Source organism: Marmota flaviventris, chromosome 11 (genome assembly GCF_047511675.1).
Source record: "Marmota flaviventris isolate mMarFla1 chromosome 11, mMarFla1.hap1, whole genome shotgun sequence".
In the NCBI taxonomy this organism is placed as follows: Eukaryota; Metazoa; Chordata; class Mammalia; order Rodentia; family Sciuridae; genus Marmota; species Marmota flaviventris.
The window spans coordinates 47874191-48018369 of NC_092508.1; the positions used below are offsets into that span (position 1 = coordinate 47874191).

At 34.4% G+C, this 144179-nt stretch overlaps 1 protein-coding gene across 1 annotated transcript; it reads right to left on the minus strand.

Annotated features, from left to right (window-relative positions):
* Nucleotides 1-14091: 14091 nt before the first annotated feature.
* Fsip2 (fibrous sheath interacting protein 2) lies at nucleotides 14092-91459 on the minus strand. Its single transcript, XM_027943941.2, has 23 exons — nucleotides 91361-91459; nucleotides 90927-91052; nucleotides 87128-87289; nucleotides 86102-86191; nucleotides 84999-85141; nucleotides 83753-83894; nucleotides 82291-82401; nucleotides 78565-78688; nucleotides 75950-76036; nucleotides 63673-63785; nucleotides 62856-62901; nucleotides 59836-59948; nucleotides 57611-57677; nucleotides 51863-51920; nucleotides 50746-50782; nucleotides 39485-48461; nucleotides 28756-38225; nucleotides 25686-26183; nucleotides 24324-24421; nucleotides 21394-21440; nucleotides 18025-18068; nucleotides 15677-15746; nucleotides 14092-14229 (listed from the first exon to the last, which is right to left on the minus strand). The coding sequence occupies exons 1-23, from the start codon at nucleotides 91457-91459 to the stop codon at nucleotides 14093-14095; spliced, it is 20859 nt and encodes a 6952-aa protein (XP_027799742.2). The 3' UTR covers nucleotide 14092.
* Nucleotides 91460-144179: the final 52720 nt, after the last annotated feature.

Genomic DNA, 144179 nt, shown 5'->3' on the forward strand with positions numbered 1-144179 from the left:
GCCAATCTAACTGGAGTGAGATGGTATCTTAGGGTGGTTTTGATTTGAATTTCTCTGACTGCTAGAGATGGTGAGCATTTTTCCATGTACTTGTTGATTGATTGTATGTCCTCCTCTGAGAAGTGTCTGTTCAGGTCCTTGGCCCATTTGTTGATTGGGTTGTTTGTTCTCTTATTGTCTAATTTTTTGAGTTCTTTGTATACTCTGGATATTAGGGCTCTATCTGAAGTGTGAGGAGTAAAGATTTGTTCCCAGGATGTAGGCTCTCTATTTACCTCTCTTATTGTATCTTTTGCTGAGAAAAAACTTTTTAGTTTGAGTAAGTCCCATTTGTTGATTCTAGTTATTAACTTTTGTGCTATGGGTGTCCTATTGAGGAATTTGGAGCCCGACCCCACAGTATGTAGATCGTAGCCAACTTTTTCTTCTATCAGACAGCGTGTCTCTGATTTGATATCAAGCTCCTTGATCCATTTTGAATTAACTTTTGTGCATGGCGAGAGAAAGGGATTCAGTTTCATTTTGTTGCATATGGATTTCCAGTTTTCCCAGCACCATTTGTTGAAGATGCTATCCTTCCTCCATTGCATGCTTTTAGACCCTTTATCAAATATAAGATAGTTGTAGTTTTGTGGATTGGTTTCTGTGTCCTCTATTCTGTACCATTGGTCCACCCGCCTGTTTTGGTACCAGTACCATGCTGTTTTTGTTACTATTGCTCTGTAATATAGTTTGAAGTCTGGTATCGCTATACCGCCTGACTCACATTTCCTGCTTAGCATTGTTTTTGCTATTCTGGGTCTTTTATTTTTCCATATGAATTTCATGATTGCTTTCTCTATTTCTACAAGAAATGCCGTTGGGATTTTGATTGGCATTGCATTAAACCTATAGAGAACTTTTGGTAATATCGCCATTTTGATGATGTTAGTTCTGCCTATCCATGAACAGGGTATATTTTTCCATCTTCTAAGATCTTCTTCTATTTCTCTCTTTAGGGTTCTGTAGTTTTCATTGTATAAGTCTTTCACCTCTTTTGTTAGGTTGATTCCCAAGTATTTTATTTTTTTTGAAGATATTGTGAATGGAGTGGTTGTCCTCATTTCCATTTCAGAGGATTTGTCGCTGATATACAGGAATGCCTTTGATTTATGCGTGTTGATTTTATATCCTGCCACTTTGCTGAATTCATTTATTAGCTCTAATAGTTTCTTTGTAGACCCTTTTGGGTCTGCTAGTTATAGAATCATGTCATCTGCAAATAGTGATAATTTAAGTTCTTCTTTTCCTATTTTGATACCTTTAATTTCTTTCGTCTGTCTAATTGCTCTGGCCAGTGTTTCGAGAACTATGTTGAACAGAAGTGGTGAGAGAGGGCATCCCTGTCTTGTTCCAGATTTTAGAGGGAATGCCTTCAATTTTTCTCCATTCAGTATGATGCTAGCCTGAGGCTTAGCATAGATTGCTTTTACAATATTGAGGTATGTTCCTGTTATCCCTAGTTTTTCTAGAGTTTTGAACATAAAGGGATGCTGTACTTTGTTGAATGCTTTTTCCGCATCTATCGAGATGATCATATGGTTCTTATTTTTAAGTCTATTGATGTGGTGAATAACATTTATTGATTTCCGTATATTGAACCAGCCTTGCATCCCAGGGATGAATCCTACTTGATCATGGTGCACAATTTTTTTGATATGTTTTTGTATCCGAGTGGCCAGAATTTTATTGAGGATTTTTGCATCTAGGTTCATTAGAGATATTGGTCTGTAGTTTTCTTTCTTTGAAGTGTCTTTGTCTGGTTTAGGTATCAGGGTGATGTTGGCCTCGTAGAATGAATTTGGAAGTTCTCCCTCTTTTTCTATTTCCCGAAGTAGCTTGAAAAGTATTGGTATTAGTTCCTCTTTAAAGGTTTTGTAAAACTCTGCTGTATACCCATCCGGTCCTGGGCTTTTCTTAGTTGGTAGTCTTTTGATGGTTTCTTCTATTTCCTCAACTGATATTGGTCTGTTTAGGTTGTCTATATCCTCCTGACTCAATCTGGGCAGATCATATGACTTAAGAAATTTATCTATGCCTTCACTATCTTCTAATTTGTTGGAGTATAAGGATTCAAAATAATTTTTGATTATCTTCTGTATTTCTGAAGTGTCTGTTGTGATATTGCCTCTTTCATCCCGTATGTTAGTGATTTGAGTTCTCTCTCTTCTTCTCTTCGCTAGCATGGCTAAGGGTCTGTCGATTTTGTTTATTTTTTCAAAGAACCAACTTTTAGTTTTGTCAATTTTTTCAATTGTTTCTTTTGTTTCGATTTCATTAATTTCAGCTCTGATTTTAATTATTTCTTGCCTTCTACTTCTTTTGCTGTTGTTTTGCTCTTCTTTTTCTAGGATTTTGAGATGAAGTATGAGATCATTTATTTGTTGGTTTTTTCTTTTTTTAAGGAATGAACTCCAAGCAATGAATTTTCCTCTTAGAACTGCTTTCAATGTGTCCCATAGATTCCGATATGTTGTGTCTGTGTTTTCATTAATCTCTAAGAATTTGTTAATTTCCTCCTTGATGTCTTCTATAACCCACTGATCATTCAGTAACCTATTGTTCATTCTCCAAGTGATGTATTCTTTTTCCTTCCTTCTTTTATCGTTGATTTTCAGTTCCATTCCATTATGATCAGATAGGATGCATGGTATTATCTCTACTCCTTTGTATTGTCTAAGAGTTTCCCTGTGACATAATATATGATCTATTTTTGAGAAGGATCCATGTGCTGCTGAGAAAAAAGTGTAACTGCTTGATGTTGGGTGGTATATTCTATATATGTCAATTAAGTCTAGGTTATTAATTGTGTTATTGAGTTCTATAGTTTCCTTATTCAACTTTTGTTTGGAAGATCTGTCCAGTGGTGATAGAGGTGTGTTGAAGTCTCCCATGATTATTGTATGGTGGTCTATTAGACTCTTGAACTTGAGAAGAGTTTGTTTGATGAACATAGCTGCACCATTGTTTGGGGCATATATATTTATGATTATTATGTCTTGTTGGTGTATGGTTCCCTTGAGCAGTATGTAGTGTCCCTCTTTATCCCTTTTGATTAACTTTGGCTTAAAATCTATTTTATTTGATATGAGTATGGATACTCCTGCTTGTTTCCGAAGTCCATATGAGTGATATGATTTTTCCCAACCTTTCACCTTCAGCCTATGTATGTCTTTTCCTATCAAATGCGTCTCCTGTAGGCAGCATATTGTTGGGTCTTGTTTTGTGATCCATTCTACTAGCCTGTGTCTCTTGATTGGTGAGTTTAAGCCATTAACATTTAGGGTTATTATTGAGATATGGGTTGTTCTTCCAGCCATATTTGTTTATTTATGTTACTAAACATGGTTTGTTTTCCACTTTGATTATTTTCCCCCCTTTAGTGTCCTACCTCCCACTGTTGGTTTTCATTGTTATTTTCCATTTCCTCTTCCTGTAATGTTTTGCCAAGGATGTTTTGAAGAGATGGTTTTCTAGCTGCAAATTCTTTTAACTTTTGTTTATCGTGGAAGGTTTTAATTTCATCTTCCATCCTGAAGCTTAATTTCGCTGGAAACACAATTCTTGGTTGGAACCCATTTTCTTTCAGTGTTTGAAATATGTTATTCCAGGATCTTCTAGCTTTCAGAGTCTGTGTTGAAAGATCAGCTGTTATCCTGATTGGCTTACCCCTAAATGTGATCTGCTTCCTTTCTCTTGTAGCTTTTAAAATTCTCTCCTTATTCTGTATGTTGGGCATCTTCATTATAATGTGTCTAGGTGTGGGTCTCTTATGATTTTGCACATTCGGCGTCCTATAGGCTTCTAGGATTTGGGGTTCTGTCTCATTCTTCAAGTCTGGGAAGTTTTCTCGAATTATTTCATTGAATAGATTGCTCATTCCTTTGGTTTGAAACTCTGTCCCTTCCTGTATCCCAATGACTCTTAAATTTGGTCTCTTGATGTTATCCCATATTTCTTGGATGTTCTGCTCATGGTTTCTTAACAGTCTTGCTGAGCTGTCTATGTTCTTTTCAAGTTGAAATACTTTATCTTCATTGTCTGATGTTCTGTCTTCTAAGTGTTCTACTCTGCTGGTAGTATTCTCAATTGAGTTTTTAAGTTGGCTTATTGCTTCCTGCATTTCTAGGATTTCTGTTTGTTTGTTTTTTATAACCTCTATTTCCCTGTATAGTTGATCTTTTGCTTCTTGGATTTGTTTATGTAATTCATTGTTGAAGTGATCTTTCATTGTCTGATTTTGCTGTCTGATGTCTTCCTTGAGACTCCAGATCATCTGAAGCATGTATATCCTGAATTCTTTATCTGACATTCCATCAGGTGCAGCTATTACCTCTTCTAACGTTGAGTTGACCTGCAATGCTTGTGGTCCTTTCTTTCCTTGTCTCTTCATACTGTTTGCGTTCCTTTCTTCTTGGTGAAACTGTTGTGCTATTGAATTTTCCCCCTATATATTTATATTGGTCTTGTATAGTTGCAAAGTCTCCCTCGCAGGCGCGGGTGGCGGCTCTGCCCCTCCTCCAATTGGGGCAATGTGCCTACCACGCCGGCAGGCCGCTGGGCCTGCTCTGCCAGTCGGTAGCAGGTCCGCCGACCTTGCAGGCGCGGGCGGCGGCTCTGTCCCTCTGCGGGCCGCTAGGCTTGTTCTGTCGGTGGTCGCAGTTCTGCCTACTTTGCAGGCGCAGGCAGCGGCACTGCCCCTCTGCAGGCCTCTGGGGCTGTACTGCCAGTGGGTCGCATGTCCGCCTACTTTGCAGGCGTGGGGGGGGGTCGGCTCTACCCTTCCTCAGGCCACTGGGCCTGTTCTGTCTCTCGGTTGCAGGTCTGACCTGTTCTGGTGGTGGTCTCAGTTCCGACTACCTTGCAGGCGCGGGGGGGAGGGGGCGGCTCTGCCTCTCAGCAGGCCGCTGCTCCTCTTCTGCCGGTGGGTCGCAGGCCCGCCTAACTTGCAGGAGTGATTGGAAGCTCTGTCCCGCCGGGGGCCACTGGGCCTTTTCTGTCGGTGGTCACCCTTCCCCTACCTGGCAGGCGAGGGGGGTGGGGGGCGGCTCTGCCCCTCAGCAGGCCGCTGGGCCTGCTCTGTGTTTGGTCCCAGTTCCCTCTACTATGCCGGCGCAGGGGTAGCGGGCGGCTCAGCCTCTCAGCAGGCGGCTGCTCCTCTTCTGCCGGTGGGTCGCAGGCCCGCCTACCTTGCAGGAGTGATTGGAAGCTCTGTCCCGCCGGGGGCCACTGGGCCTTTTCTGTTGGTGGTCACCCTTTCCCTACCTGGCAGGCGAGGGGGGTGGGGGGCGGCTCTGCCCCTCAGCAGGCCGCTGGGCCTGCTCTGTGTCTGGTCCCAGTTCCCTCTACTATGCCGGCGCAGGGGGAGGGGGCGGCTCAGCCTCTCAGCAGGCGGCTGCTCCTCTTCTGCCGGTGGGTCGCAGGCCCGCCTACCTTGCAGGAGTGATTGGAAGCTCTGTCCCGCCACGGGCCACTGGGCCTTTTCTGTCGGTGGTCACCCTTCCCCTACCTGGCAGGCGAGGGGGGTGGGGGGCGGCTCTGCCCCTCAGCAGGCCGCTGGGCCTGCTCTGTGTCTGGTCCCAGTTCCCTCTACTATGCCGGCGCAGGGGGAGGGGGCGGCTCAGCCTCTCAGCAGGCGGCTGCTCCTCTTCTGCAGGTGGGTCGCAGGCCCGCCTACCTTGCAGGAGTGATTGGAAGCTCTGTCCCGCCGGGGGCCACTCCAAGAGTCTTTTCCATAGATCTTTTTATATACAGACTAAACAAAGAAAGCATGCTGCCAACAGGTTACATAAGTGGGCAAATGCTCACAAGTATATATTTGCTTAATTAGGGTGTACATATATGTTGAATCAAGGTATCTATGTACTCGACTACACACTAACCATAACATAACCAATTTGACTTGGCTATGTATTAAAAACATAACATAGAGAGCCTAACTGTAGCCATTTTGGGTCTACCGCAACCCTGGCAGTTTGATCTTGAGCTTCTCATCCAAGTTTTAGAACTTTGCAAGATAAGTTTCTATTATTTAAACCACCAGGTTTATGATATTTTGGTACTAAGAAGTGGGATGCTATTATTAAAAGACACAAATATTGTGTGTGGGTAATGTGTAGTGGGTAATGGGTAATGGGAAATGGGTAATGGGTAGATGCAACAAAAGTTTTGAAATACATGCTAAAAAACCCAGTATTGTTGAAAAATGAATTCTATAGGTTAATCTTGTGAGGGCTAAAAAAGAAAAGGGAAGAGCTAAGTAAATAGTGACCATCTGTCCTAGAGAACATATAGTCATGAATGGAATCTTTGTAGGATTATGAATAATAAAGGTTATTCTGATGAAGTTTCATATAGCAAAGTGGAACATAACATGGTTTTGGAAAATGGAGGGAAGATAATTTTTTTAAAACTTAAATATGTTTAAGTTTAATCCGTGTTAATATTTTACCTATCACTTCTTTTAATTTTTTTAAAGATATACATGAGTGTATTTTTATATATTTTATGTACATGGAGTATAACTTCTCATTCTTGTGGTTGTACACGATGTGTCCCTGATGGTTTCTAGTATCTCACCATTTAGGGGGAGACAAATAATAATGACAATGAATGAATACAATATACAGCATTAAACCAAATAGTTCCTGCTTAAACTTCTACAATGTTGTCACAATAAACAGAAATAATATTATCAGTATTGCCTGTAGTAAAAACAGTAAGTTTGCAAACGATTTTATAATTTCAAATGGTGAAAAGGGAGAGAACAGAAGTGATGTAGGATGTGATGATTATGAGGGAGGAGGAGAGAAGACAGGAACTAAAAAGTTAAAGGAATAGTGAATGATGTGGCAGCTGAGATGGTCCTGGGGATTTTTTCCTTATTTTATTGTATCCAACCTCCTAAGTCCCTGATCTGCTTTGAATATCTAGTATTAAATCCCAGTAATGTCCCCACCCCGCACCTTGCTTAGAAACTATCAGCTTTCTTGATTTCACACCACAGAGCAGCCAAGAAAATGACCTCTATTCTCTGATCTTGAAACCTCCAGGAAGATAATCCTTGTTATAAATGGGAAAGTAGTTGGCTGAATTGTCTGAATTCTAGTGTTTTGTGGAAGATAGAACTTGAGCAAGATAAAATTATATATTTAGCTGAGGAGAATTCTAAGTCAAGCATTGAAGGAGTGGTTTGGTCTCTTCAGATTGCTTATAGTAAAATACAAGAAAAGAGACAGAAATTAGGATGTTATTATAAAGAAACTCAAATTAAAATAATGAGATACAACTGCATTCCTATTAGAGTGGCTAAGTAATATAATAATGCAACTTTCCAGTATTAAGTCAAAGGTTAGCAGAATATAAAGCAGTGCCAAATTTCTCATTAATTTAGTTGCTGTTTTGGTAAAGATGTGTTGTTGTAAATATGTTTAAGTTGAAATACTAGTTTACTTTTTGTTATTTTGAAATTATTTTATAATGACTATTTTATAAATTTCAGAGTTTTCATTCATAGTATAGTAATATTTATAAATCTAACCCATGGAAGCTCTAAGATGTCTTTAATAATTTTTAAGAGTGTGAAGTATTTTTGAGACCAAAATGTTTGGAAAACACATGTATGCACATGCACACAAACTGATGAATTAACTAATTATAAGGCAGAACACAAGTTTACAATGAACATGCAAACTGTATTTCTGTGTACAGTACACACGATGGGAAAATTAAATTGATATTTATGTTTTAAATATTTAAAGTTACATATTTTTAAATTGTAACAATACCAGTATATGATATTCTGTCAGATTTTTTTCTTTGCAATATATTTAATGCTTTTTTCCCCCAGCATTTTGATCTAAAGAAACTTTTATATTCCTAAACTGATTTACAAATCCAATGCAATCCTAATAAAAACCACAGCAGGGCCTATTTTGTAATAAAGCATCATGAGACAAAATATTCTTAATCTTTTTAGTAAACAAACAAACCTACAACCCCAAACCAAAACAAAACCTTGAAAAATTTGACTCCATCAAAATCAGATCTATATGCAATCTTATCAAATTGATTTTAAATTACAAATAATAAAAATACTCCAAGCACTACAAAAATCAAACAATATACTTTTAAAGTCATAAATGAAAGAAGCACAAAATAATTAGAAAAATTATTTCAAACTGAGTGACAATGCAATAGAGCATATACAACTTCATGTGATATGATTAAAATATAATTTGGAAGAAATCTTTAAATAATTATAAGGAAAACAAAGAGGTTTTAAATAAATAATTTATACTTATTTTTAAGAGAGAGAGAGAGAGAAAATTTTAATATTTATTTATTTTTTAGTTTTCGGCAAACACAACATCTTTGTTTGTATGTGTTGCTGAGGATCGAACCTGGGCCGCATGTATGCCAGGCGAGCATGCTACAGCTTGGGCCACATCCCCAGCCCATAAATAATTTATACTTTAATCTTAAGGTAGTATATAATGAGAATCATATTAAACTCAATGTTGGAAACAGGAGGAGACAAATGAGGCACAAGTGTAAAAATAAATCAAATAGAAAAGACAAGTAGTGAAGAAAATCAAACAAGTCAAAAATTGGTTCTTAGAATTAAAAACATTGAAAATTAACACCACTGATCAAGAAAAAAAAAATTACCTATATCAGGAGTACAAAATATCACAAATAATATATGAAAAGGGTAATAAATATTTCTAACACATTCATCAATTTAATTTAAAAAGGCATTATTTCTAAAAATTTTGCTAAATCAGAAAAACTGATTAAAAAATCTGATAATCCCCATCTATCATAGCAAATAAAATATTCTCAGAAAATTTTAGATCCATATAGTTTCACTTATATATTCTATCATTTAAGAAAGAAATAACACCAGTCTTACAGTGACTTAGTATATAAAATTGTGGAACACATTTTAATCTACTTTTTAAAATTTTTAATTTGTTAAAGATGACAACAGAATGCATTGCAATTCATATGACACATATAGAGCACAATTTTTCATATCTCTTGTACAAAAAGTAGAGTCATATCCTTCGTGTCTTCATACATGTACTTAGGGTAATGATGACCATCACATTCCACTATCTTTCCTACCTCTATACCGCCTTCCTTCCCCTCCATTCTCTTTAACTTTTTTCCCTATCTAGAGTTCATTTAATTCTGCCATCCTACCTCCCAGAATATTAAGCATCAGCATCCTAAAATCAGAGAAATCATTCAACATTTGGTTTATTTGGGATTGGCTAATTTCACTTTGTATTATATTTTCCAGCACCATCCAATTACCTGCAAATGTGATGATTTTATTCTCTTTTAATGCTGAATAATATTCCATTGTGTATATACACCACTTTTTTATCATTTCATCTACTGAAAGGCATCTAGGTTGGTTTCACAGTTTAGCTATTGTCAATTGTGCTGCTGTAAACATTGATGTGGCTGTGTCTCTTTAGTATGCTGATTTTAAGTCCTTTGGGTATAGACTGAGGAGTAAGATAGCCATGTCAAAAGTTGGTTTCATTCCAAATTTTCCAAAAAATCTCCATACTGCTTTCCATATTGGCTGCACCAATTGCAGTCCCACCAGCAATGTATGAATGTGCCTTTTCCCCTACATCCTTGCCAACATTATTGTTTGTATTTTTAATAGCTGTCAATGATATGATTCTATATGAGAGACCCAAAAAAAGTACACCAGAAAACTTCTAGAACTAGTAAATGTAAATGTTCATTCAGCAAAATAGCAGGATACAAAATCAACAACCCATAAATCAAAGGCATTTCTGTATATGAGTGACAAATCCTTTGAAAAGGAAACTACACAATTTACAATAGCATCAAAACTGAAGAGTTTTCTAAATTGACTGTTAAGCAGTTTTAATCAATATGCACTTACCATGTGACCTAGAAATTGCATTCCTAGCTATGTATCTAATATAAATGAAAGCATATGTCCATCAAAACATTTATACAAGAATGTTTTTAACACATCATTGACAAAAGCCTAAAACTAGCAACAACCACATGTTCCTGAAGAGGATGATAAATAACATGTAGTATATTTATTCAATGAATACTAGTCAGCAATAAAGAGAATGAATTACTTCATATGTTAAAAAATAGTTGTGAAATCAAGATATTGAGCAGAAAAATCCAACACAAAATAGTCTATAATATATGAATTCATTTATGTAAAGCTTTGAAACATCCAAATTATTCTAGAGTGATGGAAATCAAACACTGCCATTGAGATGGGACAATTGATTTGAAAGAAGCTTTAAAAACTTCTAGGTTTAAATGTTGGTAAAGACTCATTAAGACCCTTTTATTTTCTTGAGTAAATTATATGTTGATTTTTTAAAATGAGGTCAACCAATGTGAAAGCATAATTCATGAAACATAATATCACTTCACCCAAACCTGAGAACTTATAAAAAATTCTTTAAAAAAATAAAATTTGTTGTGTATATCTGAGGTCTACAGCATAATGTTAATATATATATATATATATATATATATATATATCATTGTGAAGTAAATTTACTTATCCCACATAGTTTATTTTCCTATGATTAGAGCAGTTAAAATCAATTCACTTAAGAAGTATATTACAGTTTGATTAACTATATTTCTCATGTTGAACATTAAATCTCTATATATCTGATACTTTGTATATTTCAGCTTATGTCTTTCTATTTCTGCCCCAAGATCCCACTCATAGTAACCATTGTTTTATTTTCCATATTTGTATATTTGTTTTATTTGTTGTTATTACTGTCTTGGTGGTGGTGGTGGTGGTTGTCGTCATCATCATCATCCTCATCATCATCTGCAATGTAGGGTATTGAGCCAAGGGCTGTGCTACACCCCAGCCTCTGGTTTGTTTTAGATTAAAATGTAAGTTTATATCATTCAATATTTTCCTTTCTGTGTTTGACCCATCTGTTTTGGACAAATGACAGAATTTCTTTATAAGGCTCAACAGTTTTCCATTTTCTTCAGCCATTCATTCTTCAGTAAACACTTAAGTTGTTTCCTTGCCTTGGTTCTTGTTAATAATGCTACAATGAACACAGAATAAAACAGAGAAGAGAGCCCAGAAATAAACCCAAACACATATGGTCAACTAATTTTTGAAAATTGCACTCAGAGGACACAATGAGGAAAGGATAGTCTCTTCAATAAATAGTATTTCTCAACAATATACTGAAGAACCAAATCACTAAAGAGATCAACATTTGAGTTTTGTGAACTCTTTTTTGCAATAACATTTGATCCTTTAGTGATAGAGGCCTTTTTTTTTGGTGGGGGGGCAGTCTATATACGTTATATCATAATAAACTTGTTCATGGGTTACAAATTACCAAAGTGCAGAGGTAATAGGCAAACTGACATTAATGGGCTTTTTTCTTTTTTTTTTTCTCCTTTCTTTTTAGCAGTAATGGCAATTGAACCAAGGGCTTTGCACATGCTTCATGAATACTCTACCACTGAGTTGCATCCTCCCAAACTCCACCTTTCGGCTAAATCTGGTCTGTCACTAGTTTGATCAATCAAAGAATATTTAAAAAAATATACTTAAATTACTGAAAAAAATCAATAGAAAACTAATATGTTGTAAATGCAAAAATTACATATAATTCAGATTTCTGTGTCCATGAATAAAGTGACATAGATCATATTCACATTAATTTGTTTATATGTATTGTCTTTGACTACTTGTGTAGTACAACTACCACGTTTTGACAGGGATCGTATGTCCCACAAACCCAAAACATTTACTATCCAACCCTTCACAATAAAAGTTTTCTGACTTCCTTTTCAGTACAACCTAACAAACAAACAAACAAAACAACAACAAAAACAACAACAACAAAACTAAACCTAAAATGTAATTTTAATGCTTTATGAATTTAAAAAGGATTTTTCTCAGTCAGCAGATGGAAGGTCAATATTAATTCTGGAAATTTCAGCTACTAAAGTTTTTCTCCAATAATTTGCCTTCATTCAATTCAATCTTTGATATTTTTATCTTCTTTACTTCACTACTTTAGTGGAGAGTAAGGACACTGTTTCACATAAAACATTGTATCAAATAAAATATATCTGAATAAAAGTTTTCCCTAGGACATAAATTTATCAATCATTTAAACCATTACTTTCCAAAAGTTTGACAGCTTCAAGTGCAAATTCTGACCTTTTTTTCTTCTTTCTCTCATTGAGTTGAAGAAAACTGGAAACTTCTTTCATAATAAATCCTTCCTTTATGATAAATCCCTCTTATATCAGAGAGTACATTGCTCTCACATATTAAATTTTTAAATACAGAGGTATGTGAATCGTACTGCTTTAAATTTTTACAGGGAAATATGTTATTTTGAAAGAAAGCTTTATGAGCATGAGATATATCAGTCTGGGAAACATTAATGTCTTGGATGACAGATTTGAGGTTACTTCCCATAACATTGTCAATTAATGCACACTGATACAGAGTTAGGTTTCTTGAAAATAAGTCTGAAATGGATTTCCAGATAGTTCTAATTGTTAAAAAGATTTGTATCTATAGGTTATGCACTATTACATGATCTTTGAAAGCATCAACTTTTGAGAAATCATTAGAAGTAGATTAAAATATCAATTCAATAATTTATTACTACATATCAAATTTTGAATACATAACCAGTTCTTTTTTTTTCCTCTCAAGTTCCCTGTCATAACTGACCTGAAAAATTTTACCAAGGGAATCCAATTTGGTAAAACAAAATTTTATCAGATATTTCTGCTTTACCACTGGCAATTGTCCAGAAAATTTTATTAAAAAGACAGTTTATCACATTCTCCAAAAATTCATGCATCAGCCTTTGGGTAGATGGCAATGATCTTAGACATTCTTTGCTATCGGTTTGTCTTATCTTTGGATATATTTTGTTTTAGATTTCAGTGACAAACATGCTGAAGTTGGAATCATTTCACAAAGTAGCAGTTTAATTGATACAGAAAACTTTAGCATTGCACTGCCTAGCTATCTTTTTAAATAGTCTTCATTACTTTTTATATTCCTACAGTCTTGATATCTATATTCATGTTGAAACACACAACTGGCTCAAAAACTTTGTGACAAATTCTTTACGGACATTTTATCTACTTGAGGTACCATGTCTGAAAAGAGATCATTTTTCATCAATGTGCCATTTTATGCATATATGTTATTTTATCCACAGTTAAATAATTTCCAGATGGCACTGTGTCTAAAGTTGAATTATTTTGCCTTGGAGGTATTTAAGAACTAATGAAACTTTATCAGCAGCTGATAAAATCAGATTTGTCTGGTATAAGTACTTTTATTTTAGCATCTTAATATGTCTTTGACAGTGGAACAATCTGTTTCATAACTGTCTATAATTCAGCTTGTTTTTCATGTTGATTTGATAGCCATCTTGGTGAAACACATCTTATAAAAATTTAACAGGAAAAATCCAAATTTATTTCTGGTGGGTCCTGTGTGTTGTCTGTTTTACTAATTATAATTTTATTTATTTACTGTATACAGGTAATAATATTGTTTAAGATTTTATAACAAAATGCTTACCCAAAACATTTATAACATCCAGTACTGGGATTGCTGGATTATATTGTAGTGGTAAAATAGGGTGAGAATATATAACAATAATGTACTGTACATATTTAAAAGCTAGAAGAAAGTATTAAATTTAACCATTAAGAAATTACAAATGACATATTTGAGGAAATATATATGCTTAAAATGATTTAAACATTACACATTATATACATGTGCTTAAATATCATGTTATTCCTTTAATAAGTGGTGTGATTTTAATGTTTCTACATAACAGTTAAAATTTTTGAAAAGTAAGTATTTATCAACTCATTCTTTTACCCAGGTCTTTTGTATTTTCTTTTGCTTATTTTCATTTTTTAGGAATCATAGGGCACCATGCTATGTTTTAAAGTCATTTTATTTTCTAAGGGAAGTAAGCATATGAAGTGTATGGAAGATTCAGTGTTCATCCTGGTGAGGTGGTGAGGAAGATTTGGGAATATTGCTGTTAGACCGGGAGAACACCTTTGACAGAGCTGAAGATACCTTTGCCAGCATTTTAGATCCTTGTTTGGGAATACTGGACTTCAGAGTTTCTGTGGACAAAAACAAACAAACAAACAAATAATAAATAAATACAATATGGATGTTTATTAAATATTTTAATTGATGCTGTTATATTAGGGTAATGGTGTTCTAGAATTCTGAAGTTGATACTTACAAAATAATTTCTAGAATTTAAAGAACATCGGCAAGGATTGGTTTTACTTGACCCTTGTGACACTCCTATGAAGTTACAGGGAGAAAGAGACCTTCTATTTTTGGACATTGAAACTTGGCAAGGTCACATATCTTGCCTAAGATCATATGAGTAAAATTGTTCAAAGTTGGGAGTAGGATCCAGGCTCCCTGACTCTCTTGGCCTCATTAGGCATACCTCACACCTTGAGGTATCTCCAGTCAGGTGTGGAAAGCCCCTCTCTTTTTCTCCAGGAAAAACAAACTCACTGAAACTGCCCAAAAAACAGAATTGGAAAATAAATTTTGGCTCTACATTGAGAGTATCTATTTCAGAATGGTCAATTGAAAGCAGAAGTGCATTAAAAATGCTATGATTTCTCACCCATGTTGGGTAAATTTTTTGCTGACAGGTCCCCAGTAATATTTTGGCTCAGGTAAGAGAGGACTGTATATGCAATTAAGTTTTATTTGGATTCATTTATTTTGTACCATTTATTCAGCACATGGTTCTCTTAGAGAATATCATATTTCTGTTTAACAAAACTATTATTTCATATATAGGAGGAAAAGGAAGCATTAATGTGCTTTTCTGATCTTCATGATAGGATATGAAAATACCCATGGCACCAAGAATCCATAATTTCTTTATTGCAGTATATTATATTTAAAAATCAGGATTTTTAAAAAATATAAAACTTTCATGTTATGCTTGAGAAGCGGTAAGACCTGAAATAGAAAATCTGGCAGTGATTGAAGCTCTGGTCTTCAGAGGAAGTATGCTGTCTCCAGTGAGTCAAAGACTCTTATTCAACCTACTGCTTTGCTTACATTACTACTTTGCTGAGTATATGAACTATGATGATGCTAAATGAGCTTTGGATTTGAAATCAAAGCAGATTTGTGTTTGCATCACAGTTCTACAGTTTACTAGCCATGTAGTGACCTTGGAAAACCTACTGTAATATTCTTCCTTATTTATTCTCATTTTCCCTCTCTAATAAAATATGAATAAATGTTAGTTGCACTGTCTATTGACCTTTGGGTGTGAATTTAAAGAAAAATGACTGCCCAATAAGCTTTAAATCAAATAAATCAGTTATATAACTATATCTAATAGAGAATGGAAAGGCCACTCTCAATTTATATATCATTTTACCATTTATATAAATATTTCTATTCTAAATTGCTAACACAGAGAGAAGGGCCATTACTTCCAAGAGTATAAATGATGAAAAACTCTAAATTCAAGATGATGTAATTGAGAACTTTATTTAGTTGTTAAAATGATAGTATATTTTGTACCTGCAATGACTTCCTTTGAGGGATATGCTTTACCAGCAGAATTCTTTGATCCTTCAAAGATGTTGATAAACTGCCAAGGCAAATTGACATATTATCCTACTCTTCTTTGGACAAAGGATACAGCACAACCATTATGTCATCTTATGTAAATAAAATCTGTACTCTGCACCCTAAAGCCATTGTTCTCTGAAAGTTAGGTTCATAATTTTTGCCAGTGATGATTCCTAGGATTATTCTTTGTTATGAATGTAGACTTTGGGTACCACTACATGATACTCAAGGCTCGGCCATATTAAATAATGAAAAATGTCAGCTCCATCTTCCTATTTCCTCCTTTGGGTTAATTGAAGTTACAAATCTTTTTTAGAGAAAAGATAAAATAATAGAGGAGAAAGAAAAGAACTCTCATTTCCCAACTCTTAATTACCTTTTATGGAAATCTTAGTCATTGCGTCTGTAGAAATCAAGTGACTGTGTTTACCTATTAGCTGGGATCATGGCTCGGATACTTGCTTTGTTCTATAGACCTGAGCAATTTCTTTGAATGCAGGAGCAGCATTTATCCCAAAAGGACAGCATGTGAACCACTATAAAGACATCAGTTCAAGTTTTCAAAGCTTTTTTTTCTATGTAATTTCAAGTCATTTCTATCTGTGTATAACTCAAGGGAGACGATATTTTTAGGGGTTCCCTTTTTCAGTGTCCCTCCTTTCTATCGCTTGCCTCAGAGTTTCTGCTGCTTAGCCTCCCCTTTTCGAGTTCTATGGCTAGAACATTGTGCTGCTAACCTCCCTGTATGTGCTATCTCATTTCCTAAGACTCTGTTCTACCACCATGGTGAAGTAAAAAGAGAAAGCAGTTGCAAAAATAACAGGTTTATGCAATATTCTTCATTCTCCTGAGGGCCCTAATATCTCTGGCATGAGAGAAAAATTTTCTTTCAGAATTTTAGGTTGCGTTTCAGCAGCCTCTTCTACTGCTGACATGCAGCTTTAAAACTGAAACTTAAGTCAACCCAAGTCCAAAGGAAAAGGGGAGTGGAAAATAAAGCAGAGTCCCCCTACCCCACACACAGTCTCTACAGGTATTTATCCTCTAACTCAGGTCAGAAGGCAATGACTTTGCTTAAAACTTTATTCCACCTAATCCCTCTGTGAAATTCCAGGTTTGAACTGCTCCAATTCTAAACAAGAAAATGAAGGAAGAAAAAGGCCAAGAAACTCACAATGATATTGGTTTTTCTTTGAGTTTTACTTCCTGGCCCAAATGCCTGCTATCATTTATTTTCAGGTCCTCAGTACTTGTTTAGGGTTTTTAGTTGTACTCAATGAGAGATACAGTGAACTGTGCTTATTCCACTTTAGCTGGAATTGGACTAGAAAACTACTTAATCAAGTTTTACTGTGGAAAAAGTAGAAAATGAGAGAAAGAACAAAGTGGAAAGGGTTCAGGTTAGTTAGAAATTCAGATTTGGCACAAGAAGTGTCAATAAATTCTCAGATTAGAGTCTCAGTTTTAGAAAGTGTGGCCTAAGTAAAGTCTGAGATTTTTTTTATAGATGTTTCTATTCATAAATAAAAATTAGGATGACTGGGAACTAATATAGTATGTTTGGAAATTTAAGTATTAGTTATAAGATTTTAATAATTGTTTCTGAAAAGTGTGCCATCTTTTGATACTGAGAAGTGACTAGAAAATTGACAAATTGTGCATTTATGGAGGTAGGGGACCTACTTCAAAGCTAATTAAATTCATCCAGGAAGAAAACAAGGTGAGTAAAAAAGAAAGAAAATAGAATCTGTTTCTTTATTCCTTATTAGAAACAAGGAGGATTTAGGAAGAGGAAATTCCCTGGACTGCACTGGGGCTGATGTTGTCTACATAGAATCTGTCCTTGGGAATACAGAGAAGTAGGTGGAATAAGCACTTGCCTCCTGCAAGTCTTTGCCCCTCCATCTTTGAAAGTGCTCCTTTCTCCCTACCTCCACCAAGTCCTGGGGTCTACCCACTCTAGCCAGAGTTATATGACTTACTTCCTCTAGGTTTCTCTCTAGAGATGGAAGTAACAGAGCTAATCAGTGGAAAAGAATTTAGGTGCTAGAGAGAGCCAGTGGCTTTATCTTGCACCTAAACAAGGAATGATGATTTAACCCCAGGGGGTGAAGATTTTCATTAAGAGATTTTCAGATGCTAGGGACAGGTCTCAGCCACAGGGGACAATTTGTGAATACCGGAATGCTTCCTGAAGTTTCCCATATCATACCACACAGTGTCTGGACTTTTAAAACTGGGCTATACTTAACTGGACCCTATTGTGCACCAATTATAGGCTAATGAAAAACATTTACCTTAATGCTGCTTGAATTCTCTGGCTTTTGTTCCTGAGAACTTGCTATAGGAGGGGGAAACAAAGAAAAACAGACATTTTTTTTTTCCCCCTGAGGCTTATGTATTTGTTGACACAAACATGTTATTACATTTTTTTTATCAAAATTATATAATTTAGCATATAAAATTATGATTTTTAAGTACATAGACAATGAGCTCAATGCTGAAACAGGTGAGAGTTCTTGAATGTTGAGGTATGTCTTAGGGATTATGACAGATGAAGTGTGATGTACTAGAAGAGGCATGATGTATAACTCAGGAGGAAGAGATAAGCCTGGAAGGATAGGAAGATGGGCTCCTGGGTAACTTCCTGGATAGTAGAGAACAAATAGCAAATAGTTGCTAAGAAACCTACAAAAAGGCTGCTTTTAAATCAAGACCTATGTGACTGGGGGGGTCTATGCCTCTCCAAAGAAGGAAAAATACCTGATCAATATTCTGATTGGACTAAAACCTACATGAATACACTGAATGCCTTAACAGGGATTGGGCAGGGGGCTGACTTCCTTAAACCTATAGATCTATATAAACTGCTAGACTGTAGCCACTCTTTGGTATCCCTCTCTTGGGATCCCTTCCTCTTTGGGAGATCTTCTTTCTTTCTATTACTCTAATATATCCCGTTACTTTGCTCTTATCCTTGCGTTTGTGGATTTTAATCTTCAAATTCATCAAAGAACCCAACACCACACTCCATGTTACATATTCAAAATCATTCTGTCCTTATGATCCTGTTTATCAGGTGATGAGGGATTACTCTGCAGAAGATTCCTAAAGGCCCTTCCAACTCTAACTCTCTTCATGCATAATTAATTAAAAGAAGATACTTGAAATAAAAAGTAAAATGCTGATATAAATATCACTACAAGAGAAGTTTTACAAAGACCCCGTACTAAGGAAGCAGCTAACATGCTAAGGGGTCAAAAAGCCTGCCCCCTGAGTCTTAGCTTCACTCCCTAGGGCTATGAGAACTCTGGCAAATTGCATATAACTTCTTTAACTTAGTTTTCTCATATAGAGAATAGATGTGAAATTCCCATCTTACGGGGGAACACAAGGAAAAACATGCAAAAACTATGAAGTCTATACACATGCAATCATCAAGAGTCAACAGTTACTCTTCAGTCCACTGAATATTCTAGAAGTGAAGAGTAAAATCCCAATTAACTGAATTATGAAAGAGAAAACTTAAATTATTTGCCAAAAATTGGTAAAATTTTATGATTGCTTATCAATATTCTTAAAGTGTCTTAATCAACTTTATATTGCACATAAGTAAACCTGGCTATAAAGTGACTGAGTTTATTTGGGTTTAATGCCAGGGCCATCATTGCAAATAGGTTTTAAATTTCTAAGCTATATAGGTATCAGAACTCCTACATAAGCTAGAAAGTTCTTTTGATGAAAACATGCAGAAAAACTCCTCATATTTAAGTGGCCCAAGTATTTAGATTTAATTTATTTGAGATGCTTTTGTGGATTCTATGAATGTAGGGATATATATGATCCAGCCTGATCTCTTTATTGAACTCTATAGATTTTACATCCAATTGCTTATGTGACATCTCAACTTGAGTAGCAAATGGATACCTCAATCTAAGTATAATCAAAACATTTACATTCTCCCTCGTATACCATTAGCTCATCCTATAGTTTCTACTATCTCACTAATTGCTCCCCTCTACTATAACTATATGCCAACATACTGCTTCGGGTTTGCTCACAAAATGTGAGCAGATATAAATCTCCACCTTCATGAAACTTACATTTTAGAGAAAGACAGTTACTAAAATATACAGTTTGCCAATGCTGGGGAAAAGGAAAGCAATGAGGTGGGAAAGGCAGGGCCATGAAAGAAATGGATTGCAGTTTCAGAGTGTGTTCAGAGCGAAATGGAGAATGTGACATTTGAGCAAATTTTTATGGCCTGTAAAAAGCAATACAGATATAGGAGAAAGAACCCTACAGAAGTATTTGCAAATGCAAAGACCCTATATTTCTGAAAGGGCCAAGGAACAGAAAGTTCAGTGAGTCTAACAGAGGTTATAAAGGTAATTGGAGGTTAGGGTAGTGCTCAGCTGACGATTTGTAAGCCATTGTAATGACTTGTGATTTTGTCACAGATGGAAAGTACTTTTAATGTCTGGAATTATCTTATGTCCTTACTCTTCAACTCCTCACCCCAAGTTAAAATGTAAATTCCACAAGAGCAAGGACTTTGTGAGTCTTGTTAACACATGAAGTCATAACAAAAAGGAGATGCTCAGTGAAGAGTGAATGAACATATAGATAAATAAATTTTTGGTAACTTTGAATTAATGAATAGATAAATGAGTAGCTTGGACAGTCACAGTATTTTGAATTATTTAAGAACTTAAGCTTGATCACAGCAACAAACAAAACAAATGTACGGAACTTAAGGGCAGAAGTTGAGGTCAAGATAGGACTGTGTTTTTGAAAAGGATTGAATTAGACAGTTTCTGTTTGCAACTAAAAGCTTATGATTCCAAAGTGCAGAAAACATGTCAGTGGTTACTCTGATACCTATAGGTTAGGGTATGTTCATGGAATCCAGGAATGACTACTGCTGTGTTATGGATTATCTTAATGAAAATTATTCCCACTTTCAAATTTTCTCTTGAGTGGTTTGCATGGTGGTGATAAACATGTAGTTTGAATTTAAAGGCTATTCTACAGTAAACATGTTACTCTACCTTCTTTGTACACTGTCATTGTTACAATTAAATTTATTCTCTTAGGTGTGAACAAATAGAGAATGAAAAGTTTCTAAAAAAGGTCCTAAGGGGTATACACAAATCAATTCAAAAAAGAAAAAAAAAAAAAAAGAAAAGAAGGTCCATACTATTCAGATTTTAACATAAGCAAATAAGTTTAGCTTTAAAAGGCCTTTTATACATTTCAGTTGGACTAAACTATGACACAAAGGAAGCACAACTAAGGTTGTGCTTTACATCCAAGTATTATGGGTTCTTGCTCAGATATCAACTGGTGTGACAATACATTCTTTTACTCTCTCACAGGACCACAATGAATGTGAATTCACAAATCACATCATATACTTTATACCAAAATTATTAATGAAATATTAATAGCAATTCAGATAAGACAAAGTATTTTGGTTCATTTTAACATGTGAGTGATGTAAAAATACATCACTTTGGATCACTTTCCAAAAGTAGAAATGCTCAAAGGAAGAAAAACAATATTAACTTCAAATTTGATACCTAAATAATTACTGAAATATTGAACAACTAATTTATCAAACTGAAAAAATAGTTTCATTTTAAACAATAAGGAAAATGTCAAACCTTGTAATACTTTAGCACTTGGATATGGGTTATAATCTTCTCCTTCACTAAAATAAGAAAAAAATCATCATTTTTATTTGGATATTTAATAAATGAAAAAATAACTGGTTAAGCAAAATAGCCATCATTCATGCTTCATGTGGGAACAAACGTGTAGTAGTATAATTGCTTAAATTCCAAAATGAAAGAAAATGTTTTCTAAATAGACTTTATATCACCTTTAAAGGTATGATTAAATATACATAAGATTTATCAGCTTAAAAATTTTTAAGTTCTCTTTATTAGAACTGTTTCATTACATGTTAAGTGCACAGTTTTGCAGTATTAAGTGCATTTACATTTTTATTCCACCATCACTACCATGTATCTCCAGAACATTTTCATCTTCCCAACCTGAAACTCTATACCTGCTAAACAACCTAGTTCTCCTCTCTCATCATCACACAGAAACCACTATTCTACTTTCTGAGTCTATGAATTTGACTAGTCCAAGGCCCTTATACAGTTAGAATCATGCAATATTTGTCCTTTTGTGATTTGCATGTTCATAACATAATGTCTGCAGTTCCTTGTGTTGAATTTTCACTCCATTGATATGTCATTTCAAGCATGAAAAATTTTCAATTTTGATGAAATACAATTTATTATTTTTTTCTTGCTGTGCTTTTCATGTCATATAAAATTATTATCAAATTTAATGTCATAAAACTTTTCTTCTATGGCCTTTTATAAAAGTTTTATAGTTTTGGTTCTTATGTTTGAATCTATAAACAACATTGAGTCTTTTTATATGATATAAAGTAATGGTGTAACTAATTCTTTTTTTTTGTTGTTGTTTGTTTGCTTTACATATTGGTAATTTTCCTAGTATCATTTTTTGAAAAGTCTACTTATTCCCCATCAAATGGTATCGACATCCTTGTCAAAATTATTTGACTGTATATTCAATGATTTATTTCTGAGGTTTATATTCCATTGCTCTTTATGTCCATCTTTACGTTAGTACTGAACTGCTTGATAACTGTGGCTTTTCAGTAAGTTTTGAAATTAGGAAGTGAGAAAAAAAGCAATGTTCTTTTTCAAGATTATTTTGGCTGTTAATGTTCTCTTAAGCTTTCAGTGAACTTTAAAGTTTTCTATTTCTGAAAAAACTGGTATTTTGATAATAATTCTTTTAAACTTGTAGATCACTCTGAGTAGTACTGACATATTAATTATATTGTTATTTCAATCCATGAGCATGGGATATTTTCCAACTTATCTGTGTCCTATTTGATTTATTACAAGAATATCATAGAGTTTTTGGTGTACATCTTTCTCTTCCTTGTTTAAGTTTATTCCTAAGTATTTTTTTTTTGTTGTTTAATGCTAGTGTAAATTCAATTTTTCCTTAATTTTCTTTTTGGATTGTTCATTGTCTATGTATAGAAAAACAACCATTTTTAGTATTAACTTCACAGATTGCAATTTTGTTGAATTCGTTTATGAGTTCCAATATGATTTGGGGAGATAATTTAGGGTTTTCTATATATAAAATCTTATCATCTGGAAACAGGTCATTTTACTCTTATTTTTCCTATTTGAATGCCTTTTATTTCTTTTTCTTGCCTAATTTCTCTGGTTGTGTCTTCATGTACTATGTTGAAATGGCAAAGATAGGTGTGCTTTTGTTATTCCTGTCCTTGGAATAAAAATCTCCATTGTTACCCCCAGTGAGGACAAAATTAGCTGTGGATTTTTTTCACATACAGCCTTAGTGCTCTTGAGATGATTTCTTTCTAATACTAGTTTGTTGGGTGCCATTCTCATGAAAAGATGTTCAGTTTTTTCAAGATTTTTCTTATGCCTCAATTAAGATAGGCATATATGTTTGTTGCTCCTTTATTCTGTTAAAATGGTATATTGCATAGATTCTAGGCCTAGATCCAAAAAATACTCCACCTTTGTCTATCAGAGCTTCTAAAATAATTTTCTCAGGAAGTCTATAGACAGGTCAAAACATTTAAAGCAAATAAGAAAACAAAACATTGAAAACAAATTTCCTCTGAGGGAAAAAATGTAACTGGACTCTGCTCCCATGATGGGAGGAGGTTGGGTAAAAGTAAGAAAAAATCCATAGAACTGTTCTTCTCTATTTTCAGGGTGGTTTTTCTCTTCATTTGTTTGCTGCAGATATTTGACTGGTTTACAGAGTTCTTAAAAACTTGTTTTAGTCTGTTTATAGTTGTTTATTTATTTATTTATTTTGTTCCCATAGCCTGAGAATTCTTTTGGGACCATCTTACTCTAAATTGCTTTTTACTTAGTATTATCTGTGCTCCTTCTCTACTTCACATATACAAATAATAAAAGGTGCATGAATTACTAATTATGCATGTAAACAGATAGTTTTCTCTGTATACCCAATTCTTCTCTGCAGACAGAAAATAACACCTCTTTGTGGTTATAAATATAACAACAATAAACTTAACAACGTTTTAACAATAATTTTAAGAATTATTAATAGAGTTACTAATCCGATTTTAAGCCTACAATGAACTTTGTTTCTCTCTGTACTCTGTAACTGCTATAACTCACATACTTTGTTCCTATGCAATCCAAATTTGGATTTGTCTTTTTGTCATGTAAATGATATCCAGTATTAAAAGACACATCAAAATTTGTTGAGTTCTAGAATTCATCTCCGAAGCTTCCCACTTACATTCTTCCCTCTCCTCTTTTGATTGTTCTTACAGGCAGCAAATTATACTAGGAAATTTAGCTTAATTACCAGAGTTGAACAAAAACCCTTTTGTGATGATGCTCCATATTCTATTGCTGACCCAATACCTATCTCTCAGGTTAAACAATACCATAACACATTAGCAAATACCTGTCTGATGTAATTGACATTTTGTGATGATACTCCATATTGATTTAATTTCATGTACCTTGTATTTGAAATGAGATCTTGATTATATGAAGATGTACTCATAATTCTGTGTATGAAGTAATGTGCTGGTTCAGTAACTAGAGTCTTTTCTTCTTTCTGTAAAATTGCAAATAAGGTGTTACAAATATGAGTTTGATATGCACTTTTTCATCTTATTGGCATTTTTGCAGTCTAACCTACACTTAAGTGAAAAAAGTTTTGGAATTACTAAAAAGATTGGTGAAATCTATCACTCTAGTTAAAATGTCTCTTCCAGTATAATTCTTTTAAAATGGCTCAGAGAGATGTTCTAAATTATTATATTGGTTTTTGAATAGATTTTAAGCATAAACCAGGTAAAGTGTTTGAAGGATATAATTTTATATTTCTAAACTATAAAAACATTTTAGCCATATTTTACGTAAAAGAATTCAGATATAACTCTGGACAATTCAGAAACTTGTGAGGTCAATCATCTTTAAATATACTCTGATCTATCTGTGGGGAAATCATGGGCTTCTGAATTGACTGAAGTTGTATCTTCATTTTCTCTGGTTAACCTCAGTTTTTGTGTTAACCAGGGACATCAATCACATCAAATGCCTAATCAAGAGAATTGTCTCATCAGGGAATCCTAAATTATATATTCTCCAAAAAACAAAAATAGCAGAAATTTTTGGACAGGGCCAAACCCCAAAGGCCATTTAGGCCAGATTATCATTTGAGGATTTGGAAAGAATAACATGAAATGTTCACCATGATGATAGTGAAATTAATGTCTGATTGTAAAGGTGACAGATATTCAAAATACATTGATTAACTCGTTAAATTCTGGAAAATGGGCTAAAGATTATTTAAGAAGTTCATATGTACTTTGTCTAAAGGTTAGATAGTTATTAAGTGATGGTCAATATACAAACTCAGACAATCTGATTTTCTTTTATTTGGGGGCAGGTGGTAGTGCTGGGCATAGAACCTAAGGCATCATTCATACTAGTTGGGATTCTGAATTTCTATGGATCATTTCAACTTCCTCTACAACAATCACCCTCCACAAAAGATGTTCAATAAGTGATTATCAGTTCAAATACAAAAGGACTGGAATCTATTGTTTAAATAATTAGCTTGCATTTCTCTTAACTAGTTTCTATTTTCTGTTTCCCTTGAGCTTCTAATTAATTTAGATTTCTTTCCATTATCTGTTTGTTCCTCAGTTCAGTTTCTGAGTTCTATATTAATTCTCCCTATACTTTAAATATCTATAGATTTAGAAGAATAATGAGGTCATTTTAGTATTCTTTCTACTTAAGGTACATTTTTGGACAGAGTTTGTGAAGTTCCCTATCCTTTCTATTCACTGATAGTCATGTTTCTCACTTACATTATGTTGTGTCTTTTTCTGTGGAGGAGAGTCTGTTTCAGTCAAGGTTTTTAAAAAGGGCATGCCAATCTCAGCAGCAGTTCTTTGAACTTGTGTGTCATGAGATTCTAGTATCAGATTTGAGGTTGTTTCAATACTTTCAGTATTCACACCATTTGTAGTCTGACAACATTTGCTTATTGATAAGATTTTTTTCAGGTTGCTTGCACTTATTATTGTCTTGGAAGAAGCAACTTTGCTTTCTACTGTCATCCCAAATTCTTTCTCTTGATCTTCAGATAGTTCTCCTAAGCTTCTTTGAACAGCAACCTCACCTAAAACAATTTCATCTTCATCAGAAATTACTTCCTCGGCTACATTATTTCCTGGATGATCTTGATTAATATCATGAGCTACTAACCGAATGATCAGATCTTTTGAGGTTTGAACATCTTTTAAAAGCTCTACTGTAGTGATATCAGGCTTTTTTATATTCTGAAATGAATGTCTGCAAACAGCCTGAAATTAAAGGTACAACATATATTAGAAACAAATCTCAATCACATTTCCTGTGGTACTATTGTGATATTGCTCTTTTCTTATAATTTCTAGCTTCAATTTGAGTAATACCTTCTAATGCCACTTACTAGTGTATTACCAGTATTTTAAAAAGAAGAAACAAATAAAAATAATAAGAAATATTTATTGGTGTCTATCATTTCTTTTACATTGAGATTATATTAAACTATTATAACATTCCATAAGGCATGTCTAACATGAGTTGTTGCTTAAATGTTATATTTTGTTGCAAAATAATTTTATTACTTTAAATTTTTCTCATTTCTCTTGAAAGTTTTGTGACAGAAGAAGATATAACAACTTATTTTTAAATCCTAGGTAGGAAATCCTAGAAAATCTAAATACATATACTGAAAAAAAAAAGGCAAGATATTGCTTGATCTTCACTCATAGAAATAATGAGTAGCCAAAATTATGAGCTTTGAATTTTCGCTTTTCACTCCTCCACTCTTGATCCTTTGGACATATTTTCCAAAAGATCATTCAAAATATAAATCTTCATTATTTTTCTCCTTCTTAGTCAAATCTTAAGTTCGATTTTCAATGTTAAAGACAGATAAAAAATATAATTATAATTAAATAAACAAATTACATCCATTTTGTGGCCTTTGACCAGGCCATAGAATCTCTAAATTAATAATCTTGAACCCAACCTTCCTTTGTAATATTGCAAGCCAGCTTTTCAGATTATGATGCCTTAAAGGAATATTTTCTATAAAAACAAACAATTAGAAGCAACTCTTTAAGAAATGAAAAATAATCAATTATCCTTTGTGGTGGAGGAAAAGAGTGGGTTAAAAAAATATTCCAAATCATTCTTTATAGTTTTGGTATTTGCTACTGAATGTTATTTTAAAATCATATGTCTGGTGAGTTCAGAACTTGTATCTCAAAACAAAGAATTAATCTCTGAGGCAGAACCAAAAATTGTCTGTACTATCTGAGTTGATCTACTGTTCTTCTTTTGTTTCTTTGTTGTTTTGTTTAAGATAGACAACATGCATCTCAGATTGGTGTATAAAATCTGTAATTTATGCACCTTAACTAAAGTCCCTGGGGATGCTGGGGTATTTTTTGTTTGTTTGGTTAGTTTATACAAATTTCTTTTCTTTCTCTTAAAAGGACAGAGGCATTAGTTTGGTTTAAACATTGATTTCTGTGGTTTTATTCCTTAAGAGAGTCAGTAACTTATGGCTTTCTGTGATTTTATTACTTAAGAGAGTTGTGAGCTAAGAGTAGGATTTGTGACAAAAAATTCTATAGATAATTAAAAACTGATCTTAGCTAATGATATTCTATAGTCTGTTTATGCACATTTTATTTCCAAGTGATTACTTATATATAAATAAATGTCACTATGTATGTGCTAAATTAATGATGAGAATTCAGATGGAAAAGAACATTTTACAACTAAAAGGGACCATTACCTATTCCAAAACCAAAGGATAAAGATTAGAGAGTCTCAAATATGATAGTTTCAGTATTTGGCTTTGAAAACACAAATGATCTACTGATTCATTTATCAGCCTTGAGATTTAGTTCAGTGAGTTGCAGAACTGTGCTGAGTTTATGTTCCAGGGAACATGGTTCTATAAATCTTTGTTAAGTATCCAGTTCGTAGACTACAACCTTAAGCACTCACAGCTCTTTTATAAATGAATAACTATCTATACAAGGAGCTTTGATGAAAAGCGAAATGTGCAATGGGTTAGTATAACTATATCCACTGGCAAAATAATTCTGTTATATTCGTTAATAGTTTTCTTGTAATAAGTACATAATTTTTGACGTTTTGAAGTCCCATTAAGCTTAATATATTTGAGGCATGAATATGAGGCTCCAGGGCAGAACTACATCCACAGAAATGGGAACAGTTTCCTAAAAATAACAACATTAGGACAGTTGGGTCTACAGCAGGGATAGAAGAGGAAAATATCTGGGTACATCTTGACTGTATAGGGCAAATGTGAAGGGCCAATGTAATTAAATGAAATCATAAGAACAAGCTTAATCTAATAGCATTATGTTTGCTGAAGAATGTTGTGAAAAGAAAAGTAACACTATTTAGAAGACTTAAATTTGAAAATCAAAACTATTTTAGATGGTTTCAGGTATCCTGACATTCCACTAACTTGTCCTTTAGAATACTGTTAAATATCCATAATGAAGAATTAAAAGAATTATACACTACTATATTTCTTCTGACTCTTCAAATGACAATTGTACCTTCAATCAGTGTAGTACTACTGTTAAGGACATGTCTTTATATTCCCATTCTTTATAAGATAAAAAGCTATTTTAAGTGAATTATTCTAGGAAAACTTGCCTGAGACCTTTAGAGTGAATCAAGGTATCAAATGAGTCTTAGTAAACCAGATAACTGTGTGGACAAACTGGTGAAACCAATTCCCTTTTAGGCTAGGCAACAACAACAAACATGCATTCCCATTTAACTATCAGACTAAAGAAATCAGAATCACCGTGTCTCATTGACCACTGCCTTTACACTTACCTCCAAGGGTTTTATATCTATTCGTCCTGTCTTACTCAGTGTGGTTCGTCTTTCTTTCTGTCTCTTTTCTGAATCAATTGGTTCTGTAGAAGAGTAACTTTTCCCACTTATTGATGCTCTTCTCAGTTCTGCTATGCTATGTCCAGTTCTTCTTATACATTCCATTTTAAGCTTCTCAAGAGGTTGGGTTTTTACAGAAAGGACTGTTAAGTGTTCTGAAACAATCTCTGGATCTATTTTGATTGGTTTTTTCCTAAGATATGGAACTATTTTAATTGTAGAGTTTTCTTCATCTGGTTCTTCATTATCTAACTCAGGCATAATTTTGAGAACATGGTTTTGTGCCTTGTCAACAATTCTATTAACATCCAGCTCTCCACAGAAATGAGAGTTTGAATTCTTTGTGTTAATGCTTTCTGATGAAACACTTGAAACTCCATCAATAATCAAACTAGCCACATTCTTAGGAAAGACTATGCTTGTATCTTTGGTGTCATAAAATTCTTTATTAGTTTCAGATTGTTGAAATACATTGCTATAAACAGAATCAATAACCTGAGAAATCATTTCCATGCTTTCTGGTTCTAAAGACTGTTCTTCAGAATCAGCAGCTATAAGAGAAATATTACTTTTGGAAATTTCAGCAGTTACATTTTTTGTCAGTTGAGATGCGATTTTACTTAACTCTGGCTTTGTTAAGTTGTTTGTGTCTTTGCTTGATGCACTTGGCAATCTTAAAAGTTTAGCCAAAAACAAGGCTAGTGCTTCCTCTAAAACCTTGGCATGTAACACAGAACCTTTTCTGGATGAAGACTTTTCCTGGGACTTAAGTTCATCAATAATTTTGACCACTTTTTCCATAATTTGTACAGCTTCCAGAGCTAATTCTGAGCTTGATACTTCTTCCCCTCCTTGCAGTTGAAATTCAGAATTGGAAATTTCTTTCACCATTAAGAAACCTATTATATCAGAAAGGACATTGCTCTTACCCATTAAATCTTTAAAAACAGATGTATGAGAGCCAGAGTGTTTTAAAACATTGTCATAAACAGAATTAACTATGTTTTCAATAGATGCATTGTCAGCTAAAGGTACAGTAGGTGATTCCTTAGTTGATGATACAAGTTTAATCTTACTTTTAGAGATAAATTCTTGGAATGATTTTAATATTTTTAATGTTATATTTTGCATTTCATTTTCTAGAGATTTGGTTATTTCTTTACCTCCCTTTGGAAACACAGAAAATAACTTAGATAAAAATTTTATAGCAATTTCTTCTATTACATTATAAGACAGTTTATGAGCCTGTGATGATTCAGGTGAAGCAGTTTGAATAATATCTTTAAGGATATTTTCAACAGTACTATCAACTTCTGCACACTGATGTGGAGTTAACTTTCCACAAAAATAGTTCTGCAACTGATTGCCAGCAGCTTCTCGTAGAACTAAATCAACTATGGTTTCTAAAAGGAGTCTGCATCCACTAGCTACACAATTTTGTATGACCTCTGTTGTTCCAAATTGTGGCAACAAATTATTATAAATAGACTGAACCACTAATTGAATGATCTCATCATCATTGGGGTGTAAGGATTCTACATATTTCACAACCATATTTTCATTTCTAGAGATTTCTTCTGCAACTGTATTTACTAACTTCATTTGAAGAAAATACAGTTCTGTGGATTTTTTTCCCTCAGGTGATTTTGCTTTGTTTTTGCTGTTGGATATTGATTGAAAATTGAAAATTTTTGATAGAAGAGTAGAAATCACATCCTCTAAAAATCTATGAGGCAACATTATGGTATATGGTGATGATGTTTGACATTCTTTGCTGGCTGTTTGGACCACCTTTTGGACTTTTTTGACAACTTCCTTAGATTCTAGAGGAAAACATGCTGAATTTGGAACATCATCACAAAATATCAAGTTAAGATGATGTTGAAAAATTTCATCTATCACTGCACTAGTTATACTTCTTGCTAAATTTTCCCTGTTACTGTTGATTTTCTTACAAATAGATTCCTGAGATCTATTCTCCTTCAAAATATTGCAAACAGAAGAATGAACAACTTTATTGACTAATGTTTTATCAATTGACTGGCTTTTTTCTATGGAAGGTAACTTATCTGAACGTGCTTCTTCAGTCATTTTATGCATATGTGACACTTTATCTACACTTTTAGCCTTAATACTGGATGATGCTTCGTCTGTAGTTGGTTCTTTACACTTAGGAAGTCCTGTCGGATCTGAAGATATTTTATCAGCATGTGGGAGAAACTGATTTCCCTTATGTGGCCTGAACACCTTAATTTTAGCATCTGAAAACTCCTTTAACAGTGAATCAATGAGTTTCATAGCGGTTTCATAGAGTTCAGCCTGATTTTGATCATCATTTGCTTTTAGACATTTATCACATATTTGTGGTTCGGGTGAGGAAGAAAAAACCAATATATTAACAATTTCACTGATAACATCTTCTAAAAAGTTAGCCGGAAAAACTGCAGGTTTATTTCTTGGTAGGTGCTGAGGATGGTCAAGTTTACTAGGTTTAATTTCAGTATTTTTCTGTCTTGCACATTCTCTTTCTCTCTTTTTCTCATTTTCTTTTTCCTTTTCCCCTTCTTTAACTTTTTCTCCTTCTTTCTTTTCTTTCTCTTTGTCAAGGACTTTTTCATTAATCGAAGGGGATAAACCCTTTTTAACAGACTGTGCAGAATCATTGTCAACCACCTGAACTATATTCAGTGCTTTATCACCTGGAGAGCTTTTTCTATATCTTGGTTTTGATAAATCCAATGGTTCTTGAGAAGATGATATTTCTAAAACATTCTCATAAATATTTTCAATGACATTTTGAACACATTCATAACCTGAATATGGTATTTCATCCACATGTATATGAGCTGAAGGGTTTCTCGTTTCTTTATTGCTTGGCTTTTGGATTATTTTTGAAGTTTTGTCTGTTATAGACTCCATACTTCTTGCCTTGGGCTTGAAAGGAGATGCCTGAAAGTGTTTGTCAACTTTTTCTATTGGACTTCCCCTGGTACTGTCAATCTTCTTTTCATTGTCTATTTTACAATCTGACCTATGTACATACTTATCATATTCTTTATTATCAGTAGCAACTGAAAATTGTGTGTCCACCCCAGCACCTTGCTGCTCATTTTTTGCAGTGGATTTTTTCTTCTTCTCAATTTCATTATCTTTAAGTTTTTTATTTACATATGGATCTTGAGCCTCCTTCCTTTTCACAGTGGTGGATGGAATAGTAACTTTTGATACATTCTCACTATGTTCTTTAGTATGAATTCCCAGTTTATTTTGATTCTCTTTCTTTTTATTTGCTACACCTGCAGCTGACTCTGATACTAGGTTAAACAGATTGCTGTCCAGAATGGCATTTATAGAGCTGATTATTGAATCTTGGATGTCACTCTTTCTGCTCACTGCAACTCTATCATCTATGTCCGTAACATTTTTCTGATCTGAGCTTTGAGAACTGTCCTTGTGTGATTGTTCTGGTAAAGTAGGTTGATCTTTTAAGCATCTAGTTATCTTCATAGAGGTTTGTTGTGGTAGGTTTTGAACCCTTTGGGTAATGTTGTCTGGGTTTAGAAATGAAAAGAAAGTAGAAGACCATTCTCCTGAGAATAGTGGTTGAATCTTGAATGTAGAGATGGCCTTCTGGGCTAACGAGGCAATCATTTCTATAACAATGCTACTTTTATCACCTTTCTGAATATCCTTCGATCCATATTTACCTATGAACTCATCATATACAAAATTAGATATATTATCAATTGTCTCCTTATCAATTGGTGGAAAAGAAAATATTTCTTCAGCATGTGGTAAAACTTTAACTTCACTTTTCCTAAATTCGCCTATGAGTGAGTTTGCAAATTTGATAGCCAACCCCACAATATCTGACTCTGGAATTTTTTTGTTAGAATCTTCAGTAATAGTTGGGAAAGGACAAAATTTGTTAACAAGGTCAACAATTACATCTTCTAAAAACGTAGCTGAATACAGAGAATGCCGTTTCTTTTTCTTATCAGATTTAGCAATTACAGAAGCACAATCATTACCAGATAAGTCACTGGAAGATGATTCTTCACCATATAAAAATGGTCGTAAGTGATGATCCATAATTTCCTTCATAATGAAGCTAGCTATCTTACTGAGAAATGAACCTCCTTTTTGGTCTGCTCCTTTCTGTACTTCAGCTTGGAATTCAGATTTTTTCAAAATATTATTACATATGGAGTCAATGAAGTTCTCAATAGCTTCTAATTGCACACTTTCTGAATTCTCTTCTGCTATGGCAAGTCGAATCTCATGTTCATAAATTTCTTTTATAATGTCATCAGTCAATTTTGAAGCTGTGTCCACGGACTTATCATCTGGTATAACCTCTTCCTCTTTTAGTTCATTTTCAGCATCAGTTGAAGGGACAATATGCACTAGAAGCTTACAAATCATATCTTTTAAAAGAGAATGAGGCAACACAGTAACACATGATGGCAAGCCACTGCTATCCTTCGTTATGATACTAAGCACATTTCTGATGATGTTGTCAGCTTGAGGGGAAGAATAGGAAGAAGACACTAATTCTCCTGAAACTAATGACTGTACTTGATAATCATAAATTTCTTCCAATAGCAAATGATATATTTTTCTTCCAAAAGAAGCAGTATCACTTTGTATAGCCCTATATATTTGAATTAGAGATTTATATTCATCTAATAGTTTTTCATAAATTGGATTGACTGTTTTTTGAACCATTTCTTTATACTGCTCTGAAAAACACAAATTTTCATCCAAGTTATCTGCAACTAAAATCTCTGATGTGGTGAACTCTAGAATGATTGATTTTACTAATGTTGTAACAATGTTAGTAATTCTGGCTTTTGCTCCATCTGGGTTTTCAGCAGCCAAGACATTGTGTGTGAATGCATAAAGAATTTTGCATAAAAGCTCAGAAATTACTTCCTCCAAAAAGGCTGCTGAGTTCACAACAAAGGACAATTCTCTTTGTTTAGGATCTATTGCTTTCTGTTTATAAGTTTGATCAGCTGAAGCTGAAAAGAAAGTTTTATCTCCAGATAAAAATGACTGTAGATGATGGTTAAAGATTTCTTTTATTATAAAACTTGCTATTTTTGAAACAGGTATGTTACTTATACCTTTTTGATCTTTTGCAAGAGATTGGTATAGGTTTGAATGAGAAAGATCAGCATATATGGACTCAACCATAGACTGTATATCTTTTTCTGAAATCATACTTTGCTTTTTATCCCCATGTTTAGTAATACATATTGCATGTTTTGAAATTATTGACATAATTTCCTTTATAAGTTTTATGACTGTATTATTTAAGTCTGATTGGGAAATATCTGTATGTTCTACACTGGAAGCTGATGGACTAATCTGAGACATAAGCTGAGTGACTATTTTTTCCAAGTGAGTATGAGATAACATAGTAGTATACATTGTTGAAGCCTGTCTCCGGAATCTTGATTTACTAATGTCATATTGAACTCTATTTACCAAGACATTTTCATTGAGTTTGGAATGTGACTTAAAAGGAAAATTTGCTATAAGATCCGAATGGATTTGGAAATGAAGTGTTTCAGTCAGAATGATTTTAGTTACCCTTGCAGCCAATGTCTTTATGTCATTTAAGAATTCGTTATCAGGCATAATTTCCCTTTCATATTCTTCTAAAACTTTGCTATATACCATGTCGATAATGTTTTTGACTGTAGCTCTCTCCACTGGAGGCAAACACAATTGTTCCTCAGCATTATCTACAATGCTCACTTGGGCTTTTGAGAATTCTTCTGCTATGAAATGGATGAGTTTTTCAGCTTTATCAAACAGTTCATCTTCTGAATTTTTCACTGACTTCATTTGTACAATGCCTACCACTCTGTGGAATATTTTGCCTAAAACCCCAGAGACTACATCTTCCACAAAAGTTGAGGAATAAGCACCAGTGTAAAGTAATTGATCTCTGATATCATCAAAATACTCATCTGATAAAGATGATAATGACTTTCCATGCACAAATGGCTGAAGATGTTGTTCACAGATATATTTAATGATAAAACCTGCTATTCTATCAATAAAAACATCATTATTGTTTGTGATATTTTGCTGCACTAAAGCTTGAGAATCAGAATTTTGTAAAATATTTTTGAATACTGAGTCAACAAGATGCTGCACATCATCTTCTGAATAAACAGACTTTACTTCTTCATCTTTTGAAAATCGAATTTCATGCTGGGAAATTTTCATCCTAATATCACTGATTAGGTTGGAAGCAATTTCATTAAAATTCATTCTTGATTTATCTTTTGGAGTTTCTCTGTTTGGAACCAGGCTGGATCTAGGAGGAAAGAATCTAGATAATAGTACTCGGATCATATCTCCTAAAAATGTGTATGGCAATAAAGTATTATATGGAGGTAAACTCTGGTTTGACATGATAGATTTACTGATGTTACTGAGGATGTCTTGAACAATATTCTCAGCCATTGAAACAGAATAGGAAGAAGCTGACAAATCACCAGAAAACAATGGATGAAAAAGATAGTTTGAAATGGCTGCCACAATTAAATTGGTAATGTTTTCCACAAAAATAGTACTATCATCTGACTCTTTATCAATATCAGGGTCTAGCCCATGCTGATTTAAAACCTTCCTATAAACTGAGGTGACAAGTTCATCCACAATATCTGTATCTGTAGTGGGGAAAGACTGCTCTTTGTTATCATATGGAATGGGAATTTTAGCTTTGTCCAAATGATTATTCACTGAGTTTATTATTTTATGGGTCATGTTTTCCAGTTCAACTTCAGTGTTTGGTTTTGGGCTAAAAATCTTTGATAAAAGTCTGGTAACAATCTCCCCTACAAGTGTGTCTGGGCGAATACCTAAAGGTGATGGCTTCTGGGGTCCATATGATTCTGTAGCTTCATTGATAACCTGTTTGACCATATTAGACACAGCATCATGTGGAGTCTTTGAACGAGGCCAAACCTCTCCACTTAAAAATGGCTGAAGATGGTTTTCAATAGTCTTCTGGATAATAAAACTGGCTATTTGGTCAACCATAATTGGACTTCTGCTGACTATATTTTTCTGTATAGAAATAAGAGAACCAGACCTTTGTAAAATACTACTATAAATAGAATCCACCATCTTTTCAAGGTTTTCTCCTGTAGCTAGATGTTGATTATCATAGATAGTGAACCAGATTTTATGTTTTGAAATGGCTGACATAACCTTATTTATTATACATGTGGACATTTCATTAAAATCTGAACTCATTAAGTTTTTTGTCTCCAAACAGGAAGGATTGATGGATGGAAGACTGAGCTGAGATAAAAGTCTTCTGATGACATCTTCTAAAAATGAGTGTGGCAACCTGGTGCTATAGCTTTTTGATGGCCTGGGCTGGAAAGTAAAATTTCTCAAGTTATTTTGAAGCTTCTGCAATATAATTTCAGCTTTGAGAGGGTAATATAAATGAGGAACAAGTTTTCCTCTATGGCAAGATGGAAGTTGGTAGTCTAAAATCTCTATCAATATGCTGTCAGCTATTTGTTTTGTTATTGAACTATCACCATATAACAGATTATTGCCACACGTCACATTCAATTCATATTGCTCTACAACACTGCAATAAATTGAGTTAACAATCTTGCTAAGAGTTTCTTTATCAATTGGTGGAAAATATAGCCTTTCCTCAGCATTCCGTAGAACAGTGATTTGAGAATTATTAAATTCATTCACTATATTGTTGACAAACAATATATTCATCTCATTGAGATGGGCCTCAGTGATGTTTGCATTTTTTTCCCACAATGATATAGAGAGATGACAAAACAATTCTGAAATTATTTCCTCCAAAAATGTGGCTGAATAAACACTTGTGGTGTTCATCCCTCTTCGAAGTACTTTGTTAGAAACGGCTATTCTATCCATTTCCTTTGTTTCTTGTCTATTAAGAAGTGACAAAGAAGATTTTACTGTATGTTGCTTGCCAAATGGTGCTTGTAATTTGGAACTAGTCACACTGGGATTACTCAGATCTTCTGTCAAAGAATTACTGTCATAACTCACGAACCCTAAAAAGTTTTTATCTTGTCTTAATTTTACTAATTCTGGTACATTTGCTTTTGAGCAAAATGTAGACTGTATTTCTCTTGTTCTGTATTTCAAATGTTTTTTTGCAAAAGGTGGACTTTCAGGAGCTTGTTGTAAGCTGTGAGATAGTTTGTCCATCAGTGATTTAACCAAGCTGTGGGAAATACTAGCAAGCATACTATCTGAAGACATTAAGTCTTGATCCATGTCTGCCAGATTTTCCAAAAGATCTGACATGTAATCTCCTTGAAGTTGTTCACAGCCCATCAATCCCTTACAATAATCAAAATCACCATCATCTTCACTTTGAAGTATTTTTAAAAGCTGACATTCTTCTGCCAATATTTCACTCGAAAGAGAACCATCATCAGCAAAGACAGTGTTTGTGCATTTTTCCAAAAGTGTTCTAACAAGTTTCTCACACACAACATTGAGAAGAAAAACTGATTTTGGGGAAAGACCTAGGTTATTTGAAAGTGTAAAATTACTTTGTTGATTATTTGGGCAGGAGAAAAGTGTTCCTGGTAGTTTTCCTGATTCCATAGCCTCATCTGGAAATTCATCTGGCAAAAATAAATCTACAACAATATTGAACACCTTATTGACTACTTCTTTGGATTCATTAGTTTTTAAGCTACCAGCAAATCTGTCTAACTTTTTTGCCAGATAACTTAATTTATTATTTTTAACAAGTTGATCAATTTTGTGAGTAGATGATTCCCAGTCTCGTGGACTTATCTGTCTTTCCACTATACTGGTTTTGCTACAAAAGGACCCACTATTGCTTCTAAGCATTGAAAGCGAGTTGTTTCTTCCATTACTTTCAAAGTGATGATTTATTCCTATTTCTTTGGAGATTACATGAATCACTCCTGTTAAGAGATCCTGAAAGAAATCATCCAAGTCAGGAGAAGCTACCTCTGGACAGTATATGTATTTTGTTTTGATGGAACCCATTTGCTGTGTAATTTCAGCTTTTATAATGTTACCATTAGAAAGAATTTCAATAATAATTTCAGAAATACTTAAAGCAAGTTCTCCAATAGAAATTGACCTGTTCTCAAACATTTCAGAATGAACTGAAATAATCTTGTTAAATGCTGCACTTTGGATTTCCCAGTCTTTGTTTTTTTCTCTACCCTCTTCAGTGACATCAGAAATTCTTGAAGTTAAATGGCAAATGACAGACTCAGTGAGTTGCTCACAAAATTGATAAATTGAAGAAGTATTATATATGCTTCTTAGAGGTTGTGTTAATTCATACTGTTTCCTTGAGAGTGTAGAAATAGGAGATATCTTCTCCTCACTGGAAACTGAAAAAAGGAAACATTACCATTTTTAGCATGCATCAAAGGAAATATGGAAAATTCAATATTTTGGAAATCATTTACATGTGTTTCTTACTTTTGGAGCACCTCAATAAAGAAAAAGAAAACCCTTAAAACCCTAATAAAGAAATAAACAGGATTTTCTTCAAATATTTATTTCTCTATGTTGTGGGTCTCAGTTTTAGCCACTAAGTTCAATAATTTTAGAAATACTTAAAGCAAGTTCTCCAATAGAAATTGACCTGCTCTCAAACATTTCAGAATGAACTGAAATAATCTTGTTAAATGCTGCACTTTGGATTTCCTAGTCTTTGTTTTTTTCTCTACCCTCTTCAGTGACATCAGAAATGCTTGAAGTTAAATGGAAGACGACAGACTCAAGTGAGTTGTTCACAAAATTGATAAATTGAAGAAGTATTATATATGTTAATAAGCCTTCTGCCCTCCCCCAAGTAAAATATTTAAGTCATGTGTTAATGTCTTTCTTGGTTGGATAGTTATGAGCTTTAACAAGCTGAAAATCTTAGGCCAGAGAAAAGATCTCCAGTTTTGTTTAAATATATTATCCTGTCTCCAGTGATAAGTAAAGTCTGAATATAATTATTTAAAAATAGTTTTAGTCAAAACATATAATGCATTGCCATACTTTACTTTTAGGATGCCAAGAGGTTGGTAGTAATATCATCTTGATTAAAATAAAAGTGTGACAACTCTAGAAAGGTTAGTGAGAGACTGCAATGGTGTGTTTAAAGTTTTGGAATTCATGCCTCATACATAATAAACATTGCCTGCCTTAAAATAATATCTCTTTTTCTTCACCTGCAGATACAAAAAACTGAACATATAGTTCAGATTCATTGTGTGTGTGTGTGTGTGTGTGTGTGTGTGTTGGAAAGTACTAGGGACTGAACCCAGGGGTACTCTACACTAAGTTATGTCCATAGTCATTTTTGAGATAAGATTTTGATAAGTTGCCTAGTCTGACCTTGAAATTGTGATCCTTCTGACCCAGCCTTTGGAGTTGCTGGGATTATAGGCATGTACCACCTCACCTGAATACACCTTTTAGATTCAAATCATGAAAAATTTTTTGACTTTAATATATATTATTTTAACATAATGCACCTCTAATGTTTTCAGAAAAATAGAGAATGCAGATTCTTAAACAGAAGATCTTTAAACATACCTTTTTACCATTTTCTAAAAATTATGCTAATTTTTAAAATGAATTATCTCTTGCTTACCTCTACTTCTGAAGTTCTTCAAATATGTGATCACCGAGGTAGTGACATGTCTTGCTATCAAATGAATTTCATTTGGACCCAGTTCATGATCAGCAAAAGCAATGACTTCAAATTCTTTCAGAGTTATTATTTTATCTATCTTTGGGTTTTTGTTTTTCCATTTCTGCAATAAGGAAAAATCTTCCTTGTAGGCATCAGGGTTTCTGCTGTTTTCTTCAGGCATACAGCTATCTTTTTTGTCCCACATTCTAAACAAGTTTTCCGTATTCTTTTGTTGTCCAGATATTTCAGATAGAGGGCTTTGTTTTGATATGAAAAATGGCTTTATTGTTTCCTTGCTTTCATTGGTGTGTGGTTGATTTGGAAAGCCATAGCTTGACAGTACAGTATTGACAATATTTTCTGCAGCTAAGCATATTTTAAGTGGAGAAACAGTTGTCTGAATTTGGTTTGGCTCACCAACTGGTTTTAGGGTCTCATAATGAAATACTCTTGGATTTTCACTTTTTCCCATCTCCATAAATGACATGACTTGCTTTAATGATGCTTCTGTGGAGTCGTTTGCTTTCTGAGACAGTTTTTGTAAGACACTGCCTTCAGGAAGGGAGCTATTTCTTTTCATGTCTTCATCATCATTAGGTTTCCTTGGGCTGTGATATTGTACTTTACTTCTAGAACATGATGGCATAGTTTCTGAATGAAGTTCCTCTGACTCTGATCTTTTAATTGTGTCTTCTACAGAGGACCTGTCATATGAGGGTAAATTTGATGAAACCCTGTACTTTGTATTCATATCTTCCTCTGAATAAAACACCAAGTCAGGTACACTTCTTTGTGGAGGATTATTCCTCAAACTATTTTCTTTTAACTTTGATGAGGGTGTTTTTACATTAGTTGCTAATTCAACCTGATTAACAATGTAAGTATTTTCAGTTCTTTGGAACAAACTTTCCTTTGGAAGGTTTTTGATCAAAGACTCTTTGAAATGAGCACACTGATCCATTAGTGTGCCAATGATCTCACTTGCTACAATGTTCTCTTTCAATGTGGGAATTGAAGGTGGATCCACTTGGCTTATTTCTTTGTCTAGCTTGTTCTTGATTGTGCCAAGCATGTCATTGACAATATTAATAGCATATGTGAGTAATTCTGAATGAAATGAATGAACCTGTAGCAGGGTGTTCTGTATGTTTTCCTTAGAAATAGTAATTGGCTTGGATTCATCAGAATTTTTTTTCAGTGGTTGTAATTTTGGCAATATCTTTTTACTTAATAGTCTCTGTTGGACTTGGAAAAGGTTTTCTATAGGCATTTTCACTATTTCAGAAAACTCATATTTGGAGATATGTTTAAACTGCAAGTCTACAAATGACTCTAACATATTTATAACCCTTTCTACAATCTCTCGAATAATCTGGTTGCTAGAGCCCATAGAAATTGAATCCTTTGTTTTCATGTTACAGACTGGTAAACTGTTGAGGATATGCTTTGTTGGAAAACCATGATTGCTTTTACTAGAGATGTGTTCTTTCCTATTTGTTAGATTTTTTTTACTATCTGAAGTGGGCATCTGAGATAAGAAGCACAGCTGTAATTTTTCAAAGAGTATTTCAACAATTTCCCTTCCAAACATATTAATTTGTGCTTTGGTATCCTCAGCTCTAGTAGAACCTTCTTTAAAGTGATTATAGAACCTGCTTTCACAATCCTCAAGAGGTGGCAAATTTAAAAGTGAAAGAGAATATTCTAAATCTTTTGCTTTTATTGAAATTTCAGTCAAAACATTTTCAGCAGTCATCAGTAGCTTAAATTTTTCATTTTTCATGTCATTTGATTCACTTTGCCATTTGTCAAACATTTTTTTAAATATACCTTCCTTTGGAAAAATCTGTTCTAGCTGTGAAGAAACATTCTCTAAGTAAAAGCATGCTTGCTCTTTGGCAGAAGACCCAGCATATAAATCATGCTGTGAAGGTTTGAGATCATCCAGATATGAGAGTTTGATTGGATAAGACAAATTGTAGTTATTTGTAGCATATAATTCTCGCAAAATTGTATTAACTAGTTTACTTGCTTCCATGATTTGATCAGACAGTGAAACTTCTGTATTTACCATTGCTCTAGTTTCCATCTCTCTATCAAATTTTTTCACAACTGATTCCAGAATATTACTTGTTATATCTTTGGCATACATTTTTAGTTCTGAAGTGGGCAATTTTGATTCCAGTAAGTTTTTGGCATCTCCTGTTGATAGGATGTGTGGCAGTCCAGTGAAAGTCTTGGACCAACTATCTATTGAAGTCTTCTCTCCAGTACTTAACTTGATCTTGCTTTTAGCTTTAGCAACAGTAGGTCCTAGGTATGGTTTTGTTTTAAATTTAGGCAAAGAGGTAATTTTTGATCTTCCTTTGAAATTTGCTTTAAGACCTTGCCTAGGGCTGCTCTTAGGGCTAACTTTAGAATTACTTAGTCTAACAGGTGGCAATTCATCAGAACAATCTTTAGGGGAAAAACTCTCTTCTAGATGGAGTGAGATGAACTGTGTGATCATACTAAGAACCATTTGGACTAAATCTTTTCCTATGTGCAATGGTGAATATTGCAAAGAAGTGTTTTCTAACACAGAAATATTTTGACTCTTTGCAGAAGAACACACCTGTAGCATTCCATATCTACAGGCATTATTTGTTTTCCCTGCTTGTTTAGTTTCTCTAAAGCTTGGTAGTTTCATTGGTAAAGTATCATTATTGTCACATATCTCTACTTCTCCCCTTTTGTTTTTGTATAATGATGTCATAACAACATGGTACATTTTCTCCAAAACACTTTCAACTATATCATTTGCAGCACTGTTAATATGTGACTGAAAAATTTTTTTGTGTGTTATACCTGATGTTTTAATTTTATAATTAGACATAAAGGTGGGGATTTCATTATATGGAGGCAAACATCCTAGGACTTCCATTATTCTTTGATCCAAGTTATTCAAAAGATCTTCTACTGCACTGAGTAATTCAGTTTTCTCTTTTTGTTTTGATTCTCCATTTCTCATAAATATTTTTTCCAAAGCATTTTTCTGGCTTTCCTTCTCAAATGTCGTTTGGTTTTGCTCTACTGGGCAATTTGTAAACAGAGATATTGTAGTGCTTTTTGCTTTTTCTTTGTGTTCCAGCAATATTTCATTTGCTATAGTTAATTGTGAAAAGTTATGATTCTCTTTTGAGGAAAAACTAATTTCCTTTACAGAACTTTTATTATATAAAATCTTTAAAGTACTGTCGACAATTTCATTCACAAAGACATTTTTCTGGAATAGAATGTTATTTGGAAATGGATGCATTTTTTTGATTTCTAAGTCTAAGTCATTCTTAATAAGCTTCAAAATGGTGCTAGCAATAATATCAGCATATTTCTTAAGACTAGTTTCTGATAAATGAATCGTGGATCCAAGTTTTTCTCTGTAACTGGCAAAAGTGTGCTCTGTAAGTTCTTCACTGAGAATGGATTTAGTTGTTGATATTTTCAAGACATTCACATCAGATTCCACTTGGCTTGATTCACAAAAAATGCTATCATCTTGTTTACAATTTTCCAATTCTGGGCTAACAAATGACTTTGCTTTAGGCTGTAAAGCAAGAGTAATTAATGAATCTATTCTTTCTGTGGCAAAAGATTGTAACCGATTGAAAATAGTCTTAGTGATGGAATTAGCATTTTCCTCACAAGGGTCAGGAATAGATTTCTTGGTGTCTTCTTTCCCTGCTACAGCTATCTGATTATCATCAGCATAAGCTGATTTCTTTTTTTTTAAATATGGAAAATACTCTGTCTTTTCTTCACTTTTTGAAACCACAAGGAGGGACTGATGACCCTCTTCTTTTGGAAATGTATCACAAAAGGTCAATTGTGCAAGAGTGGAATCCTTTGCATTTATGCCAAGCATTACAACAGAATTGAGATTATGAAGAACAATATCCACTATATCCTTAGAGAACAAAATGACGTCTGACTTAGGAACTGAAAATTCAGGAATATTCTTGTTTGTACCCTCAATGAAAATTTCAGAATTTGGTTTCAAATATTTACCTGTTATGCTACTTTTCAGAGAGGGAGTGACAAAGGAGAGATTGTTCTGAAACAGAGTTTTTTCATAAATATCACACAAGATACCTTTTATGGTATCTTGTATTTGAAACTGAAGTATTTTTCGATATTCAGGCTTACTGAACAGCTTTTCAATAATACCTTCTTGCTGATCTGAATTAATCTCTTTGTCAGAACTGTGTTTGTCACATTTACTTTTGCATGATACAATATCTAGCACTGTGCTAACAACTTGACTTGCAATACTTTCAGAAACCACAATTTTTTGAGTCAAGAAAGGACCCTCCCTTTCTTTATCTAACTCATGTTTGATTCCTTGTAGTATTTTTGTAGCCACTTCTTTTGCATAAATATTTAATTTTGATAAAGATGGTTGGCACCAGGAGTTGGACTGTCCTGACTTGATATGATCCACTGAGCAACAGGAATATTGTTCATCAGATTGTGAGTCTTTGGCTGATAATGCTTTGCTCAATGTACTTTCATCATGTGGATAGGGTAAAGTAACTGGCACTGTGAAGTTGACTTGGGGGTAAAAGAGTGATTTTACCTTGGATGTAGTAAAAATTTCTAAGTTGGTTAATATTGTCTGTACAATATCTTCAATTACATTTACTTTGTTTTGTTTTTCAACAGTCAATCTGGACTGTAGAGAACATGGATTTCCATCCAACACAGCAACAGAGGAGTTTTCACCATAGGTGTGTTCATGAAAAGAAACATTAGCTGAAAAGGTGACAGTTTTGCAACTATTTTCACTTACATTTTTTTCTGTCGTGGCAGCTGAATAAAGTTTATGGAATACAATTCTAACCACATCATCTGCCACTACTGTTACATCTGTGTCAGACACTAATGGACCAATTACCTTATTCATAAATTGAACAGATGTTTGAGTAGTTGACTCATGAACATTGTGAGGCATGTCACTGAAATGAGTCTGAGAGGGAGAAAGCACATTTAATTCATTGATTAAATCACTTTGAAAAATTTCATTCAAGATATTTTTTATAATTGGAACAATTGGAGATTTATGTGGTTCTCTGAGTTTCACTTCAATTTTGTTCAGCGTTCTTTCTAGAATCCATTGTTTAGAAGAATATGTTTTAGCTTCCTCTCTCAGTGATGTTCTCTCTCCACTTAATTCTTTCTCTGCAGGTGCCTCATCTTCTATAAATGACTCTGAGTCAGCTCCTCCAGGAAGGAAATTTCCATAAGTTGGCTGGTATCGATAAGTTTCAATGCCTCTGTCTTCAGATTCAGTTTCACTGAATGTATCTGTGGATACTGAATCTAAAATTAAATCAACTATATTTGTAAACATTTGTGTTTCAGGTGATGGGTTTTTTATACTTGTCTTCAAATCTGACATGTTCATATTTAATTCAGTTTGAATTGTTTTCAAAAGAGCACTTGATACCTTCTTTGCTTGTGTATATAAAGTAGACCGCAATGGTTCTTCACAGATATCTGTGAATGCACTGGTACTTTCACATTCCCAGTCCACCCCTCTGTCTTTTTGACTGTAATCATTATTAACACCTAGAGTATCTAAATTCTGATTGGCAAACCCTTCCAAATTAGCAAAAACCATATTAAGAATATCTGAAGCTGTAGTTTTCAATGCATTTGGATGTGTTACTTTTGAGTTCTCTATTTTGGAAGACACAGGAGCAACATTTTTTGCCTTGCTTTTAGTCAGATCTTTATTATTTTTCTGCATCATTTTGGAAATTATGTCAGAGATTATACTGGTGCATTTGGCCATTTCCTCAATAATTGAAGCAAACGATAAGTTGTCAATGTCAGGAGATTCTGATGAAGCTTTAAAACTTGCTAAATTGGTATCCATATCAACACCACATAGTTTTGCAATGATATATTCCAAAATAGTTTTGGAAATTAACTGAACATCAGATACCAGTTCGGTGGCCATTTGCTGCTTCTTGTTTGATTTCCTTCTGTTTTGCTGACTACAGGATGGTTGAGAGTTAGGATAGACACATGCTAGTTGGTTTAACATTTCCTGTAGTGTTTCCCCAATACTATCTAATACTTGCAATTTGTTATTCTCTTTGAGGTCTTTTCCATTCTTGATACTATGGAAAGGACAAGGAGTAGCCAAAGATTTGAGAAAAGATTTTTTATCCTGTCTAAATGACAAAGTGTTTTGTTTGTCAAAGTGGTCAGATCCATAGGAAGTTGAAGATGTTGACTTATCTGAAAGGAGAAAAGTATTCCTTTGATCTTCATTTCTACCTGATACCATATCACAAATACAAGTTAATAATGGACTGGTCATAATGTCATCATTGAGATCTGTGACAAGATATTCTAATTTCTTATCATTATCAGCAACAAATCCTTTCCTTGTAGGGGGTTTAGTATAGTCTATCTCTGTAAGATGTAAGTTTTTCTTACTGAATTCTACTTCATTCTGGATAGCATGCAAAACAATGCTTACTATTTTAGTCGTATAAGTACTAAGTTGAGATTGTAATAAAGATTGTTTGGGAAGTGAAGGTTTGACTCTCTTTTGCAATTTTGGACAAATCAATAGCTTCAGTTTTTTAAAAACTGTATCAATGATCTTATTACTAATGTCATCTACATTCTTAAGTGTACCTTCTTCAGATCTTGACCGGTAAGGCTTTTTAGAATCTACATCAAGGGATGATAAATATTTCATTTTCTTTTCACTGTCAAACCATATTTTCAATGGTTTTTTATTTGGTGCTTTATTGACTATTTGGGGACTGTCAGATTTATCTAGAAAAGTTTGACAAACTGATGATGAAATGATACTTTCAGTGATATCGGGAATGCAGCTTGATGCCTTATGAAGTATATTTAACACAGAATCTGCTATTTCTTTAGCCACTGCAGTAATTTCCGACACAGAAAACATCTTGTGTATCCATTCTTGACTTGACAGTCCTTGAGATTCTTCTGTAACAAGAGCTGAAGATTCTTTGCCAATTTTGCTGCTGAGGTAATCAGAAGAAGTAGAAAATATATCCTTGAACATTTCTGTTAAAATACATTTAACTATGTTTTCTGAAGTCTTTTGAATTTGATGCTTTTGATCTTTGGTGAAAATGGAAATGTCTTTATTCAGGCATGGTTTTTCCTTTAAAATGTCTTCATTACTAAAAGATGGCAGCTCTGTCTTTAATTCCCAATCATGAAGTACAACTTTGCTTGGAGCAGCAGACTTTGTAGGTGGTCTCCTGATTTTTTTGCTTTGAAAATCAGTGTTTCCTTTTGTAAACCGATGATTAGAAATCTGGTCTTGTGGTTTTCCTTTTTCTTCTTTGAAGGATGAATCAAGCACACTTTTCACAATGTGGTCAATCTCTTCATTATCATCTTCAGAATAAAGGACCATGCCTGGGACATTAATAGGTGGAAATGGTTTTCTAGGCATAGGTCCATTAGATAAGCTAGTGCCAGTGAGTCTATACTTTTCTTCAGTGTCAGAAATATTTCTCACTCTAGGTTGTCTTCTTTTTTGTACACCTGTTTTTACTGGCTTCTGGTGGAGCTGTGTAAACATATCATCAAGTAGTTGAAGGAATACTATTGTTTCTTCAGATGCAACAAGTCTCTCATTATTAAGTTCAGTTTGTACATAACCTAGTATAGTACCGATTGCTTCTTTTACATAACCAATCAAATTTGACTGTGAAAAAATACCTGATATTAAATTTTGTATTTCTTCTTTGAAACTTAAATTAGTTTTATCAGGATCAGGAGTGGATTTCTCTCTGCCATCACTTTGGGGTACTGTGTGTGTTGGGTCTGTCTTATTTTGCTTTTGATGTTTGGTTTTGTCTTCAAGAGGAAGTTCAGTTTTCTTATAAGATGCAAGAGTCTTCAGCTTTTCTAAAATGACATGTACCATATCCTCTGCAATATCACACATAGGTTCCAAAGGACACGGCGGTAATGACTCTTCTGAAAGTTTTCCATTTGATGATGTGAAACACTCGTCACTGGTTGTTAAATTTGGTTTAAGGTCGACTGACAAATCTTGTGAAAATACCTCAACACATTTTTTCTCAACTGCAAGTTCTAGTTTCTCAAGCATGTTTTCCACAATCTCTGAAGCTACAGAGCAGATATCAACATTGGAAAACAAGTCTTCTTTGTCAGACTCACACTGGTCAACAAAAATTTCGGCGGTTACAGAAGAAAGAGAAGGAATGGCCTGGGTTAAATCAGACATTAGTTCTTGAAAAATGCTTTCTAAAATCAGTTCAGTTTCCCCTTTCAAGTGACATTTAAAGTTAACAAAAACATTCTTTAAATTCTTTATCTCATCCACAGCTTTTGCTTTTTGATCAGAAAACAATGGATTCACATTCACTAAGCCATCTGTTTCTGTGGTAGCATCCTTAGATTTTTTTCTGCCTGTTTCCAATGGTGCTAAAAGATGACTATCTGATTTAGAACTTCCGAGCTTAGGGTATGAATACATCAAGCTGCCTTTGTTATATTTGAGTTCAGAGGCTATAGACTGTCCTTTCTGGTGAAATGCTTTCCCCACAACTCTTCTTTCCACATGAGAAGAAGGAGGTTCTAAGGGTGTGTTTGTTCTTTTTACTGATGTGTGAACTGCAAATGTACAAGGCTCTGCCTGATATGTTTTAGTTGTTGCAGATGTGTAGCTTCCATATGTAAACTCTTCACTGCATGTGCTACAGAAACTTGAACTATCTGAAGAAAGGACAGAGTCCTCAGACACTGGATAGGTATTATTTTGCAACCTTTCTTCATACTTTGTGATGGCTGGATATAATATGCTAGTCACTGTAGCTACAACCCAGGTCATTATGTTCTGAATTATACTAGTCAGTTCTTCAGAAGTTACCTGGAAAATAAATAAGAAGGGATAAAAAAGAAAATCATGTAATAATTTATACTCAGGGAACAGAGAAGAACATTTAATTTTTTTTATATCAAAAAATGCATGGCTAGAATACCAGCATGGTTTGTGAAAAAAACATAGTAGAAAATTTATTTAGAATTTTAGATTAATTTTGGTTAGTCTATTATCTAAAACAGAGAAATATTTTGTGCATTATATTTCATTTATTTGTCTTCCTTCAGAAATTTTTAAAAATTTATTTTCCCTAGTTTTCATTACTAAGATAAATGACTGTTTAAAAATAAACCATGAAATTGTTACCTAGGCATCTATCACGCAACTATTTTGTAACAAGAAATGTGTTCATAACCCTGTAAAATTCTTTAAGGTACATCAAATTATTTCCAATTAACTAGTTTTCAAACAGATGTCGTCCAAATATTTGTGTGCCTTCAGAGGCATCTATCTGCCTCACTGGGGTATAAGGATGGAAAATACTCCATCCTTATCCCCATTCCCTGCTGCTGCAAGGGTCAATCTGTGGTCTGTATATATGAAATAAGCTTACTGTTAACAACTATTTGATAGGCTACAATAAAAGCTAATACTTCATAGAGACTGAGTGTCTTTGAACCCCACAAGAATATCAGTGCAAACTGCCTTAAATAGGAAAGCTGAAAACAGATGATCAAGTGAAGGAATAAATTAATTTAGAAAGAACATAAAAAGATAAACTCAACTGGAACTCTAAGATCCAGAAGGGATGAGAAAGTGTAGGAAATTTGGAATATTCCTCAACTTGAACCAGCACTGAAAGTTCAGAAACCAGATTTAAATGACCACAGTGTCAATGTTGCTCTCATAGAATTAGACTGAACTGCAGTAGAAACAAATGTACCTACAGGATTCAGTTAAACCTCTACTTATTTACTGCACATATATTTTCTTCTAAAAGTCATCTTTCTTATAATAAAGTGTAGTCTTTTTAAAATTATTACCAATATGAAAACATACAGGTTGTAAACACAATAGATGGCAGCAAAGCTGGAAGTCTGTTTTTTAAAGCATAACAATAAATGATAATATGATTCTTGTAATAGGGTTATCTACACCCATAATGTTGCCTAAGTTAGTCCAAAATTATTCATGCTTCAGGAAAATCATCAAAGAAAAAGTAACACTATGTAGTACCCTTTCTCCTGATAAATTTATGAGTTTTCAGGGTGCATCCTAGGAAAGTTCATTTTATTAAATTTTCATTCCCCCAAGCTCTTAAAATCCCACCGCCCTGCATCTCTCCATCTATCTATCTATTTTTTATACTAATTTTATAGACAGTACCTGTGATCTGAAAAACACATTTTGGGATGACAGTATATATTATACAATACTTGTTTTACATAAAAATAAAACCTAAAGTTTAACAGAGAAGATAATCATTCAAAATCAACAACACATTTAACATATAAACTAAAATATTCAATATATACTACCTTTTATAACCCAAGATAATGAACAACAGACCTACATTATTACTCTTAGGCTAAGTATGGGAGAGTTTTCAACCTCAATATATGAAAGAAGGGACATTCCTAAAGTTTTGGATTATAGTGAAATAAGTCAAATAGAATCCTGTTTTACAAATTTTTTCTATGTAATATAAATTTGAAAATATTCTCTTGAACCAAAGCTTCTGTATTTGGCTGCATATTCTATGAATTGAGCAGGTATCCATGTGAAGTATGTGCTTACTCCCCAACAGCTTCATCTTTCTTGACTGGTCTATCTAGACCCAAAGCTGGGTCTTAAGAAAATACAAATGAACAAAAACTCTCTTATCTTTGCTCATTCCAACTTTCAGCTCAGAGGTGACCCGGTTCTTTCCCATGACGACTCCTGGAGACAGATACTGGCATCCAGGCTCACCTGCTTTTGAGCTCAACCGCAACATATGCAAAACATGATGATTAATGGCTTCCCATGAGAGATGGGCTTGTGGCATTCCATGTTACTCCCATGAAGGCTAGGTTCCTTTGTACTCCCCATTTTATACTCATGCACTCCCTCTTGAAGATACACCATCATTTTTTTTATAACAACTGTGGACCACAATAGAATCTGAGAATTAACTGATATAAATTTCAAAGAGGATAAAGAGCAAACATGGAAGATGAGCAATCAATATACATGATTCCTGGTTATTGGATTCACAAAGTTTTTTCCTATTATGACACATAAGAAGATATAATTAATATGCTGCTTTTTCAGTGACTCTTATGATACATACTTTTTGTTGCAAACAATTTTGTAGAAGGTTCTGTTGTCTGTAAAGCCAAGAAAGGTTGGTCACTTTTAAGATAAAGAATTTATAAAAATCTTTCCAAAATATCTAATGATTTAACTGGTCTCTCCCTGACAGTTTCACTGCAAAAAATTTTAAAAATGAATAAAACTTTTTTTTTTTTGGTCCAACTCTCTAATTTCACCTCCTCTTTAGATATTGGCCTCTGGATTCAGGAATGTGTCTTATTTCTTATTACTCAGGGGTGTACAGTTATAGCTGTTTTATAAACAATATACCTGTCTGCTTGTTTGCTTCTGACATATCTTAACTATGCATATGATTCTCTGGGGAAGGACACAGGATTGGGTGGGAGTTGTTATGGTTTGAATATGTGGTATCTTCAAAAAGCTCATTTTAGAAAATGTAGCAATATTAAAAGGTGAAATGATTACACCATGAGAGCTGTAATATAATCAATGGATTAATCCATTTGATGGATTAATAATATGAAGGGACTCTTCTCAAGCTGAGACAAATAAGCACCATTAAAATAGATAGTCACCAAGAATTGAGCAACGAAAAGAACCTGGGGTTTAAAAAAACATATTTTGGAAGTTTCGACAGGCTACATCATTAGAGATCATTATTGTGGAGTACACTGTAAATATATTTTATGAAGGAAATAACTGATTAATTAATTAATATTGTGTAGTAAATTTTATGAATAAAATGATAGGAAGTCAATAATCTCAAAGGGTATAGGAATGCCAAGAGTAGAAAAAATATTCAGATCCTGAGAAATTCCCTGGGGCAGGGAATGGGGACTGTGCCTACAAGCCCCTGAATGTAACAGCCATAAGGATAAGAAGATAGGAAAGAGGACAAACATTTATTTTGTTTGCAATTTAAGGTTAGTTCTGAAGGAAAGAGGACAAACAGTTATTTATTTTGTTTGCAATTTAAGGTTAGTTCTGAAAGTTTGAAAAATGAAGCTTCACTAATTCCAAGTAGATCTACAAGAAGGGAGTTTTCCATGCAATAATGTACTTATGAAGAGCACTATTATGCAGTGATTAAAATATTAATTTATAATTTACACATAAATTTTTTAGACACTTACGTGTTTGAGAAAACAGGAGAAGAAAAAATACCCGTGGCTGTAGCTCTACCCTGAGGTCCTATATATTAGGAAAACAAAATTATAATTTATATCTCATCCTTAGCAACTTTATAAATGGTAAATTCATCCTCTAGTAGATTGATATTCTTGGTTGTCACTGCCTTGTTTATAAGCTTTTAGGGATTGTCCATAGTAAAATCCAAAGTCTTTGGCAAGGCATAAAATACACTGTAAGTCTGACATTCTTATCTACCCCTACAGTGTATATAGCTAGTTTTTCATATGTATTGTGTGGCAGAGATACAGAATATACCACAATCTCCTAAAGAAATATTTTCTATGCCTCTGGACCATTGATTTTGCCATTTCCTGTTTAGTACTCTGTGTCCTCTCCTAACTTGCTGTCTTATTAACCTTGTGTTAACTCCTATTGAAAGTTATAAAGCACTGATAATAGTTAAACAAAACATAGTTAAATGAAAAGATCTCATGTTAATGGATTGAAAGATTTATACTTTTAAAATGTCCCTATTACCCAAAGTGATAAACAAATTCATTGCATCCATATCAAATTCCCAATGTCATTCTTTACAGAAATAGGAAAACATAATCCTGGCATCACAAGGGACCCCCAAGAAGCTAAAGCAACCCTGAGTAAGAACAAAGCTGAAGGCATTACACTACCTATTTCAAAATACATTAAAAAACAGTAGTGATGCAAACAGTATGGCACATGAATAAAAAAGCCAAAAGCTCTTTTTTTTTTTTTAATTTTCTCATACTATAAAAGAATATAGAAGCAAAAATAAATAAATCCATACATGTAAGGTCAATTGATCTTTGAAAAAGTTACTCAGGACACAATGGGGACCAGATAGTCTCTTCAATAAATATTGTTAGAAAAATGGTATATTAACATAAAAAATAATTAAATCTGAGCCTTATTTCACTTCATATGCCAAAAAAAAAAAACCCAAAACAAAAAACCAAAAAGACCACAAAATGGATTAAATGCTTAAATGTAAGATCTTAAGCCCTAAAACAACTAGAAGAGATTGTAGGGATTGTAGAGATTGTTGTCTTCCATTTTCCCATGTCTTGAGATTTTCTGTGAGCCTACAATATGACATCCTAAGCACATGAAAAAAAAAAAAAAGAAAGCAAAGGTACACAATAAAATTATGTCAAACTGAAAGTTTTTGCACATCAAAGAAGACAAGCAAAATTGTGCAATATTTTGTGCAAAATTTGCGCTAACCACATACCTAAAAGATTGATATTGAAAATACAGAAACTCAATTCAACAGCAAAACAATCACCAAATTTTAAAAAATGAGCTATGGACCTAAATAGAACTAGTATACCCCCCTCAAATACAAGACATACAATAAGCCAAAAGTTACATGAAAAGATGCTCAAGAATCAGTAATCAACAGGAAAATACAAATCAAAATTGCAATGAGATAACATTTCACACCTGTTAAAATGTATTTGAGTAAAGAGGCATAAGATAACAAGTGTCAGCAAGGTTATAGAGAAAAAGAAATGCTGATAGCACTGTTTGTGGTTATGTGAATACATTTAATAGTTAAAGAAAACTGAGTGAAGCTTCCTCAAAGAATTAAAAATAAACCTATTTATAATCCAGAAATCTCACTTCTGAGTATACACTTAAAATAAATGAAATCGATATAGTGAGAAGATATTTGCACTCCCCTGTTTATTGCAGGATTAGTCACAATAGTCAATACATAGAACCCTCTTGCTATGATTTAGGAATAGTGTAAGTGTGTCTCACAAAAACTTGTGTTCTGGAAGCTTGTCCTCAATGTGGTGATGTTGACAGGTTATGTGGAGCTGATGGGGTCCAGTGAAAGGTGATTAGATCATTGGGAGCATTGCCCTTTGAGAGGTTCTAGTGGAACAAATTAGTTCCCCTGAAAGCAGAGCATTGAAAAAAGAGTGAGCCTGACTCCTAAATCCTTCTGGTTCCTGTTTCTCTATAGGATCTCTTCCAAATATGCTGCCATTCACCATGAGGCCCTCAGCAGTGACTGAACATGTGGAGCTGCCAATCATGAACTTTTAGCTCCCAAACTGTGAACTACATAAGTTTCTTTTCTTTAGAAAGTAGCCAGTCCAAATAGTTGTATTTTGTAATAACAACTGTTTTAGTCAGCTTTTCCACTGTCATGACTAAAATACCAACCAGAACAATTTTAGGGGAGGAAAAGTTTATTTAGGACCTTACAGTTTCAGAGGTCTCAGTCCATAGATGGCTAGCTCCATTCCTTGGGGCTTGAGGTGAGGCAGATATGATGGTAGAAGAACATAGTAGATGAAGATGGCTAGCATGATGATCAGAGCAAGAGCAGAGCAAGAGCAACAGAGGGACTCCACTTGCCAGACACAAAATATATACCTCAAAGGCACACCCCCAATGACCCACCTCCTCCAGTGACACCCTACTTGCCTTCAGTTATGGTTCAGTTAATCCCAGTCAGGGCATTGATTCACTGATTGTGTGAAGGCTCTCATAACCCAATCATTTGTCTTTTAAACATTCTTACATTGTCTCACACATGAGCTCTGGGGGATACCTCACATCCAAATCATAACAACAACAAATACAAAGCCAAATCTAAATGTCTGTTGATGAATGAGGTTTCAGAGGGGAATGAAACTTTTTTCAACTGGGACTAGAGGACATTCATATTACATTCTGGCAAAGAATTTGTCTACACTTTTCCCATGTCTTGAAATTTTCTGTGAGCCTGAATCTAAAGGTGATTGACTAAATCTGGTGGGGGAAATTTCAAGGAAGCACAATATTCTGGCAATGGCATGGGTGTTTTTGGTAGCTTTTAGTCAGGTATGCTGTGAGAATTGGGAGTGAGAAGCAGAGAGGAAATATTTTAAAAACTTGCATTTCTTTTTCCAGAAAAATGAATGCAAAATTGGGATCAATGAAGGCATGTTTTTGAAGTGACTATCACCACTAATAACAAGCTAAGTACTTTGCAGAGAGACAATGGAAAAGATGCCTTGAGAGTATCTCAGGAATCAACAAGACCACACCTATCACAGGTTCAAGGATGTAAAAGGGAAAACTTTCATAAAATACAGCGGGTACCCTGCTCATACAGGGGTTCCAAAGAGGTTGTTACTCCAGGATTCAGTTTACGATGCTTAGCACCTAGGCACTGAGAGGTCACTATGTCCTTGGTACTAGGATCATAGCTACTGCTGGAGCTGGCAGCAGACCTTAAAATCATCTACATTGTCCTAGTTCTGCAGGAATGCAGGTTGTTAAAGTTAGGGGCTCAGGTGAGGTGAGATTTCAAAGAAATGCCCGATAAATGAGACAACATGCATCAGAGTGAAAATCCTTGCAGGCAGCCTCTGAGTGGGTGATACATGAAACTATGAGAAGCAAACCAAAGTTGTTGTAAGGAAAATAAAAAAGGGGACACAGAGAAAAGATGCAGGGGCAGGAAAGAAAGATGGCAGAATGACACAGGGGCCAAACTGCCAAGCTTTATTTATATCAATAGGTTACTTCAGCTCATTGGCATCATTAGTACATATTGTTCATTGTATTACTAGGCAGGTTACAGACTTAGCAATATTATGCACCTTATTCCTCAGTTACATACTAAATTGCAATGTGCAATGCTAGGAGCTTTGTGTAGCTCTCAAGAAATTACATTGTATAAAGTTACTGTTATGTGGGCAGGTTTAGGCTCAGTGAAACACTGTAGTTGTCTAACAAGAGAGTTCCTTTATTTCCAGGAGCTGTGTGCCTGAGATCAAGGTTGAGACTGATAAGATTCTGAGATTAAGGTCAAGGCTGATAAGACTCTAACACAGAGCCTCCCCGTGAAGGACACTGCTACAGCAGCTAGGCATTCTGTGTCTTTGCACAAAAGATTTCCCAGTAGCCAGGCATTCTGTGTCTTTGCACAGACACTTCCTAGCCACCAAGCATGCAACAGTCATGAAGCTATCAGAGACCTCAATCTCAAACACAGAACCCCTACAAGTTGTGATGAAGAAACCCCTGATTAACAGATGCCCATAATGAGGAACATCAGCTCAGGAAAGTTTCTGGCTTGGCTGAAGACAGAGCCAGCCTAAGTGAGAGACTATGAATTCTGCAACAGGGAAGGCCAAAGTGGAGGACTGCCCAATAAATTTCAAGTTTATATCCTACCAACACTTGCCATGAATGCTCAACATGGCATTACAGGACATATATTTGTCCAACTGGGGTTTAGTTTTTTTTTTGGTCCCATCCCTTCTTTCTATTTCTCCTTTTTGAAATGGGAATATTTACTCTGTAACACTGAATACTGGATATATGTAAATTGCTTTTAATCTTTATAGGGGCTCATGAGCAAGTGCTTATATTTTCTATTGTCCCTACCACGTTCTCTCTTTGCTCTGTGTCTGCCATGACCTGAGGAAATTTCTTCTGCCACACCCTCTCACTATGATGTTCTGCTTAACATCGGACCCAGAGTAATAGAGTTGCCCAATCATGGACTAAAACTGTGAACTGTCAGTCCAATATAAACTTTTCCTCCTTTATGTTGTTCTTGTCAGTTATTTTGTTCATAGTAATGACATCTGACTAACACACATGATCTCACCTATATGTAGAATATAAAATGTCAAACTCATAAAACAATAAAATTCAAAGGATTCTATATATTTTGGTACAAAGGGACTTCTTATTTCTTACTGGTCATAAAAATCAAAGGCTTTAGAACCTAAATCCTGAAGAAAATAAAGTAATCAAACAACCAACCAACCAAACAAACAAACAAAAAACCCAGAATAGAATGGTCATTACTAGGGCATGGGCAATGGGGGTGGGCAGAATATTTTGGGAAAGTACAGTGAATTGGTACAAGTTTTATTTATACAATATTGGTTAAGTATTGGAGATCCAACATATAAGACATCTATAGGTAAACAAAATTTTGTTGTATACTTAAAAATTGTCAAGAGAGTAGATCTTAAGTTTTGTAACCACACACACAAAATGGCAACTATGTGATCTGCGATGTGATAGTTAAAAATATTGTATTGTAAACTTGAAATTTGCTAAAACAGTAGATCTTAAGTGTTCCAACCACACATAAAAGTACAATCATGTGAGGTGAAGGATATGTTAACTCGCTTGATGGTGGTGAATTTTTTATAATGCATACAAATATAAAATTATCAAGCTGTAGTCCTTATATATAAATTTAATTGTAAACTATACCTAAAAGTTTGTGGGGAGGAGTTACAAAGAGAAAACAATAGATATAAGAATATAAGCACAAATTTCAACAATAGTTTTCAATTTTAATTGTCAACATTAGTACTAACTCAATAAAAATAAAAGATAAGAATATGTAAAATTCTTTGTTATTATTAAAATTCTTTCTCATTATTCATTCAAGCCTCTTCTGTGCAGGCTTCTCTGAGGACCCTAGATAGACCTAGGCATTGTCTTCTTACATGTTCTGACATTTATATACACCTACTTTTATATGGTGATTATAATACTGAGTTGTGATTTTTGCCATTACTATCTTCCCAGAACTATACACTCTGATAGCTCTGGGCAAGAATCAGGAATATTTTCCCTATATGTTCAGTGCCAGACTTAGCATGTAGCAAGAGAACAATAATGTTAGTAGACAGAGTAAGTAAATAAATTGCATGATTTACTCAATAATTGTTGCTGATAGTTACCTGATTCAGAGATATAGCTTGATTTCTTCTTGGTTGGTCTTCCACTCCAGTCAGTATTTATCTCCTTCTACATAAACAAAAAAATTATAGATTCTTAAAAACTTTTTCTAGAATTTGAACATTGTCTATTATTTCTATATTTAAATTATGCATACATTTTAAATTTTATATTAAGAATTTAAATTTTTTTAAACTTATCTTAAATATTAATTTATAAGAAATGTGCAACTTTTACTATGTTTCTATAATATTTATTATTGTCAAAGGGTACCCACAAGACCATCCATATATTAATAATTTTCTAAGAGTTTGAGACTCAGTCTATAGTTGTAACTCACATCTAGGATTTATTATAATAAAAAATACACATTAGAAAAAGTAAGGGCTAGGTATAGAGAAATCCACACACAATCTTCCTTATTTTATCTGTTTCTCCCTTGTAAGAAGATAAACGTGAGGGTATACTTTTTCTAACAATAAAAAAAAATAATAATATTATTAAAATGTTCCTACCCAAGGAAATACATGAAAAATTTATCACCTGTTGATTTTATTAAAGGACGTCCTATAGATACCCTATACAAGATCATATTGTTTTCACTTTCCAGGTACAGCGAACCACACTTCTTAGTAATGAAAGTAAAGCTTCCCCAGTCATCTTCCTAAACACCAGTCAAAGGCCAATCATATAAGAACGCTCCTTTAAAGATAGTAGTTCCAAGGCTGCTATGTTATTTCTTTTCTGCAGAGTAATATTCAGTGATAACCTCCAATTCACTATTTGTGGAATGCACTAATTAACAAGGAAATTAATCCTCTCAAAGGGAAGAAAATGAGTGTTTTTGTTCATTTGTTTGTTTTTTACAAAACAACAGAAAAAATTTAAGTAGAGCTAGAAGGCAAATAATAGATTCTCTCAAAACATGGAATTTGGTTCTTCAGACTTTTCTAGGAGCCCAAACAACTCCAGGGAAGCAAATTCCTTGTAATATATTTCTTTTTTATTTTTTTCTGTACCCTGTGTAAGAGCTAAAAATAGGCTACAAGAAATACATTTTCTGATAATGGTAGACTGGGAAATATTTTATAATACTTAAAAATATTCATTCTGTTTTTCATAATAAGTTAGGTATCTGTTAACATCTGATATTCATTTGAGATTCATATGGATATCAATTTAATAATATACACATTACCCAAAAAGGAAATGATAAAATTCATACATAGTTTTAAAGGCATTTTTCTTCTTTTTTATAATTAACAACATAACCTTTGAAATATGTTGGACAATATGACCACTGCAAATGTCAGTGTTGCAAAGAAATATATTTTTTGATTCTTAGCATAATTAATATGGCTATTGATATAGTAGAACAGTGAACTATGATTATTATGTAATGTCAAAGTATTATTTGTACTGAAACTATACTGTAGAGAAGCATATTGTGCTAACTATACATTTTAAGAATTATGTATGATTTTGACTGTCAATAATTATACAGATAACAATTATTATGAGAGAATAAATAAATGTGGCAGCTTGTTACTTCAGAGACTTTATAAATAATGTCTCCAGTTTATCAAAAAATTTTTCAAATCATTCTAATCCTTATCATAGTTAACCAGTTAACACTATGCTGAAGATGAAACCAAAACTATGGATTGATTCATCTTATTCAAGTTGACAATCCACAGAAGAAATTTATTTATTTATTTATTTTGGTACTGGGGATTTAACATTTTGGGGGCTTTTAACCACTAAGCCATATTCCAGCCCATTTTATTTTTTATTTTGCGACAGGGTCTCAATACATTGCTGATGGTAGCTTGTGATTCTCCTGCCTCAAACTCCCAAGCTGCCACACCCAATGAGATGATCCCTTTCATATGTAAGGCAGTATCCTGAATATGTTTTGCAACTCTCCTATAGCAAGTAATTGTTCACTGGTCGCAATGTTCTATATTAGTACACTAGAAGCCTGATCAAAGAACTGTAATTTGATTACTTTGAAGACTTCAGGTACACATTGCAAACTGCCATCGTGTGGCTTACATTTAGACAGAGGGTCCTAGGATTATTACATTTTTATTAAGGTATTATTAATTTCATGGAATAGAGTTATTCCATAAGGTCAGTAAAGAGTGATATTTCATGTACAAATGATGAACAAAAGACCAAATTTCACTTATTCTGTTTATATTTGGAGAAAAGAAATATTACATACCTCTTCTTTTTGAATTGGAGCCCCTATAAATGTCTGTGAACTTTTATGGTAACCTTTTGTGGGTGAAGTTTGAGCTGAAACAACTGAACCTCGAGCTGATATGTTTATACCTCCTAGAGAAAGAAGAGATTCCTTTAAACATGAGAAGATAATATTGCTGGGAAAAAGGGCAAATACTATTTTACAACATTCTCCCTGCTGCACATTTTCTCTGTTGAACTGACAGAATAGCAGGAATTACCACAATCAAGAATTTATTTGAGTTAAGGAAGTATCTCCAAGAACAACTTGTCTGTTTTGATGCTTACTGTTACCATCATCTTTTTCGCTGCTGTGACCAAAAGGCCTGACTAGAACAATTAGCAGAGGAAAAGTATATTTTGGAGCTCATGATTTCAGAGACGTTAGTCCATACATGGCCAGCTCCATTGCTCTCGGCCTAAGGTAAGGCATGACATCATGGTAGGAGAGTGTGGTGGGGGAAAGCAGGTCACAACATAGTACCAGGAAGCAGAGACAGAGCTCTGCTCAACAAAAATAAAATATATACTCCATAGGAACCTATTCCAGCCACACCCTACCTGCCTAATTACTGGCCAGTTAATCCTTATCTGTGGACTAATGAAATGATTAGCTTAAGGCTCTCAAAACTCAATTTCACCTATACACTTTCTTGCATTGTCTTACACCTGAAGTTTTGGCAGATATCTCATATCTAAACTGTAATGCTGGCTAAAATTTCCATTGGCTCATCATTTCCTTCAAAGGCAAGTTTGAAGTTCTTAACTTCTAACCCTAGTTTATTTAATACTCCAGCTTATTCTTATGAAACTATCCATAGCTCACTGCTGAAATTAACAGTTTTCATTTCATTCAGTTGGTAATGAACACAACATGTGACTCACACAGGAGAATAAATAAAACTGTTTTTTAAGAAGATTGCTTTCACAGTAAAATGTATGGTGGGTTAAAAGATGAAGAAATGATAGGAGGAAAGTTATTTCAATAGTAAAGCATGGAGAAACAAGGACAGAAGTAGTGGGCTAGAGATTGCTAGATGAGAGGATTGTTATTTTCTTCACACTCAAGTCTCAGGAGGTCACAAAGGAAATTCACAGAATATATGTAAAGATCCTAAAGGGTCCAAAACGGTTGACATAGCTAATAATCAGAAAAACTAGTAGGATATTCAAATAAAATATTTTTTGGAGAACATTTTGGATACACCCCCCACCACCAAATGTAAGGTATGATGTAATCAGATGGTATAGTGGATGTTTTGAATTAAGAATTCCTCTATATTGCTTATGGAATTTTAATATAATAATATAATTTTGGAGGTAAATTTCACAAGACAGTGAAAATATTACAATATAGTTTTTATAAAAATTTAGAACAGGTTATAATTATGATAGAAAACATAGTAAAATGATATATTTGTAGAAACTAGTAAATATTTAATATGTCAGGGCAACATTTAGATAAGCCACTAATTTTTCAATGTAGGCATCTATTCCTTTGCTCTATAGAAAATATTAGGAAGTTTCTCATGTCTAATGGAGGTGGTACAGATTGTACATTGAATTAAAAATAAGAATCAAATGGTATTAGAAGAAAAATCAAACGATGTTAAGAACTTAGTGTTTGATGAGCATAAGCAAGATTGACTGAGTTCTCCCATCATCTTGAGGATATTAGAGCTGAACCTGAATATCCTTTTGTTGTGAGGTTTAGTCCAAAGATACATAAAATTACTGCTAAATCCAAATCTACTGATTGTTCTTCGTAAAATATTTAACCCATTTCTGTATGAACAATATGAAATCAAGTCTTTATTCATCAGAAAATTGCTATTTTATTATATAGATATGTTTTTATTAATACACATAGATATATTAAGTGATGTTACAATTAATAAATGGATTCTATTAAATAAGGTATATATATGTATATATATATACATATACACAAGGTATATGTATGTATATATATACATATACACAAGGTATATGTATGTATATATATACATATACACAAGGTATATGCATACACACACACACACACGTATGTATAAAGAGGATAGGATAAAGAATACAGTTATACAGAAGTAGCAACTTTTAGATGTAAAAATAACAAGAAAGGCTCAGATAATTCAGGTTCTGTCCCTGAGTGAAAACAGGAGATTCATGAAGGTGATAAATTTATGTTATGTTAAATTTCAAGTGGTTATTAGCCACTATATGAAGATGTCTTATATTTCCTGTGTATTTAGGACATACATTGGAGTATTTTTAGCATATTTAGTATGTTAGTATTTAGACTTGTACAAACATAGCAAGTCACAACATTTTTTTTGTAGTTGTAATGGACAGCATGCCTTTATTTTATTTGTTTATTTTTATGTGTTGCCAAAGATAGAACCCAGTGTCTTACAGATGCTAGGCAAGTGTTCTGCCACTGAGCTACAGCCCCAGCCCAAGTCACAACATTTTTAAGTAAAGTATATATCATGGGAAAATGGGAAACTGGATGTATTGTTTTCAGGGACGAATGGTAGTGGAATATGAGGATAATTGTATTGCAGCCTCCCAAACCATAGTACTTTAGTAACTTACTCTACCTTCCACTACAAACAGGTACAGCAGAGAGTTTTCTACCACTCATGAATGACAAAGGGAACATTCATCTAACTGTAACTTAAGTAAATGTTCTCATTAAAATATTACATTCACTAATAATTTTGTAGCATCCTTTATTTTTCAAAATAAGCATACATTTAATAATTAAGCAAAACAGCTTTAAAAACTATATGATAAAACTATAATTATGGGGCTGGGATTGTGGCTCAGTGGTAGAGTGCTTGCCTAGCATGTGCGAGGCCCTGGGTTCGATCCTCGGCACCACATAAAAAATAAAATAAGGATATTGTGTCCAACTACAACTAAAAAAATATTTAAAAAAACAAACTATAATTATGTATTTAATAACAAAAAAATTATGAATGTTCTCCAATTTCTTACCTCTCTCATCAGTAAGACTTGATTTTTTATTCATTATTCCATCTCTCTATATGATACAACATAAATGACAAAAACAAATCCATGAGTAACTGTACTTCTGAAAGAGATTTTCCTTTCTATCAGTCAACAAAATGAGTCTACATGCTTTCCCCTTTCGTCCAAGCAATCTTTCATAAAAGTTGTGTCAGGAAGAATATAATCATCAACCTCTTGGATACCTACCATATGGTCTCAAATTTAGTTTAAAATTGAGCCCAATATATAGCAATGTTCTCTTCCAGTATTCTATATTTTGTTTAAAGGCATGGTGATCCCTTCAATGACTGGATCTAAAAAGTTCAGAGTCATTTGTCTCAGAAAAATCCAACTCTAGCAATTCATACCCTTTCTAACGCAATGTTTATTGAAAACACTGCTTAGAATTACTTAAGATTTATTTTATTACAACATTTTTCTGTATCTGTTGCCTCACTAGACAATGATAGTGTCTTATTTATCTTTGAAATCTATGTAACCCAATTTCCTTATTTTTCATGCTTCTGACTTAGCACAGTGTATGATTAACAGTACATGATCAATAAATACTAGCTAATATCACTATAATGGCTAAGTATTTGTTTGGATCAGTTTCTGCTAAATTGCACAGAACATTGAGAACACAACTAACTCAACACTTTGACAGGGCAAGGGATCAGATCTCATGAATATAACCCAACATTCCTACCTAATCAGTGCCTTATCATAGCTCACAGAAGTAAAAATTAAGAAGATAAATCAATAACTACTGTGTAAAATTTTGAAACTTAATATTTCTTACCTTTAGTTCTATACCATTATCCTGCAAATCTTGATGATAAACAATTGAAGTTGATTTTTTTGTAATATTCTTTGAACTACTTAGAGACTGATAAATAACATTTGTTGTCTGTCCTAAAAGTAAATGAAAAAGTTAAAAATAACTTTATTGAAGTATAATTTAGGTACAATAAGTTGTACTTATATAAACTTTATTTTTAATCAACTTTTAAATATATATACAGCTCTGAAACCATCACTGCAATAAAGATAACATTTTAATTACCAATAAAAGCTTTCTCATGCTCCACTGTAATCTAGCCATCTCTTTAATCCCATCCCCCAACATTTGATCTTATGATTTCTGATTTTGTTCTTACTAAAGATTACTTTGCATTTTGTTTTGAATTTTTCTAGAATTTTATATGTACATAATGTTCTTCTGTTAGCTTTTTTGTCGTTTTATAATTTGGGGGGCCTGTTTTCTATCATTAAACATAATAGTATTATGTATTTTAATAGTTCATTCTTTATCATTGTATGGATATGTCACTATTTTTTATCCACCCATCAGTTGACGGACATTTGGATTGTTTCTGGTTTAGGCCTTTTATAAATAAAACTTTTATGAACTTTCAGATACAAATATTATAGGGATGTATATTTTTTCCATTTCACTTGTGCAAATACATGGGTCATATGGTAAGTATGTTTAATTTTTAAGAAACCTCCAGCTAGTTCCAAACTGACCATCTAATTTTTAAATACACCAATCAGCAGTACATCAGAATTTCAGTTATTTCATGTCTTGCCAACACTTAGCAGAAAAAAAAAAATAGAATCAAAGTAAAATGAAATAGAAAAATAAGTAGAAAGAGAAAAATGGGAGAAAATAATGAAAACAATAGCCAAATCTTTAAAGTTCAGGAAAACAGATATGTTGGATTGTTCAGGAATAAAGGACATCAATCAGCACAATAGATTCTACAGATAATTACTAAATTAACAATAAATCTAATGAAAATTGCATAGAAATCAATTTGAAAAGTTATGCAAGAGTCAAATTCCTTGAAGAACTCAAACTACCAAATCTTATTCATGAATAGATAATAGGAAGAATCCTCTATTAAAGAAATTGGATTTGTAGTTAAAAACTTTCCATACAAATTAAAATAATTTCATTTCTGAATAGTAACAAAGCTCTAAGGAAAAAATTAACTAAATCTGCACAAACTCTTTCAAAGAATTGAAAGAAATTCAAAGAATTTCAAAGATTGAATAAGTCTGAATGATTACTAACTCATATTTTAAGATCACAGTGATCCAAAATATCATTTACCAGATATTACAATAAAATAAAACCTTAATTTTTCCATGAAGAAAATAAATCAAATCCAACAATATATAATAAAAATAATGCATCATGAATATGATAAATAAATGAAGTTTATCCCAAGAATAAAGCACTAGTTTACATTCAAAACTCAAAGTAAGGGGCTAGGGATAGCCCTATCCCCTTACTGGCTCAGTGATAGAGCCTTGCCTAGTATGTAAGGGGCCTTGGATTTGGTTCCCAGCACCACACACACACACACACACACACACACACACACACTTAGTAATTTATCACATTAAAAGAAAAAAGGAAAGAATTCATGTGATTATCTCAAAAATGAGGGAAAATACAAAATTTCAATAACTTTTCATGTTAAATACTCTTTGTGAACTACAAATAGAGGGATGCATATCATCTTATAAAGGCTATTTTCAAATTTCTACAATAATCTCACTAATATCGATGACTTTTCCTTAAGTTATATAAGAACATCACAATGAACATAAAGGCCATATCTGTTTAACATCATAACAGAAGTACTATACCCCCCCAAAAAATAAATGAAAATTAGTCTTAAATAAAATCATGACAGGCTACTTTTTACAAGTTTCCAAGTTGTTTCTAAATTATTTTTTGTAAGTGCACAAGGATAATCAAGTCAAGATAGAAAACAACAAACATTGGATGACTCAAACTGTTAGAATTCAAGACTTATTATAAACCTACAACAATGAAGAGGATGTTATATTTACATACAAACAGATCAACAGAAGAGCAGAGAATGCTTATAAGTAGAACCACTTATCTATAACTAAATTTGCCAGTGCAATTTAGTGGTGTTTATGCAACTCTATATATAGAAAATAAACTTGGCTTATCCCATCTTCTCAGATAGCTATCACCAAATTTATACCAACATTTAGACACAAAAGAACTCTAGGTTTATCTTAGAGGGTATCCACTGGCCAGAGCTGTCACAACATCAGCATTAATAAACAATAACACATGCTGTTAAGTGTCACAAATTCACAAATTTAAACAGCTACGTATGTTGAAGCACATAAACCTGGGAGTTCTTCATGACACTTAAAAAAACTAACTGCATGTTTTGAAGATTGTTACTAAAATAATTCACCATTTTGAAATTGTTGAATGATAATAAAATATTAAATATTTATTCTGTACCATAATGTAAGCAAATTGAAGTTGAGGGCAAATTTATTTTTACAAAACTGTTCCAGCTAATCTGTGCAGAAGCAATGATAGAATTAAAATATCTCAATTTTGAAATCCTTAATTTATGGATTTAGGCCTTGAACTCAAAAGACTGCTGAGATCATGGAGAAAAAACAGATATTACATGCTTCCTGAATGAAAGGTACACAACGATTTGGGATCCGTCTTACTGAAGAAAGTCAACCTGAAAACAAATAGGTCTAACTAGTACTTTATAGTAAACACAGAGGAAAGAACATACAGAATGTATCATATAGATAAGGAATGTACCAGATAAGCAATTCAATTTTGTACAAATAAATGTAAACATAAAAAAGAAGGTAGGAAATGAGAAATGCATGGAAGAGGAACTTATAGATTAAAATATACTCAAAAAATGTATCACAATGAACATTGATAAGCTGATTAGTATAGATTCAAACTAATAACAATATATATTTACAACATTATTGAAAATTTAGATGATAATTGATTATTAGATGATGTAAAGAAATTATTAATTATTAATTTGGGTAATATGTAATGGCATTGTTGGTATGTATTTTTGAAAATAATCCTTATCTTGGAGATTCAAGATGCTGGGCTAGAGAAAGCTTGCATTATTTGACCCAGGATTCAGGAAGCAGAAATACTGCTTCTCTGTGAAGTAAGTGAAAGAGGGATTTCACTACAATCCAATATTGAACAGAGTGTCTTAGAGACTCAGAAATTTGGGTATATTTGACAAAGAGACACATTTTGGAGCCAAGCTGGTTGCAGCAGCAGTAATACCAGGGCTGATTCAGCATAGAGGGAGGAAGAACGTAGAGAAATACAATAGACAGATTTAGTTTTGAAAATCTTGAGATCAGAAAAGAAGCCTCCCTTAGCTCATCCGGAGGCTGAACTGTACACTGGTGTATGAAAAGCATCTGTGTTTCCCAACTGGCCACAGATTGCTGAAGCTAAAGCCATCATGAGGCGGCCATACTGCAGCTGCTGCTGAAGGAGCCAGGAGATCTGAGCAAAGATGGTTATGTGGTCCTGGCAAGTGCTTGCTGCATGCCCTAGGCTGTACCTAGGAAAATGAAAGTGAATATTTTACCTAGAGGGATTCAAGTTGAAAAAGTGAAGGGAGCCCTTTTTCTGGCAGCTGATAAGACCAGCTTAAGTGGGTCAGGAGTTTGAACAGTAAACACTGTGTGTGTAGATAGCAGAGGGGGTGAAGGATTGGCTCCCCCTACCCACAAGTAGAATCCTAGGGAGAATTCAGGGATCCAGAATTCCAGCAGAGATCGGCAACTTCCAGGCCCTAGGGGTGTACTACTGATCTAATCTCTCAAGAGCATTTGCCACCCCACAAAGCCCCTGAGGCCTGATTAGACCCAAGCCAGTGGGAATTTCACTCATAGAACACTGTAGAGGCTCCACCCTGAGAGTGCATGGACCTGGTCTGTTCAGACAAAACTCCAGCTGACAGTACTTCCTATCCCATCCTAACTCATACTAGTAAGAAGGAAAGCTGAGAATTTTTGAACTCAACTGACTACTTGGTGAGCAACACAAAGAAAGGAAGTGTTTAACAACCCTTGGCCTTTACTTTCATGCTCATTTTTCAAAATGTATTTATTTTTCCTTGACTTGCCTTTTGGACATTAGGGTTTTTAGGAATATCTTGGTTTTCTTTACTGTTTTTCATTTGTCTGTTTCTCTTATTTCTCTTTCTCTTTTTTCTTTTGCTAACAGCTAAATTCAATTGTCCTTCAACCTTTCCTTTTTTACTTCTATTTTTTCTCTTTCCTTATAATCACCACACTCTACTTCTCTTCTGCTTTCTCTTTATTTGCTTTTTGAAATTGTAAATTTGTTTTTCACCTTCATATCATATTTTCTTTATTCTTAATTGCATTCCTACCATCTTTCAGCACTAAGTGATTTATATAACACCTGCCCCCACCATTAATATTGTTGCAATTATTACTACTGTGGATCCCATAGTGGACACTTGTTGTTTGATTTAATGTAAGATACAATACATGGATACTTATTGTTTTGCTGATGGTAAATACTGACCTACCATTTCTGGATTTTGTGGAAATTAACAATCTAGATGTCATAGTAGTAACCAAGTAACTGATTTAATACTGTACATTGTTTGTATTATTTGTTGTTATTACTTTTTTCCCTTATCTGTGAAATGCTGGACTTACAGGGACAATTCATGTTTACAGGATAGACACTCAACTCTGTTGCTGAACTCAACCAAAAGACAGTGTACCTTCCTCCACACACAAATTAATAATATTCAATCTTCAACTACACTTTAATACAGAGAACAGAAAAGACAAAACCCAAAACTAACAATCAGGCCCCAAGCAGAAACAGCTATAGTAGAAACAGATTGAAATAATAGAAAGACTGTAGACACCACATCTACAAAGGGATTTCAATGCAGATCACTCTAGTATACTTCAGCAACTTAAGACTGTGCCTTAAAAAAAAAAGAAAAAAGAGGTAGAGGAATTCACTTCAATTGATGCACAAGATCAAGCCCTCTAAAAACAGGAGAAAATAGGCAAACAAAATCCACAATCCCCCAACAGAGGAACCCACTGATGGTGAGGTAGATGAAAACTCAGAAAAAGATTGTAAAAAACTGATTATCAAAATATTCAATGAACTAAAAAAAATCTAAGGGAGGAAAATTAAAGGAGATGAAAGATAATTTTAGTAAAGAAATAGAAATACTAAAAAGAAACTAAGCAGAACTCCCATAAATGAAAGACAAGATCAATCAAATTACAAACTCATTTGAAGGTATCAATAACACACTAGATAGTATAGAAAATAGAACCTCGGGCCTTGAAGAAAGAACTTCAGGCATTGAAGACAGGGCTAAATGATCTTGAATACACAGAAAGCAATAAAGAGAAAAATTATAGAACGTGACCAGAATATAGAAGAACTCTGAGATAACTTTAAAAGACCACACCTGAGAATCAAGGGATAGAAGAGGACATGAAGATGCAAACTAAAGATATGAAGAAAATTTCAATGATATAGTTACAGAAAATTTCTTCCATATCAGAAATCAGATAAACATCCACATACAGGAGGTTTATAGGACCCCAAATGGACTCAAGCCAAATGAGAAGCTTTGTGAGATATATCATAATCAAAATGTCCAACACAAAACAAGGAAAGAATATTAAAAGTTACAAGAGACAAAGAACAGGTCACATTTAGAGGAAAAACCAGTAAGTCTCACTTCTGATTTCTCCATTCATACCCTAAAATCAAAGATGGCCTGGAATGAGATATTCTAAACACTGAAAAAATCAACTAAGGTTACTATACCCAGAAAAACTCAGTCGCAAATTCTAAAGGTAAATAAAAACATTCTATGACAAAAGTAAAGGAATTTATGAGCACCAAACCAGCACTACAAAGAATACTTAAAAAGATAAACTTCACACAGAGGAATGAAAAAACCCCACAGAGGAAATTCAATAGAAAAATAATCAAGACAGAGTAAAATATAGAAAAAAACAAAATGGTAGGATACCACAAACACATACCCATACTAACACTGTTAATAATCTCAACTCCTTAACTATAAGATACAGGTTATCAGAATGGATCAAAAAACAAAATCTAACTATATGGTGTTTACAAAAGACCCATCTCATAAACAAAGACACCCACAAGCTGAAGGTAAAAGGATGGCAAAAAATATTCTAGGTCCAAGAAAACAAGCAGGATGAGTTATTCTCAGATTTGACCAAAGTAAATTTCAAGTAAAAGTTGACCAAAAGACAAAAGGAAGGACATTATATACTAGTATATAAAAAAGAAGGACATTATATACTAGGAAACAATTCAAAAAGAAGGTATAATCATAGTAAATATGTACATCACAAACATCAGTACACCCAAGTACATGGAAAAAATTTTCTATGACATTAAATTTTACACAGACCCCCAAAACCATAATAGTGGGGGATTTCAATATTCTCTTATCACCAATAGACAGTTAATCAAAACAAAAAATCAACAAAGATATCTCCAACCTAAATAACACTATAAATCAAGTGGACTTAATGAACAATTACAGAATATTTCAAACAGTTTAATTAACCTTTTTCTCAGCTGCACATGAAACCCTTTCCAAAATACATCATATTCTAGGCCACTAAGCAAATCTTAGCAAACATTTTAAAAAATGCTATAATCTCGTATATCCTATCATATGATATAGAAACTAGAAATCAACAGCAAGAAAAATAATACAAACCTTATAAACCCATACAGATAGAATAATAGTCTTTTCAATGAAGAATAAATCAAAGGGAAAAATAAAAAAATCAAGAAATTCTTAGAAATGAATGAGAACAAAGATACAACACATCAAAATCTCTGGATCAGTATGAAAGAAATTTTAAGAGGCAAATATATAGCACTGAGTACCTACATTAAAAATTAGAGAGATCCCAAATAAATAAGCTTATGGTCCACCTCAATATTTTAGAAAAAGAGAAACAAACTAACTCCCAAACCAGCAGAAGACAGGAATTAATTAAGATCAGAGCCAAAATCAATGAAATTGAGAATAAGAAAATACATAGGATTGATGTAACAAAAAGTTGGTTCTTTGAAAATATAAATAAAATGGACAAACCCTTAGCCAAACTAACCAAAAGAAAAAGTGAGAAGCAAATCAATGAGATGAAAAAGGAGATATCACCACAGACTCCTCTGAAATCCAGAGGATTATCAGATCATATTTAGAAAATGTATACTCTAAAAAAACTAGAAACTCTGGGAGACATGGATGAAGTTTTAGACATATATGACCTGTGCAAATTGAACCTGAAGATATGGATGCACTAAACAGATAAATATTAAGTAATGATATTAAAACAGTGATTAAAAGCCTTTCAAAAAAGAAAAGCCCTGGACCTGATGAATGATCAGCTAAATTCCACCAGACCTTTACAGAAGAATTAATACCAGTCTTTTTCAAATTATCACATGAGCTTGAAGAACAGGGAACTCTCTTAAATATTTTTATGAAGCTAGTATAGCCTTGATACAAAAACCAGACAAAGATGAATCAAGAAAACTATACAGCAATATTCCTGATGAATATAGCTACAAAAGTCCTAAATAAAATATTAACAAATTGCATTTCAAAAAACACATCAAGAAAATAATACACAAGATTAACTGGGTTGCATTCCAGGGATACAAGGTTGATTCAACATGCACAAATCAATAAATGTGATTCATCATTTAAGCAGAATTAAGAACAAAAATCACATGATCATCTCAATAGGTAGAGAAAAGGCCTTTTGATAAAATCCATTTATGTTAAAAACGCTGACGAAAAACAGATTGAAAGAACTTACCTCTATACCATTAAGGATATTTATGACAAACCCAAAGCCAACAACATACTAAATGGAAAAACTAAAGGCTTTTCTACTAAATTCAGGAACAAAACAAGGATGCCCACCCTCACCACTACTATCAATATAGCCCTTGAAACATTAGCCAGAGGAATTAGGCAAGAAAAGGAAATCAAATGAATACAAACTATCTCTGCCAATGATATGATCCTATATCTAGAAGATGCAAAAAAAAAAATCCACCAAAAGACTTCTAAAGTTTTAGAGCTTATAAATGAATTTACAAAATATCAGCATACAAGATCATACTCCAACAGTGATTCAGTCAAAGAAGAAATCAGGAAAACCATCCCATTCACAATACACTAAAAAAAAAGCCATACTTTGGAATTAATCTAACCAAGGATATAAAAGAGCTCTACAATGAAAATTACAGAACACTGAAGAAAGTAATTGAAGAAGATTCTAGAAGATCTAAAAACATCCCATGTCAAAATGTCCATACTTTCATTTCATTTCATTTCAAAAGCAATATACAGATTTGGTGCAATCCCCATCAATGACATTCTTCACAGAATTAGAAAAAAAGCATTTTTTTAAAGAGAAAGAGAGAGAGAGAAGTTTTCTTAATATTTATTTTTCAGTTTTCAGTGGACACAACATCTTTATTTTATTTTATGTGGTGCTGAGTATGGAACCCAGTGCCCCACACATGCCAGGCGAGCGCGTTACCGCTTGAACCACATTCCCAGCCCCTAGAAAAAACATTTCTTAACTTCATTTGAAAGAATAAAAGACCTAGAATAGCCAAAGCAATACTAAACAAGAAAAGTGAAGCAAGAGAATCACAATACTTGATCTACAGAGATGCAGTAACAAAAACAGCATGATATTGGCACCAAAATAGACATATAGACCAACAAACATAATAAAAGACACAAACAGAAAATCCTATAATTATCTGATATTTGGCAAAAGGTGCCAAAAGTATAGCTCAGAAAAAAAGAAAGCCTTTTTTAATAAATAGTGCTAGGAAAACTGGATAGCTTTATGTAAAAAAAATGTAATTAGACCCCTATCTTTTACCCTGCACAAAACTCAAATCAAAATGGATCAAACACTTAGGAATAGACTAGAAACCTTACCACTGGAAGAAGAAAACATCTGGTCAACACTCTATCATATAGGTGCAGGCACAGACTTCTTTAACAAGATCACAGAAGCATAAGAAATAAAACTAACAATCAATAAATAGGATGCCATTAAACTAAAAAGCTTTTGCAAAGCTAAGGAAGAGTGAGCCTACAGAATGGGAGAAAATCTTGGCCACCTACTTCTCCAATAGGGGATTAGTATCCAGAATATATAAAGAAGTAAAAAATATTAGCACAAAAAACTCCTACAAATAACCCAATCAATAATTGGAGAAAAGAACTAAACATACACTTCTCAGTAAAAGAAACACAAAATAAAAATCAGGGAAATGCAAATGAAAACTATCCTAAAATTCTATCTCATGCCAGTTAGAATGGCAAAGATCAAGAATACAAAGAACAATTAGTGCTGATGAGGTGTGGGGAGAAAGGCACAGTTGCACATTGTTTGTGGGACTCCAGACTAGGACAACCAGCCTAAAAAGCAGTATGGAGATTCCTCAAAAACCTAGGGATGAAACTATCATATGACCTCACAATGCACTCCTGGGTATTTTCCCAACAGATCTAAAATCTGCATACTACAGCAACACAGCCATATCAATATTTATAGCAGCACAATTCACAATAGCTAAATTATGAAATCAACTCCCATGTCCATCAATAAATGAATGGGGCTGGGTTCAGTGGCACATGCTTGTAATCCCAGTGACTAGGGAGGTTCATATAGGAGGATCGCATTTTCAAAGCCAGCCTCAGCAACAGTGATGTGCTAAGCAACTCAGTATGACCAAGACTCTAAATAAAATACAAAATAGAGCTAGGGATGTGGCTCAGTGGTTGAGTGCCCATGAGTTGAATCCCTAGTACCAAAAAATAAATAATACAATAAATGAATGGAGTAAGAAACTGTGTGTGTATATATCTAGATATATACACACACAGAGACACATAAATACACAGATACACACACAAACAAAACAAAACAAAAAACAGAGTTCCATCCAGCCATTAAAAGGAATGAAACTATGTCATTTTGTCATTTGCTGGTAAATAGATGAAAATGAATAATATCATGCTAAGTTAGCCAAACACAGAAACTCAAAGGTTGAATGTTTTCTATCATATGCAAAAGCTAGAATAAAATAAAGGAAAGGAGGAGGGAAGGATACTATTATTTAAAAAAAAATCAAATACAAATTATTAGACAAGTGAAAGGAAGTCTAGTAGTGTAGAGGAAGAAGAGGGGAAGGGGAGGATAGGGAGGAAAAGAGGGAAGGAAAGGGGAGGTCATAAAATGAAATTGATTTCCATGCATGTATAAGTTTGTTGGGATGAACCCAACTACTATAACAACAATTAAGCTCTAATTTTAAAAAATGCAAAAAATCCTAATCTTCTAAAGTTATATGTTGATATACTGATGTATGAAATAATATTACACATATCTAAAAAATAATACATCTAAAAACAAAACAAAACCAATATGTCCACAGGTACAGAGTTTGAGGGCAATGGCAAGATTGTCCATGAGTTATTGAAAATGAATAATAGGCACACAAATGTTCATTATCCTCTTCTGTGTGTTTTGGTTTATATTTGATATATTTAATAAGAAAGTTTTAAGAATATCATTTCACAACTAAGAGACTCATGTCTCTATAATGTCAAAAAGAGATCATCCAAATAAATCTAAAATAAAACATAATAAAATATACAAATTATTTTATTATAAAGATTAAATTTTATTATATTGGACTTCTATATATCCAAAAATAGACATAAATCATAAATATTAAGAAAATATTTGCTATGTCATATATACATGTATAATAAGTGAGGAGTATCAAACATGATTAAGAACTCTTCTAAATCCAATAAAATCAATCCAGGATGAAAACTGACAAAAGATGGTAATTTCTCATAAGAGAAGAGATGGCCCAGAATCCCTAAAGAATCACTTGTTCATGTTTACCAGGTGATTTATACATACAAGTATAGTCAGTGAATCATTCATTGTTTAAATTATCAAATAAATTCATCAACAGAAAAATGAATGTTAGAAACTATGATAAATTTATATAATGGGATATGACTAAAATGGACCAAAATTTCATTTCACAAAATTGTGAAATGCTTTACACAAGTATAAATGTTTTTAAACAATTCTGAGTATAAAAAGAATGTCAAAGAGTGAATACAATATCATATATTAGTATTAAAATATCTTAAAATGGTATTTATATTATATCTATATATAAGTAGTTGAAGAATAAGTAATATAGTAAATATATTTTCTAGAAAAGTTTATGATGATCACCAGAATTAGATGACAGTTCTTTTTGTTGGTGGAGGTAAGTCTATTCTATGGAAATTTATAATAGATATAAATTTATATAGTTCCAAGAATCCAGTGGAAGGGGATTAGGAACAAAGACATTCACATCTAGACACATCATAAGTTGTTGAAAACTAAAACCTTCCAAAAATAATCGGAAATAACCAGAGGAAAAATATGGTAGCATTTCCTATAGGAAAATCATAATCAAAATATTGTTGGTGCCTCATCATATTCATGAAAAAACAATGAAATGGAATGACACATTAATATCTGGAAATGAAATAATTCAGGTTTCTCAGTTCTGGTGAAACTAAGCATACTGTATACTCAGGAAGAAAGGGTTTGGATTTGCTCTTTTTAGATTCTAGTCTTTAAGAACCAGGTGATTTAATGTCCATAAATTAATTAATTTTAAATGTTAAATTTAATGGTGAGTCACGTTGTTTAATTTTTAAGTCTTACATTTTTTATGGTGTATTATTAGAAAACATTTTTGTTGTTTGGACTCACACTCTAATCTATTGAGCTCCAATGGACAACATGAAATGACATAGTATAAGTAATATAAAAGTTGACATTTCAATAAAGTTCACAGAGGCTTTAGAGTAATTTCTAAACCATTTCAGTTTTCCTAAAATTATTTTGAGTATTAAAAATATTTTGCAATTTAGATAGGTACTCTGTATTATAAATAGTGTAGTTGCTAGTACCACTCAAATCAATCATTTGTCAAAAGATACAGAGAATTTATCTGCACTTAAGTGAAAGAAGTCATCACCAAGTTTGGTCTTTCTCCACATTATTATACTTAGCATTTAGTATTTCTTATAATAAAATTCAATTACCAGGTAGTCCTTTCTGTGATTTCTGCTCAGGAACTGGATAAACTACTTTTATATCATCATAAGTCGTCTTTTTCTTCTTTGGAGAAGCTTAATTAAAACATGTAATAAAACATTGGATTTTAATTATAGTGATAACAGAAGTACCAGAGATAGACTTTATACGTTTTATGTCCAGGATATGAGCCACTTGCTAATCCATATGCAGGATTGTGGGGTGATATGGGAGAAGATGGAGAGAGAGATGAAATGGGACATGCTTTTAGAAACAGAATTTTTTTTCTGTTACAAAGGAAAATCCATACTGCAGTCTATTGGAACATATAATTTTCTCTACCATGAGAATGCATACCATAATAATGACTGGGCTGAAGATCTACCAGCCTACAGTGATTACTGTAATTGTTGGATTTGCATTATAGCTTGGCACAAGCAAATGTAAATGTATATTATAATGCAGTATAGAATATATATTTTATACAATGCACAAATGTGTGTGTGTGTGTATATATATATATATATATATATATATAGAGAGAGAGAGAGAGAGAGAGAGAGAGAGAGAGAGAGAGAGAGAGAGAGAGAGAGAGAGAGAGAGAGAGAGAGAGAGAGAGAGAGAGATGTAAAATGTGAGAGTGATCTGTTTCCTCACTGACCATTGGAGAAGAATTTTCTAATACTCCCTCCTTTCCATCCTCTGAAAGTTCCAACTTGGTGGGAAATTACATTACTATAGTGGTATAAAACAATTTTATTTGTGAAATACATATTATTGTTCTTCTGTCATATTATTATTAATTCATAATGTACTACCAGTTCATAGAAAAAGATGTGAAGTAATAAGTATTTAAGGTAACACTTGACATTCTTTTCCTAGTAAATGAGATTGTTGACAAATATGTTGGGGTATATAGAGTTACTAAAGTGATTTCTTATCTGAAGCATGAGATTGCTATCATTGCCTGAAAGAATTAAACAGATTGAATCAACCCATTTGTCAAATATACATTTAATATATAATTTCTTTTTGGGACCAGGGGATGAACCCAGGTATACAACTGAGCTACGTCCCTAGTGCTTTTCATTTTTTATTTTGAGACAGTGTCTCACTAAGTTGCTTAGGCCTTGCAAAGTTACTAAAGCTGATCTTGAGCTTGTGATCCTTCTGCCTCCTGAGTTGCTGGGATTACAGGTTTGTGCCATGATGTCTGGCTTGCATATATATTTTTCTTGAAGCTCTGTGACACAAAAAGGTGGGAGTTACTATTGGAAGTGATTAAGGCAGTGGAAAGTCTATAATAAGTGCATTTTGAATGTTACAAACTATTGAAGGGATTCAAAAGAGAAGTATCTTACCATTGGGTTATCAAGTAAGACTTAATGAAGGCTTAAAATGAGGTTTAAAGTATTGTAGGATTTTGATAGAGTGAGAAGATCATTCTAAACTGAGAAAACTGGGTAAAGAGGGAGAGAAGCAGGAAATGTAACCTGTATTTTAGGAATGTCAGTTGTCTTATTTGACAGACAAATGAAAACAACAACAAAAAATGTTGCTTACTATGTGCCAGAATGTGGGGGTTCTTTATAGAAATTATTTGAGTTATTATCTTTGTTTTTAGATGGTTAAACTGTTTCTGAGAGCTTAAGTAATTTGCTCAAGCCATTTACAAGGCCATAAAAAGAGTTGGACCTTGGCAGTCTTGCTCCAGAGCCTGTTCATCTTATCCCTAAATCATAGATATCATCTTCAAAAGTGTATAGTGTGGAATAAAAATAAAAATTTAAAATTTGGAATGGATTCCTTTTAGCAATGAATGCTTGCCTAAGCAGTCTGAGCTACTTTTAATAGGCAACAGCTTTTGGGGCAGGAGAAGAAAACATCAGAACAGAGTTTTGAATGCAATTGGGGAACAGTGCACACAATAGATTTGTAGTCAATTAAAAAAAAAAAGCCAGCTGAAAATAGTCAGTCAATCTGCTGGAAAATTACAAGGAGATTCTAACAGAGAAATAGGATAAGAAAGAAACAGGATTGACATCATGTTCTTTCCTATGTAATATTATTACGTAGTCATAGATAGTTAAAACCCATATACTCTTTTACATTTGAGCCAGCAAATGAGGGATGGAATTCACTATAGTTTTATAATGTTACAAATAAAAACGAATCTGGTATGGATTGGGCATAGCGATGTCACTGCTCTATATTCTGTATTTCTTCTTTACACTTCATTTTTTAAGTTCTTGCTTGTGTACATCCTACATTCTTTCTTATCTTCCCCTTTTTATTTCCTGGTGCTGTATATTTTCACTGGTTGGTAACCAGCAATTATCACACACACAATTATCACAATAGCAATTATCACATACCCAATTCTATAGTTTCAGTAGTATAGGAACTACAGTAGAGGAAAACTCGTCTCTTGAGTCGCCTTCATAACATTGTTTCAGTTTGCTATATTTTTTACGCATAAATATCCATCATTCAACTTAAACCGTAATATGAAAATTATTAGGTTAGACTCTTGAACCAAGTGTAAGCACACAAAATACTACAAAAGGATTTTTACATAGATAATTATGTCCTACTTAGCTACATTGCCTTTTAATGTCCTCACATTCATAAATGGCTCCATCTTGTCCACTGTTTTCTAACGTACTTTTCCCTGTATCTTCTTTAAAGCCGGTATCGTGCATTTTTTGTAAATGATAAGCCATTTTTTTCTCTAGCAGGACTTGTTTCTAAAACATTTCAAAAATAACATCAATTTGGTTAACATCAATTTGCCATTTATAAATACAAAAATACTATTTAAAATATGACAGTATATTGGGAATGAGCAATCTGTTTTGTGACTTGTAAGTTCACACTAAGCACAAAAGTGGGAGGGCAATAAGGGGTACACATCTATCTGTGGTCAAGTATGAAGAACATTTTTTAACATTCAGATACAATTGAACTCATTGCACACTTTTGGGGAACTAGTACAATTTCTCTTCAGATAGGGTCTGTTATTCTTATCCTGGTAAACTTAAATAATTTTTCTAATTAAATAATTTTTAATTAGAAGATTCCTGGAGGCCTAAGCAAACGTCACCTTGGTCTACCACAGGCAAACATAACATAATACATGAAATGTGACTTCTTTTTGTGAATTTCTGTGCTAGTATAGGCCATGAATGTAGCGGAAAGAAGATAACTTATGAGAAAGAAACCCAGAGATCCTCAGAGAGTTTTATATTCAGCAAGAAAATGGATCAGAACACATGCATAATGAAACTAAGATTGCATAAAGGACTACTCTAAAGAATGAAATTGCATTCTAAGGAGTATTAATTGCATCAACCTTAAGATCAAAATTATATCTATTTTTACTGGTTGCACTGAAAAAGACTTCAAATAACATTGGGAAGAGTACTAAAATGAGTCTTACCTCAGTAATAAGAACTAACTCATCCTAGATCAAATGTAGCTCTGGTTTTGTCTAAAAATTTATTTTTAAAAATATATGAATAATCAAACTTTCCAAATAAAATACATATATATAAGAAAAATGCTAAGGAATATATATACCTGTGGAAAAATATCCTGTACACAAAGTAAAATTCCCAATAATTGGCATTCAGTCAAAGAATGAAAGGTATATAAGAAAGCAGGGTAACATAATCCATAGAAAAAACAAATCAATGCACTAACATCAACACATAAAAGACACAAATGTTAGAATTAAAGAAAGAGCATTAATATAGTAAACATAACTGCATCCTGTATGTTTACCAGTAAAATAGGAGACATAGCAGATATAATATAAGCCAAGATAAAATTATGATATATGAGCTAAGTAATGGAAAGGATACATTAATGACAATATAGATATTACAAAAGAAACTGACATGAATTCAGCAAGAATAACTATTCAAAAGTAATCATATGGAAAAAAAAAAGAAGAGTTTCAGAGACATGTGAGATAGCTTCAAGAAGTTTAATACCTGCAAAGAGAAAAGACCATATAAAATAAATATTTAACAATAATGACCTAAAGTGTTCCAAAGTTGATAAAAATCATAAATTTGCAGGCTCAGGAAGCCCAAATAACCAATTTTACAGAAAACAACTAAAATGTCATCAGGCATATAATAAACTAATTTTTCAAAACTAGTTATGAAAAGAAAATCTTAAAAGTTGCCAGGGGTAAAAAAGTTATGTTACATAGAGAGAAACAAAGTTAAGAACAGCTGTAGAAAATAGAGCAGAAAATATATTTTAAGGTCTAAAATAAAACAAAGGGTCAATGGGGAACTCTATATCTATCTGATATTAATTGAAATATGAACTAACATATATTCAAAGAAAATCTTTCAACATAAATGTAACATAGTTTTTCTGACATACAAATTAATTGACTAGGAGAAGTATTGAAGAAAACCCTTCAGAAAGAAGAAAGTTAAGATACCAGAAGAAAATATAGATATACAAAAAAGAATGAGGAACACTGAAACTGGTAAGCACATGGCTAAATATATAAGATTTACCATTTAAATGATATTAGTATATAAATTACTGTTTATACATATGTCAATGTATTATGAGATTTATATATATATATACATATGGCTCAGATTCTAAAAATAATATATATGCATATTATATATATATATATATATATATATATATATATATATATATATATATAATGTATATATATGTAAAATGAATGACTGAAACAGATAAAGATGAAAGGAAAATAGAAAATAAAGTATATTATTGTAACATTCTTATAGTATGTAGAGTAATAGCACTATAAGGTGTACACTAACAAATAAAAGATGCATACCATGATTCCTAGAGCAACTAAGCCACAAAGCACCAAATTACATAACAGAGAAAAAATAAAATTCCAATAAAATTAATTTTAAAAATAATTAAAATTTAAAAATTCACAGAACAAGGCAGAAAATGTGGAATAAGTCAATAAAGAAAAAAGACAAACAGAAAACAAATACTGAGATTATAGGTATAAAATTAAACATATTAATCATAATATCAAATATAAATGCATTAAACAACTTAAAGGCAGAGACTTTCAGATTGAATAAAATAGTCAAATCCTTCTATATGAGAAGTATGTCCAAACAAGGAACACAGAAAATGAGCCAATAGAGGATTTTTTTTTGGGGGGCGGGGGTTACTGGGTATTGAACTTAGGCACAATCGACCACTAAATCACATCTCCAGCCCTATTTTGCATTTTATAGAGACAGGGTCTCACTGAGTTGCTTAGGGCTTCACTTTTGCTGAGACTGGCTTTCATGTCATGATCTTCCTGCCTCAGCCTCCTGAGCCGCTGAGATTACAGGCATGTGCCACCATGCCCAGCCTGGTGAATTAACAGAGTTTTAAAAGTAAAAAAAAAATAATAATAATAAAAAGAAAAAAAGAAAAATGTAATGTCATGCTAATGCTAAGCAAAAGAAAGTTGGAGTGACCAGGATTCCTTGAATAGAATTGATATCAGTCAAAAAGTAAAAAATGTAGCATTCTATTGCTCTCAGAAAAGAATGATAGTCTCTATGAGGAAAAAAAAAAGGAAGTGGTAAAAATTGCATATTTATTGACATGGAAAGTTGCTAGTGGTATTTCACTAAAAGAAGAGGCAATCTCCAAACCAGTCTGTAAGATATAATACCATATATTTAATTATTTATTGAAATAAACAAATATTCATGGAAACATTATGCATGGGTATGTCTGTGTGTCTATGTGTGTGCTAAAAAGTTAATAAGGTTATAATTAGTTTATGGATGTTATCTCTTTTCTTATTTTAATTTACACTATATATCACAACATACTACATGTTATTAACATTAAAAACAGCTAAGCTTAAAAAAATTAATTGATGAGAAAAAAATCAAAACTGTTACCAAGAATTTCTCATTCTCAGAAAAACTAAATTGGTTATTTAATTTTTATAAGAATTATAACTATAGCATGTAGTATAAAGCTAAAGCCAAAGGTAATTATATCAAATAACAGGGCAATATGTTTTACATTATAGAAAAATATTTCAGTTAAAATATAGTAAAAATGTTTATAGCCAGGTGTGGAGGTACACAGCTGAAGTCTCAGTAACTCAGGAGATTAAGGCAAGAGGATTATCTAAGCCTAGGAATTTGGGGCCAGTCTAGGCAACATAGTGAGACAAAGTCCCCCCAAAAATTGTTTATAAATTTCAGTTTTGTATAATGCATATTATCTAGGGCAACCGGTCCATGGTCATCTTGCAGTGATTTTTACATTGGAAAAACCCTCTCTTCAAACAGCCCCAAACTAGAGTTCACCCTACCTTTCTGTCACTCTCTTCTCTATATTTACGCCGCTGTTCTTCTACCCTCTGTTCTCTTTTAACATCTTCTCCAATCCTTGTCAGAAGTAACATCTCTTTTGTCTTCCATTCCTAGAGAGCACAATGTTACTAGACTTGGTGTTTGTTTCCTTCCCAGGGATACCTTAATTTTGTTCCACCACCCAAAAAATTAGACAACTCAAGGGCCTAACAAGCATCTGTTCTGATTAAGCATAAGCAAAGTCATACAGTGGCTTTGAAATGGGCTTTCTCCGCCCCCCCCCCACTGTTTCCTATTTTAAAAAAGCAGGTAGTATGTTGGTTGGTTTGTTTTTTGTGGTACTATGGATTGAACCCAGGGCTTTGCATAAGCACTCCACCACTGAGCTTCACCCTCAGCCCTTTTTACTTTTTAATTTTGAGACAGGGTATCCTGTTATGGCCAGGCTATATAGGCAATGACCAAAAGACTCCATTTTATCCCCAAACTCCATGTCATGTAAGAAATGTTTCTCCCATGGGAAAACCCTGCCTTTGTACCTATCAACATTTGCTTAGCATAGCATATTGGTAACGCAAAATGATGAAATTGTTCCTTCTATTCTTATATCCTGTACTTGTGCAGTGTACCCTAACTACATAAAATGTTAATGTTTGCCTAGATAATAGTAACCATTTTTCAACTTGTACTCAACTACAGTCATTTTTACCCACTTCCCCTTCTGCTTATGATCTTAGATCTCATGATGTTTGTCTGTAGTTTTGAAATATAGCAATAGCCATTTGTAAATAAAGTACTGACATGCTTTAGAAGGTGTGCTCTAACCCCTGGAGCAGGTCAAACAGTGTAGACTTGCAGCCTGCCTCCTCCTCCCACCAGCTAGTGCTAGGCTGGCTGGTGAATAAATATGTTTCAGTCTCCTGCTAAATTTCCAGGCTGGTTTCGGATTTGCAATCCTTCTGCTTCAGATTCCTAAGTACCTGGGATTACAGGCATGTACCACCACAATGGGCCATAATTATTTTTCACTAAATATAAATTCAAAATTTTTTCCTCTTCACACCGAGTGATATAGGGAAGCGAAAGTGTGTCCAGTAACTCTTTCACACTGTGGAAGTTAAGCTAGGTGTGGTAGAGAATGCCTGTAATTCCAGACTCAGGAGGCTGAGATGGGAGGATACCTTGAATCTAAGAGTAGGAGTCTAACCTGGGCTACATAGATGCCTGTCCCCAAAGAGGAGAGGAGCAGAAGTTGATTTATATGTATAGTGTGTGGTCCCTGCCTTAATTTTTTATGTAATAATTTATACATTATAATTCTGAAGATAGTTTAATGGGTATAAATTATTTAGAAATGAAATGACTTGAACTGATTTCATGCATTATGGCATACATTATTTACAAATGGAGAAAAGTGTACACAATTTTTCCTCTCAATATTTTAAATCTATTATGTCTCACTTCTTCAATTTTTCTGCGAAGATTAAGTTTTCTTCTTGTGTGTTCCCGCTGACGCCTCTCTTCTCTATCTCTCTGGAGTAGGCGATGCTCTTCTGCTGTGCGCTCTAGTTGTTCTAATTCCCTACATATCATATCCAGATACCTGAGAAAGAGTGCAAACATCATGAAGTGAATTGGATGTTTCCTGCACTATGGTATCTTGTGTTTTGATATTCCCAAATCATCTCCTTGCTTGCTTTTCATTTTTTGAACTATAGGATTTTTTTCCCATTAGTCCTTTCATAGACCTTCAGTTCAGCTTGACTCATAATATTTTACTCATTTTAAAGTCTTCCTATTCCATTTGTATATGTTGTCATAGCCAAGGCAATGGGACAATGTGTATCATACTAATTAAAGCATTTGCACAGTAAGCATTCAAAACTCAGTAGGTTTAGCAATATGAAGCTGGAAAGAATGTTGATATAAATGAAGCTGCAACTTCAAATCCAGAAAAAATATTGAATTTTCTGAAAACAAAGTGAGTCCTTGTAATTTATAATTCTTTGAACAAATCTTCCATTTATAGTCTGGGTCTCTGGTACATAAATATCTTATGGTATTATTGCAAAATATATCTGTGGAATAAAAATTAAAAAATAAAATTCAGATAATACAGCCTAAACTTTCAACTCCTAGTGAAGGAAAAAGAATGTCACCTACCTTCACCTAAAAATACAGATTTGACAATGGAATGTTAATGACTGAGTAATATCTGAATTAATTTACATGATTTTTAATTTTTTTAAAGATAGCTTATGTTCATATTTTGTATCAGATATCTTAAACTAGAAAGTTTTGGGCTTTGCATTAACTGCCTCAAATTCAATGCCGTCAGACCCTAAAAATGGATCATAAAAACTTGTTTTCAACATGTGCTAAAAATACTTTCCCTTCCTCTCCTTCTATAGAAAGGGTTTTGGACCTGTTTTTCCTTCAGTCATGTGTTTGGCTTACCTCTTGGTTTAAGTTTATCTTCTCTGGTAAAGCTTAAATTTTCTTTCACAGCCTTGACACCAAGGTTCCCAATCCCCGTATCTCTTTGTCTCCCCACCTTCTTCCTTTCTACACTAAGGACTATAAGGGAGTTAAGTAGTATCTACTATTTAAAAGAAAAAAAAACTTGCCTTCAATGTTTTCCAGTATTTTTTCAATTTATTTGAGTTCATAATATATATGTAAAAATACGCATTAATTTCAGTCTTACCTGTGTCTTATTAACCTCTCCTGGTCCTTAATAGATTGTGCAGCGCCCTCATGTAACAACCAATTCTGGAAGTGTGCAGTTTCAGAACATTCAGGGAGATGATTGGTTTCCTGCAGTCTACGTAGTTGTTTTGCGATCATTTTCTAGTTTAGAAATGTATATTATAAATATGTAATTTCTTATATTTCCCAGAAATAGAGCCATTAGCATTTCTAAATTGCATAAATTATTAATCATTTAATTACACTTAAGTCTATTTTGAATCTATTAGACACAGAGACAACCAAACCAAAATGAAGATTTATTTCTCTGAAAATTAGAGATAAACCCTTCATTTGTATACCTGTTTTAAAGAAATTAAATAAAATCATGGGAGAAGTAGAGGGCAAGTGGGGAAAGATACACAACACTTAAAAGTGTAGGGAAGTCCTTCTCATTTTAATCCAACTCTCTAATCTCGAGCATAAATTTACAAAGACACATGTTTCCTTATTTTGAATTAACTTTCTTGCCCCTAAAACCTGAATGTTCTCCCCCCCCCAACTCAGATGTGCCCCATATACAGCTTAGAGTTAAAAATCAGAAGGAAGTCACTGCCTATAACTGCTCATTCTATGGCCAAGAATTCCATTGCACCTTTAAGAACATTTTGATAGAATAAATGCAGGTGCATGGACGTGAGTACAACCACACAGTGTACATGTTCTTAGAGTCATCTGTAGGACACCATAGAAATTCTTCATACTGTTTTCTTCCTACTGCTTAACCGGTTTTGGATTACAGTTTAAGAATCTTGCTGTCACAAGATACTTCCTATTTGCCACATATCAAGCAGAAGTAACACATTTTACCAGAAATTTAATTTCCAGATAAAGTCAGTCACCTTTAGTGATTTAATGCATGAATTAATTCCTTTCCCATTTTTGGTCAAAGATAGCCAACTTACAAATTTTGACTATTCCTATTCTAATTTTTTATTCAGAAAAATACTGAATTACTTTGTCAACAATTAAAAGTCAAAGTGTTATTAAAAACACACACACATACAAACAAAACTTTTTTCTAAACTGCTTAAATAAAACAAGTTGAAGTATTTAACTTACTTGTTCCCTTACATAGTTTCTTTCAAAGTCTAATTTTAAGCTGGTGAGATATTGCCTGTATTTATTTAATTCCTTCAAGGTACATACAATCTAAAAGCAAAAACAAAAATGTATAAATATTTTAAATCTATAATATATAAAAGTAATAATCACTTTGCAGAGGAAAAATAGTAGTGACATAAAATTTAATCACATTTTGGTATCAATAGTAATAGTTTCATGGATAGTATCTTTCTATATTTGTTGAATATAAAGTAGAATACAAAGAATTTGTAGAATATAAAATAATATTTTTAAAATTTCTATCCAAAATGACCTACGATATAATAAGGAATTTATTACTAACAATTAATTGAAGTTATTGAAATACTAATTCTGATTAATTATAATTCAGATTATAATTATAAATGTCTAACTGAAGTAAGAACATTCCATTGGGATTCAAACAAAGTGAACAGTCCTATTTCATCTAATTTTTTATATTAATACACCACAGTGAATCTCACCATCATGTACATCCATAAGACACTAATAAGAAAAAAAACTATAATAGCAGAAAGATCAGTAGAGGGAAGGGAAATAGGGGAGGAAGGAAAAGAAGGAAAGGGGTGGTTTGGGGGACTGAATGAGAAAAAAAAATTATATTTCATACTTTTAGAATTATGTTAAAATGAATAATAATATTATGAGTAACTAAAAAGAATCAACTTAAAACATATATGGTTCATAATCCTGACAAGGGTACAGTGCCATTAGAGACAAATGAACAAGACTGTAATACAGCTGAGGCAAATAATATATTTTTACCATCATAAATTACTTATTTATAATCGTGATATTTCAAAGAAAAAAAGGTGAAGAATTAGTTTCATTTAGAAACACCTGTTATCTGATTTCCTTTGGCTCAAACACTGACAGTATTCTAAGTTAAAGGTGATCACACTGGCTCTCCAGGAAGGTATAGAAGCACACATGTATGAAATTTTTAAGTTTTTTTTTCATTTACAAAAAGTAAGTTTAACCCACTTTATTATTGCTGGTGATGTAGCCACCTTTCTTTAGTCTCCTCAGGATATCTTTGCGCTTATAGTAGGCTCTTAAATGTGGATCATGGAGGTTTTTGTACTGGTTTTCCAAAAGCTGACAATAAGGATCTGTCAGGTTAAAACCGTAGGACGGTCGAAAAAGCTGCAAACACAGATTCAAAAATATTACATATGTAAAATTGGTGCATTTTCAAATTTAAATAACCTATTGAGATGACTAGAAATAAAACACGGTGGAAGAATCTGAACAGGAGAAACTCCAATGGAAAGACTTACTTGAACCAAGTTTAAACACTATTCTCCTCTTCTTTTTCTCAATTACATGAATTATTCTAAGGACCCGACCTCACTGATCTGTATCAGTCTCTGACCCTAATCCAGAGAAGACAGGAGGAGAGGAAAAGAAAAGGTAAAGTGTAGAAATTTTTTAAGGCATAAAGCAATGCTAAGATTCTCCCTTTCTTAATTCCTCTATCAGATCATGGCATTACATTCAAAAGGATAGTATTAATTATATTTATTATATGTCAACATCTGAAAAAGAAAATCTTTCAATGTAATTAAATGGAAGTAACTTGAACAAACAGTAAAAGCAAAACTCAGATGTTAAAACTTAGGGGTTAAAGAGTCATTGTATTTTGGGTCTTTAATGAAAGAAAATTCTACATTCAAAGCAAACTCTAGATCTACATAGTTCAACACACTGAAGAGCCAACTTTAAAACATATTTATAGGAAATGAGGGGGGTTTTTGCATTCTAAGTTTGGCTACAACAACACAAGTGTGAGTCAAAAGAAAAAAAAAAGCCAGATCTGGAATCAGGTGAAAGAAGTGGAATATGTAGGTGAGCTGGAAAACCAGGGAGCATGTGCCTTTTTTGCAGGTATCTAGTTCCATGAACACTATCATACAACACAGTGCATGATCCACACATGACTGCAGCTATTGATTGGTGACCTCCAGATTTGACTACAGATATAACTTTGTTCAATACTTTTATAAGTACTCAGAAGGCTGGCTGGGTGGGACCCTACAAAGACTTCCACAAAAGGGTAGAGAGGAGGTCCATAATAGTATAATAATTCTCCCTTTTTACTGAAAATCTTCTTTGTTAAGTTTATGACCCCCTGTTTAACACTAAACTTTAATTCCTTCCAAGTGGCCAAATCAGAAAACCAAATTTCCTGTTTACAAAATGCTTCTCTGAAAAGCATAGAAAAGAATCTGCTAGCATTAAAGTCTTTAATTCAATGAGAAAGACATCTCTCCTGTAAAGGAAACAATCAATAATAATAAATTGAGGAGGGGACTGTCTCTTTTAGATGGTGATATTTAGTTTTCAATTTTGTTTAGATGTTTTTGACCTTTATTTATTTATTTTTCTTTTAAATTTTCCCCCTTTCACCCCTACCTCCAGGGTGGTACTGGGATTAAACCCAGGGGTACTCTATCACTGAGTTACATTTTTCCAGCCCTTTGTTATTTTTACTTCTTTCATTTTGAGAAAGAGTCTCAGTTGATGAGGTTGGCCTCAATCTTGCAATCCTCCTACTTCAGCCTCCCAGGTCCCTGAGACTACAGCACAAGGCAATTGTTGACTTTTAGTTGTGCCAGGCATATGTTTCTCAAGGTGAAACCTGATCACCTAAGCCATGTAAAGGTATTACCTTTTAATACATGATTCATTAAAGCCAGGGTAACCCTTTGTTGTCAAAAGAAATAACTGGTTTTTCTATATATAAAAATAATAAAGATTTACTTCATCAAATATATAATGCTGAGAAAAAATAATCTCATAAAGTCAGTCTTCAGGGAGCTGGCCTGGTACATAATTATGGCCAAATGAATAATTTTGGAATAAGTAATAGAAATATAATTTTAAAAAGTAATATACAAATGAATTTATTGATTGAAAAAATGGTAATACAGTAAACATATTAGAAGCAGCAGATAAAAAACATGGCTAAGTTTCTATGCTAAAGAGAAATTATATCATTGTATGACTAATAATTGAATAAATTTCAAGCAAATTTTAGCAATAAATCTATGTAGATATGACACAAATTTTGTGAGGTTGGCTTATTTTTTTTAAATTAATACATAACAATGGTATACATTTATGGGGTACCATGTGATATTTTAATGCATGCATAAATTGTGTAGTCTTCAAATCAAAGTGAACACATTTATATCTTCAATATGCATCATTCCTTTGTGGTGAAAACATTCAAAAAATTTTAAGACAAAATATAGAGTACACTATCATTACCTATAGTCATTATATGTGCAAGAGAATACAGAACTTCTTTCTCCTATCTATATCTTAGCTTACTATATTCAAGTAGAACAGATTAGCTTTCAAAAAGTAATTATGTTTTTGTCAGAAATAAATCTTATTTTGGGAAATAAGTATTTCCCAATTTTATAAGTATGTCCTCATATTTATTAGGTGTTACACAATGTAAGTGTTCCCCCAAATTTACATTTTGCAGTCTTAGCTTCCAATGTGTTATTAAATGGTAGAGTCCTGGGAGGTAATTAAGTCATGAAGGTTGAGCCCTCAGGAGAGCCCTTAAGAGACCACAGACAGCTCATCAACTCTTTTTCTGCCACTTAAGGGTTATAAGCAGAGGGTGCTAAACAGAATCCAACCATGCTGGTACCTTCATTTCAGATTTCCAACCTCCAGAACCTTGTAAATAAATTTCTTTTGTTTTATAGATAAATAGTCTATAGTATTTTACTATAGGAACCAAACTAAGATATTCGGCAAGTATAAAATATCAAAGGGCTCCACTGATTTCTGATGACATCATAGTGAAAGGGTTGAGTTCACTTAGAATTCTTTTACAGAACTTTTTGGAATATTGATCAAAGTAACCACTCAATAAGAATATACCGAATCTCAAGAATTTGTCAATAAAAGCTGGGGAGTTTTCAGACAGGGATAGAGTTGAGGACTCGAAACATGAAAATATTTGAGAGAAGTAAACATTATAATTCTGTCTGAGTGTTGAGTGAGATCAGTCAAACCAAGGACATGTGAATTCTAAGTAAAGTTAAGCTAGTCAAGGTCTATCCTGGCTCACAAAGAATCTTGAAGAATGACTCAGATTCATAGATTAGGGAGAAGAAAAACTGTTAAACTAGGAGACTGGAGGACATCAAAGCACGGTATGGATGTGTGATTATAAAAGACATGTACTTGAAGTAGCAAAGGCTCTGGAGATTTAACTGAAAGGCCAGATTGGGATAAATCTTGGGACCACCTCCTCATAGAAGCAGGGCCATCTTTTTCCACGTTGTGTGTGAAAACAGCATTGGGCTCAAAACACACACACACACACAAAGTGTTTTAGAAAGAGAGTTTAGTTATTAACCAATATTACTATTGGTTAAAATCATAACACATAAACAATAGCAGCCTTTGACCTTACATTCAAAATATATTTTTAAGCAAATAAAAACTAATTATGTTGTTATATGTGAAACATTACTAAAACTGTTAATAAACTTCCATAAATTATAAATTAAGACAGAACTCAATAAAAACTTTCTGGCTCGTGATTCTGTCCAAATTATATAGGATGAAAATGCTTTACATATATTATAAATAATGCCTCTGGATAGATTTATGTTTGATTGTTTGTTGTTGTAGTTGTTTTCTCTCGTGAATGTTAACGCAAATTCCCTTAATGGACTTTGTATACTGTAGCCTCTGAATTTAAGAGCAAGTAGAAAGGGAAAAGAAAACTAAAGACAGTTAAAAATCAGTTTACCTTTTCACTTATATTCGTAGTAAAGAAAACAGTATTACTTCCTGGAATCACAGGCAGCTTGACGCCAAGGGGCAAATCCAGTAGCTGAGAGGCTCCCACCCCTGGAAACTGGGTCTTGTGTACACACTGTCAGGCACAATTGGACACTTTAGTTGTTCTTCTTTTCGGTGGGTGAACCCCTTTGGTTCAGGCCAGTCTCCTCCCACGCCCACTAAGGAAGCCCTGGCCTCTCATTCCGGGTTGCAGGGGTGCGCGCACCTGATGCCCGTGAAGCCCTCCAGCCTCGCGGGGCCCCTGTTCCAGCTCCGCGGGTGCGCGCCAAGGGGGCACAGGGCTGGACCGTTACACTAAGGCCAGGCCCTGTGTGGCTAGGTCCTCCCCAGCAGGCCTGAGTCCCAGCAGAGAACAAAGACCCCGGGCTTGTGGCCACTCACGTCTCCGCACTGCTGACTGTCCGCGGCCAGGCTGCTGGAGCCCGTCTTGGTGGCGGCGACATTGGCAGCCTTGGAGCAGGCTCTGAGGTACAGCTCCATAGCCGGCTGGGCCCTGGTCCTCCCCCGCCGCCCTCCGGGCTCGCTTTCCCAAGCAGCGCTTCGCCGTCGTCCCTCTGTCGCGACTCGACGGGCAATGGCCAGTGCCCTGGGTCTCGAGGCCCCACCCGCCGCGTTCCCGGCTAGAACGTCGAGGACAGGGATGAGCGCAGCGGCCTCGCGGGCGGTGGCGTCTCGCGCAGGGGCCAGAACCCTCAGGTTGGGAGGACCGGTACTCAGGCCTGGTCCCAGAAACCGACTGCAGTCCAGATCCCCTCAGAGGATCCAAACCCACAAAGCTTGGTTGTGGGGCGGCTCGTTAAGGTCTCCTGAGCGCGTCGACGAGGGGTTCTGGCTTGTTGCCACATATATACATTGGCACCAGCCGCGACCAGGCTCTGAGGGCTTCTTTCTAAGCGAGGTCCCCAGGGGTGTATCAGTTTCCACTGGCCTCCTCCCTCCTCTGGTCTTGATCTTTCCTTGCTGGCTGTCTTCTCTTTTACTTTTAGGACTGTCTTGCTTTATCCTGTTTCCCTCTTTCTGTTTTTCTTAACCACCTAGTCAAATTTCGTAAAGTTCCCGCCTCCTTTGCTCCACCCACCGAGGTAGGCACAGCCCAGAACAGTGTGTGACATGATGGCTCCTGACTTTAAGCCGCATCACGAAGCTGGGGCAGATACTATTTGAACTCAGAAGCTAGGACTTGACTTCGTAGATTCGTTGACCCACAACTGTTCCCCATTATTTCTGGGCCCCTAGAAATACTGTGCTAAACATCTTTCAAACATTTCATTCTTAACAACAACCTTGCCAATAGTTACCCGCTTTTTTTTTTTTTTTTTAAATATTGAGAAAGGATGATGATCAGTATTAAATCATGGCTCCAGAGGCTGTTTTCTTAATCAGTATAATCTTACTTTTGCTCTCTTTTAATTTCACTTGTATGAATAGGGTTCAGTTTGAAATCTGGGCAATATAGTCTATTGCCAGCTCTCCATGTGGATGTCCCACAATCAACTCATTCAATATACTGAAATTGCAACACACACACACACACACACACATACACACACCCAACACACGCACACACAGACACCCTTCACCAGTATAAAACGAAGGGCTCATTCTTGCATTTTTCATCTAATTGAGCGATACTTATGGATACTTCCTTTTCCCTTGTGCCCATGTACAGTGGACACTTAAATCTTGATTGTCCTTAAAATTAATTTGTCCCTTCTTATCTATCACTTCACTACTCTCCCAGTTAAGCAACTTATCACTTTTTGTTTATTTATGTTATTGCTCTGGCCTTACAACAGAACTGTTTACCCCACTGGTTCACCTTTTATCTAACCGATCTTTGATGGCAAACTGACCATTTCTCTTGCATTAAAATTAAGACTAAAAGCATGTGACAGCCTCTGTTACTTAATCTGTTTTAGGTTCTTATTACTGATCTAATAAATTACCACAAATTCATTGGCTTACAATATCAGAATTATCATCTTATTGTAATGAAGGAAAGTAGTCAAAAATGAGTCTAACTGGACTTAAACCAAGTATTAGAACTGCCATTATACACAGAGTGTAGATGGGTGTGTTCTTTTTTTTGGGAAAACACAAAAGAATGAAATCCATGGACACAAGGGTGGGAGCAAATCATTAGGATTTATTAGAGTAATAGCAGAGGTCCCCAAAAGGAGAGACCCCAAGAGGGCGGGGGTAATCTAGGGGATTTTATGGGCACCATCTGTCCCTGTAGTTGACTGGTGGTATGATAGGATTCAAAAAGGGACTAGTCAACTCTATTTTTCTTCAACACATCTGGGAAAAGCAGTTTTCAAGCCATTATTAACATAAGGGGTGTTGTGGTGCTGAGGGCTTGTTGGCACAAGGGGAAATGCTTTAGAGAAGATTTCGTCCTTGGTTCTTGGTAGGGTAGGGGTAAATAAGGAAGAGCTATTGTAGTTGAAGCCGTCAGAGGCAGTGACAGGATGTTCTCCAGGCCTGATGTCTCCTTCTAGGACAATATGGTCTCACTCCCTCTTTTCCTTCTCCCAGTTCGTTATTTTATCTGCCTATGGGTGGTCTATCTTCCTGCTTCATTGTCTCACCATGTTCCTTTTTGAGGTCTGAGGCACAATCTGTGACCTTACATTTTCTGGCTTCTACAAGTTTCTCCACCTTCCCACTTCAAATCCAGCAATATAGCCCATTCAAATCTTCTCTGATTCAGATCTCTGCCTTACTCTTCTGCAATTAATAAATTGTTGTGAATATAATGGGTCCATCTAGATGACCCAGGAAAATGTATTTTTTATTTGACTGCAACTAATTTAGCAATTTTAATTCCATCAGCAATATTTTTTTAAAAATTCTTTTTTTTATATTTATTTCTTAGTTGGACACAATATCTTTATTTTTATGTGGGTCTGCGGATCGAACCCAGGGCCTCACACATGCTAGGCGAGTACTCTACTGCTGAGCCACAACCCCAGCCCCCATCAGCAATATTAATTCTCCCTTGCCATAAAGCAATGTTTTCACAAATGTTGGAAATTAGGATACAGAAGTCTTTTGGGTACTATTGTACTGCTTACTGTAGACCTTCCTTCCCTATCTAGACACAACATTCCTGTGCCATCTCTCAAAATTGAACCTCAGATGATACAGGACTGTTTGTAGTTAGTTCTCTACATGGAGCCTGCTGATTCAGAAATCTGTGTTTGCTCACACTGCCTCTGTCTTTGTTTTTCACTTCATTGCTTAGCGAATTTCAATCAGCTTTTAAGGCAGCCTCTGTCTTTATCTGTGGGAAGTCATCCCAACATTCTAGTCATTTAACAAATTCAGTTTTTCTATGATGCCCTCCATCTTAGCATTCTCACATTACATCAAAAATATGTGTTGACCCTTCAGCCTTGGTCTATAATGTAAACTCCTTGAGAGCAGGGACTGGCTGATACACTCTGTTTGCAAGGGTGATACACTATGCTGGCTGATACTCTATACTTGCACAGATGGAAGCATAGTGCCTAGAAAGTACTTGTGAGTATTTTATTGTTGTCCTAACCTATAGATGGGAAACAATGAAGGGTTTTAACAAATGCTCATTCTAAAAGAACACTCTGGCAGCAATATGGAGGGTGGGTTTATGGAATTGTGACAGAAGACATGGGAGACTTCAGGACATGTAGTCACATACAGAGTGTATGCGAGAGACAGTAAGCTAAGCTGTCAAAATGTTGGGCTCCTCTTTATTTCAGCTACTTTGAAAAGAACAGAGTTTCAGGGAATGGTTGTTTTGGGAGACTGACAAGGTGGAAAAAGGGATGGGAGGATGAGAATTCTGGGTCCTAGAGAGAATGGATAAGCCAGAAAGTCAATGAATTCACACATACATACACACACACACATCCACATCAAACAGGTGAGCTCTATTTTTAAGGAAAGTAGTTGGAAAAGAAGAGATCAAGATGCTTGAAGCCTATGCCACTTATATGTAAAGGGGAATCTGCTGTTTTCTTAGAGATGTTAAAGGAGAGTGTGACTGAGGTTTATAAACTTTATGGTGTTTTCAGAGTTTGTTTATTGGCATTTGCTTTATAATAAATCATTGACAAAATTTAGTGCCTTTAAACAATGATTGGTTATCTCTCACAGTTCTCCAAGTGAATTGGCAGTCTTAGGTTTTGGCTGGGTTAGCTAGAGCAGGGTATTCTGGGAATGCCTTAGCCACATAACTGGGCCCTCATAAGGCTGGAAGGTTCAGATGGTTGGATTCCTTCTACACATGTTTGTTTTAACCCCCTGAGAAGATGAGCCAGACTTTTTTCACATGGCAATTTAAGGTTTTCCTTATCTTGAGGGTAAGTTACAGAGTCAGCCTGGACGGGAAATGCTCCGGGGCACAGATACAATAAGGCTTATCCTTGGGGGTCACCATTGCAAAAATTTAATCTTTCTCTTTTCCCTATAGTTAATGTCCCTTCATATTTAAAACAAACAGCCCTCCTAAGACTACCAAAAGTCTCATTCATTATTGTTATCAAGCTTAAAATTTAGTTATGTAATGATCTACAATTGCATCTAGTGGCCCCATCTTGGATACTACCTTTAATTATTTGAAGGCCTAGACTATAAACCAACATGCATTAATAATATATAGAAGAGTAATTTCCCCAAAACTTGAGACCCCAAATAATAATTTATCATTGTATCTAATGTATCTCTTGTTCAGGGATTCAGTTGAGGCACAGAGGAAACTGCTTGTCTTAGCTCTATGATAGAAGACATGAAGGCCAAAAGGTAAAAGCAGCTCCTTCTAAGGTTACCAAGAAACAGACTGCTGCTTTTGATTCTTACTTTTTTGATTTGTTAGGCAGCACTAAAATCATCCTTAGTCCAGAGTTAATTACTGTCCATTCTGAGCCATGACCCCCACGTGTACTCAAAGTCTCAGCAATCTGGAGATTTTCCAATCTGGCTTGTGGCACTGTTTTCAGCTATTTGTGAAAGCTCAGCATTATCTTGTTTGGAATTGTTCTTGGTATGTCATCTGGTAGTTTCTTCACACAGTGTGCTTAAATAGAATACCCTCAAAGGTGATCTGCAGGACATCTTCAGCTCTCCTTTTTCAACTTCTCTGTCTCATGCTCTAAGTATATTTGTCTCCCTGACCTCTGGGAACATCGTCTGAACTCAAGCAGTCAGATGGGCTCTATCTGGATCCTCCCTCTGTATGCTTAGTCTGGAAATGCCTTCAAATTGGTAAACTGAGGCAACAGTATATCTCACTTCTTTTGTGTATTATTTCTCAAGATTATTGTCTTTTTAATCACCTGATAGCCCATCTCTTAAAAACTGTTTTTTCAAACAATATGTCTTTATATGTTTCAGGTGGGTTTCAGGAGAGCTAATCTTCTCTCCCATTGCTCTTTCTTAAGAGGAAGTACAACTCAATTTCAATTTCAGTTGTGGCAGAGTAGAGTTTTGAATTCTTTGGCTAACAATCACGCTTTCATTTTGAGAAAATCCTGCATGAATGAATTGTAGAAAGCACCCAACCCCACTTTTAACTGAAACCAGAGGTGGACATCTTTTCCTCTCTGCATGCCTTGGCAGCAGGATCTTTTATCCAGAAAAGGAATTGATACAAAGACTCTTGCATTGTAAAGGACCATGAAGTCCCCTGTTGGTTAAATCTCAGCCACAGACAAGCAACAACATTTGAATCCAATTACATCTGTAGCTTGATATGGTAGTTCTTTTCCTAACCTCTGTCCCATTTTTCTCTACTTGATTACCAAGACTTTTTATGCATTCTCTGAGTTTTCTCAAATCTGTCCTGCAAGTTTTCTTCTGCCTAGGATAACCAAACTCACTTTCTACTGTTTGCAGTCCCAAACCATATCTCATATAATATATACTGTAGTCCCAACTTCTCTTCATTTTCATCATTTCTTAATGTGAATATCAGCAGAAGACACAAATGATTTGGTTTTGCAACCTCCTTATGTTAAGAGTAAAATCTAAGATCTTTAGGATATTATATTAGGATTCTCCAGGGAAACAGAACACAGAATCTCTTTCACATGTGTGAGTGCGCTCTCTCTCTCTCTCTCTCTCTCTCTCTCTCTCTCTCTCTCTATATATATATATATATATATATATATATATACACACACACACACACACACACACATATGCACATACATATATGCATATATCTACATATATATAATGTGTGTGTGTGTGTGTGTTTCAAGTGATTGTGGAAATTTGGCCAATTCAAAAACTAATGGGATAGGCCAGCAGACAGTAGACTCAGGGAAAAGATGTAGTGTGATATCAAAGGCAATATTCCTTTCTTCTTGGGAAAAAATTAGCTTTTGTTCTATTAAGGTCTGCAACTGATTAGATGAGTCTTATCCATATTATGGGCAGCATTCTATTATATTCCAAGTCCATTGATTTAAATGTCAATCTATCTAAGCCTTCCCTCACAGAAACATTCAGAATGATGTTTGATGAGTCTGAGAATTATGTCTCAGCCAAGTTGACATGTAGAAATAACCATCACAGATCCCAATCTTTGTGTATTTCATTGAGCCTAATTACTTTCTGAAGCTGAAAAATAGGAATTGGTCATTTTAGGAAAAGCATTTCAGTTTAAGTTACACTCTTTAAAAATATTGTATTTAATTGTTACTCCCGTATTTGGACTCAATCTAGGTAAAATGTTTTCTTTTTCTATTTATCACTAACTGTTGTTTGATTGTACGTCTTAATTTCTTGAATGCTTAACAGTTTATTCAGTTATTTTGCTTCAAACTAGTCTTTGACATATAACCAATATCATGATATTACAATAGGTTATCTTTCTTTATATTGTTCATTTTCATTAATGTTTTATAGATTGTCTCACAATAACCTTACCTCATTTTTCCTAAGAAAGTTTTTTTTAAATAAAATTAGAAATAAAAATTAAATCTTTATTTCTGAGCGCATTGTCACATGCCTATAATCCTAGTAACTCCAAAGGGTGAGACAGGAGGATTGCAAGTTTGAGGTCAGTCTCAGCAACCTACAAATATCCTCAGCAATTCAGTAATATTCTGTCTCAAAATAAAAAATTGAAAAAAGGTCAGTAATGAAACACCCCAGTTTCAATCCCCAGTACTGCAAAAAAAAAAAAAAAGGATGAAGCTTATTAAATGTAATTTTTCTTTTTCTTTTTAAAATTATGTCATCTGTATTTGATCATTTAAACTGACTTTAAAATTATTGATATTAGTAAATTTATCTGATAATAGAAAATGTTCTTGATATTATGTGCAGTAATTGCTAATTTATTTAACAGTTTTAAGGGAGATTTGCACATAGAACACACCTAAAATTCTTAGAAAAGCTATCAAATAAATTATAATTTAATAGAATTACATTTAATAAAGTAGAATGAAAGTAATTTTAGGGACTTGCCATGACACGCAAATAAATCAGTCAGGGTCACTCCAGATGAATTGGGTTAGCACTGAATAATCACACAGATACAGAAAGTGCCTTTTTTGGGTGGTTCAGTGACGACTCCTCTGCCTCAGCTCCCACAAGGAAGGCAAGGAAGGCAGGCAAAAAAGAGAGCACACCTGAGATCCTATTTTTTTTTGGGGGGGGAGCACTCCAGAAAGTTCCACCCAAATGAGACAAAAGATTGGGTTTCAGCCAGGTGTCTCCTAGTCCCTTAGGGTGATGCCCACTTCCAGAGCTGTAATTCCTTGCTAAGCAAAGGTGAGGTCTATCTGCTTTCGCACTGCAAGTGGAAGCCAGTCCCACACCTCCACTGCTCAAAGCTAAGTGTTGTGCTCAGCTCCTGTTCATGGAGGCCCCCAACAGGAACTGACATACTGTTTAGCATAGACATAAAGTTTGAAAGGTTTTAAGGCTTCTTTCTAGAAATTTATAACAATGATTATGATGTGAAATGCCTGAGACATAACCAGGAAATGAAAAAGGGGAAAACATATCCATAGTAATGCAGTGGACTGCTAACCAGATTACAGTTAAAGTCATAAAATATGTATAGGTAGGTATAATAAGGGGCAGGGTAATATAGATCCCACCAGGGAGACATAAAGGATCTATATTACCCTGAGTAATTTGGGGGGGAGGGGTATTTACAAAGTACCAAAGTACCTGAGTATTTTGGGGGGAGGGGTATTTATAAGGTACAAAACACCAGAGCATCTTAAAACAACCACATTTTACCCTATCACAGTTCTGAAAGCTAAAAATCTACAAAGGTATTTACAAAGGTATTTAAAAAATCTACAGGGTATTTACAAAGTACCAAAGTACCTGAGTATTTGGGGGGAGGGGTATTTACAAAGTACCAAACACCGGGGCGTCTTAAAACAACCACATTTTACTCTATCACAGTTCTGAAACTAAAAATCTAAAATCAAGATGTTGGCAGAGTCATGCTCTCTTTTAAGGCTTTCTGGGAGGAAACTTCCTTATCTCTTTCTAGCTTTTGGTGATTGCTATCAATCTCTGGCTATATTCTCTGTATGTCTCTGTATACAAATTTTTCTTTCCTTGTCAGGCTACTATTAATCAGCTACTTATTAGTCTTGTTAATCAGCTTTTTGTCACCATGAACAAAAGACCTGATAAGAACAACTAGAGGAGGAAAAGTTTATTTTGACTCACAGTTTCAGAGGTTTAGGGCACAGTCAGCCAACTCCATTGCTGTAGGTCCAGGGTGAGACAGAACATGATGGTGGAAGGGCATAGTGGAGAAATGCTATTCAGCTCATGGCAGCCAATAATAGAAACAGGGGAGAAGGACCATAAGGAAGATGAACTCTTCCAGAGCATACCACCAGTGACCCACCTCCTCCAGCCATGCCCCAACTGCCATAGTTACCATCCAGTTTGTCTATTAAAACTAGGTTAAACATCTCAAAATCATTTCACCTTTGAATATTCCTACATTAACATAGGAGCTATTGAGACACACCTCATATTCAAAGGATGATATTCTTACCCTAGACCCCCAAAAGTTCATGTCCATCACACAGTGCAAAATGCATTTAGTGTGTCTTCAAGAATCCTCATACTTTTAACATTTTCACCATTGCCCAAAATTCAAATCTTAAGTCTCATCTGAGACACAAGAAAAACTCTTGGCTGTGAGCCCTGTAATGATGAAAAGCCAGTTACATATATCCAATATACTATGGCACAGAGTAAACATTCCTGTTCCAAAAGGGAGGAAAAGGGGTATAGAAAGAAGAGATGAAAATGAAACAAGTCTGAAATCCAGCTGGAAAAATAATCTTGGAGCATCTGGAGCACATTGTGTTGAGATGTGATCACCAAAGGGCTTAGCCAGTCCCATCCGTTTGCCACATGATCTCTCTCTCTTAGCCTCTCTCTTTGCAGCCAGAAATTTTCTTTAACTGTAATCTGTAAAAAGTTCAAATTATTGGCATTTCTTAATTCTTGGGGTCTCCATTTCAACTTTGGCTACACCTTTACAGCTTCATTTATCACCCTCTCAAAGGCTGTCTGCAAGGATTCCAACCTTTCTACATTTTGTTTAGCCTCACAGACCTCCCTTTGTAATCTTGATGGAAGCCTTCATGAACCCCTAAGTCCAACATCCTAAATGCAGGATGTGGATGATGCCCGGGTCTGCTGTCAGACTGAGCAGTAGCTGAGTTGCCTTGGATTTTATCTGGGTAGCTGAGCATGATGAAATGAATCCCGGGGAAACACATTTATAGACACCCCTGTACAAGAAGGATGTCCCCAAGGACCCTGAAATGTTTTTACTTCTATACCTTGAGGCTTCAGATGTGGTCTTGCTGAATCCTGAGTTACCCTCAAAGAATCTTTCCTATTTAGCATCACTTTAGAGCCTATAATGCTTCAACAATAACACCTTCCTTGACCCCAATTTTATATGCAGTTTTCTAGCCAGACTGCAAGTTTTGAAAATTCTTCAGCTCTGCTGTGTGTTCCCCATTCTTATAATAAAGCTGACTAAAAATATCCATGCCACTGCCTGAATGCTTTGCTGCTTTGAACTTTCTTCCATCAGATTAATTATTCCATCACCTTTAAATTGGGACTCACAGAAAGTGTCAGGAAGTGCACAAAATGTAGTCAATTTCTTTGCCAGAACGTAACATGAATGGCCTGTTCTCCAATTTCCACTAGAGTCCCCAGCCACCTCTGAGACCTCATGTGTACAGCCTTTACTCTCCACATTCCTATTGGCATTCTGATCTTCTGAGCTCCCAGAAGAATCATCCAATAAGTTCTGCTTATAATAGTCTAACTCTTCTCTGGCCTGCATCTCCAAGCATTTCCAGATTCCTCCCACAAGCCATTTCCAAATACTTCTGAACCACATAGTTCAATCATAGTAAAAATTCCACTCATTGTCCAGTTTCTGTCTTAGTCAGCTTTTTGTCAATGTAACCAATAAAGCCTGAAAAGAACAACTTAGAGGAAGGAAAGTATATTTTGTCTCATGGTTTCAGCGGTTCAGTCTGTAGTCAGCCAACTCCATTGTTCTGGGGCCCAAAATGAGGCTGAACATTTTGGAGGAATATGATAAAAGAGTGCTACTCAGCTCATGGTATCCAGGAGGTAGTGAGAATGGCGGGGAAAAGACCACTGAGAAGATGACCCCTTCTAGGTCATGCTCCCAGTGACCCACCTTCTCCAGCCATGCCCCATCTGCCTAGAGTTGCCACCTACTTAGTCCATCTAACAGGATAAATTGATTATGTTTCATGCCCTCCTGAGCTTTTAGAGATACCTCATATCCAAACCATAATTGTTACCAATCACTGGTTTAGGAGCCAGGCTAATCCAGTATAGCTTCATTGTTTTAGTGCAATTACATCTGTACATATCCTATTTTCAAGTAACTTCACATTCTGAGGTTCTCATTGGGCATGAATTTTGGGAGAATTCTGTTGAACCATATAGTAAGGCATTATAAAACATCCTTTTGATGGCTGAGATTAATATTGCTGGATCAAGAAAGACTGTTCAAGATATTGATTGTCAACGTAAGAACCTGTATCATAATAACAAAACCTAGTTACATAATCTTCATAATGTATGCAGGTTTCTAAACAATCCCTGGACCTACAGAGAGAGCAGATGATATTAAGCCACCACACTTTCTTTAATTGATGCAATCAAAGTAGGCAAGAAACATGAAAGAATATTACACATCCATGTTCCTGCAGTGGTCCATTTGTGCCATATAAACACTTAGATTCTGATTAGTTACTACTTCTGATTAACCACCTCTCTTTATATTACTGAAAAAACTGACTCAGATTTTGAAGTAAACCATCTTCTGAGTATATAATTCATCGAATGCCAAGTAACCAGTTTTTATATTTCTGTAAAATAGCTTCTGTGTTGATGTTTAAGATATTTTTAAGCTACTTATTTTTACAAAAATAAAAATTGAGGTTAAAAATCTAGTAAGGACTACATACATTTATAGCTCTTTGATAATACCTTACCTTTTAAAGCACTTTACATTAACTGTGCATTGCCTTTTAATATATAAGCATTTTTATTTAAATTATGCTAAAATGTATACTGTACACAGATTAATTAGTGTACAGACCCACAAACAAAGAAAAAGCCTGAATTGCATATTGGTTAGTTAACTCATTCATGTATTCTCAATATATATACTTTAGGTTATAGCACAAACAAATTAGAGTAAAATATAAAATAAGAATTACTCTTGAAATATATGTATAGTTTTAGCATAAAAATTTAAGGTAGACAGACAAATAATACATCACATGTGGAGAAAATATCTTGGTAGTAAGAGACATTAGGGAAATATAATACAACATTAAAATTGCAGACTCAGGTGTAAAATTACCTGGTTTTAAATCCTCCTTATTTCAAAATTTTGCTTTAGTTTCTTTATTTTCAAATTACCATAATGATCATACCTATCTCATAGGATTTCTGAATGAGTCAAAGTGATAAAAACAGCAAATTCCAAAGAGATACTCAATTAGAGTAAATTAACATTATTTGATCAAATAGCATTAGTTGGGACAATCATTGATTCTTAAAATTTTTATTTTTATTGATTTTTCTTTTCTCTTAATTGTCAGAGTTTACTGTTTTTACAATATTTTACTGTTATTATGCATTAAGTATGTTTGGGGGAGAAAGTTTGAAAAATAGCTGTAAAACATTATTTAGTAAAATGAATATTTTTGCTTTATTAGTAACATAGCTATACTTTGTTTTTAAAATGTTTACCTTATTTATTTCCAAAAATAATATTAAACCACACAAATTCTGTTTAATAATTCTAGTATGAATGTACAGCAGATGATTTTCTATTATACACCTACGTTTCAGTATGAATGCATTAATACAAATTATATGATCTCTCATTTCCAGAGGTCTGCTGTTTCCCAGTGATCCTTGTCTTCTGTTATTCATACTGTTATATAATCTCCAAAACTTAAAAAGTGGGATGGACTTAGTAACTTTCTTCTAAAATACAAATTATGACAATAGTGATAGGATATCACTTCCAAGATTTTCCTTCTACAAAGGTAGATGTCAATTTGTGAGCAATGTGTGGAGAGGCCATATGGCAAGGAATTGGGGCCCTCAATTCAAAAGCCTTTGAGCAACTGAATCTTGCCTACAATTATACAATTGGGGCTGGAGTCAAAGTCTTCCTCATTTTGGTCTTCATATAAGACCTCAGATCTGCCTTCCCATTTAATTGCAGCTTTGTAAGAAATGCCTACTGCTAACCTGTGATCGTAGACTCCTGAGACCCAGGAACTGATATGCTAAATGTTCATTGTTTTCTTTTTTATTTGTCCTAAATAGTTATATATGACACTAGAATACACTTTGACACATTATACATAAATAGAGTATAACTTCTCATTCTTCTGGTTGTACATGGTGTAGAATCACACCAGTCATGTATTCATATATGCACATAGGGTAATAATAACGTCCAGTTCATTCTACTATCCTTCTTACCCCCATACCACCTTAGCACCCTTTATTCCCCTCTGCTAAATCCAAAGTAACTCTATTCTCCCCTAGCCATCCTCCTTATTATTTAAAGTCATTAAGTTTGGACAAATTATTATATAGCAACTGGTAGCTAACACTTTCTGCATACTGTTCATTATGGCAGTCAACTGACAGGGTGATCATCAGTAAATACTTTTATTAATATTGTGAGACAGTTATCAAAATCTGATTTACAAAGAACTTTGGGCTTAGAGAAAATATTTCACTGACATTATAAAGCTTTGAAATGGGCTTAGTTGCAAGGGGTCATTCTTAATTATAAAGGCATCTGCCTTTCTAAAAAGTTTTAAAATAAAATGATTTTTTACAGATTAAATATATTCTAAAAAAATCCTTGTACATATTTGCTTCTCATGTTGGATGTCACTAGTAAAAAATTTCCAAAAAGAATTGAAAACAACATTAAACCCACTTCATAGATAGAGCTTCATTATCATTAGTGTGCATAATAACCCTGACGAAGCCTGAAAGAAACATGAGGAACAATTATAGAAGAAGTGCTATACTGATTTCTCTCCCTAAGTCTTTCTGAGATAATAAAGATACAATTTCTAAACTATTTTAAATACTTTAATAATATGCTTTGATCTCATTTATCTATTTATCAAAATCCATTTTTATTTACATTCATTTTAGTAACCTTCTGTATTTAATATAGAGGAATGTAAATAAATATGTTGTAAAATGTAAATGTAAATAAATGCATACTAGTTGCTAATTGCTTTTTTGACCCATAAGAATTGACTACCTGTCTCTCTCCTCATTTCAAATACAATATAAATGTATTTGATCAACAGGTCCATGGAGCTCATCTGTCTATCTGGAAAAGAAAAGATATATTGGAGCTCTGCAATACATTCTTTTCCTTCACTGAGGGTGCTCCAGGGAAAGGAAAGAAGGCCACAAGTGGCATGAAATAATTCTCTTAACAACATACTAATGAATGATCTCCAGGCAAAACAATGATGACAGTAAAGGCTTAGGAACATATTGGTTCATGCTGCATGCTTTTAGCAGAATGTGCTTAATTGTCTATAATTACCTAAGGTAGACACATTGGGATGCATAGATAATGACTTCTAGTAAAATGTTATACCATACAATTTCTATAACCCCTCCTGGTGTGTGTGTGTGTGTGTGTGTGTGTGTGTACCATACACATACGACATAAATGTTTTATAATCTAAGTAGCTGCTTCTGTGAATGTGAGGCACCAGCATACCTCATAGCAATCTTATTTATTTACTTAGATTATAATGATGTGGTATGATAGTACTTGGGGAACTGTACCAGAGGAGCTGGACCTTACTTTGCTTTTCTTATGCTTACAGCATAATTTCAAATGTCCTTGAAATTGTTAGTAAAGCTTGATACTAGATAAGATCTCTGAGTCTTTTGGATCTCAATTATCAATCTGATCTTTTATGCTGTCTAAAATTCCAATATTGATTTTTGTGATGGCTCTTCTAAAATTTCACTCTTCTATTGATTGAGTCAGTCATTTTTGTATTCCTTACAGGTAAAGGAGGCACAATTTTATATTGGTGAAATAATATACATGTTGGGCAAAAATCCAATCTGTAAGGAGAAATATATTTTACTCATTAATCCTTGACCTTAAGGTTTTTAACCCAGGAGTAATCAACAGTAGATTGTGTATTATTACACACATGCAAACATATCTTGCAAAATATTCAACATTCAGAGTTCTACATGTTACATTTTTCACTGTGTAATATATCTTGACAAAGATTTCTTATGAGCATACTGGGATTTAATTTAGTTTTTAACCATATGTGGTATGTAGTGTTGTAATTCATTTTTAATTAGTTTTGTATTTATGAATTTTTAGATTATTTTATATTACAAAAGTTTATAGTAAGCATCCTTTTAAAACAGCTTGCTGTATGTGTATATCCATTTCAATGTTTATTTTTTTCAGATGTGGTCAGCCTTTCATTAAAGCTGTTACACTTAATGTGACCTCCTACAAATGGAAATCAGAGAATGTATGTGTATGGGGTTAGCATCCTCTTTCCATATTGAATAGACCTACCTCTTAAATTGTGGTTTCAGGTAATAGATAAGGATCTCTCTATCCCTATCTATACCTTTGTCTACTTTTAGAGATAAGAAGATTCATTTTTTCTTTCCCCCAATTTTCACTTCTTATATTTTTTGTGAAATTTTTACTCATGTTGAACTTCAAGGAAAACCTCTGGAAATTTTTTGAATATTTTTTAAATTATATGTTTAGATGATAAATGAAAGGATAAAAGATTAGTAAAAGTCCAGTTTTTTATTATGAAATAATTTGCAAAATTTTATAATTTTTATATCTTTTGATAATCAAATCAAAATTAAGTAATCACAATAAACATGATATGATTGCAATTAAAATATACTACAAATTGAATAGCATTTTATTTGTCAACCTAACTGTTCAAATGATTTAACACAATACGCTGAAGACTGCTATATTGTAGAAAGGCAGGCTTGCAAATTTTCTCCTTGGCTGGCTTCTGGGAATGTGGCAGTTGAATTATTTATAAACTGATAAGACCAGTTCATTGTGTCTAAACTATCTGTGAAATGATGTGGTTTATGCTGATCTCCTGCCTTCTTTCTAGGAGCTTGGCATTTTGGTATGTCCTAGAAACAAGTGCATATATGATCAGATCTTTAGAAACCCTGGAGTCTGTTCTGGGCTGCCAACATTCATAAGTTAAAGTTTAGCTCTCCTACCTCTACCATATCTCAGAATGCTATGTTTGGAAGAACAGGTTCTGTAAACACACAATAACATTAAAATAAGGACATAAGGATGGGCCCTAATCCAATATAATTGTGTCCTTACAATAAGAGAAGAATAGGACACAGACATTTATAGAAGGAAAACCATGGGGAGATGCAGTCCTTTAAAGATATCTTTTGAAAGAATGAACAAGGCTCATCCTCAGAGAAAATGCCCCTTTGTTGAGGAACAGCTCTGCATGTTTATAGAGCTGGGGGTGGTTTGACAGTTATGACAGTTTAATAATTGAACGGTTTGACAGTTGGCATAGGCTGCTTTCTGATTGGTGGGTAAGGATCATGTGAGTCAGCAGGGCTAGTCTGATTGGTGGATAAGGATCATGTGAGCCAGCAGGGCTAGTCTGATTGGTGAGTAAGGATCATGTGAGCCAGCAGGACTAGTCTGATTGGTGGGTAAGGATCATGTGAGCCAGCAGGGCTAGTCTGATTGGTGGGTAAGAATCATGTGAGCCAGCAGGGCTCACCATTGGACAGCTCTTCTCAGGGGATGGGGAAGTTAGTCTTTGGAGCCGGGGTGACTCCCAACACCTTTGATATGTGTTTAAATTTCTGTCTAAACACCTGGTCTCTAGAACCTTGTCGTGGCAGCACTGGAAAACTTAATGTAGACTCTGATTGTCTTTCCTCAGAGAATCATTGCACATGTCACTGCACTTTTCACTGCTGAGGAAAAGTGTACTCAGTGTGTCAGGTAATGGAAATGGAAAACAATAGAAGCCTGTATGTGGATATTTTTTCAGATTCTGCATGTGTGTTTGTCCCTTGTTAATCCTGCTGTTTATCTTTTCACTGTCACAGTAAATCTTAGAAGTGAATGAAACTTTGCATAGAGTACCAAGAGTCCTAAGAGAATCCAAAAGTCTGGGTGGTCTTGGGAAATCCCAGAAACACTAATCCAGCCAATATAATGTTCTGATTAATAGTTTTGATAGTCAGAGTAGAGTTTTTCATTATTTGGCTTGCAATCACTTTTTTCATTCAGGTGAAATATTGCATAGATGAATTTTAGTGGGCACTCAGCTTCCTTTTAAATGAAACTTAGAATGGAACTCTGCATACAGTTGTACTTGTCTGTCTTATCTGCCTTATCAAGATAAAAGAAAAAAAATTAGGGAAGGCATTTGTGTTTCTTGGTCAATGAAGAATTTATTACAGTGCCCTTAATTACCACTGCATAGAAAGATTTCAATAATAATTATTCAATAAATAGAACTCAGTAAATGAGTACAATTTTTTTCTTGGTCACTGCTTAAGTGGACATTACAGACGTTTCTCTTAGCATCTCTTCAGTTTCTTTTCCTTATCTTTTCTTTTTGTTTGTTTATTTGTCATCAATTTCTGAACATTGATTCTATTAATTGACTCTGTCCTCTTTTAGATAACATCCCATGTTTTTAGCTACTAAATTACTATTTCCCCATGTAGGGTTAATAATGTAAGCTATGGAATAGCAAAAAAATGTGTTATGGTCTGCTATTGTATTTTCTCATTTATTTATCTATTTTATAAACAAATTCATTATAAATTTGTATTAGTAATGTTATGTTATACTTTGACTATAACAGAATATTTTGTGATTATTTAGCTTCATGTACTAATGCTCATTAAAACCCCAGTATTCACAAATTAACCCAAGTACAGGGATTGCTCATCTGCATAAAGATATAGTTATTCTGTTAAACAGAAAATTACAAACTGTTAGTAATGTGTAATATTATCTAGTAGGTCAAAAAGCAATCTTTAAAAAAAGTAAAACAAAATGAATAGAATAGCAAATAGAGTCTTTCAAACAGGGAAAGTATCATAAGTCTATAATTCACATACTTTGCTTAAATAAACATCTCAATATATAATGTGCAGGTTTTGAGCTTAAGGAAGGAAAGATTTAAAGTGGAAAAAGAGGCTGGATTTAGAGTATTTATATTTCAATAAGAAATTCTAAAAAGCAAAGTGCTTTAAATTTGAAAATAGAAGTTACTATTGAATATCACTTAATTGAACATTTTTATTTTATAAATATATATAGAGTGAATCAGTAAAATGAAATTATCTTTTAAAATTGCAAATTTAAATTTATAACTCAGTTTTCTATTAATTTTTTAATGAAATAACACAGTTTAAGACAACACCATGCTGTGGGGCGCAATGATATATGCCTATAATACCAGATACTCAGGAGACAGAGGCAAGAGGATTGCAAGTTGCAGGCCAACCTCAGCAATTAAAAAAAAAAAAAAGTATGACTGGTTAAGGTGTGCCTCAGTGGTAAATCACTCCTGTATTCAACTCCCATTGACACCAAAAAAACAAAAGATAATATTATGCTAACTGCTCAAGCATGTAAGTTTGAATCTGTTCTACTTATTAGATTGAAACCAGAATTGAGTTTAAGATTTTTTTAAAGAAAGACATGTGCTTCACTAAATGAAGTCAACTACAGAAATATGTTGTTCTTTTCAATTTTTTAACGAATCAACATTCATTTAAGTACAGTTCCTATAATTGTGGCTGTGTAATTTCTTTACTTTTTTATATTTATAATGTTAAACTAAGAGGAATTTTTTTTGTTAACATGGATAATTGCAATCCTTTATGTAGTTGGTATTATAACTATTCTAATATAAGTGTTCAGAACAAGTGACAATTAAAAATATTACTGCATCCTTATCGTCTTCTGCCAGCTGGTTGTTTATACTAACATTGCAAGGGATCACAGTGTTATTTCAGGAAGCTGCTTACCAGTTATGGGCTTTTTTGGGGAAGGTGATTAATTTTTTCACCTAATTAGTCAATAGTCCAAGAAAAGCTTTATCTTTAATATGGTTTCAAAAGTAATGAAAGTTAAAATTAAAAAAGACCTTGAGAGACATTCTGCAAGTTAAAAAAGAATATAATAAAATAAATCCTAAAACCTAAATGAAAGAAAATGAAACCTTTCCATCTTTTTCTTTCTTATTTGAGGATTTTTGTTTTGTTTTAATTTTACCTTGTCTGACATCAGGAGCTCACTCTTATTGTATTAGTATATGTTTGTCACACTAATTTTTATCTTTTTATTTAAAATTCTTCTGAACCACTTTGTTTTAGACATATTTCTGCATTACAACAAACTGTTGGATTTTGCTTCATGGTGCACTTTGAGATCTTCTTTGTTTTTAAATGTATTAAATTAATTTATTTTTACTTATAACATAAATACAATGTATGTCTGTCCATCTTAGTCAAATTTTTTCATGCTGTTTCTTTAGCACTCTGGGCTCTTTCTCTCTGTCAACTCTGTAAAGCGTCTTAGTTGCCCTGTAAATATTTTGTTTTCCTAAATTTCTTTGGATCTTTACAAAATAATTAATAATGAAGTGATTTTCCACTACTGGACGATGGGGATGTGCTCTTAACATTTTTATTTTGACCCAGGAAATGTATATAGGAAATACATGATACTTCAAATTTTGGGCCAAATTTAGAAGACTATCAGAGCTATTGTTTCTTATTGAGACTTTTAAAATACAGAGCTATTGTTTTTTATTGAGATTTTTTAAAATACAAAAAAAATGTTTTCTTCATGAGCAAGAAAATAAAATCCAGAGAAAATTTGCCATTTAAGAATTAAATATTCCATGAGTCCTCATTCATATAGGTGCTTAATTTCAAATATGATCTTAGTATTCTCTGAGAGATCTAAATGTTGTTTTAGATTTGTACTCATTTAAAATATTTTTGTTCTGTTTTAGATAACATAATCACTGAAATAATTATTTGTGTAGGTTCTTAATTATGTAACAATTATGTATTATGAAACAGTTCTCATAATGGAAATTTTAGAATGTCATACAATAATTTATTAACCTTATTTTTGCAAGATATTTTTCTTGTAGGAAGAATGAAGTGATTGATTTACCTAAATTTCCTTTTAATACCCAAAGGCTTACACTATGTTTTATCAGAAGTATGCGATTTAAATAACTTTTTTTTTTTTAAAAAGAGAGAGTGAGAGAGAGAGAAAATTTTAATATTTATTTTTCAGTATTCGGCAGACACAACATCTTCGTTTGTATGTGGTGCTGAGGATGGAACCCGGGCCGCACACATGCCAGGCGAGTGCGATACCACTTGAGCCACATCCCCAGCCCTTAAATAACTTTTAAAGTAATTTTGTTAGTTTATTTTTTCAACGTAATATATTCACTTTGCTAGAAAAGTTATAGCCTACAAATGCATATTTATATTATGATTGCATTACAAAATAGTAATATTTATAATTTCTTTAAATCAGTAATATTAATTAAAACAATTGTTACTCTCGTTTCTTCTTTATTTCATCTCATTTTTTTTAATATCTGGACAGTAATTTGTGGTTTGTAATTTTTTGTTAAAATGGATATCTTAAAATGTTATTTTTCACTAAATGATTAAAAAAAAATTGAATGAAAGACAAACCCAACAGTCTTATGTTTTGTAAAAGTAAGTATGCCTTTTATCTAACTATGTTATTGTTAACCATCTATAAACGGAATGAAAATAGTGTAATTAATACTGGTAATAATTATTGCTACTGATAATGGTAATTACTGTTGCTACTGGAATTGTTAGTATTTTTAACATCATAATTTTAAGACATGGATGATCCTATTGGACCCTTACAAAACAGATAACCTATAATCCATTTATCTCCCATACAAGGATAGAGGGGGAGAGTGCTTCTGAGGGAAAATAATGTAGGTGATTTTACAAAATCTTATGGGGAAAATGCTGATAATTGACCTGAAAAATGAACTGATGGTATTTGCCTGGATGAAGGTTTGTGTGTGTGGAATGCTTTGAACAGGATGTTCCTGGTTTAGGATTAGTTGTGGTTAACAAACCTAATATTTATGGATTTATGTGCCATGGCTCTTTGGACAGTGCTATGTAAAGTATGCAGTTTTCTGAGTATTAAGAGGACAGTTTCATACTCTTAAATGCTCACTAGTCTGTGTGATAAATTGAATGTCTTTCTTAATGACCTCCTCAATTATTCTGAGCCGAAAGGCAGGTATTTATGTGAGAGAAAAAAAAAATACTGGAGAGGGTGCAGACAGTACCCCTGTCCTATTATACCTATGTTTTTTGATTGCTTATATATTTGAAATTATTAAGAAATCTTCATACTGGATAACTTATCTGAATCACCTTTTTGTCATCTTAGTAGCTAATAGTTTGGTCAAGGTTGTGGAACTAGAAAGTAATTCTTGTTTTGTTGTAGAGTTCTTATAAGTTATTGTTAGTAATAAGTAATATTCTTTGTCATGTTAAAAACAAACAAACAACACAACACAACAAAGACCAGCAGACTTTTGCATAAGATTGTTCTAAGTCTACCTTGACCCTATCAATACTTAATTGAATGGGCAGCATATCTCAGTTGCTTAATTTTTAAAATGGGAATAATTATAATATATGTTTTGAATCATTGTGGAAAGTACTGAAACAATATAAAATAGCATATGTGAAGGATCTGTGCAATGATTTGCAGATGGGCCTCAACAAATGTTATAAATGTTATTCTTCCTCCCCTTCTCTTTTATTGTTTTTTTTTCCTCTTTGGGAGTCAGAATTATTGTGAGAACTTGCATATATCATACCTTCCTGGGAACAAAAATTTCAAATGAATTTTCAGTTTCTTTGGGTACCTTTCACTTTCCTCATTACTTCTTAATTCAAATAAAACAGTATTCTATATGTGAATTTTCACAAAATTTATCTTAAGAAGTTGAAATATAGTACCTTTATAATTTCTATTAGGAGACTATTTTACTGTGAAAGAAGAAACTTTTAATAATGAATATCTGATTGACCAAAGATGTTCAGAGAGAACATTTAAATTCTTACTTTATATGAAACTAATAATTTTAAGATTTGCTAGTTGATATCATTGTAACATTGAAAATGCTAACATTGCAAAACATTTATACCTAATCTATTTCATAAAATATATCAGAAGGTGAATGAATAAATCTCACAAAAATTTAAGTGACTTGAACTCAGAGAAATTTATATTGGTCTAGTGTTCTGGGGCATTGAGATATCACTTCTAAGGTTGAAGGTAAGGTTTTGCATCTGTCTTCTCTGGAAATAAAAATGGAGGCAGCATGCTTAGAAGATGCTTGTTTGGGAGGCAACATTCTTTCTTTGGGTGTTCTATTCTAGCTCTTTAACCAAACTGCTTATTTTGAGTGGTCTCAGAGAAACTGAAGAATCTGGAACAACTCTGAATTCCATGCAAGCTACTCTGCCACCTATGCCATATGGTCTAGCAGATAAGTTGGTGTTTAAAATGTCAATTGCAAATAGAGATGCTCTTTGGAGGCTTTGGCTGGTGGCTATGAGTGAGTCCTGGTGCAAACCCTTAGAATTTTGGAGGAAAGTTCTATGAATAACTAATCTCCTTTGAAGAAACAGCTATTGGCTGATTAGAGTCTGAACAGTTAATTATGAGGCACCAACTTATCATGCAACCAATGCTGCACATTATGAACTTGATTTCTTACACACCAGACCATAAAGTTGGCTATGCGCAGAAGCACTCTATTATTATATAGAAATAGTATTTATGAGATTGGTCTCATGGAGACCCTAAAAGCACATAGAAGTTACATAAGGAAGTGGCCTGGATACCTTTAGCATCTATTCTGCTTACCTTTTTGCTACTGGGCTTTCACCTATGACCTCATGGGTATTTCCTCACTACCAGTTGATTCAGGAAAGAAAAAAAAAAAAAAACCTAGCGTGGTTTTCATGATTCTTCTAAATTTGCATACACCATCTTAAAGTAAACTTTTGGAACTTGCAGCGCTATAATCTCTCTCTGAAACATCCTTCAAATGTAGTGGCTAAGGGAAATCCTATAGAAGAGGATAAAACTTTGAGCAAGGACCTGATTACGTATTTGTATGTTAATTTTGCTAGAAGTAGAAATGGACATACATATAATCATCTACTGATTCATGGCCTAACTCAAAGAAATTTGATGGATGTTAAGGGACTTATGAACACAGTTGGAAAATTGGTAACAATAAGATTCCAGAAACAGGTCTGTGAATGGTTCTCTATAAATGATCAAAGAATATGAAGATATTTGTGTCCATGTGAATGAACATCAAAGGATCACCCATTTTGTAGATACCAGTGAGTATCTTTCCCAATCATTATCCATTGCCTAATGGTTTTATAATAAAGATGGTAATAGTGGTGGGGGTAGAAGTTTTGCACGGGCTCAGTGACATGGACTTTTATTCACCAATGGCAACTGAATTATATAGCTTTTGCTGAATGGTTTATTTAGTAACACTGCATCTCAATATGGTACCATTCCTGGGGATGATTTCCAGCTGCATCATTGCAGGTTAGTTATGTTGAAATAACTTCAATCATGCGAGTGTGTGGCATTTTATTCTTACTATAGTGGGTACTTATTCTGCATGTGAATTCATCTGCTTTGTATACAATGGTTTTGTTAAAACTATCATCTATAAACTTATGGAATTATTTATTCACTATTGTATTTCATACAACATTCTTTTTTCTGATCAAAAAATTTACTTCAAAATGAATGAAGTGTGAGCCAGGCACAATAGCCCATGCCTGTAATCCCAGAAGCCCTGGAGGCTGAGACAGGAGGATCTCTAGCCAGCCTCTGCAATGGCAAGGTGCTAAGCAACTCAGTGAGACCCTGTCTCTAAATAAAATACAAAATATGGCTGGGGATGAGGCTCAGTGGTTGAGTACCCTTGAGTTCAATCCCCAGTATCAATAATAATAATAATAATAATAATAATAATAATAATAATAATAATAAAGTGTGGCAATGATCCCATGTGTGGGATTAATTGGTTATTATAGTTTGGATCTGAAAAGTTCCCCAAAAGCCCATTGACACTTTTGGAAGGTGGTGGAAACCTTTAAGCTGTGGGATCTACTGGGAAATTTTAGATCATATTCTTGAAGGGGATTGTAGGATGCTGTAGTCTTTCTCTTTTGCTTGCTCAACCTTGAAGTGAATGGGACATGTACTCCAACCTTACATAATGTGCCTTCCCACCACAGGCCCCAAAGCAATGGTACGCTAGTTTATGGACTGAAGGCTCCAAAACTGTGAGCCACAAGAACCTTTTCCCACTTATCTCGGGTAATTATTATAGTAATGGAAGATTGATCAATATATTGATCTTATATTTTTTTGCATTCTAAACTATCTGGCTTGCTAGAATGGTGAAATGGCCTTTTGAAGACTCAGTTCCAGTGATAGCTAGATGGTAATGCCTTGCAATACTGGAGTAATGTATTATAGGATGTGTTATATGTATACAATATATGTTGATGTTTTCCTATAGCAAGTATTCATGGGTTAAGAATGAAGAAGTAGAAATGGGAATGAGTCTACTCAATATTGCCACTAGCATTACAGTCACAATTTTTTCTTCCTTTTCCTATATCCTTAAACTCTTTTGGTTTATGAATCTTGGTTCCAAAGAGGTATTCTTTTCACTAGAGGCATTGCAATGATTTTCTTGTTATCTAATCAGTGTTGGCTCCTGATGAATCCAAGTCAACAAGCAAAGAAGAGTATCACTGTAGTGGTTGGGGCAATTGATCTTGAGTACCAAGTGGAAATTGGGTTACTATAATAGAACTAGGTGGGGGTAAGGAAGAATATCTCTGGAATTCAGGAGGTTTCTTGGGACTTTTCTTAGTACTACTGCATACTGTGACTACATTCAGTGGAAACGTGAAGAGGCAGGAAGATGGCAGAAGTGAGCTAGGCAGTGAGTCCCAATCACTTTACAACACAGAAAGGAGGGAGCAAAGGAAAAGCAGAATTGAGAGGCATGTGAAATACCAAATGCTCTAAAAATAAATTTTACAAAGTCTGAGACTTGGAGAGATTGAAAGATTGATTACATAAGACAAACAAACAAACAAAAATCTCAGAGTCCTCTAACCCTGTACCCAAAGCTGGGTATGAGATATGGGAAGGGACAACAGAGAGAGAAAGGAAGCAGAAAATCACATAAGCTCATCTACTTAAAATATTTGCAAATAAATACAAAATGTAAAATATGATAGTTACAGAAGGGTTCTTAAAACAGAGCAAATAGTTTAAAATGAAATTGCAAATATAAAACTGAGTAGGAGGTTCACAGCCATATTGTGAAGACCTCAGCTGACCAGTCACCCACTTAAATCAACACACTGTCTACTTATGCCCAGACAACCACAAATTAAACCAGAAGGAAACCTCCTGCAGTGGGAACCCTTAAGAATGCAGCCAGAAAGAACATCTAGAAGAACCACTACTAGGAAAAATTACTGAAACCTTCTTGCCCTCCCCCTCACAAGGGGAATGGCTTGATGAAACCTATGCTGAGAACTGCACCTAACCTTGCTCAGGTAACAAAGGCAAGGACAGAAAGCTTTGCACAGCATTCACTTGCGTGACTCAGACATAGTTAGCAATGAAACAGCTTTGGCCTCCTGAAAAGAGGAAAGTGGATTCACCAGTCCCCAATCACTGATATTGGGAGAAGGCACCATGGGAAGCATAGTGACATTCCCCGGGACCTTGGGATCCAAGGGGATCAGAAGAAAGCTGCCTGAATATCCAATGTCAGAGATCCCATGGAAAATTACCAGAGTCTACAGAGCAGGAAGGGGCTGATTTCATCCTTATTTGATACACAGCCTTATCTGTGATCACAACTGGTGAGTAAAAGGGCATTGTCTGGATACTTGTGAGAGCCTGAATCAGTCTTAGTAAACAGAGGGAATCAATGCCCACTATTCACAATCTGGGGCAGTGTAAACTAGAGTCCAGGTGAACCACTTAAAACCTTTCACTATAGTACCTCAGAGACATTGAAAACCCACATCCAGGATTCCTGCACTCACAGCCAACCACAAGGATATTGACTATAGAAAAAATGATCCTGAAGAAGGGATCTGACACATGATGACCTACACTAATCACAGGGACACTCCAGTCTGCGTCCTGAACTATTGCAAACATCAGAAACAGACAACCCACATCATTGCATCCTGTAACCAATCAGCTGCAGGTCCCTGGATGGACAAACCAGAAGTTTCTCGTAGGAGGTGCATAGCAAATAGCAATTTGGCTTCTGCAACTCTGGAGAGATCCTCAGCCAAAGATTGATGGACATCTGCTAAATGTCCAAACTCCAATGAAATACATACAAGCTAACATTTAACAAGAATTTTTTTTAAACTTTTACATGGTTTACTATAAACAAATCTAATGTCAACTTTTACCATATAAATTACTCTTTTATGATAATTGTTAAACCATTAGCCAACATTGAATCTTCAATTCATTTTATATATGTGTATATATATATATATATATATATATATATATATATATATACACATATATGTATATGTATATATATATATATATACCTTTTTAAAATTTATATATGACAGTAGAATGCACTATAATTCTTATTACACATATAGAGCATTTTTTCCATATCTCTGGTTGTATTCAAAGTATGGGCACACCAATTCGTGTCTTCATACCTGTACTTTGGATAACGATCATCACATTCCACCATCATTAATAACCCCATGCCCCCTCCCTTCCCCTCCAACCCCTCTGCCCTATCTAGAGTTCATCTATTCTTTTTTTAAACTTTTTTTTATTAGCTACACATGACAGTACAATGATCTTGACAATTCATACATTTGAATCAAATGTTCTATTTTCCCCATGCTCCTACTCCCTATCCCACTATAAATCAGCCTCCTTATGTCAAAGAAAAATTCGGCATTTGGTTTTTTTGGGATTGGCTAACTTCACTTAATATTATCTTCTCTAACTCCATCAATTTTCCTGCAAATTCCATGATTTTCTTCTCTTTTATTGCTGAGTAATATTCCATTGTGTATTTATGCCACCTTTTTTTGTATCCATTCATCTATTGAAGGGCATCTAAGTTGGTTCCAGAGTTTAGCTATTGTGAATTGTGCTGCTATAAACATTGATGTGGCTGTGTCCCTGTAGTAGGCTGTTTTTAAGTCCTTTGGGTATAGACTGATGAGTAGGATAGCTGGGTCAAATGGTGGTTCCATTCCCAATTTTCCAAGAAATTTCCATACTGGTTTCCATATTGGCTGCACCAATTTGCAGTCCCACAAGCAATGTATGAGTGTGCCTTTTCCCCCACAACCTCACCAACACTTACTGTTGTTTGTACACATAATAACTGCCATTCTGACTGGAGTGAGATGAAATCTTGGAGTAGTTTTGATTTGCATTTCTCTAATTGCTAGTGATGATGAACATTTTTTTCATATATTTGTTGATTGATTGTATATCATATTTGAGAAGTGTCTGTTCAGGTCCTTGGCCCATTTATTGATTGGGTTATTTGGTTTTTGGTGCTTAGCTTTTTGAGTTCATTATATACCCTAGAGATTAGTGCTCTATCTGATGTGTGAGCAATAAAGATTTGCTCCCAAGATATAGACTCACTGTTCACCTCACAGATTGTTTCTTTTGCTGAGAAGAAACTTTTAGTTTGAGTTCATCCCATTTATTGATTCTGGATTTTAATTCTTGCACTATAGGAGTCTTATTAAGGAAGTTGGGGCCTAATCCCACATGATGGAAATTAGTACCTACTTTTTCTTCTATTAGACACAGGGTCTCTGGTTTAATTCCTAGGTCTTTGATCCACTTTGAGTTGAGTTTTGTGCATGGTGAGAGATAGGGGTTTAAGTTCATTTTGTTGCAAATGGATTTCCAATTTTCCCAGCATCATATGTTGAAGAGGCTATCTTTTCTCTAATGCATGTTTTTGGCACATTTGTCTGATATAAGATAATTGTAATTTTGTGGGTTAGTCTCTGTGTCTTATATTCTGTACCCATGGTCTACCAGTCTGTTTTGGTGCCAATACCAATGCTATTTTTGTTACTGTTGTTCTGTAGTATAGTTTAAGGTCTGGTATAGTGATGCCACCTGCTTCACTCTTCTTGCTAAGGATTGCTTTAGCTATTCTGGGTCTCTTATTTTTCCAGATGAATTTCATGACTGCTTTTTATATTTTTATGAGGAATGTCATTGGGATTTTGATTGGAATTGCATTAAATCTGTATAATGCTTTTGGAAGTATGGTCATTTTGATTATATTAATTCTGCCTATCCAAGAGCAAGGTAGATCTTTCCATCATTTAAGGTCTTCTTTGATTTCTTTCTTTAGGGTTTTGTAATTTTCATTATATAGGTCTTTCACCTCTTTCATTAATTTGATTCCCAAGTATTTTTTTTTTTTGAGGCTTTTGAAGATGGGGTGGTTTTCCTCATTTTTCTTTCTGAGGATTTGTCACTGATATACAGAAATGCCTTTGACTTATGGGTGTTGATTTTATATCCTGCTACTTTGCTGAAGTCACTTATGAGTTCTAGAAGTTTTCTGGTGGAACTTTTAGGGTCTTCTAGGTATAGAATCATATCATCAGAAAATAGTGCTAATTTGAGTTCTTCTTTTCCTATGTGCATCCCTTAAATTTATTTCATCTCTCTAATTGCTGTTTCAAGAACTATGTTAAATAGAAGTGGTAAAAGAGGGCATCCCTGTCTTGTTCCAGTTTTTAGAGGGAATGCCTTCAATTTTTCTCCATTTAGAATGATGTTGGCCTGGGGCTTCTCATAGACAGCTATTATGATGTTGAGATATGTTCCTGTTATCCCTAGTTTTTCTAGTGTTTTTAACATAAAAGGGTGCTGTAGTTTTGTCAAATGCTTTTTCTGTGTCTATTGAGATTATTATATGATTCTTTTTTTTTTTTAGTCTATTGATGTGATGAATTACATTTATTGATTTCTTTATGTTGAACCAACCTTATATCCCTGGGATGAATCCCACTTGATCATGGTACACTATCTTTTTGATATGTTTTTCTATTTAATTTGCCAGAATTGTATTGAGAATTTTTGCACCTATGTGCATTAGAGATATTGGTCTGAAGTTTCTTTCTTTGATGTGTCTTTTCCTGGTTTTGGAATCAGAATGGCAATGGCCTCATAGAATGAGTTTGGAAGTGCTCCCTCTTTTTCTATTTCCTAAAATAAATTGAAGAGTATTGGTATTAGTTCTTCTTTATAGGTTTTGTAGAACTTGACTGTGTATTCATCCGATCCTGGGCTTTTCTTGGTTGGTAGACTTTTGATGATGTCTGCTATTTCGTCACTTGAAATTTATCTGTTTAAATTGTGTATATCATCCTGATTCAATTTGGGCAAATTAAATGACTGTAAAAATTTGTTGATGCCTTAAATATCTTCTATTTTATTGGAGTACCAGTTTTCAAAATAATTTCTAATTATCTTCTGTATTTCTGTAGTGTCTATTGTGATATTTCCTTTTTCATCACATATGTTAGTGATCTGAGTTTTTTATCACCTTTTCTTTGTTAGCATGACTAAGGGTCTGTCAATTTTTTCAATTGTTTCTTTCATTTCCATTTCATTAATTGCAGCTCTGATTTTAATTATTTCCTGTCTTCTGCTGCTTTTAGTGTTGATTTGTTCTTTTTTTTCTAGGGTTTTGTGATGTAATGTTAAGTTGTATATTTGTTGACTTTTTTTTTCTTTTAAGGAATGAATTTCATGCAATGAATTTTTTTCCTCTTAGAACTGCTTTCATAGTGTCCCAGAGATTTTGATGTGGTGTATCTGTGTTCTCATTCACCTCTAAAAATTTTTAATCTCCTCCTTGATGTCTTCTGTAACCCATTTTTAATTCACTAGCATATTATTTAGTCTCCAGGTGTTGGAGTGAATTTTATTTCTTATTTTATCATTGATTTTTAATTTCATTCCATTATGATCTGATAGAATTCAGGGTAGTATCTCTAACTTTTTAAATTTGTTAAGAGTTCTTTGTGGCATAGTGTATGGTCTATTTTAGAGAAGAATCCATATGCTGTTGAGAGTAAAGTGTATTCTCTCATTGAAGGATGAAATATTCTATACATATCAGTTAAATAGAAGTTATTGATTGTATTATTGAGTTCTGTAGTTTCTTTGTTCAGCTTTTGTTTGGAAGATCTATTTAGTGATGAAAGAGTTGTGTTAAAGTCACCCCAAATTATCATGTTGTGGTCTAATTAACTCTTGAACTTGAGGAGAATTTGTTTGGTGAACATAGCTGCTCCATTGTTTGGGGCATATATATTTATGATTGTTATGTCTTGTTGGTGTATGGTTCCCTTAAACAGTATGTAATGCTGATCTTTATCCCTTTTGATTAATTTTTACTTAAAAAATCTGCTTCCTTCTGCAGTCCATGTGAGTGGTATGATTTTTCCCAACCCTTCACCTTCAGTCTGGGGATGTCTTTCTATGAGATGAGTCTCTTGGAGTCAGCATATTGTTGGGTCTTTTTTTGGGGGGGAGGGGGTCCAATCTCTAGTCTATGCTTTTTGATTGATGAGGTTAGGCCATTAATATTCAGGGTTATTATTGAGACATGATTTGTATTCCAACCATTTTTGTTTATTTTTGGTATTTAATGTGACTTGGTTCTCCTCTGATTAGATTTTTCTTTAGTGTAATCCCTCCCTCTGCTGATTTTCATCACTGTTTTTATTTCCTCTGCTTGGAGTATTTTGCTGAGGATGTTCTGTAGTGCAGGCTTTCTAGTTGTAATTTTTTTAAAAAAAATTGTTTATCATGGAAGGTTTTTATTTCATCATCAAATCTAAAGCTTAGTTTTGCTGAGTGTAAGATTCTTGGTTGGCATCCATTTTATTTCAGAGCTTGGTATATGTTATTCCATGATCTCCTGGCTTTGAGGGTCTGGGTTAAAAAATCTGCTGAGATATGAATCAGTCTCCCCCGATATGTGATCTGATTCTTCCTCTCTCTTGTGGCTTTTAGGATTCTATCCTTATTCTGTATGCTAGATATTTTCATTATAATGTGCCTTGGTAGACCTGTTGTAACTTTGTGTATTTGGTGTCCTGTAAGTCTCTTGTATTTGGTTTTCCAATTCATTCTTCATGCTTGGGAAATTTTCTGCTATTATCTCGTTGAAGAGATTGTGCATTCCTTTGGTTTGAAACTCTGTGCCTTCCTCTCTCCCAATAACTCTTAGATTTGGTCTTTCCATGCTGTCCCATAATTCTTTGATGTGCTGTTCATAATTTCTAAATATCTTCACTGTGTGATCAAGTTTATTTTCCAGATTGTATACTTTGTCTTCATTATCTGATGTTCTTTCTTCCAAGTGATCTGATCTGTTGGTTATGCTTTCTATTGAGTTTTTTATTTGATTTATTGTATCCTTCATTTCAAGCATTTCTGACTTTTTAATTTCAGAGTCTTTATCTCTCTCCTGAATTAATCTTTTGCTACCTGTATTTGCTCTCTTATCTCATTGTTGGAGTAATCAATTTTTGCCTGTATTTGCTTATTTAAGTCATTCTTTAATTCACAGATCATTTTAATTATGAACCTTCTGAACTCATTCTCTGACATTTCAACAACTTTGCTGTCCATGGGTTCTGTTATTATAGTGTCCTGGTTTACTTGGGGCACTTTCCTCCCTTGTGTTTTCGTGTTGTCTATGTGTCTTCCTTTCCTGCAGTGTGGATCTGAAACATTACAGTTGCTTCTCCATATTCTTGTAGTCCCCGTGCCGATTGTCTGTACCTCACCTTGATGTTGGGCTTCCAGACCCTGCTGGTGTCCCTCGATGAATGCTACTGCATCCTGGATCTGGGTCCTATGCAAGTTGGTGTGGGTGGATATGGACCACCAGGCTTGACTTCCCACAGTAGTGAAATGGAAGGGGCAGTCTTGCACCAGAGGCTAGGTTCTGGTGGGTGTCTGCCACTCTGGGGGAGGGGTGGTCCAGGCCTGCTATGCACCTTGGATCCATCCAGGCTAGTGTGAGTGGATCTGGGCCTCGGGTTTGACCTTCCTGGTAGTCTGCTGGTCTGAAAGGGTGGTCCTGTGCCAGAGGCTAGGCTCTGGTTTGTGTCTGCCCCACCAGGGTAGTGGTGAACCGGGCCTACTGAGAGCATGGGTCCCCTGAGGGCTGGTGTGGGTGTTCTGGTGTTCTGGAAGATTACTGGAGTAGACAAAGGGAAGCTAGGGAAGGGAAAAGGGTTAGGATAGGGAAAGATAATGGAATTAATCTGATATAGCTTTCCTGTGTGCATATATTAATATACCACAGTGAATCTCACCATGAAGGACATCCACAAGATACTATTAAAAAAATAAGTAAATAGCAGAAACTTCAATAGAGTAGATGTGAGGAAACTGCGGTAGGGAGAAGGGAAGGGAAAGAGGAAGTACTGGGAACCTGAATTAGAATAAATTTTATTCCATGCTTTTATAATCAAGTCAAAATGAATCTGATTATTGTATATAACTCAAAAGAACCAATAAAAAATTGAAAAGTACAACAATGAATTCATGTAGAATCTGTAACCTATGCTGAAGACTTGAATCACTCTATCAAGGAACTGCAGCCATTTGAAATGTTTTAATGCAGGCAAAGGAGACATGGAATGTGCAATAGGTTTTGAAAAATTGTAGTTTTAAATACTAGTTGCAAACATGTGACAACTGCATTGCAGAAATGAGAACAGTAAAAGCTATGTATGTTTCTTAACTATTTTGTTTTGAATATTTTCATGCACAAACATTTTTATATGTGTGTGTTCTTCCATTTCTCATTCACTTATCATCATTAATAGTTAATTTGATATCATAGAATTTAACTTTTAGAATAGTATGGAAGAATAAAATTCACCCAAAATCTTTAATCCTCTTTTTAATAAAAAGTTAGCATGTCTGTGGTTGTATACTAGATAATTTTGTCATGTAAGTTGGAAAAATGGCTTTGTTATTGTTCTCATTTAGGTATTATATGGGGCTTAAGGAGATGTGTTTTGATGCTAAGTTGAAAATGTATGGACTGTGATGGTCCATTTTATGTGTGAACTTGGCTAGGCTATAGTCCTCAATTATTCAGTCAAGAACTGATTAATGAATTTATTTTGTGCTTGAAGTTCATATTCACTTGACTTGAAGTAAGGGATATTATACTAGACAATCTCAGTAGACCTTATTCAATCAATTGAAAGACTTTAACGTCCAATTAGAGACTTCCCTGAAATAGAAGAAAATCTATTGTGAATAGCAGCTTTAGCTTATACTTAAGTTCTAGCCTGATGTTACTGAAGTTTTTTTTTCCTACACATTTCAAACTTTCCTTAGCAGCCCTCAGAATTTCATAAGCCAATTCCTTGCTATAAATTTTTTAAGTGGATCTCTTTTCCTGTCTGAACCTTGATTGATGCACACTTCCCTTTTCATCTGCTATCTCTGAGATCAAAATATGAAGATAATCCTTTGGTGAAGTCTTAAGGTTTTTCTATATATAGAATCATATCATCTTTTTTTTCTTTTGCCTAATTTCTCAGGCTAAAACTCCCAGTATTATGCTAAACAAGACTGATGAAACTTGTCTTGTTCCTGATATTAGAAGAAAAGTTTTAAGCTTTTCTCATTCAGCAACACCATTAATAATAATTTGTTCAGAATTTTTTTTGATGCAAGACAATGAATTTTGGAATGTTTTTTCTGCATCTATTGTTATAATCACATGATTTTTCCCCTTTAATTGGTTGATATGGTGTCTTGCTTGTATTGATTTTCATGCATTGAATCGTTCTTGCATCTCTCTGGTAAATCTCATTTGATTAAGAAGAATGATATTTTTGGTATGTTGTTGAATTTAATTTCCTAGTGTTTGGTTGAGAATCTTTTCATCTGTGTTCATTGGAAATATGGCATATAGTTATTTTTATTGGTTCCTTGTGTAGTTTTGGTATCAATGTATTTTTGGCCTTGTAGAATGAGTTTGGAAGAATTCCTTCCTTTACAGTTTTTCTTTCTTTCTTTTTTTTTTTTTTGAATAGCTTGAGAAAAAAATGGTATTAGTTATTCCTTAAAAGTTTGATAGAATTTAGCAGCAAAGGCATCTGTTTTTGGACTCTTATTTTTTGAAGAGACATATTGCTGACTCAATCTTACTGTTTATTAATGGTTTATGTAGGTTTTCTATGTCTTTATGGTTCATTTTTGGTAGATTATATGTATCAAAATTCTATACTTTTTTTCCTATATTTCTAATATATTGATACAATTGTTTGTAATAGCCCCAAACATTCCTTTCTATTTCCATGGTATAAGTTTTAATGGCTATTTTTTCATGTATAATTTTATTTATGTGGGTCTTCTCTCTGTTTTCCTTGTTAACACAACTAAAGGTTTGTCAATTTGGTTTATCTTTCCTAAAACTTCTCTCTTTTTTGATTTTTGCATTGTTCTTTTGTCTCTATTTTACTTATACTCTAATATATATTCATTTTACTAATTTGGGGTTTATTTTGCTTTTGTTTTCTGGGTCCTTAATATGCATCATTGAATTAATTATTTGGAATCCTTCTATTTTTTTTTTTTCATACAAGCATTCATTCCTTTAAGCTTCTCTATTAATACTGTTTTGCAATATCCCATAGGTTATGAAATGTTGTGTTTCTAGTTTTATTTATTTCAACACACACTTTAATTTACCCATTTATTTTAATAACCCATTACTCATTCAGTAGCATGTTGTTAAGTCTCCATGAATTTGTGTAGTTTCTGAAGTTTTTGTTAGTTTGTTTGTTATTTCTAGTTTTATTCTATTGTCATTGAGGAGTGTAAATGATATGATTTCAGGTTTTTTTTAATTGTCACAACTTGTTTTGTTGCATAATATATAGTCTACTCTAGAGAATGTTCCTTGTGGCTGAAGAAAAGCATGTAAATGGAGAAAAGATAACCTCTTTAACAAACGGTGGTGGGAAAACTTGAAATCTGTATGTGTATGACATGAACCCCTATCTGTCTCCCCAAACAAAACTCAACTCAAAGTGGACCTAGATGTTAGGCCAGAGAACCTGTGCCTACTATAAGAAAAAGTAGGCCCACATCTCCATCACGTTTGCTTAAGAACTGAATTCCTCAGTAAGACTCCTAAAGAGCAAAAAGTAAAATTGAGAATCAATAAGTGAGATAGTATCAAAATGAAAAGCTTCTTTGCAGCAACAGAAACAATCAAGAATGTGAACACAGAGTTTCAGAATGGGAGAAAATCTTTACCACCTATACAGCAGATAGAGCAATAATCTCAGGTTATACAAAGAACCCAAAAAACTTAACACCATATTAATAATAATAACAATAAAACAACAACAACAATCTCCCAATCAATAAAGGATAAGAAAGAAATATGAATGGTCAAAAACTATATGAAAAAAATGTTCAACACCTCTAACAATTATAGAAATACAAATTAAAACTATACTGTGATTTTATCTCACTTCAGAACAGCAATTATCAAGAATACATGTAACGGGAGTGCGGAAGATGGCGGCGAGGGGAGTGCATTGCCCCCGTGTGCCGCGTCACTGTGCGGGAGAATGACGAGTCAGGACGGCTAAAGGCTATCTTGTTAGGAATTTCCAGCAAAAGTGGGGTGCTCTGGAACCTGGAGGAAGGATTTCCATCGCACGAGGATCAGCTACGGGGGCTCAAACGCGAGAGATTTGTCCGCATGGAGGGTCACCCTGCTTGTTCGGCAAATCGCTCCACGGCTAGAGTCCGCGGCACACGCTGCAAAACGAGGAGATAGCGACGCAGGGATACAGTGCTGCAGTTTCTGAGAGCTTCTGCCAGCTGTGCAAGCACCGTACTCAGTGCTGAATTCTGGGTTTGAGACGGGGGAAGGAAGCGGTCCAATTTGGTTCTCCACACCGGTCAGACCACAAAGGAGGCTAGCAGCCACCATGTTGGAGAGCTGACGTCACCATCCCTGTTTTCGACTGATGGCAGCTCATTCAGCCATAGAACTGGTAATTTCAGGCTGCCATTCGCCTGCGGCTTGCAGACAAATTACTCAGGCTCAGTGCTAAATAGCCCGCGGAAACTGCTTATTGGAGCCTGCTCTTATCAGAGCATGCACCGAGCACGGAGCGGCCGAGTTCCGGCTCCCGGAACTGCTCTGGCCCAGGGCTAAGGAGCCCGCGGAAACTGCTTCTCGGTCCGGGTCCTGCTGAGTACTGTGGAGGTAAATACCAAACGAGCCTTCGTGGGCAGTGGCGACGGGGCTTGTGAGGGCCGGTCAGGACTCACCCGTTGCTTTGGTCACCCAGCAAAGGGAACGAAATGCTGCCATTCGCATGGGATACCAACATGGCAGAGATCTGATGTCATCAGAAAGCGGCGGAGGAGAGAACTTCATCAATACCAGCGGCGACAGAAACAGTTGGTCTCCTGGTAGGAAGGGTGAGTCACAGACACCCGAGTCTTTCTCGCTTTCTCGTCGAGCCACAGGGGAGGAGCGGGGCCACCGCCTGCGCCCAGAGCAGGCCTAGCGGCTCGCCGGCATGGTGGTCGTGTGACCCCAATTGGAGTGGGGGCGGAGCAGAGCCACCACCCGTGCCCGCAAGGTGGGCAGTCCTGCGATCGACCGGGAGAACAGGCCCAGTGGTCCACGGGCGTGGTAGGAGGGGCAGGGCAGAGCCACCGCCCGCACCTGCAAGTTAGGCAGACCTGCGACAGACCGGCAGATCAGGCCCAGGGCCTGCCAGCGTGGTACACACGTCACCCCAACTGGAGTAGGGGCAGAGCAGAGCCTTCGCCTGTGCCCGGATCAGGCCCAGCGGCCCACCGGTGTGGTGGTCACATGACCCCAATTGGAGTGGGGGCGGAGCGGAGCTGCCACCCATGCCCGCAGGGTGGGCAGACCTGCGACCAACCTGCAGAACAGGCCCAGGGGTCCGCAGACGTGGTAGGAGGGACTGGGCAGAGCCGCCGCCCGTGCCTGCAAGGTAGGCAGACCTGCGACAGACCGGCGGATCAGGCGCAGTGGCCTGCTGGTGTGGTACACACGTCACCCCAATTGGAGTAGGGGAAGAGCAGAGCCGCCGCCCGTGCCCGCAAGGTAGGCAGACCTGCAACCAACTGGTGGAACAGGCCCGGTGGCCTGCCGGCGTGGTACACACGTCAACCCAATTGGAGTAGAGGCAGAGCAGAGCTTTTGCCCGCACCCGGGACAGGCCCAGCGGCCTGCCGGCACAGTAGTCACATCACCCCAATTGGAGTAAGGGCAGAGCAGAGCCACCTCCCGTGCCCGGAATAAGCCCAGCGACCCGCCAGTGTGGTAGACACGTCACCCCAATTGGAGTAAGGGCAGAGCAGAGCCGCCGCCCGTGCCTGCAAGTTAGGCAGACCTGCGACTGACCGGCAGAACAGGCCCAGGTGTCTGCAGGTGTGGTAGACACCTCACACCAATTGGAGGAGGGGTAGAGCAGAGCCGACGCCCACGCCTGCAAGGTAGGCAGACCGCCGCCCGACCCTGCAAGGGAGACTTTTCAACTATACAAGAGCAATATAAATACATAGGGGGAAAATTTTTCAAAAACACAACAGTTTCACCAAGCAGAAAGAAACGCAAGCAGTATGAAAAGACAAGGAAAGAAAGGACCACAAGCAATGCAGGTCAACTCAACTTTAGAAGAGGTAACAGCTGCAGCAGATGGAATGTCAGATAAAGAATTCGGGATATACATGCTTCAGATGATCTGGAGTATCAAGGAAGACATCAGACAGCAAAATCAGACAATGAAAGATCACTTCGACAATGAATTACACAAACAAATCCAGGAAGCAAAAGATCAACTATACAGGGAGATAGAGGTTATAAAAAACAAACAAACAGAAATCCTAGAAATGCAGGAAGCAATAAACCAACTTAAAAACTCAATGGAGAATACTACCAGCAGAGTAGAACACTTAGAAGATAGAACATCAGACAATGAAGACAAAGTATTTCAACTTGAAAAGAACATAGACAGCTCAGCAAGACTGTTAAGAAACCATGAGCAGAACATCCAAGAAATATGGGATAACATAAAGAGACCAAACTAAAGAGTCATTGGGATACAGGAAGGTATAGAGCTCCAAACAAAAGGAATGAGCAATCTATTCAATGAAATAATACGAGAAAACTTCCCAGACTTGAAGAATGAGACAGAATCCCAAATCCTAGAAGCCTACAGGAAGCTGAATGTGCAAAATCATAAGAGATCCACACCTAGACACATTATAATGAAGATGCCCAACATACAGAATAAGGAGAGAATTTTAAAAGCTACAAGAGAAAGGAAGCAGATTACATTTAGGGGTAAGCCAATCAGGATAACAGCTGATCTTTCAACACAGACTCTGAAAGCTAGAAGATCCTGGAATAACATATTTCAAACACTGAAAGAAAATGGGTTCCAACCAAGAATGGTGTATCCAGCGAAATTAAGCTTCAGGATGGAAGATGAAATTAAAACCTTCCACGATAAACAAAAGTTAAAAGAATTTGCAGCTAGAAAACCATCTCTTCAAAACATCCTCGGCAAAACATTACAGGAAGAGGAAATGGAAAATAACAATGAAAACCAACAGTGGGAGGTAGGACAGTAAAGGGGGGGAAATAATCAAAGAGGAAAACAAACCATGTTTAGTAACAGAAATAAACAAATATGGCTGGAAGAACAACCCATATCTCAATAATAACCCTAAATGTTAATGGCTTAAACTCACCAATTAAGAGACACAGGCTAATAGAATGGATCACAAAACAAGACCCAACAATATGCTGTCTACAGGAGACGCATTTGATAGGAAAAGACATACATAGGCTGAAGGTGAAAGGTTGGGAAAAATCATATCACTCATATGGACTTCGGAAACAAGCAGGAGTGTCCATACTCATATCAAATAAAATAGATTTCAAGCCCAAGTTAATCAAAAGGGATAAAGAGGGACACTACATACTGCTCAAGGGAACCATACACCAACAAGACATAACAATCATAAATATATATGCTCCAAACAATGGTGCAGCTATGTTAATCAAACAAACTCTTCTCAAGTTCAAGAGTCTAATAGACCACCATACAATAATCATGGGAGACTTCAACACACCTCTCTCGCCACTGGACAGATCTTCCAAACAAAAGTTGAATAAGGAAACTATAGAACTCAATAACACAATTAATAACCTAGACTTAATCGACATATATGGAATATACCACCCAACATCAAGCAGTTACACTTTTTTCTCAGCAGCACATGGATCCTTCTCAAAAATAGATCATATATTATGTCACAGGGCAACTCTTAGACAATATAAATGAGTAGAGATAATACCATGCATCTTATCTGATCATAATGGAATGAAACTGAAAATCAACGATAAAAGAAGGAAGGAAAAAGCATGCATCACTTGAAGATGGAACAATAGGTTACTGAATGATCAATGGGTTATAGAAGACATCAAGGAGGAAATTAGAAAATTCTTAGAGATAAATGAAAACAAAGACACAACATATCGGAATCTATGGGACACATTGAAAGCAGTTCTAAGAGGAAGATTCATTGCTTGGAGTTCATTCTTAAAAAAAGAAAAAAACAACAAATAAATGATTTCATACTTCATCTCAAAATCCTAGAAAAAGAAGAGCAAAACATCAGCAAACGAAGTAGAAGGCAAGAAATAATTAAAATCAGAGCTGAAATTAATGAAATCGAAACAAAAGAAACAATTGAAAAAATTGACAAAACTAAAAGTTGGTTCTTTGAAAAAATAAATAAAATCGACAGACCCTTAGCCATGCTAACGAAGAGAAGAAGAGAGAGAACTCAAATTACTAGCATACGGGATGAAAAAGGCAATATCACAACAGACACTTCAGAAATACAGAAGATAATCAAAAATTATTTTGAATCCTTATACTCCAATAAATTAGAAGATAGTGAAGGCATCGATAAATTTCTTAAGTCATATGATCTGCCCAGATTGAGTCAGGAGGATATAGACAACCTAAACAGACCAATATCAATTGAGGAAATAGAAGAAACCATCAAAAGACTACCAACTAAGAAAAGCCCAGGACCGGATGGGTATACAGCAGAGTTTTACAAAACCTTTAAAGAGGAACTAATACCAATACTTTTCAAGCTACTTCAGGAAATAGAAAAAGAGGGAGAACTTCTAAATTCATTCTACGAGGCCAATATCACCCTGATACCTAAACCAGACAAAGACACTTCAAAGAAAGAAAACTACAGACCAATATCTCTAATGAACCTAGATGCAAAAATCCTCAATAAAATTCTGGCGAATCAGATACAAAAACATATCAAAAAAATTGTGCACCATGATCAAGTAGGATTCATCCCTGGGATGCAAGGCTGGTTCAATATACGGAAATCAATAAATGTTATTCACCACATCAATAGACTTAAAAATAAGAACCATATGATCATCTCGATAGATGCGGAAAAAGCATTCGACAAAGTACAGCATCCCTTTATGTTCAAAACTCTAGAAAAACTAGGGATAACAGGAACATACCTCAATATTGTAAAAGCAATCTATGCTAAGCCTCAGGCTAGCATCATTCTGAATGGAGAAAAATTGAAGGCATTCCCTCTAAAATCTGGAACAAGACAGGGATGCCCTCTCTCACCACTTCTGTTCAACATAGTTCTCGAAACACTGGCCAGAGCAATTAGACAGACGAAAGAAATTAAAGGCATAAAAATAGGAAAAGAAGAACTTAAAATATCAGTATTTCCAGATGACATGATTCTATACCTAGCAGACCCAAAAGGGTCTACAAAGAAACTATTAGAGCTAATAAATGAATTTAGCAAAGTGGCAGGATATAAAATCAACATGCATAAATCAAAGTCATTCCTGTATATCAGCGACAAATCCTCTGAAATGGAAATGATGACAACCACTCCATTCACAATATCCTCAAAAAAAATAAAATACATGGGAATCAACCTAACAAAAGAGGTGAAAGCCTTATACAATGAAAACTACAGAACCCTAAAGAGAGAAATAGAAGAAGATCTTAGAAGATGGAAAAATATACCCTGTTCATGGATAGGCAGAACCAACATCATCAAAATGGCGATATTACCAAAAGTTCTCTATAGGTTTAATGCAATGCCAATCAAAATCCTAACAGCATTTCTTGTAGAAATAGAGAAAGCAATCATGAAATTCATATGGAAAAATAAACGACCCAGAATAGCAAAAACAATGCTAAGCAGGAAGTGTGAATCAGGCGGTATAGCGATACCAGACTTCAAACTATACTACAGAGCAATAGTAACAAAAACAGCATGGTACTGGTACCAAAACAGGCGGGTGGACCAATGGTACAGAATAGAGAACACGGAAACCAATCCACAAAACTACAACTATCTTATATTTGATAAAGTGGCTAAAGGCATGCAATGGAGGAAGGATAGCATCTTCAACAAATGGTGCTGGGAAAACTGGAAATCCATATGCAACAAAATGAAACTGAATCCCTTTCTCTCGCCATGCACAAAAGTTAATTCAAAATGGATCAAGGAGCTCGATATCAAATCAGAGACACGCTGTCTGATAGAAGAAAAAGTTGGCTACGATCTACATACTGTGGGGTCAGGCTCCAAATTCCTCAATAGGACACCCATAGCACAAAAGTTAATAACTAGAATCAACAAATGGGACTTACTCAAACTAAAAAGTTTTTTCTCAGCAAAAGAAACAATAAGAGAGGTAAATAGGGAGCCTACATCCTGGGAACAAATCTTTACTCCTCACACTTCAGATAGAGCCCTAATATCCAGAGTATACAAAGAACTCAAAAAATTAGACAATAAGATATCAAACAACCCAATCAACAAACGGGACTAGGACCTGAACAGACACTTCTCAGAGGAGGACATATAATCAATCAACAAGTACATGAAAAAATGCTCACCATCTCTAGCAGTCAGAGAAATGCAAATCAAAACCACCCTAAGATACCATCTCACTCCAGTTAGATTGGCAGCCATTATCAAGTCAAACAACAACAAGTGCTGGCGAGGATGTGGGGAAAAGGGTACACTTGTACATTGCTGGTGGGACTGCAAATTGGTGCAGCCAATTTGGAAAGCAGTATGGAGATTTCTTGGAAAGCTGGGAATGGAGCCACCATTTGACCCAGCTATTCCCCTTCTCGGTCTATTCCCTAAAGACCTAAAAAGAGCATGCTACAGGGACACTGCTACATCGATGTTCATAGCAGCACAATTCACAATAGCAAGACTGTGGAACCAACCTAGATGCCCTTCAATAGACGAATGGATAAAAAAAAATGTGGCATTTATACACAATGGAGTATTACTCTGCATTAAAAAATGACAAAATCATAGAATTTGCAGGGAAATGGATGGCATTAGAGCAGATTATGCTAAGTGAAGCTAGCCAATCCCTAAAAAACAAATGCCAAATGTCTTCTTTGATATAAGGAGAGTAACCAAGAACAGAGTAGGGACGAAGAGCATGAGAAGAAGATTAACATTAAACAGAGATGAGAGGTGGGAGGGAAAGGGAGAGAGAAGGGAAATTGCATGGAAATGGAAGGAGACCCTCAGGGTTATACAAAAGTACATACAAGAGGAAGTGAGGGGAAAGGGAAAAATAATACAAGGGGGAGAAATGAATGACAGTAGAGGGGGTAGAGAGAAGAGGGGAGGGGAGGGGAGGGGAGGGGGGATAGTAGAGGATAGGAAAGGCAGCAGAATACAACAGACACTAGTATGGCAATATGTAAATCAATGGATATGTAACTCATGTGATTCTGCAATCTGTATATGGGGTAAAAATGGGAGTTCATAACCCACTTGAATCAAAGTGTGAAATATGATATATCAAGAACTATGTAATGTTTTGAACAACCAACAATAAAAAATTAAAAAAAAAAAGAATACATTTAACAATAAATGTTGGTGAGGATGTGGGAAAAAAGCCACATTGTTAGTGGAACTGTAAATTGGTGAAAACCCTCTGGAAAGCAATATGTAGATTCCTTAGAAAACTTGGAATGGAACTACCATATTCCACTCCTAGGTTTATACCCAAAGGACTTAAAATTAGCATACTACAGTGACACAGCCACATCCAATGTGTATAGCAGCTTAATTCACAATGACTAAGCTATGGAACCAACCTATTTGCACTTCAACATATGAATGGATAAATAAGTTATGGGATATATAAACAATGGAATATTACTCAGCCATAAAGAAAAATGAAATTATGGCATTTGCTGATAAGTGGATGGAACTATCATGCTAAATGAAATAAGGTAGTCCCTCCCCCCACAAAAAAGGCTGAATGTTCTCTCTGATATGTGAATGCTAACCCACAACAAGAGATGGTAGGGAGGAAAGGAATAAAGGTTCCTTGGATTAGACAAAGGGGAACAGAAGGAAGGGAGGGAGAATGAGAATAGAAAAGACAGTGGAATGAATCAGACATAATGTTCCTATCCTTATATATGAATACATGACCAAAGTAACTTCACATCATGTACAACCACAAGAATGGGATCTTAGTTAGAATAAGTTATACTTCATGTATGTATAATATGTCAAAATGCACTCTACTATCATGTATATCTAAAAAGAACAAATTAAAAAGAATGTGTATTCAGTAGCTGTTGTATAAAATGTCCTTTACTTGTATAAGTCCATATAATCTATTGTATAATTGAAAACTGATGCTTCTTTTCAAGTTATATTTTTATTAGTCTGGATAATGTGTCCATTGATGAAAGTAGGGTGTTGAATTCTTCCACTTTTATTATATTGGATACTATTGCTCCTTTTAGACCTAATACTATCTGATTTATAAACTGTGTGATTCAGCATTGGGTTCATAAATATTTACAATCATTGTATCTTTTTCTTGAATAGAGCCCTTGATTATTATATAGTGAAATTCTTTATCTTGTTTTCTAGTTTTTAATCTTTGAATCTTTTGTTTGATATAAATATAGCTGTTTTCTTCCTTTTGGTTTATGTTTCTATAGAATATCTTTTCCTATTTTTTTCACTTTCAGTCTGTGTGTGTCTTTACTGTTGAAGTGGATTTCTCATAGACAGTATAATATTGGGTCTTGTTTTTGTATCCATTCAACTAGTATATTTCTTTTCCTTGTGGAATTTAGTCCATTTATATTCAAAATTATTATTGATATGCAAGGACATTCCTGTTGTTTGTTTTGAATATCATTTGTTCTATTCTTCCCTTTTTTGTCGTTCTTCTTTGTGGTTGATTGTTTGGTTGCTTATTTTCCCAATAAGTTTTTATTCTTTTTTTATTTCTCTATTGTATGCTTACAAAACTAGTAGATTTTACACTTTCACATGTTGTTGTGAATGTAATTATCTTTGTTTTTCTTCTTGATATAGGTTCCCTTAAGCATCTTTTATAAAGCCAGTATAGTGGTGATGAATTTGAGCAGGAAGTTTGCCAAGGCAATGGAGCAGTCTCAGATGGGGAAAATAATACCGAGAATTCTCCAAGGGGCTCACCTCTATGTCTGAGATGGCTCAGACATGCCCAAGTGGCTTCCAACACACACCCTTGGGTTGATGCCTTGGTACCTCCCCTAAATAATTAAGAAAAAAAATAACAACATAAAACACTACCTAGGAACTCTTGAAACTTAAAATTAGGGACTTTTTAGGGATGGGGAGGCAGCACTTGGAAGAATTAATCAGTGGAAGTGATTCTCATGCTTTTGTGACCTTTTCCAGAGTGAAGCCATAGTTACAAAAGTGACAGCATCTGATTCCAGAGGTCTAGTAGAAAAACAATATTCATTCTAAGCCAGAAAAAGCAAGAGAAGGAGCTCCAGGAAACTAGAGTTGCTAAAAAATATGGATGGATTCCCCAGAAAGAAGATGGCCGGAGAGAATTCTTAATCCATTCACAATCTCCTTCCAAATCACCGAATGATTCCTTAAGTGTACAGATGAAAGTGTAAGTGAAAGTAGCCTGCAAGTAAAGCCTAGGGAGCTTAGTGGAGATCTGAACTGCCACTTAGTATAGGCATTAAGAATCAACAATGTAAGTTCAACAAGTTGATTTCCTGCTAAAACAAAAACCTCAGTGTACTTTGAAACCATATAACAGAATCTAGAATATCCAACATTCTATTTACCATGTTCCGACAAAATCTAATTCTTCAACAGCCAGGAAAATACAAATGGGTAATTATTAATTAGATCAGGTACTGGCATTATCAGACTGAGAAATGAAATAGCAATTTTGACTATGTTCACAGAAGTGAAAAAATATGCAAATACAGAGAAAGTCGGTAGTGGAATTGCATAAATGGAAGAAAATCCAGTGGAAATATTAGATCTGAAACTAAAGATGAAGAGCTCCAATTTTATACAAATTCTGTGTATAAATTCTGTAAAATTCTGTAACTCATTCCAAAAGCAGGCATACCTGTAGCCAACTCATGCTCACTTGTAGTAGCACAGATCAGCATCACCACTTTTCAGGGAAATGCAAATTAAAACTATAACAAGATACTATTGCACATCTATCAGAATGTCTACAGTGAAAATGACTGCTAACATCAGATATTGACAGGACTGTGGAATAACCAGACCTTTCATATGCTCATTTAATATAAAATGGTAAAACTACTTTAGAAAACAATCTGAAGTTTCCTCTCTTTGTAAGTAAAAGTGAACTATAATAAGGCTCAAACTTTTCCTCATAGGTATTTATTCAAGGGAAAAAAAAAACACACTAATGTTCACAAAAGGAAGGGCAAATGAATACTCATAGAAGCCTTACTTCATTATAGTGAAAAATGAAAATTCTCATTTAATAGAACCACTATACAAATGTGATAATTTATACAATGAGATACTACGCACAGATGAAAAGGAACAAATTAATGATGTGTAAAACAGCATGGAGGGCTGGGGAGGTGGCTCAAGCGGTAGTGCGCTCGCCTGGCATGCGTGTGGCCGGGGTTCAATCCTCAGCACCACATACAAAGATGTTGTGTCCGCTGAAAACTAATGACTAAAGATGATAAAAGAATAAAACTTTAAAAAATATATTAAAAAAAAACAGCATGGATAAATCTCAATTTTTTTTGTTGTATGATATAAGCCTTCCCTAGAATATATATTGAATAAATGATTTCATTTATATGATTTTGTAGAACAAATAAAATTATTTGTGCAGATTCAACTTTCAATATACTGTCATTTTGTTTCCTCCCAAAGCACGTACATTTATACATTCATAGTTCTTGTAGTTCAGATCTAGTTACTATAAATTCTACCAACTCTTTTGTTTTGAAAATTATTTCATCTTCATTTTCTTCCTGTCTGTCCACTTGCCTCCATCTCTCTGCACCCACCCCCATCTCTGCCCCACAGGATCTCTCTGAGTTGCCCAGGGTGCTAGCCTTAAGCTTGTATTCCTTCTGCCTCAGCCTCCCAAGTAGTAACAGGGATTATAGGCATGCACAACCGTGCTGGGCTGCTTTCATTCTTGAAGGATATTTTCCCTAGCTATGAAATTATAGAATGATGTGTTTATTTTAAATATCTTTTAATATTTTAAAAATGTCATCACATTCTTTCCCTGTCTGGCTTGCTTCCTTTGCCTGCATATGTGCCTGCCTGCCTGCCACCTTCACCATGCCCCCCACCCGCCCCTCTTCCCCACACAAAGTCTTTAGACAGTTTTACCTTTATTAGACAAATGGTGGTTAGGTTTGTTTAGCCCCACATATCAACAGAAAATTGTTCTCTTTTTAAAAATTTTGTGCTTCACTTTACTATTTGTTTATAAATCATTATTTCTGGAATTTCTAATCTGCTGTTAAGACTATCAAATCAAAGTTTTTCATATTGTATTTCATATGTTATAGTTTCCAGTCATAGACAAAACACTTGATTTTTTTTCTCTCACGACTTTTACTTCTGTTTTTCTTGTGTTCATGTTTTCCTTTAATTTCTTCAGCATTTTTCAATATCTTTGACTTCTAACTTTATCTTTTCCCTCAATTTTTTGTATTGACTCTTTTTCTATTATTCTTGATTCTAATTTTTCTTATTTTCTACATGTTGGGTAATTTTCTCAATGTTAATTAAATAGTTTTATTGAGATTTGATTCACATACCATACTATTTACCAATAATAAATGAACAGTTTCATGATTTATAGCATATTCATGAATATCATCACCACAGGACTTTGTGGAACTGTCATATCACCTTGGAAAGAAACCCAGACATTTTAGGGATTATCCTCCTTTCCACCATCCTCCCAAATCTAATCAAACACTAATTCTCTCCCTGTTTCTATAGATTTGCCTATTTATATTTGTAAAAGATATCATGTAATATACATCCTTTTTGCCTATCTTCCTTTACTTATAAAAAAAATCAAGTTTCCTTCATGTGGCAGCATGTGTTAGTATTTCATTCCTTTGTATGTCTGTATAATATTTAACCATATGAATACATCTTAATTATTATTCATAATTTAGTGGGTATTTTGATTGCTTCTATTAAAATGATGTAAATTAAGAATAACTCTACTATGATCATTGATACGAAATTTATCATCTGAAATATGTTCTCTGTTCTCTTTGGTGTATATCCAAGAGTGGATTTTCTAGATCATAGATAACACTATGTTTAACTTTGTGAGGAATTATCAAGGAATTTCTTCACAGGATGTGCCATTTCATGTTATCACCTCATTGTATGAGGATTTCAGTGTCTCCTCATCTTTACCAATTCTTATTTTTCCTTTTAATTTTATCAAAGTAGTGAATCTACTGGGTATGCCAATTCTCTCCCAGATCAAGAGTGCCCACAAATTTTTCCCATTCTGTAACTTATCTCTTCACTCAGTTGATTGTTTCCTTTGCTTTTGTTGCTTGTACTTTAGAGGTCTTATCCAAGAAAGCATGTCCATTATCTATGTCTTAAATAGCTTATTCTCTAAATGTTTTCTGGTAGTTTCAGTTTCATGTCTTACAATTATGTCTTTGATTTATTTTGGCTTGATTTTTGTGTAGAATGAGAGGTAGGGATTAAATTTCCTCCTGCATATGCATATCCAGTCTCATTTATTGAAGAAAGTCTTTTTTTTCCATTGAATATTTTTATATTGTCAAAAATCAATCTTTTCCAGAAGTCTGTGTGTCTTTTTTTTTTTTTTTCCGGTATCACGGATTGAATGCAGGGGTGCTTAACCACTAAACCACATGCCCAGTCCTTTGTATTTACTATTTTGAGACAGGGTCTTTCCAAGTTGTGTAAGTCCTCTCTAAGTTTCTGAGACTGGCTTTGAACTTGCAATCTTCCTGCCTTCCCAGTCACTGGGATTATGGTATGTGCCACCATGTCCAATAATCTATGTGTCATTTTTAATGCCATATTTAAAGACAGCACTAAATTTTTTGGTTATTATATCCCTGTTGTGAATCTTAAGATTATGTATTGTGATGTCTGCAATTTTATTCTATTTTTGCTCAAAATTATTTTGACTATTCAGTTTTTTAAGAAACTAAACTTTTTAAAAAGAAATCACAAAAAACAGCAAAATTTTTAAATAATAGAAAGAATATTATCACAGGGAAAATGATGATATATACTTTATTATTATATAAATATTTTAAATAACTATTATTTGTTCAATCAGTGATAAAGTTAAACTTTTCATGTTTATTTCACACTGTAATGTTGAAATATTGCATAACAATTCAAAATAGTAGGTGGTAATATTTAATGCAATAATTAAATAATAATGTAATTATTATTTAATTAAATAATAATTAAAGTGTTTTACAGCAACATTTTATTAGTGACACTAATGTATGTGTTATTGGTATTACAGAGAACATGTTATTGTGATGGGAAAGAGAGCGCATACTCCAGTGGAAAGATTATCAAACTAAGAATTATGAGTCTCAAGCCATAATTTCAGCCACACTTCAATTTATTATGTGCCTTGGAAGATAATTTTCTCTCATAAGTGACATATTTTCTTCTCTATAAATTCTTTTCTGTCATGTTTAAGCTTCCATGTTATACAATTCACATTAATATTTACATCAGTTTTCTGAAGTATGTTTTAATACATAACTTTGGTTATCTAGACATCTGAAAAAATGAGCTTCATTTTTCTCTTCTATGAATATTTTATGCTTGTTTTGTTTTCTTTCTTCCCCCCCCCCCCCACCCCATTTCTGTGTATCCTTCCAGTTCAGCATCTGTGGCTTACATTCTTATAGCTCAGTATTCTTTCTGGCTACTGAGGCATATTTACCTTAGTGCAGCAGCCAACTCTTCTGTATCTGCAGCTTTCACAGGAGTGGCAAGCTGAAAAGAATGGGTGGAGTGCCTGATTGCAGTTTGGCACACTTGGACAAGCAAGCTTCCATGTTCTTTTGTTCACTTAACAAATCATGTGCAGGTAAATTAAAACATCAGGGCACACATGCCTCTACCCTCCCTAGGGTACAGTCTTCATATTCACACATGGGCACATGCTCCATTATGACCCTTTGCAGTTTGTATAATGACTTATCATTTTACTTATCCAATATGCCAGATGTGCTCTAATCATTTAGATCAAAATTCAGTTTCTCTTCAGAAGATAAATAAGCTCATATACTCCAAAATAATCCAATTTCCAGTAATCATGTTCCTACTTTAATGAAAAATTGTACAAAAGAATGAATTATCAGCACCCAAATCATTATTTCAACCAATTCTCAGAATTCATGTTGGCAGGTAAATTCAATGGGACACAGGAGTGTCTGTCTTATTCAGTGTCTTATTTGTAGAAGGCAATTGATAAGTACTTATTATTATTGAACAAACTATCAAAATATCACCAATTTAGAATTAAAATTGTAACTTTAGTTATAATAGTAATCTTTATTTGTCATTTAAGTAATTGATCATAAAACACCTTTCCCAGACAGTTATATTTATGGCTCATTAAATAGTCCTGAGGAGAAAGGAAAACATTCATAAGAATATTTAAACCAATTATCCACCATCCATAGAAGGAACAAGCAATCTGTCTTTGATTATGAAGTATATTTTATTTAATTTCTAAGTTTCTAGCAACTATCATATTTTAATACTATGACACTAACTTAATCTACTTATTTTAACAATTCAGTAAAAACTTGTGAAATAAAGTTTATTGGAATAATTTCTCTACTGAGTATTTATATGAAAGAAAAATGATTTTTGTGACCGTAACTTTGTGTATTTTGATAAACCTTGCCACTTCCCCTCACACCCTGCCAACCTCTAATAACCTCTATTCTACTCTCAACTTGTATGATATCTACTATTCTAGATTCCACATATGTGTGGGAACAGGTGGTATTTATAAGTTCTGGTGTTTTATTGCACAATAGGACTGCATAATTAATGGTAATGTATATTTCAAAATATGGAAGAGAGTATTTTGAATGTTTTTACCACAAATAAATAAAAAAATTGTTTAAACTGATAAATCGGCTAATCATCCTGTCTTATACAATGTATATATGTGAAAATATCACATTGTGTCATGGGAATACATAAAATTATTATGCATCACTCAAAAATAATATCTAAAAAGAGAGAAAAATCCTTTTATATAGGCAGAGGATATAATTTCAACATTAAATATGTTATGACTGAGCTGATGTTTGATCAGGTATAATAAACTCTTTAATACATTTTAAAGTCAGTTTGAGACAATTTATCTGAAGTAGGATGTTCCATTTATCTATTTGGACCATATCCCCAGTAAGTACTACTTTAGCATGCCAACAAATCAGCTGAGAACATTTTCAGCTGTGTGCATTCTCATAGACACAGATCTGTCTTTAAAACCATCATTGACGCTTCAATCTATTAGCTCATCAGAATGAAGAAACAATATTTGTCTCAAAATCATTCGTCCTCCTTCAGCTTCACTTAATCACAATGACAAAATCTCACTCAACTTTTATATAGAAAATGTTTATCCTGGAAACAGATGAAAATCCCCCATGCTTTCCTATATTACTTTACTATGAAAATTTGAATTAAATATAAATTAAGAGCTAATGATTAAGGACTCAGGCATCCAAAGAATGAAATAATAGTATATTATGAAAAATGATATTACAGTGATAAGCAACTAAATTGGAGCAAAAAATAAAAATAAAATATTAAAAAAGTTTTTAAAAATGTAGAAGAGAATATCCATGAAATTTCAAGATAAATTATTCTGCACAGTGATGAAGAATATATTCCAAGGAAAACTGGTGTATGGGAACCAAAACTGATACATTTTGGAGGGGGGAACTTAATTCTTCACATATGTTCATTGCACTTAAAGATGTCTTCATATCTGTATAATCACTAGACCATATTAAGACAGTGTCTACAAAAAAATGTGAGCCAAGATAAATATGCCCAGCATAGTATCACTCTTTATTTATTAAACATATTTTAACTGATAAATAAAATCATAAAACCATATATATTTACATGACTCTTTGTTATGTTTTGATACATGAATAATGCTCAAATCAGACTGGCCATAAATAACTTCTCAAGCATTCATCATTTATGTTGAATACATTCAGAAGCTTTTCCTGAATTGTTATTAAAACATAAAGATCATTATTGCTATCCACAGCCATTGTGCTAGGCAATGGCACAACAAAACACTTCTTACTCCTAACCCTAATTTAGTACCCATTGACCAAACTATCCCATTTCTCCTTCTTTACCTACTCTCTTCAAGTTCTCATAACCTGCAAACAGATCAACTTTTTTAATATTCTACATGTGAATAAGATTATTCACACCTGCTTTTCTATGTCTGCCTTTTTTTCACTTAACATAATCATTTCCAAATTCTATCTCATTTTTGTAACAAGAACAGGATTTTGTTGTGGGTTTTTTTGTTGTTGTTTGTTTTTGGTACCAGGGCTTGAACTCTGGGCCACTCAACCACTGAGCTACATCCCCAGCCTTATTTTGTATTTTATTTAGAAACAAAGTTTCACTGAGTTGCTTAGTGCCTTGATTTTGCTGAGGCTGGTTTTGAACTTGGTTATTCTTCTACCTGAGCCTCTTGAGTAGCTGGGATTATATCATTATAGATATATGCCACCATACCCGGCTTCATTGTGTTTTAATTGCTGAATATTGTGCATATTTACCAAATCTCCTTTATCCATTCATCTGTGGATGGACACTTAAATTGTGTTTTGTGGTAACTATAAATGGTACTGCAATCAATATGGGGGTGCAAGTCTATTCAATATACTGATTCCATTTCTTTTTGACATATAACAAGTAGTGAGATTGCTAGATTATACAGTAACTCTACTTTTATTTTTTTGAGAAACTTTCATACTGTTTTTCTTAATGACATTACCATTATACTTTCCCATTAACAATGTGCAGAGGTTCCATTTTTTCATGTAACTGCTAGTGCTTGTTATCTTTGTCTTTGATAATAGCCATTTTTACTGGAGTTAGTGATATCTCATTGTGGTTTGGATGATTAGCAAGCTTGAGCATTTATTTATATAGTTGGCTCTTTATCTTTCTTTGAGAAGTGTCTGTTTACATCTTTGACTCAATTATTAATTGGTTTGTTTTGTCTTTGGTGTTTATGTTTTTAAATTCCTTAACGTATTCTGAATATTATTCCTTTCTTCAGTGGAGTAATTGGCATTTTAACCCATTCTGCATGTTGTATCTTTACTCAGTTAGTTTCCTTTACTGTGCAGAGCTTTTTATTTTGATATAATCCCATTTGTCTATTTTCGCTTTTACTTCCTGGACTTTTGGGGGTTTTCAATGTCCGAAGGTAGTTTTCCTAGCTTCTCTTCTGACAGTTTCATAATTAATTTCAGGTCTTACATTTAGTCAATTTTGAGGATGTTGTTGTAACCTTGTAAGATATAAGGATCTAATTTCATTTTTCTGCATGTAGATATTGAATTTATTAAGATAATCATGTTTTTTTGTCATTCATTTTGGATGTGGGGTATCATGTTTATTGATTTGCATATGTTGAATCATCTTCACATGCTGGGGTGAATCCTATTTGATTGTGGTAAAATTTTTAATGTACTATTAGCTTTGCTTTTTTTTTTTTTTTTTTTTTTGAGGAGAAGAGGGAGGAGGATATTGGAGAGTAATTTTCTTTTGTTGCTTTGTTCTTGCCTGGTTTTCTGGTGTGTGTGTGTGTGAGTGTGTGTGTGTGTG

Bases quoted from the DNA above. Each gene is read 5' to 3' on its own strand.
- Fsip2 (XM_027943941.2), bottom strand. From the start codon at position 91,459: ATGGAGCTGTACCTCAGAGCCTGCTCCAAGGCTGCCAATGTCGCCGCC. The intron at 91,053-91,360 runs GTGAGTGGCCAC...TGTGCCTGACAG, and splicing joins ACAGTCAGCAGTGCGGAGAC to TGTGTACACAAGACCCAGTT. The intron at 57,678-59,835 runs GTATGTAATATT...TTGTTTATGTAG, and splicing joins CTCCAATTCAAAAAGAAGAG to AAGGAGATAAATACTGACTG.